The 116,819-nt window shown below is 48.9% G+C and overlaps 4 protein-coding genes across 6 annotated transcripts; 1 reads left to right on the top strand and 3 right to left on the bottom strand.

Annotated features, from left to right (window-relative positions):
• Positions 1–4,052: 4,052 nt before the first annotated feature.
• Positions 4,053–29,047, bottom strand: RPRD1B (regulation of nuclear pre-mRNA domain containing 1B). 2 transcript variants are annotated; one of them, XM_039563248.1, is made up of 8 exons: positions 28,781–29,047; positions 27,157–27,286; positions 25,970–26,103; positions 19,795–19,907; positions 17,887–18,013; positions 16,659–16,834; positions 7,884–7,939; positions 4,053–6,536 (listed from the first exon to the last, which is right to left on the bottom strand). In XM_039563248.1, exons 1-7 carry the CDS (start codon positions 28,929–28,931, stop codon positions 7,907–7,909), a joined length of 864 nt encoding a protein of 287 aa, XP_039419182.1. In that variant the 5' UTR covers positions 28,932–29,047; the 3' UTR covers positions 4,053–6,536; positions 7,884–7,906. The 2 variants fall into 2 exon arrangements, with proteins under 2 accessions (XP_039419182.1, XP_039419181.1); XM_039563247.1 differs by lacking the exon at positions 7,884–7,939 and having other exon boundaries at positions 28,781–29,044.
• Positions 29,048–29,232: 185 nt separating this feature from the next.
• Positions 29,233–45,228, top strand: TTI1 (TELO2 interacting protein 1). Its single transcript, XM_010397111.4, has 7 exons — positions 29,233–31,680; positions 32,141–32,332; positions 33,106–33,248; positions 34,079–34,219; positions 35,637–35,841; positions 36,522–36,609; positions 42,572–45,228. The coding sequence occupies exons 1-7, from the start codon at positions 29,400–29,402 to the stop codon at positions 42,804–42,806; spliced, it is 3,285 nt and encodes a 1,094-aa protein (XP_010395413.3). The 5' UTR covers positions 29,233–29,399; the 3' UTR covers positions 42,807–45,228.
• Positions 45,229–45,678: 450 nt separating this feature from the next.
• On the bottom strand, positions 45,679–58,682 carry VSTM2L (V-set and transmembrane domain containing 2 like). Of its 2 annotated transcripts, none has more exons than XM_039563684.1 (4): positions 58,481–58,682; positions 50,860–51,029; positions 49,702–49,752; positions 45,679–47,074 (listed from the first exon to the last, which is right to left on the bottom strand). In XM_039563684.1, the coding sequence occupies exons 1-4, from the start codon at positions 58,587–58,589 to the stop codon at positions 46,763–46,765; spliced, it is 642 nt and encodes a 213-aa protein (XP_039419618.1). In that variant the 5' UTR covers positions 58,590–58,682; the 3' UTR covers positions 45,679–46,762. The 2 variants fall into 2 exon arrangements, with proteins under 2 accessions (XP_039419618.1, XP_039419617.1); XM_039563683.1 differs by having other exon boundaries at positions 50,860–51,032; positions 58,481–58,681.
• Positions 58,683–67,043: 8,361 nt separating this feature from the next.
• Positions 67,044–114,479, bottom strand: CTNNBL1 (catenin beta like 1). The gene is made up of 16 exons (XM_039563523.1): positions 114,373–114,479; positions 106,773–106,961; positions 104,485–104,591; positions 103,486–103,625; positions 99,736–99,833; positions 97,429–97,522; positions 96,605–96,696; positions 93,927–93,999; positions 93,598–93,656; positions 92,760–92,908; positions 88,317–88,498; positions 79,866–79,963; positions 78,725–78,805; positions 73,052–73,189; positions 72,381–72,453; positions 67,044–67,293 (listed from the first exon to the last, which is right to left on the bottom strand). The coding sequence occupies exons 1-16, from the start codon at positions 114,400–114,402 to the stop codon at positions 67,205–67,207; spliced, it is 1,692 nt and encodes a 563-aa protein (XP_039419457.1). The 5' UTR covers positions 114,403–114,479; the 3' UTR covers positions 67,044–67,204.
• Positions 114,480–116,819: the final 2,340 nt, after the last annotated feature.

Here is a 116,819-nt window from a genome sequence, read left to right as displayed (position 1 = left end):
AACACTACAAGTGATCAAACCAACAGGTCTTGCACACCCAGGCTCTGGGCAGAGCTGTCCACCCAGCCTGGGGCAGGTGAAGGGGCAGCTGGATCCCACACAGGGATGCGGGAGGAGAGTGGGGATTTGTGTCACACCTGGAACCAGGGTCAAAGCTTCACTGAAGGTAAACCACTTTCCATACCAGAAGGGCCCTCCCACACCCTCCCCACAAACAGGGTGGGAACCTCCCTTCTCTTACAAACAAACACCATGAAAACCATCAGAGAGATGGTGGTGTCCGACAGGGTCCCATAGTCACTGCAGCCCCAGGGGACGCACAGGCCCAGGGGGACAGTCTGTGGGACAGGAGGACCCCGCTCACACTGGCTGGTCCCAGTCACCCTGACATTGTGCTGTCTCCCATCCCGGCCATGACTCAGGCTGGATGGGCAGCTGGGAGCGTTTCCCACCAAGGACAGCCCGTTCTCTGACTTCCCTTTCTGTTTATCTTTAGGATGAGATAAAATCTCCATGTGCAGTGCTCCAGACACAGTTGCTGCTTCCCCAAGCATGGCCAGAACTCCCCAAACCCTGGCTCTGCTTTCCCCATGGGAGGCCAAGGACCCATCTCAGCCCCAGCTCCTGCTCCCAGCATGGAACTGGAGTGGGCACAGCAAAGCCCAGGCCTCATGTGCAGCAGCAGATTGTTTGGCCAATAAAGCCTTTCAAGAAAACTCCCCAGGAGAACCACATGATCCATCTCCCCTTACCCTTTGGAACTTTAACCACCACATCTCCCTGTCCTGCTTTTCTCAAACATAACCCAAAAAGGTTCTTCTTGCACTTCCTCTCTCCACAGCAGGACCCAGCAACTCCTTGCCCAGCATCCATGTGGGGTAGGCTGGGACTCTTGTGGGGTAGAGTAGGGATAGAAGTGGGGAGGTGGGGTCTAGCACAGGGTGGGATGAGGAGTTGCCCAAGCAGCTTTCCCAAGGGGCAGAGCACCCACCCTGTGGCATGGGGACAGGGCAAGAGCTCCAGGAGAGAAAGGAATAGGGGTTCTCTCCTCCTGCATTCAGGGCAAGGGGTGGAGGCCATGCCAGGCCCCAAGTCTGGCAGCACCAACCCCCTAAACACCAGTGCCAAGAGCACATGGAGCCCCAAGGAATCCTGAAGGAGTTAACAGCATGAACCAGCGCTGCCTTCCCTGTCAGGAACATTCCTCAGCCCAGCAATGATGCAGGGCCCCTCTTTAGAGCATTTGTTACTGGGCTCTGCTGCGCCAGGCGTCCAGCTGCTCAGCGCCTGGGTTAAAAATAACCAGCAGCTCCACTGCTTCGGAGCTGGGTCCTGATAAAATAAACATTAGCACAGCTATTCCTGAAGGTCACTCCCATCCATCTGAGCCTCAGCAGAGCAAGACTGCTCCAACAAGAAGGGAACAGACTCCAAACCCTGCAGTTACAGTTTAGCAGCACGGGTTGGCTTTCAGGGCTGGTTTTTCCTCCATTATCCACAGAGCTGAGATCGACCTCCCTGCGCCCAATCCAGATCACACAGATGTGGTACCACACTGCATCCATCTCCCTGTGCTCATCCTGGATCACTGGCACGGTCCCAGGCTGCGTCCATCAGACCCTTTGGCACTCTCACCCTGCAAGCAGTAAATTATACATTAAATATTTCCAGCATCCATCACGTGGGAGGGTTTGTAATTCAGTGCTAGTCCAAGTGCCAAAGCCAGGCGGGAGCATTCTCGTGGAGGGGAGGTTATGGATATACCTTGGCTCACTGGAGATGCTGACTTGCCAAGAACTGACTGTAAACTCATTTTAGACTTGATGACCTTTAACTTACCTTCATTGATGGATCGAAACTAGAACAAACTCCCATAAATCAGAGCTTTCACAAGAACAAATCTATGGGATTTCCAAATGCTACTGTCTGTCCAAAGCTCTCTCTCCTCCTCCACAAACATGGGACACATTTTTACTCTCCTTGGTCCAACGAGACAACTGAGGCACCATCAAACAGCAAAAGAGACAATAAAACCCCAATGGCAGGAGGTCCCACTGCACCCTCATGGGAAACCATTCCACAGCCATGGGAGGTGCAGGAGATACTATGGAGAGATGCCTCTTCCAGCATGGCCATCCCATGGATAACTCCAACAGCCTCTCTGTGCCTGCCAGGTCCCTGATGCAGCTTCCCAGGAGAGCACCCCTGTCCATCCCGTGAGGTCCCTGTCCAGCCCCTCCCACACACAAACCAGTAAGGACTGATCAGCTGGGCACTGGCAGCAGAGGGATGTGCTGACCCATCAGCTGCTTGTCCCTTGCCAGAACAAGCCTTGTCCTTTCCCAGAAAGACAGAACAAGACTTGCCTCTTCCAGGAAAGAGGTGACAAGACCCTAAATCTGCTTATGATTTACTATTAGTAGTCACACAGCTTTGCTCTGTCAGCAGCATGCTTGGCCACCATGCATCAGCCAAGCTACAACCCATCACATCTTTGTGCCAAGGGAAAACACTGGGACACGGATTTGCAACCCCTGCCCAGAATCCAACCTCGATGGGCTGTAGAACACTGGTCCCTGAGGCTGCTCTGCACCCAGGAGACATTTCTGTTCCCAAAATGTTCATTTTCCTTATCCATCCTCCTCCCATGCTGGCTGGTCACAGGGTTTCCTGAGTTTTGCCTCAAAACCTGTACATGACCAGCATGACCACGATTCCATCTGCTCCAGCACACAGCCCTTGGCCTTCATTAAACTTCTTCCAAAACATCATTACATGAAGCCACTACTGAAAATACAAAAAAAGAACGTGTTTCCTACCTACTGTTGCCTTCTAGCAGGTGAGACAGAGGCAAAGGATGCCTGTGGCACATCCCTAAAGCCAGCAAAATCAGTGGCAAATACATGTCCTGGCCTCACTCCAACAGACTGGCACCAAGTCTGCTGTGACATTTCATCCAAGTGTTTTACCAGGTCATTTTTTTTTCAGAGCATTAGGGACAGCTTACACTTTTTCCATCTAATCCTAGATAAATACACATAAAGTTTGGAACTGGCCAGGAATGTATCAAAACTTGGCCCAAGTAACCAGACAAAGTCCACAGCAGCCTGCCCTGGGTCAAAACGTTGGCAGCACAACTACCCACCCTCTGCCCACAAGAAGCCTCCAGCACCCCAAGGCTCTGCCAGCCCTTCCTCATCACCATGACAACCTGGGATCTCACAGACTGACCTGTCAGTTAGTCAGGAGCAAGTCCCTCACCTTGTACAGGTGCATAAGCCACCATTCCTTGGTTACACAGTAGGGCGTGCACACCAGTGCACTGAAGTACTGAACTGCAAAGACAGATGCCTAACAGTCAAATATTTTTGGAGGCGTTTGTTCCAGCTCTTAAAAAAACAACAAAAACCTGATTTGCAAAGGCAAGGAAGGACAGCCAGTACCTTGTCACATTTGTCTTTGAAAACCTCACCTTAGTTCCTGCAACACCACACAAAGGTGGTTTTCATGGGGAGGAACCACACCAGCTCCCTCCTGCTCCCACACCACAGCCCAACCTCCGCATGGCTTTGTGAAAGCAGTGCTAAATATAATCTTGCCTTTAAGGGAGGATTTGTAAATCAGTATAAAACATAATCCGCTTTGCAGATACTCTCCAAGGCATATGAAACAATCACTGTTTGCCCACAGAGGCTGTCGCAGACTGGTTAATTGAAGAACTCCGAAGTCCCCCCAAAACCTCCAGAATTAACTCCCAGGGCAACGTGAAGACCCCCAAGCTCAGAGGCTTCAATCACACTGACCCTGCTCGAACAGCAACTCCTGCTGCACATGCAGGGAGGCACCTTCCTCCCACTCCAGGTTTGGCTTTTATTTGTTTTTTTCCCAGAGTAACAACTGACACATCCTACAGAAATCCCACATTTCCACTCTGCATAAAAAACTGACACAAGGATCTCCCCAAGTCACTGCCTGGGCTTCAGAGGGGTAAAAAACCCAAACAAAACCCTCAGGGTGCTGGAGCATTGAGGAAAGAAGCAAGGACACTACTGTTCAATGACACCCTCTTTATTCAAAAATAGATATCTATGAGACATTTCAGAATATACTGCTGTCAAATGGCAGCCTATATGTCTAAATTAATTCCTAAGTCAATTAATATACAGATTTAAGCTTTTGTTAAAAAAGACACACTGTGGGGAAATCTGTTTAACCTTCAGAAAATCTCACCCAGTTCACCAGATGCCCTTTGCCCAAAAAGTAAAACAAATAAAATTAAAAACCACAAGACTTCATTTAAATTAAGCAAAATAAAACACACACATGTATTCGGAAAAAAAAAATCAAAACATTTCAATTAAAAAATAATAATAAAAAAAAAAAGACAGACAACTTTCTCACAGATCTGCCCAAAACACAAACGTGAGATGCCAACACATTTGTCTACATCAGTTTTTGACAGGTTTTGTCCTATAATGGATACACATTCAATCACTGCTCAAAGTAACTTGGTTTAAACAGCCACGGGGTAACTCTGTGAGCTGAATCATGATGGAAAAGAGTCTTTTGGTTTGGGTTCTTGAAGTTTGGTGGGTTTTTTTTGTTTGTTTGTTTTTCATTTTTGGCAAAAGCAGAGAGAATGTACAGTGCTTAATCTAAAGTGTGGACCATAAAAGGCTGCACAGTCAAAGTGACTCAAGGAACGGACAGTTCTGCCACTGGAAAAACTCCTGTAAACTAAAGAGAAAAAAAATATTTGTTGGCTGGGCAGTGAGGGTGCAAGGAGCATTAAAAAAGGACAAAAGGAAGTGTCAGTAGGAAAAGGATGTGAGCTTCTGAACAACTGAATGATCAAAAGATGCTGTGTTGTTGTTTGCTGTAACTGAATGCTGACCGGGCTACGGAACAGCCTGCAAAATAAATTAATGTGGAGCAGAATGAGCTTTGCATTCCTGCATTTTCTTCTCCTGGCTCTGACACCAGCTCAAGACCACAGGGAGGCACAGAGAGAGCATCTCAGCTCACTGCAGCCTCTGTGTTACAAAACCTGTGTTACCAGATCAAGTGTCTCCAGAAACAGAACCTGTTCTATAGTGAGAAGTGCTAAATTTAAACAGAACTGTATCCAGATTGGAATGGTTCAGTGACCAGAGTCCAGCTTGTCACACCTAACACACAAACTGAAATGTAACTACACCCCTGGCAGCTAAAACACTAGCCAGCAACATAATGGAATTAAGAGCTTTTTAAATTTACCTTTTTTGTTTTTTACACTTTTCCTGATTATAAAAATCAACTCACAATCTGTGACACAAAATTAAGTACATCCTTCTAATATCTACATGCATGGACAGGGTACATGTGCATACAGGATATATGCATATATATGGGTCTATTTTCTATATAAATAAATATTTATACCACATTTAACTTCTGTGCATCAGACAACTTCACTAAAGCTATGGAGAGAGTTTACATCATTGTATTTTCAATGTAACCATCCTGAGAGCAGACCTAACAGTGCCTGTCACAGGGACACCAGCAGCTGCCATACACATTTCCAGCCTCTCAGGTCATTAAATCAAAGCTTCCATCACCACCTAGTTTCATATAATGAAGAGGAAAAATGTGGTATAAATCTAAGGTAGCTAGAACAAAATTTACTTCCACTCCCACTTAGGTAACATCCAGTTCTGCTTTGCTCAGCACAGTGTAACTTAAGAGTCTACCTCTAATTCACAAAGAAAAGCTGCTTATTTTTATTGCCTGTGACTTCAATTTACATCCATGCCAAATGTGAACTACCTTCACATCAGTATGAGGAACGGCAGGTTTAGGAAAACCTTTCCCTGTACCATTGCTGAGCAGATGTCTTCCCCTGACGCTGCCGTGGCACAGGACTCGCATGCACACACATCCCTACGAGGCCCACGAGCCACTCCACTGCTCCCAGAGATGGGGCCCAGAAACCCAACTAAAACAGATGAGTCTTATTCAGAAATAATACAATATTTGTACAGAGGGAAGATGCTGCATGGTCAATCTTCCTCTGGAAGCTTCCCAGGTATGTGTGTACATGATTCGTGATCTTTGTGGGGGTAACAAGTGCTAAGAGCAAACAGCAACTAAAGAGTATGGGAAAAGATGAGAGAAGTTTGCCTAAACGGACCACCCCCACTCCCTTTAGAGCTCACAAAACTCACTCCTCTTCCTCCCCTCACGTGAGCCAGTGTACACAGAGAGGGTGAGTACGAGCAGCCAAGAGGTTCAAAGCAGGGTCTGCAAGTTCCTTCCTACTGCAGATCTTGGAAGACTGGACTTCCAGCTAACACCAGAGTCTTCTTACTTCTGCTGGTAATAATGAAAACTGGGGCACAGGGTTTGTTCTAGTCTGTTGAAAACAGGTCCCCAGCAGATGGCAGAGGTGCCAGACCTCCTGTGACATTGGGCAGCAGCGACAGGTCTGGAAGGCTCTGGATGTGGGATTTCAGCTCCTTGCGCACTTGGGTTACCCGAGCAAGCTTCTGTTTATATTCCTGAGGGAAAGAGACAAGAGAACACAGATTAAGCACAGGTTAATTAACAGTGCTGTTAGTTAAGCCAGGAGTATCTTCCAGGTGAGGACTCACAGAAGGTGGCCAGGCCCTGGTGCCCTGAGCAACTGCTGGCACGACTGCAGACCCTGCCATCTGCCCCAAATTCACAGCCTGCCCATAGGCTCTGGCATCCCTAAATTAATAACCCTGCCCTGCCTTACTAATTTTACATGTAACATGTCCCCAAACCAGCCCACACCGGGGGCTGATAGAGCATTTGAGAGAAGTGTCACTGCAGAGTTGCTTTATCCTTGTGTTCTTCCCCAAATACTGACTCCCAGGTGCTGCCAGAGTGTTCCTCTGACACCCCTCCACTGCCAGAAGCCACAGGCTGAGGCACACGACAGGTATTACTATGCTGCCAAAATGCTCATTGCTTTCAAACTTGATCAATTTTGAACACTTAATTAATCCAATTTTCCCTTTCAACTCATTAAATCAAACCCAAGTTTTGGTTGCCAAACAGGGCCTCCTTTATGAGCTCACATTACAATCCCAGCAGCTGTGCCATGAGACTGGCATGGCAGGGACACCATGGAAACACGTGTAGGATCACTGAATGTAAACCAGGGAAAGGCACATCCACACTGGATACAGACACTAAAATCTTCAGGATTTTATTACAGATGGAAAAAAAGAGCAAGTTAAAAATCTCTGAAAAGGAAACTTGCAAGTGGTTTTTCCACTAATGAGGTCTGGATTGAGTAGCAGAAGTGCAGTAAGAAATCCCTAACCATGTGCAGAAATTCCCCCAGGTCTCAAGAGACACCAGTGACTTGTGTTCATAACAAGGAGAGAGAGGAGGAGTTTGGACCCTGAAAATGGAAGAAAGAACTGTACCTTGGTCAATTCTGTTGAGAGGCCACTTAAGAGGAGCCCAACATACATCCAAGTTACCCAATACAGAAGATAATTAAAGACTGTTTCTGTAATTTTCAAAGTTTTGTGATTCTATACATTCACGTAACAGTCACAGAAGACAGCAACAGAAGGAATAAAACTCCAGTAGGACATAATTTCTTTTGGAATGTGCCAGCCTTTACTCAACTACATGTGGCCTACTTTTCATGGCACCTTCAGAATGCAGGAAACAATAAGCTTAAGGAAAACATCATACACAGAACAGACTGCCACACAGCCAGCTAGAATATCAATTTACTTTTCAATTCTTAATTATTTGGCAAAGAGAACAGAAGTTTATATCTCTGAAGATCAAATGAAACTAGGCACATGTTTAATCAAAACATCTTTCTGAAGAGTTTACAACTTTAATCCAGACTTTCTAACCTTCTCAGTGATGGAAATTCTCTTCACCTTCTCCAAACATCAAAGCACAGCAGTTCCTGTGGGGTTACAAGCAAGGAGTTTACACTCTCTGTGTTTCATTATTTTGAATTAGAACAGTGAGAGCAGCTGTCAATTGCAACAACTCCCGATACCCCTGCAACGGCTATGTAAGTGTATCCCATGAATTTCCTGCCAGCACCAAGTAGGAATGTCTTTTAACAGCCTATTTCAAACTTAAATCCTTTATGAGGCCCAGTGAGTAAATATAACCAAATACTTCCGTTAAAATACACAGGATACACAGTGAAATATACAAGTCCAAACAAAGCCCTCCCAGCTCCATGAACTGCAGGGTGCTGTTCTCATGCCTAGAGAACAGTAACAGAAAAAAAAAAAAAAACACACCTCAAGGTGCACACATTAATTTTGTGAGGAGTTGTCTTGTTTTAATGAAAGACAGAGAATCAGGACCAAAATAAGAATGCACCCACATCTCTAGTCACACTCTTTGGGGAATTCTTAAAGAGGGAAACAAGACGAGAAAAAGTCACGAGATGAAGACAGAACAAAAACAAACACCCCAGATTCTTTAGCATTAATAGAGAACAGCAGCAGATAAAGAGGGATGCCATGGAGGCACAGCATTCTGACACCTGGGATTCTTCTCCAAAAGAACATGGGAGCCAACCCTGGGGAAAGGGAGGGGCAGAGTCCAGAGTGCTCAGCTCAGGCCTGGCACATCCCCAGTGCTGGAGGCAGGAGACAGCAGCACACCAGCTCCTGCACACACAGCAGAGACAGCAGGAACATCTATCGTGCTGCTGTACTCCAAATGCTGGCAGAGGGAAGGTGGAAGAGGCTGGACTTGAAGAACCACAGAAGACAATCTTAAAAAATATTTAAAAATCCATAATTCAGGCCATTGTCAGGGAGTGATGGATATCGAGCCAGGAAAGAACAGGCAGTGCTTCCTCCTCAAGAATGCCAAACTGTCAAGAGTGAGTATCAGCAGGTGTTTCTTTTTTCTGTAGTAATTCCTGCTAAAGACAGGAACAAAAAAAAAAAAAAAAAAAAGAAGGGCAAGGCAGCTAGCAAATCCTCCAGATCTGATAAATGGGCAGTGAAGATGAAAAGAAGTTGAAAATTCCAGGCATAAGCCAAGAAAATACCTCAAATATGGCTTGAATTGCCAAGATCCACACAAAACAATTACGGGTTTATGGATCCACATAAAACAATTACGTAAAAACAGGTAAAACCTCCATGGAAAGACTAATGTCCTGCCATTTTCAGGGCAAAACTGACAGGGCTATCAGGATTCACCACTTCTCATGGACAGTCAGGACTGGAATGTGATGGCTTTTGAGCTGAAGATGATTTGCGTGACCATTACACTTACATTAGATGCAAACAACATTCCTTCCTCAAAGGAGCTACTAAGGGGAGGGAGAATCTTGCCAATGCCTTGCCTGACAGTCCAGTTCTCGTAAAACACACTGACAAATGAAGTACCACCAAGATGTGTCCAAACCACACTGCTGTTGGCAAACATACAGACTTAGGAACAATTCCTCTGCATATTAACAGCACCAACCTGCTTCCAGATTCACAATTAACAGCTTCAAGTGTTTAGGAAAATACTGCTCTTAGCATGTCCTTATTTTCAGGGATACTCTACACTGACAGCTACACAGAACACTGAGTTATCAGGAACATCCTCCCAATTTGAAGAGAGACTTTTGTATGCATATGATGACAAAAAATAAAAATCAAGTCACCGTGAGAACCATATTCCTTCCAATTCTAAGTAATTCCACCTTACTAATAAGTAAATGCAAGCATTATCTAGTCAACACCAAAGGCCTAAATCCTACCTGTTAAAAAACAAACTGAAAAAATAAGAGAGAAAAAATTCTCACAAGGAAAAGGCAGCAACAGCCCCCAACCATTAAAAACTGGCTCAGAAAAACATCGCTAAATTCAGGAATGGAAACTAAGGGAGTAACACAGAAACCAAGATTTCCTAGAATAGACGAATACTTGCTGGACAGATTGGATACACACCACAGCATGATAGAAAACTGTCTGCTCCACGCTTAACCCTCTCCATCCCTCTGGGCCTGACATGCTGCGCTGACTCCTGGCAGAGCTGTCAAGGAGTGGAGAGACCATGAGCCAGAGCTGGGACAGGCAATGCTGGCTGCTCCCCTCAAGAAAACACAGCAGCAGAGACATGGAACCCCCTTCCAGCTTGAGGGCTTCGCTTTTTCCACAAGTTCTGGACATATTCTGCAACATGGGACTCTGGAAGCAGGTTTTATGGGAAACCATGTTCTTCATGTAGCCCATGACGTGCTTGGAAACTGCACCTTGCAGATTTTTCCACAAGGTCCTTCCATTCCATAAAACTGAAGAACAAAAAGTGCAGTTAAAAGAAGCTGCTGCTTTCTGAGGCCTTTGTTTGTACTCTGTGTTGAGCTAATTGCCTCACTGCTCAGTAGGCTTATATTAAGATTAATAGTATTTGGATGCTATTTGCTTTTTTTGGACAAAATAACGAGATTTCTGCTGTAAGCAGGAGTTTCAGGATGATACACAAAAAACTGGCACTGTGCCACATGGATGCTCTTGCTAATCAACATTCCCTTTCAGTGCGTGGCGTTCTACATCCTCAGTGGCCAAGAGAATTAGATACTCAGTCCTTGAAACAAATGCAAAATCAGAATTAACCACCACTGAATGAATCTGACAGAGTGTTTCATTCCAAAGCAGCCTTGCTTGAACATTACAGAACTGACTGTAATCAACATGACAGGAAATTCATCCTGAGCACTGCTGCGTGGCCTGGTTCACCTTGTCACGTTCCACAGCACAGATTTCAGCTATTTTGGCTCAGAGTGCGCACTGGACACGTCCTCTCCTGCTCAGGGTCGAGCAGGAACATGCTGTAAGTCATCACAGCAATTGCATCTACTGAAAAAACATCTAGCTAAGCATTAATGAGAATTTGGAAAGTGAATAGGAAGAGCAGCTGGTCAGGCGCAGTTTTGATATGTCGCAGCTTGAGCCAGCTTGTAGGAAAGCAAAAGACCACAAGTCAGGGGGAAAATGCATCAGAGGCTCAGCAGAAATCTGCAGAGTACATTGTGAAATGAAAGGTCTGACAGCCATGTGATTATATGTTCAGGTAAAACCTCTATTTAAAAACATTAGACATACCACAGTACTGCAGCAGGCTGATTACGTATTCCTTAGCTTCTGTTCCTTGCCACTTAACCTATGTAAAGTACTACTAAAACATAGTCACTAGAAAAAGAACAGGAAGAAAAACTTCCGCCATTCCACAAGTTCATTGCATCAGGACCACCTCAAGAGCAAAGTGAGACTAAATGCCAGGGTGAAGCGAGGTTTCCTCATTCTGTGACAGCACTAAACCAGCAAATCTGAGGTTTTTATCAGAAAGATGCAGTCCAGGAATCAGAGCTTGAATGATGCATTTCCTTATAGAGTCTTCAGCTCATTTTCAGACCTTAAATTTGTTCAGTCTTGCTCTTTTAAATTTGACAAGGCTTCTTTCTTTCTTCTGCAGCATCGTTCATCACACTTCAGCAGAGATGGTGTTTCTGCTCTTGGCAGAATTACACACTCTCAAACTGTAACTCATTTCCTTGCTCTCCTCTTTGCTTAGGACAACAGAAAAGGCAGCAGTAGAGACCTCCACAAAGCATTTCTCCAGCAGCTGGGAATGCCTCAACCTTTGCAAAGTTCAAAAGCTCTCAGAAAAAGCCCGGGCTGCTGCCACTGTATGATGGACACAAATCCTCATTTCATTTGCCAAATACCCTTCCAGAAATAAACATTGAGGGGGGTGCATCTGATGTTCACGACAAAAATCAACATCTAGGGCACAAGCCAACAGCTACATATTCACCTCTCCAAATATCTTAATGCTTTTATAGCTAAGCAAGAGCATGGTCATACACTCATTCACTTCAGTAAAATGCATAAAAACATTGTATGTTAACACTGTAAGATTTCTATTTGCTTTTATTGTTTAGTATTATTCTGCTATAATTATAGCACTACTATAGTTATAAATACCTACAAGGACCTACAAAGTGAAGGAACTTTGCATCACACAAAGAAACACAGCTGTTGCCTCGAGCCATACATGGCCCGACAGACCCACATTCCCTGCGGTTGTCAGCTCATCACATCCCTGAACAGCAGCCTGTGCTCTTGTCCCACATCCAGAGGCACCAATGGCTCACACCTGGCAGTCACCAGCTTGGTCCTACAGACCCAGGTCTGGCACTGTGTCCAGGTGCTCCAGTTCAGGATCTCCCTGCCTGGGTCACAGACCTGACCCCACTCTGGTTCCCACAGCTGCTCCTGCTACTTCACGCATGTAAAATACTGACAATTTTGTTTCCTGGCAGGAACCCTAAAACTTCATCTCCTGTTTCACTGTCTAAACCACTGAAATGAATATACCACACAACCCAAGAATTCCTGTCTGAGGGAAGCAGCAGCCACAAAGCCGTGCCAACAGTGACACGCTACAGAGACCCAGGCAGTGGAAGCGGCACAGCAATAAATTGCCTATTAACCCACTGAACTAAATTGTATTTCAAGAAAATGTGTAGTGCTGGGCAGTCCAGAAAATCTCAAGCGAGAATGCACTTCATCCCTCAAAGATGCATTATCAAAGAGGGTTTGCAAATTTGTGTGGGCACGGCATTAACACCTTATTAAAGGTGCCTTGAAGCCATGAATATTAAAACCCACAAACATCTAAAAACCCCCAGAGCTCTCAGCAGGACTCTAAGTGACAATTTTTCAGCTACAGCCAAGAGTCAGAACATTTCCCCTAAACTGGATCTAAAATACAGTATGTTCTTTAGATTTATAGCTGCAGACATGTAAACACACACTTACTTGAGTGCATACACCCCTCCATACACACTGCCCTACATACATGTCCTGCCTATGCTGCAGCATGTTCCTCATGCCACCTTTCACCAACACAGCTACAGAAGGTATGTGGAAGAAATGCCTTCACCAGCTGCAAATCAAACCAAAGATTCTGAATGCACAATCTTTTCTCTATTTTTTCTGCCTCTTCTCCCCATCAGATTAAAATTAACTCTCCCTCCACTCACTCCAGGTTTTCTATGGTCAGTAGTTATTTCAGGTACCCATGAAGCTTCTACACAATTTGCCATTTCCTTGCACTACCTTTCCTTGGTTCTTCCGGTCTCATTTATTTATCTGACTTCATTTTACAGCTGCCTGGTACACCAACACAGGATGTTCTCCCCACTACATTTCAGTTTTACGCTAACTAATTCCCTGGATTTTTTCTCCTTGCCTGCCATGCATTCCAGAAGAGTGCTCTGACTTCAAAAAACAATTCTCCTTGAAGTTCTGCAGGCTCAGGTGCTGGAGGACAAAAAACCTCCCCAGCTGATTGGGCTCTGTAATCGTAACGGGGCAGCAATGGCCAAAAATAACACAAATCAGGAAACTTCCATTGGAAGTTCAATACTAATGTGAGATACAAGGACACCTCATCTCATTCTTACAGAAACAACAGTTCCTGGTTCTACGCCCATTTGAAAGTGGATTTTATTTCCTGTCATCTGCTATTGTGAATGTCCAGGCCACCTCTGATCTATCCCAGCCATGGAAGATCAAACAGCAGCTGCAGTATCAAGCTCACAATTGCTGAGCAAGATGAAGCACCATTTCAAAAGAAATTCAGTGTTCAGATGTTGAATGACAGTATCCCCCATACCTTTCAGGAAGTTAAACTGAGGAATACCTACCTTCGAAAAGATATGCCTTGTTCTAGGCTATTTAGTATCAGTTTGGGGCCAGCTGCTGATTTTACTGACTGATAGAATTAAAGAAAATCTACCTCCTTAAGTGCTCTTAGACTACAATGAAAACACCACAATACCACTCCCAGGATAATGGAATCCTAATTATTACACTTTGATTTTTTTTCCATTGCTACCCTAAAACCAGAGTCTGACCATATGTTATGATCTTCAGGCTCTGTGCCAGCTTTCTCCCTTCAAATCACCAGTGCTTCTTTGCCCCTCACTGTTTCAATCCTCACTCATGCCAGCTGTATGCATGCTGATGTGCAATTCCTTTCCAAAGCCACCTTCCTCAGCAGTGTCCCTCAGTTAAACAGCCTTACTGCAACTGATGACAAGAGCTTTGTCACAGGGGTTTGACATGCAGAGCATTAGCCCACAAGACACAAACACACTGAGTTTATGTATGTTTTGACAATTTGCTGTTTCATGAGGGACAGAATTAACAGGATTAGTAAACAACTGCAGGTCTTTAGACCACAAAAGCTTCTTTTCAAAAAGACATACATTAGCTACTTTCATTGCTATCACAGTGAAAGACTTTGCAAGCAAATAAAATACTAAAAACATCCAGAGTAATTTCCAAATTAGGTATTTCCATCTCTTAAAGTATAGCCCTGACTTATTACTGCCAGAAGCCCCTCTCCCCAACCAACAGCTTTGGCCAGATGAGGATGGTGAGGCAAACAATCCATCTTCTATCCAAACACACCCTCTCATCTAAGTCAGGAAACTTACAGTACAAGAGGAAAAACTCATAATACCAAAGATTCCAGAAAAGATACCTCAAGAGAGCAAAGCCTACAATGAGTAGACATGTAAAATTAGATTGTTTTAACTCATTTTCTCATTTCAGACCTTGCCTGATTGCTACAAGTTTCAGATCCTTCTAGTAAAATGCTTATTAGCACTACAAAGAAAAATCCAGGCTTATCAATACTGTGAGAACATCAAAGACTCACACAAAACTGATAAGCAGATCGGCCCGCCTTATCTGTAACCAGCATCTTCCACTGTTTATTAACCCTCTACAAGGGCAGAACAATGGAACGCTGTAATCAGGCAACATCCCTCACTGAGGTTTGAGAGCTGACACGAATATCAATTGTGCCTCATGTTCACTGTTGGAGTGGCATTTCCTGCAACTCTGTTTAGACTGCTACAGCACTGAGGCCACCTTGTCTGGCAGAATGACAAAGACGCCAACCTAAATAGGTATTTAATAAGATCCTAATATTTAAATAAGATCATTCTTTATTTTCTAATGTAATGAAGAACTGTGTTTATACCTGACAGTGAGCACACAGCCTGTCCCATTGCCATCAGCAGGATTACTACCATTAACAAAGCAGCTCAGCCAGCAAAACACTTAATCTTCAGGATTACATTTCTGCCTCCGCCAGAGTTACAATTTTGAAGTAACATTCCTTATCACAAGGATATTTTCCAAACAAAAACCTCTATGATTGTCACAACATTTCAGCTAATGCATTAAAAATTTTAATTTCATGTTGTCATTATGGATTTCTCAGTTTCACAGTCTCAAACTGACTCAAAAATTATGAATTGTTCTGGGCCTTTTAAAACATTATTGTGCAGCATTTTGCTACCTATTTACTGCCTTTCTTAAAAGCAAACAGCAGTATGTCTGTCATTTATGTATTTTTTGACATACACATAGGTGTCCTTTTTTAAGCAAGAAAAAACCCCAAAACCTGACCCAAGACTTCCACAGAAAATAAATCAGTTGCCAAACAAGATTTGGTTTCATGGCATCATCTGTGTCCATGTCTGAAAATGTTTTTTCTGACTCACTCATAAGACTGATGCTATGTTTGAAGAAATTCAGTCACAAGACACTGAGAAACTCCAACATAAACACACTGCAAAGAAAACACTCAAAATTAATTTATCTGAGAACAATGTTGCCGAGCTGTCAAAGTACGAGGTTTGCCATAAGAGTAAACAGAGACTGCAATTGCTGCAGCACAGTCTCCTTCCAGGAGATTTTGTCCTCCACATCCCCTCCCACCCCACCTCACAGCAGCTGCTCATCACCAGCACCTCGGTGCAGAGAAACCCTTAATGTGCCGCCAAGGGGCAGTTTAGCAGATGGCAGAGTGACATACAACCACAGCCATTAATTAAACTCCTCGCTAGTGCCACAACGTGCTGCCGAAAGAACTTCCAGGGAGAAGGCACATTTCGGATAAACAGCTGTGAACAGCTGGCTGCAAAACCTCGAGCAGGGGGGCTCAGCTCAGGCCCAGGTTGCTTCAGGGTCCTGCCCTCCCTGTTCAAAGGAGCTGCACAGGAAACACAAGTTACTGTCTTTCACTACCAGTCCCATTTACACTCCACCACAGAAACTGTGGCTAAGTGGCTGTTAAAGGATGGAGAGCAGAAGATCTGGCTTAAACTGCTTCCCCTAATCAAGCAGGGGCTCAGGAGGCAGAGGAAGAACACCTAACCATCAGGAAAAGAAACAAAAAACCAAGCAATATAGAAAAACCCAGCTAATTATGGCAAAAGGAAGGTTGATTCTTTGAAAAGGGGGATGTCATACCAAAATAGGCTACGTGTTAGGTAAGACTATTTTTCTTTAAGAAGTATAGAGCTTTGGGCCTTCCAGGTGCATGGAAACATCTAGACTGAACATCAGAATAGATTTGCACTCTTCAGATATGACACCGCTTTCTTACCCGTTTTACTCCAAGTGTAAAGACAAGCAGAACCTAGATAACCTAGAACCAAACGTAAAGGTAACACCTGGAATCATGTAAAGACAACACCTAGAGTCATCTCCCTCAGGAGAAACCCACAGATTAGGAGTCCAGGGGTAGCATTTGGTGAGCCAACTGTTTTGCCAGCCCCGGTAACAGGCACTCACCTCCAGCTTCTTCTCCTTCTCCGTGAGCACATCCTTCTGGTTCTGGGTGTACTCGATGAGCATCCGCGCCAGCTGGCGCCGGTCCTCCAGCTCGGCCGCCAGCCGCCCGTTGTACTCGGCCAGCAGCAGACACGCCTCGTCCACCGTCTTCGACAGGCGCTCCGCAGCCTCTTTGTCTGCGTGCAAAGGGTTGGGTGATTTAGAGGACAAAGTTTAAAACTTCCAGTTGATGACAGAAGGGCTGCAATTCATGAGCCGCAGGCACAGTAACATCTTGTTCGTAAATACACTTCTGGCTTGACAGGAAAATAAGGGCTGTTATCACAGGGATATAGAGGAAATAGGACATACACCCTTTGTGGGCTGTATTTTAGACACTGACATAACTGACTGCATTTAATCCTTGAAGAGATGTCAGTGAAAGGGGGGATATAAATCTATGAATAGTAAGCCTCTATGAACAGGTTGGAAGTATCCTCAGGTAAACAAATCAATTGGTTTCTACATTTAATCACAGTGTGCACTTGTTAATTCCTCTTATATATGAGTAATTTCAAATGCATTGACACAAACCTAGGAATTGCACATAGTCCAGCTGGACACTGTAAGATTATAAAGAACCGAATAAGTGATAGTTCATAATGAGTTCTAAATTAAAACTACCTCCAGGATCAAGAGTCAAATCAGTTCAACTTCTAAATGCTTCTATTCTAAAATTACTTTTCAAATGCAATTGCAAAAGTTAATTCAAACAAAGACTGACAGATTAATGGGGGTAGCAATTTGCTTTTCCTACAGCAATCAAGGAGTATGTGTGTACTCAGCAGTCTGGCAGAACTCAAAAATATAGCAATCAAGAACTCTGTGTGTACTCAGCACAGTCTGATAAAACTTCAAGACATCTTAACAGTTGAGGTGTTCAAAAGCAAACACATCCACTTGAGAACTCTGACCCAATTTCCTTTATATTCTTGCAAAATGCTGCTGATGCTCTCAAAGTACAAAAGCCTCAGTCCAAGCCAAAAAAATGGAAACAGCTATATAAGTTTAATCTTCAGTATTACTTCACAGGACTGCTATCTGTTAATTACCCCGGAACTACAAAGCAAGGACACAAAAGCAGGAATTCACTCCACCATACATTGGGATTATTAAAAAAAAAAAAAACCACACTTTGATTTCTAAGTTATTCTTTGGACCCACATTCATTCATCTTCCAGTCTCATACCTGTAATTTTCTCCAGTAATGAAACATCTTGAACTTCCTGAGGCAGGGAAGCAATTTTTTGCCGCACTGTCGCATCTCCTGACGCTGCGTTTTCCAAGTCTTGTAGGGCTTTGATCAAATCCTCAGTCTACAAGAAGTAAGCCAACAGTAAAACCAGGTAACCTTAACCACATCCATTTCCCAGGGATGTGGCCACTGCAGAGGAGCTCACCCACCTCTGGAAAGGCACCATTTGGGGAATATTTTCCTCAAGTAATTTTTAAACCTAACACAGGGAGCATTCACTGAGTTACACTATCCCAGTGTTTAGTTCCTCCTGCATAATTACAGCAGGGTCATCCTTTGCAAGACTCTGCAGTGGGAAACTTCTCAGTCCAATTAAGAGAAGTGACCACTTGAGACATAGCTGAGAAGGACATGACCACACTAGTCTGAGAGAACTACCAGCCCTGTGTGCTGCCTCCAGCTGGGACTGAATCTTCCACCCAAGCATCCCTGACCGTCTCTTCGCCTCCCTGGAGTGTACAGGCACCTTTTTGTTCTGTTCCAAAGCTGCATTCTGACAGAGCAAAAATACCCAACACCGAATTTCCATCAGTCCAAACAAAACATGATTTCCATCATGACAAGGTTTAGAATTCTGCAATTTGTTACTGACCATAAACTCCAATGATGCTCTTCCTATAAGGCAAACTTTATAATGTCCTGATTTTGCAAAGCCATGGCTGTCATCACCCAGCTCCCTGCAAGCACAAAGCTTTCTGCAACTGGTGTCCCCTCAGCCCATCTCTCAGCTGGCTTTAGAGCACTGAGGAAAGACATGTCAGTTTGAATTAATTCACTCAAAAGGCATCCAAACTTTAAAAGGACATGGATGAGGACGGCTCTAGGAGGACCATCCCTGACATGTTATATTTCCTCCTTGCTCAAAAAAATTTAAACAGAGAAACTCCCTGAACAGGAAGAACAAAGTGTTGCTTTTTTGTTTTAAAAAACAAAACAGTACAGGAGGTTTTTGAAACAGAACATGAAGCCCATAAACACAATCACTGATTTTTAAACCACAGTTCAATAGTTTGAAAACTAATGAAAACATAAACTTTAAATAAATATTTTCTTAATCTGAAAAACAAAGGTCCATTTATATTTACTACTTCCTTGCAAACTGCAAATTATTTCCAACGGTAACAATGTTTATAATCAAGAGAAACCATAAGCTGCAAGGCATCTGGGGGTAAAAAAACCAACAAGATTTTCACTTATTTCCTTGACAACTGTTATTTATTTTTATTTTTTAATGTTTACAGTTTACCAGATGGATAGTGTAATTTTTTATCCTCTTCAAATAGACTCTGGATTAACATATGTTCATTTTGTAGCCTCAAATGGCCACAGTGATTTTCTATTTCACTCCAACTATTTCCACACCAGTAACATGGAGCCTCTAAAGTCTCCAGTACTGGTTTTCCTACCAGCTCCATACAAACATAGCAGATGTTGTGCTTTTTAATAACTTATGGCAAGAGATGGCCTACAAAAGAAAACTGTGTATTAACCGTGTCACAGCTTCTAGAGGTTACACACTGATCTTAAAAAGAATTTAAAATAGGCCTGGTCTTCTAGCAGTCCTTTGAGATTCTTTCCTGGCTGCACTACTCAGACCTTGGATTAGACTACCTTGGAATACCTCTGGAATTGCTCAGAAGTGACACACTATTGCAGCATGAAAAAGGAATCTGTCGCATTTCACATGGACTTCTCAACCCCAAACTGCATCTCACCACTAAACCCATTTCACTTGTTGTCAGCTCCACCTTGTGGCTGTGACACAGGGGAGGCGGCCGTGACACAGAGGAGGTGGCCACGTGGCTTCCAGAGCTCCTCCCACGTTCAACCCATCCAACATACCAGCAGTGGCCCAGCACTGGGGTCTTGGGGTGAGTAGCTCCCAGGGTAATCGTCATCCTCCTCCTCTTGTATTTGCTGGAAAGTTCGCTTAAGAGACTTCTTCTCCTCTGCAACTGGAGATAGAAACAACTCATTTGGATGCCAGATCTGCCCACCTTAACTATCTCTACTTCAAAGAATTACACCAGATGGATACTCTGATGATTAAGCCCTCTAGGGGATGACCACAGCTGGACTTTAATGTTGGCATCATATTCCAAACACTCAAATGCAAAACAGTAACAAAAGGTTGATTTTGTCCCCACATGGCTCTCTGTACATGCCAGCCTGAGGATACACGAGCAGTGTGCACTTCATACATGTTTGTGTCTCCTACAATGAAAGTAGGAAAGGCAAATAAATGTGCTATTTGTCAATAAATGACAGATGTCAACCCTGCTCAGATACTCTGGCTAGCACTGAGCATACAGGTGAGGATTTCTACCAGTAGAAATGAAGCACTGATGTGAAGGTACACAAGGACAGAAGAATTTCAGGTTATCTTTCTGCATCAACTATCTGCTCACTGTGGTCTCACAACCAACAAAGTAATTGCTGCTTATTCAACCTTCCTCTCTTTAACAAAATAAGGGCTTCAGGACAGCTCTGTGAAACTACAACTCCAAGATGTGACAGGAACAACAGCAATGGGCAGAGCATGAAATGATCTCCAGGGAGGTAACCTGCAACACTGCAGAAACAGGGATGTCATAAACCAAGACAGCATTGGTTAAATAAACCTCAGCATGGCAAACATTAGCTTGAAAGGGAAGAGACAGTTTATTTAAATGAGTCAGAAGTCTTAATGAAGCCTTTGATCCAGCCACAGAACCTTCAAAAAAAGGTAGATCATTTTTCAGACTTGCCACCAAAAATAATAAGACCCAGGGTAATTTGTAAGAAATCTTTGGACAGTCTTAAGAACATCTATTCAATGGAATCAAGTCTTGCCAAGATAATCATGGAGTTCAAGAACAGACTCTGTATATACTTTGATTCACAGGAAAATCCAAGATCACTCAATTTAAAACAAAACCAGACTGTCCCATTCAATTTAAAACAAAACCAGATTTTCAAACAGAAAGGTCTGTCCTTAAATGCAGAGTTTTGCCTGCCTTGTCAGGTGGGACATATGAAAAACTTCATTCTAATGGAGAGAAATCAGAGGAGCTGTTACATTCTGCTTGTTGCAGGAAGAGCTGAAAGACCTTCCCAAGGCAGACACAAGTACGTCTGTCAGAGTCACTCAATGGAAGGCAAAGCAGCACAGAAAATTACCCTAAACCAAAGGAATTGTTGATGTTTGCTAGAACAAAGCTACCTAGGCTAGGAAAAGGACAGTTTAATTATTGTATGTATTCAACTGACATATGAGTGCTTGACAATCTCACTGACAAGTCAGTGAGGCACCAGATCAACAAGGAAAAGAGCTGCTGTCCACTGAGGTCTGCAAAAAACATGAGTTCGGCTGAACAGGAGATGAGCAGATGATACAGTGGCCAAGGAGAGCATTTAAAATTACCCAGCCCAACACAACGGGCCATCAGTATTTATCACTTGTATGTACTTATCATAAAGTAATTAACCAACAGAGGATAAACATGAGCCAACCAACAGAAGACTGCATGACCACAGCGATCACACAAGTGAAAATTAAAATGAGAGCTGGGATTCAAATTGCTGAAGAGGTATTCCTGCTGTGTTGCCAACTGGTCTACCACAAGACACAGCATTACACTTGCTCACCACTCTGACACAGAGGATTCAGAATTCATTGAATATTCCATCTGAACAAGGCCAAGTGATTCTGACTGGAACCAGTCTGCAATATGTAGTGCCGAGGACCTGCAAACCTAAGCACCAGTCACTGGAGAATCCTAGAAACACTCTCAATTTCATCAAAATAGAAGAAACCCCTATGCTTCTTTGCAAGCCCAAGAGCATATGGAGCAAAAGGATGCCTGAAAGAGAACAGAAGCACAGCACAGATTATAACACACCTTGCTTGGGTAACTTACAAAATATACCAGCCAGGAGTAATTTAACCATCACAGTCTACACTAGCAGAAAAGTGTGTCAAATCCAGCCAGAGAAGGGGAAAACAAGCACTGAGAGCATCCAGAACTCATCAGAATGTAATGCATAACCAAAAGAATCAAGATATCCTTGTAGAATACAGACAGCTTCTTCCACAAAAATCAAGATCCCACCTCAACATGGACATAAAGAAGACAGAGAAACCCCAGTGAAGTCAGCTCTCCTGCTTTGCTGTGCTCTTCACAGCTCAGAAACTGAACTACTCCCAAAAAGCATCCAAAGGGCAAACCACTCCCCATTTCTCAAAAACGACAGACAACTGCTCTCCTAACAGCCTTGCAGTGACACTCCAGACTGTTGTTACCTTGCTGTTGCAGAGTCCACATAGACCTGCGAAAGTATTTCTGCAGCAACTTTTATGCTTCAAACCATCTCCAGTGGCTTGAGGAACGTGCCAAAGGCCTTGCTGACAGCTATGAGCTTTTCCTGTCAGCTGGCCACCTTGAGGGATCTTCTCATCTCAGGTGCTCACTTTTTTGTTCTCAGATCTTGATACCTGTTTTCAGAGGTAAACAGGCTTCTAATGATCCAGCACCCCCTCCAACCCCTTCTCTCTTTGGGGGTAGATTACTTGTGGTTGCTGAAGTTCTCATTACAATATTACAATAAATAACAATCTCTTTTGTTGGCAGCCTCTCCGAGGGTGAGCATAACTGGAGCTGAGCTGCTCCAAAACTATACCTAGTCCTGCATCCAGGTGTTTTTATTTCAGTTACCCTCAGAAGCCTCCCTGCCTGCTCTCCTCTCTGTTCTTCTCCATATTATAATACAGGTCTGACTTTCTGTGCCAGAATTTGCAACATAAACACAATGAGAGCAGTTGGGAAGCAGCTCAGTTCTGTGTTAAGAGTGACACACTCCTACATCACAGCACACTCAAGGACCTTCTTCAACTGCCTATTACAAAGGCAACAAAAAGAAAACACATCAGCTATATCAGTTGTATTGCCTGAAGGGTTTCACATCAAACCTTTAAGACCTAGTTTTTCCAGTCTTTGAGAGAAATGGGTGGTTTTTCTCTTCCCTATTGCTTGTGAAAAGAAACATTCTACTCAAAATGAGATTAATAAGAAATCAAATGCAAGCTTAACGAATATATTTAGAGATAAAACAATATATCAATATTCAAAAGCTCATTTCCATACATATGCATATCTCCTTAAGGAACTCGGAAGACTAAAATCTGGTAGTCAGCTGCACCACTGAGCAGTCAAAACAGGGAATACAAAGCTTAGTAAGGGCTAGTTCTCTTACCCCTCTGCCTCTCTGAGAGGAAATCAGCTCTGCTCCACAGCAGGAACTCAGCATGTGCAGACAACTGAATTGCTGTGCATTACCCAAGGCCTTGCTACTCACAAAACAAGAAACAAACTGCACCATTGAAGCACTCACTGATGAGCTTTAAAGACATATTTCCTCACTGATACAGGACTCCACTGCATTTTGGCAAGTCTCACAACTCTAAGTGGCGCTCTCAAGACAAGCAGAGCCATCCTGCTCAGAGAGAAGCACCCACCAGCCCGAATTTAAGACACTGCAGTAGGAAGGATAACAGAGAACTACCTGCACTGACCTGTTGCCATACCTTGGGCTGAAGAAAAGAATAGTTGTTTTCACAGCAGCAGGTGTTATCAACAGCACCAGGTGCTCTTAAGGAGCACCAACATTTTAACAGCACAGCTTGCACCAATCTACAGACACCGACATTGCCTATTTCTCAGCTGTGTCTACCGTGGGTACCCTCAAACCCAGAAAGCCAGAACGGGTTTGGAGGAGCACTGGACTACGGTTTTCCACATTTACAACAACTGTTCTATCTGTAAACCAGGACACCTTAATCTCCATCTTGATTATGTTCACCTGTTTGAAAATGGAATACAGTAACCCACCAGAAACTCCAACACCAATTTATCTCAGAAATACATAAAACCCCCAGGTGAAACTAGCCCTTACCATCAAGAAGCTAATTTGCACACACACCAGTCAAAACAAGGAGAAAACTCACAGGATAACTCTGCTGAATTTTTCTATTTTTTTTAACCTTAAAAATCTCAATTTCTTTTTGACCATGAATTGACAAGGCAGCAACATTCACACTCATGAAAAGGCCTGAACTTCCCTTCAAATAAAATATACTACATTAATATCTCTAATTACCCAGACAAAAACTAAGTTTCTTGCCAAGGGAAGCTGTGCACACAGCAGTTCTTGAAGGGTTTGTACTCCTTCACTCTGCTTCCCACAGATCAAGGTCTGTTACTTGTAGGAAGCCTCATTTTGTACAAACGTTTTTAAGTTGAGAAGACAACAGCAGCAGAAGTGGTTGATACCATCAGCCAAAAGGAAAGGACACTAAGCAACAGCTGATTGCCAACTGGCCAGGAAATAACACATGGTATCAACTGCCAATGCCTTTAGATTCAAAGTTAAACACTTGTGAAACACTTAACCCAGGTACATTAAATTAACAGTTTCAAATCCTCAGTTAATTGGGTCAGGATTATCAGGAGTGTAAATTCTGGCCTTTGATGACACACAGGTGCCTCACTCATTGCACCCAGACAAGAGGAACACCAATAGGAGCCAGTTCATGAAGAGACTGTTCACCTTCACCCCTCAAAGCACAGACTCCCCTCTGCCTCCATACAGATGGGACAACCCCTTTGGTCAGGGCAGTTAGTTCACAACATTTGGGGAAAAAAATTGCAAAAGTCACCTTCCAAAAGTTATACCTCAATCAAGGGCAGGTGGAAGGGCTCTGGTGTGAGCTGCTAAAGCACCCATCCAGCAGTTCTGCCCAAAGCACTGTGTGAAAAAACACAAAGCTACAGCCAGAGACGTCTTCACATACAGGTCTCATTTATGCTGACATCTTCATATTAATTCTACATTAAATACCAACTCATTCAGACCTTGTTTTCACCACCTAAGAATGGCACAAGAGCCCTTTACTAATAACCAAACCAACTCTCTCACACCATTGCACCTCTGTGGGGAATAGAAAAAAATATGACCAGAGCAGCAATGTCATTCCAGCTCATTCAAAGACACCAACACTTCATAGAATCATAGAATGGCTTAGCGGAAGGGACCTTGAAGGCCATCTCATTCCAACTCCCCTGCCATGGGCAGGGACACCTGCCACAAGACCAGCTTGCTCAGGGTCCCATACAACCTGGACTTGAACACTTCCAGGAATGGAGAATCTACTCCCTTCAGCTGCAAGGCGGACAAATATTCCCTTAACCAGAACACTCTTGATTTTTAATGACCCTCACCTTCCACAGTTTAGGCATCCCACTGCTCCCCTCTTTTCACTGGAGCACTAAAACACCTGCAAGTGCCATAGAAGAGGCAAGATCTGCCAAAGCAGTAAATCAAAGCACAGTAAATACAAGCTTATGCTCAATTTCTCATGTCTCATGCAGTAATAGGGTTATACCTGTGATGTCCCAGTGATATTAAATGATGCAAAGTTAAGAGCTTTCCCCAAATGACATCAGCTGGTGCAAGAAAAAAAAGAGACCAGACAAGCTTCTGGGCATATATTCCAGGCTTCAATTATTCAAAACTCTTTGCTGCATCATAATAAAATACAGTAACTATGGAAAACAAAACAATTAATATGAGGATGAAAGCACTAACAGTAGTGAATAAGACGTTCTAATAACCCAGATGAGCAGTCTCAGAGACGCAGAGTGGGACACTTGACTAGAGATGGACACAACAGTTGCCTGCATGACTGACTTGCCATCACCCCAAAAGGCAGCCCTGGAGCATTCTGCCTGCATGAGCAGCACCAGACATCATGTCCAGTTAAGCTCACTGCCAGCCACATGGCACAAGACAGCACACCTGCAAACCAGAACCATGGGTTTAACGAAAATCAGACTTCTCAACACAGTCCTGAAGAATCTCCATAAACAGCTCTGGCAACAACTCAACTAAACAAGCCCAGAGCTGAACTCCTCGCAGTATTTCCAGTGAAACATGCACCAATTTAAAAACAAAACACGCATGACCAGCAATATGCATTTACCTTTTGTTTGGGGGCTGTTGGAGTCTTCCATAGACAGTTTGAGCTGCTGTATGAACTCGCTGCCATACACACTCCTCTCCTGCCAGATGTTCAGCAATCGTTCCAAGGGCTTCTTGCAGCCCTCGTCTGCTTCTCTGTTCAAAGATATAGGAAATCATTATCGTTCAGCTGATCAACACTCCTTATGTTTTCAGAGAGCATCTTCCAAACTGGCAGCTGCACTCATTACAATATGTGAACATTTGGAGAGAATCTTGCACATATTGTCTGAGACAAAACACACTTGTAGCCAATTTTCCCCTTTATTTGACCTAAAGATTGCCTGGAAGTGCCTCACATTCCCACCTCAGAGTAAGGGCAGGAAAAGCTGTAAAATAAGAAACTTGCTATCATTCAGAATTTCCAATAAGAGTTTATAAAACACCCTGAAGCTGACAAGTTTACAACTCAGAGTATTAACTTTAAACAGTTGTTTCAGTCAATAACATCCCAATTAAAAGCAGGTTGATTGGATCATTAGGCACTTAAATGCACTCAGAGTGTGCACTGACAGTCAGACAGCCCTCCAGAACAGACAACAAGCACCCAGAGCATTAATGTTGTTTAGCTGAGATAACAGGAATTATTATGCCATTTAGAGACAGCCTTAACTAAACAACAGCACATTTTTGATAAGGTGGTGGCTGCATCACTTCTTCCCTTTTATGTATGAAATTCCTCCTTCCTCCAGCAAGGATATTACTGATAGATCAAGCAACACACAAAGAAACTGCTCAAACCAGGAAGCTGGTGAGAATCCAGTGACCCAAAACATCAGCTCTTTTAAATTCTCTTGATAATGGGGCAGAGCCATTCATTATGTGCCTTTAATAAACGTACCCAACTGTTCAATTCCTGTGCCCATAAACAGATCTGCCAGATCTTTAGGTAACAATTGAAATAAAGTCCACAGGAGCTGCACACAGAGAACAAACACGTGAAGCTGTGAAGGGCTGGTTCTCACATGAAGTTGCCCATTTACACTGAACAGTCCCTAAGCAAAAAGCAGTCAGGATCCAATCCCTACTACAGAGAGGGTACAAGCACCCTCTAGACTTAAAAAACCAACAAAATCCAATTGAATTAAGCTTTGAATAACAAGAATGAAAATTCCTAGAGAGGAAAGCTGAAGAAATACAGTAACATACCTGGCAACGTGAGAAAATGCATCCACAAGAACAGATTCAAATTCCCTGGTAAATTCAGGACCTTTCCTCTTACTGTTCTGGATGACATCGTTTGCTAAATATAGGAAAGTAAGTTTCCTACTCGATTTTGCTGAGAAAGGGGGAAAAAAAAGAAAAGAAGAAAGGGGAAAAAATAAAAAAGCAGCGTTTGCATTTATTTTTCACTTCTTTCACCTGGAACATTAACAGGGCTTTCAAAATTGTTTATAGCTTTGCAGTCTAAAGACAAAGGTCAAAGCATTTCCATGTTACCAAAGCAAATCAGGGGCTTTCAAGTCAAGTAGTTCTCAATGTCCTCACTTCTGCTCTTTTTTAATTAATTCATAAAACAAACATGAGTTTAATGCTTTTTGTGCACAGTGACACCTCAACACTAAAAAAACCAATAAATTTTAAACACTATTAAAACAAGCTGTTCTAACCCACCAGCAAATTACTAAAACAATTGGGGGGGGTATATTAATTAACTTCAGGAAAAATACTTGAATAAAACCATGTAACTCAGAACTGAGTGAAACTGTAGGAGAAAGCTATTGCAGAGACTCAAAAATTTTCCAAACAATGTCCCTAACATCAAATTTCTTCCATACACCTTAACTTTTCCTATTTTGACACCACCAGTTTCTACTTCAATATGGCCAGAATCAGGGGGGTTTTCTGCTCCCCAGAGCAAAACAACCACGAACACACAGAAGGCAGAAAACAAAGGGGCTCATTTCCACAACAGGGCAAACCCAGATCTTCCAAAAACTCATAAATAAACTATAAATGGCAAAAGCTAGCAAACACATAGGAGATATCCCAGCTGCTCCGAGGGGCTCACAGTGCTGGTGCCCGCAGTGGGAATGGTGACACTGGCTGCTTTCAGAGCTGCACCTGGGGACAGAGCATCCACACAGAATCCTGGAATGGTTTGGGCTGGAAGGGACCTTAAAGATCACCTCGTTCGTACCCCCTGCCATCGGCAGGAACACCTTCGACTAGACACTGATAGTCTCCCTTGACTTCAGGATGAAGCCATGTGGGAAATTACCTTTAGTTAATCTGCAAGACAAACAGCACAAACTGTTCCTGGATAAGAGCATCGAGGAGTTTTATAGACTTGTACAACTACTTTTTCTTTGCTTATCGTCTCTCACTAATTCTATAATGGGTGAGTTGTACGAATCCAAACCCAGAATTTAAAAACGGAGCCAAACAACCAGAGCACTTCCAAGTTCCCCTGAGCACACCCAGGGGGACGTAATTCGTACATCTCTTGTTCTACACCCAAACTGCCGCCCAGAGCTGAGCATCCTCCCCCTCTCAAGCCACACTTGGCTGTGCGTCCCTTCTCTGCCTTCCCAAAAACGCCGCCTGTATCACCGGAATACACCTCTCACACGTGGTATCCCCCCCAAAGTTTAGTAAACAACAACAGCAGGGAAACAGCGCTCAGGCTCCCATAAACTCCCGGGGCACCAACTTCTCCCGCTGCTCCACAAGGAGGAACCGGCAGCTCACCGGCAGCTCCGCGGGTGGCCCCGGTACCCTCTCGGGACAGGGGCTGCCAGAGCGGCCCCCGCCGGACAAACCCCCCGCGCACCTTTGCGGAGCTCCCGGTGCCACACGGCGACGATGGGCCCCGCGTGCTTGCGGTGGTGGATGAGCCACAGCGAGAGCGTCTGCACGCTCTGCTGGGAGTTGCTCAGCTCCGACAGCTTCTTCTCCAGCGCCGACTCCGAGAAGGAGGACATGGGGCCGGGGCTGCTCCGCCCGCGGAGGGGGCGCGGCGCGGCCTCACCGACAACAACCCGCCGGGGCCGCCGCCACAAGATGGCCGCCCGCGCCCTGACCCCGCCGCGGGGCGAGGGGCGGCATCGTACGGAGCGCCGGAGGGAGCCAGGGCACACGGCAGGCGGGAACAGCGCATGCGCAACCATCGCCGGCGCCTGCGCACTGCGAGCACTCGCGACTTTTCTCACAGCGCCCGCTCGCGCCCGCGGGAGCTTTGTGGCGCTGACAGCCCCGTTACCTCCGTGTTAGGCCTCCGACGCTTGCGCATTGAGAGCACCCGAGACTTTTCTGACAGTGCCCGCGCCGCTCCGCGGGAACTTTGTGGTGCTGGTTTCGCGGCGTCACTTCCGGCACCCTCAGGGCTGCCCGGCCTGGCCCCAGCGCAGCCCGACCCCGGGCAGGGCCGCGCGGCTCCCGGTTCCCCCGGCATGGCCGTGTTCGACACCCCGCAGGCGGCGTTCGGGGCGCTGCGCCCCGTCTGCGTGCAGCTGACCCGGGTGCAGACGGTGGAGAACGTGCGGCAGCTGCAGGCGCACCTGGCCGGCGTGAGCGGCGCGGCCCTGCAGGAGCTGCAGGAGTACGTGCTGTTCCCGCTGCGCTTCGCCCTGCGGGTGCCGGGGTCCAAGCAGGAGCGGCTGGTGCAGAGCCTGGTGCAGTGCATCTCCTCCGTGCTTGCGGCGACGTGCGTGAAGAAGCAGGAGCTGCTGCAGGAGCTCTTCTCTGAGCTCTGTACCTGCCTCGCTCCCCCTCCCAGCTCGGGCAAAGCCGCCCCGCTGTCCGAGGAGCTGAAGCTGGCTGTGATCCAGGCACTCCACACCCTGATGCATTCGGCTTATGGGGATGTTATCTTGTCTCTGTACCAACCTTCCACCCTTCCACTCTTAGGATTTGCTGTGTCTTTGCTTCTGACACTTGCAGAGCAAGAAAAAGCAAAGCAAATCAAGATCTCTGCTTTGGAGTGCTTGCAGGTCCTGGTTCTGCAGTGTGACTGCCAGGAGCACCGAGACCTGGATGAAGATGAGGCACAGCAATGTGGGGATTTGTTTGCTTCTTTTCTGCCCGGAATTTCTATTACACTGTCTCGAGTTATTGCTGGAGACATCAAACAAGGTCACAAAACCACCGTTTCTGCCATTAGACTCTTTTATCTGATTGTTGGCTTGGTCATGGCTGACAAACAGCTAGCCAGAATCCCAAAGAGTAAGGAAAAGCTGCCAGTGGAACACAGCAGAATATCAGAGCTAATGATCCACAGAGGACCTGACTGGACTAAAAGTACTGCTGAAAAACTCTCTCTTCTCTTGCATAAAGTGGTTGAATCTTCTTCAGTTCACCCCCACTGGAAGGTGAGACTGGAGCTGGTAGAGCTGGTTCACCACTTACTGAGGAACTGCAGTCAGTCGCTGGTGGACTCGTTCAGTCACCTCTTAAAGGCCTTGGTTGGGCTGGTTAATGATGAAAACAGTGAAGTCCAGAGCAGGTGTAACAAAGTTCTGCAAGGGATTGCAGAGCAGAGGATTGTGGCACAGAACAGGGCTCTTGCTGATGTCCTCTCTGAGAACCTCCATTCCCTTGCCACGGCTCTTCCCCGCCTGATGAACTCTCAGGATGACATGGGCAAGGTTTCCACACTGAGCTTATTGCTCGGCTACCTGAAGCTGCTGGGCCCCAAGATTAACATTGTCCTCAACTCTGTGTCCCACCTGCACCGCCTGTCCAAGGCACTGGTGCAGGTTCTGGAGCTGGACGTGACGGATGTGAAGATAGTGGAGGCCCGGCGCTCTGGGCCACCATGCCCCTTGCAGCAGGGTGTGCAGAAGGGCAGGTGCCAGAAGAAATACTTCCGCTTCTTCACGGAGGAGAAGGTTTTCCAGCTCCTTCAGCAAGTGTGTCGTGTTCTTGGCTACTATGGGAACCTCTACTTGCTTGTGGATCACTTCATGGGGCTGTACAATGAGTCTGGCCTGTACCGAAAGCAGGCAGCCATGATCCTCAACGAGCTGGTCACGGGAGCTGCCGGAGTGGGAGTGATTGTCCTGCAGGAGAGGGAAGTTCTGCTGAACGTGGATGATCTCAAAGGGTCCGTAACATCCATTCTGGATGAATACATGGACCAGGCGAACTGGTATTTGGTCACTAGCACTGACACAGAGGAGAGCAGCCCTGAGCAGTCAGTGCAGCACTCAGGACTCACTGTCCGTGCGGGAGGGGCGTCCAGCAGCGTTCTCCTTCTGTCCCCGGAGCCCCCAGTCACAACCCGCACCATGAACAGCAACATCTGGCAGATCTGCATCCAGCTGGAGGGTGTCGGCTGCTTTGCTGCTGTTCTTGGGAAGGAGTTCCGGCTGCTGCTGCTGTCAGCTCTCTACCCTGTGCTGGAAAAGGCTGGTGACAGGACTCTGCTCATCAGTGAGACAGCACTGGGGACACTGGCAGACATATGTGAGGCCTGCGGTTATGACTCGGTGCAGTGTTTGATTAATGAGAATTCTGACTATCTGGTGAATGGGATTTCCCTGAATTTGCGCCAGCTGGCACATCAGCCACGTGCTTCCCAGGTCCTGGACACGATGCTGAGGCATTCGGATGCCAGCTTGCTGCCGCTGGTAGAAGATGTAATCCAAGATGTCCTGTCTGCGCTAGATCAGTCTTACAATAGCCAGGCTTCCACCTTCCTCAGAGTCCTCCACTCAGTCATGACAGCTCTAGGTACCAAAACAATGTTTACTTTGTGTAATTCAGCCTTGCTGTCACTAAGGGTGGTTGTCTTGGACCTTTCCACTTGCCATGGGAGGTTCCAGGTAGCCAAGGTGCTGCAGTGGGATGGCCACTGTGCTTTGCTTGCTGGGGCAGTGCTCGAGCAAAGATCACCAGTAATTTTCCCTCTTCAGTTTGTCTGGCCTGCTGCCTTTCACAGGAACATGGCCTTTAGTGGCTGAGAAAGGATGGATTCACTGCTCCCATGAACATTCTGTAGGAGCACATGGCATGTATTCCTTTTTAACATTCCCATACCATCAGGGAGGTGACTGGGATGTGACAGCAGGTGCCTGGATCAGGTGCAATCCCATGAGTTGTGTGAGCCATCTCTCATGGCATCCATGGCACCTTGCTGACTTGCAGGAGGGGATCATGGTTGCTCAGTGACATGTCAGTTCCTCTTTTGCAGTGCAGTGGTTTGGAATGCCCAGCGCTGAGGAACACCAGCAAAGGCAGACTAAGAAGGGGCAGAGCAGGGCTTGGTCCCAGGGGCAGCAGGAGGTGACAATGACAAGGCAAGAAGTGGAACAATTCTTCCTTGACTATGTCAGCCAGAAGCAGATCGCAGAGGGTGATCTTCCTGACCTGGAGGAGGAGACAGGTCAGTGCTGTGTGTGGCTGGAGAGGAGCATGGTCAGCTTGAAGAGAGACTGTGACCTCTGAGGTGTCCTTTTGTCTCGTGGGGGCCTTGGGACCAGGCTGACAGTCTCAGGTCTTTGGGCTGACCTTGGTTCATGTAAAGTGCTGTTGGGTGTTCTCGCCTTGTTCTGTTTGAGTGGGGGAGCCAAATGTTTGCAGATCAAGATTTCTCTAGCTCTAAGACACAAGCACAGCATGTTTTTCCTTACCTCATAACAGTTCATTTGGGTTCAGGACCTGAAGTTTCCTCTTTCCAGGATCCTATGCATTTTCCTCATGCTCCCTTGGGAATCTATGTACTATTTACTCCTGGCCAGTGATGCCACTGCTCCCCTTATCACTTGGCCTTGGCAGGCACTGCAGACATTCATATAGGGAACCTTTTAGTCTTTACTGGGCTGTGCTGCAATCCTGACCTTTAAATACTTCATCTTTAAATATGTAGGCTTTTCATTTTTAATAAAAATCAATGGGAAATAAGTCCATGGTGAGAAGAGACTGCAAATGTCAGACCAGCTGCATTGTCCACTAAAGAAAGCGAACATTCTGTAGCCCCACACTCTTAACTGAACCTGACACTAGCCCACAGAACTCATAGGCTTAACTATATCTAAGCACATTAAAAAATGCTAAAGCCCTTACTCGGGAATTTGCAGAGTGGTTGTGGGTGGATATTGTGATCTCCCAGAGCTCCCACATCATTTTCATTACTTCAGTAATGGTTTTGTCTTCCAGATGAGGTTCTCCTTGCTAAGCCAGAGCCCAGCTCTGACACAGAAGGAGAAGCTCCAATGCCAAGCCATGCTCAGCTGGCCAGGGATGTGATGGAGAGGTGCATCCACTTGCTGTCTGACGGGAGCCTCCGAGTGCGGCTGAAGGTCGGTAATCGCCAGCTCTGAGGGGACAGATGGTGCCCATGAATGGGCTGGTAGCTCGTCAGTGTGTGTGCCATGCATGTTGGGCTCCCTGCCATCCCCAGGTTTGTACTGCCATATGCTCGAGCAGGACAGAGTCTCCAAGCCTGGCAAGAGAAAGGGAGGTAGCTTTTCGGGAGCACTCTGGATTAGGAATGGCAGCCAGACGGAACAGAATCTTAAGGGTGACTTTGTATTGGGCACTTTCCCTTGATGCTTATGACAGTTAAGTCTTGTGCCTTGTCCTTTAGTGGAGGAAACAGAAGCATCTTTCTCCCATCTGTGCCTCCCATCCCCCTTCCTCAGGCTGCAGTGCACAGGCTGATGAATGTTTTTGAAGTTGCTGGGGTGGTGATAAGCAGGGCTAAAAGCCTGGCTTTTTTCTAATTATGAAAACCCTTTGAAGGTGGCCTCCTTTTAAAGTGCAAAGTGAGACAGAAAAATGAGGCATAACCCAGATTCTCATCCCAGCGGCCCCAGTTCTGCCAGGTGATCCTGCTGCCACAGCCGCAGTGGGGTCCGAGTGTGCAGCTCAGCCTGTGGGATCAGGGCAGGAATCCTGCCTTGTTCCCAGCCCAGCTCTGTACCCAGCACAGGTTGTGTCACCGCGGTGCTTGTCCCTTTCCAAACAGGCCTGATCTCTAAGCACTGTTCACTTGTCCCCGTTCCTGTTGCGGTAAAACTGCGCCCTTTGTTATCCATCCCCTCCTCCTGGCTTCCTGACGTGATGCTGGGATTCACCTGAATGCCTGGCACTGCAGCACTCAGAGCCTGTTCCCTCCCCTCCTGCCCAGGTCCTGGACGTGCTGGAGCTCTGTGTAACTGTGCTGCATCCTCATGGAAACCATCTGCTTCCCATGGCTCACCGTGTCTGGCCAGCTCTCGTCACCCGGCTGATTAGTGATGACCCTCTGGCAGTGCTCAGAGCCTTCAAGGTATGGCCATGACTGCCAGCAGCATTTCCAGCTGGGACTTGGGCAGGAAGGGGCTGAGGCAGTGCTGCAGCCCAGGAGAGAGCACCAAGCTCCTGCAGCGATGTTTAAATGCGGTTTGGAGCATGGGGTCACCGCCCTGCAGTGGGTTTGTACCACTCCTGCTGCACCTTGTCCACAGGTAGACCCTCGATGCTGTTCCTGGGGGAGGCAGCAATGTTGGTTGTTATTGCAGGGATGAGAAAAACAGTTGTACAGCCTGAACAGATGTTAGGGGCACCATACAGTGCAGCTTGGCCTTGCTGGAGCCACAGTCCCAGCATCCTCTTTGGAAGTCTCAGATTAAAGATAGGGGAACATTTCACAATTGAGGCATTGGCAAGGGAGGGGAGAAGTTAAACAAGGACTTGGCCCTATAATGACATTATTAAAGAGTTCCTGACCTTGTCAGCTGGCTCCTTTCTGCTCCTGACTCATGGGCTGGCCAGTAAAGCATCTTTCCAGAGGTTGCCAGCTCCAGCATTGCAGAGGAATTCATCTGCTGGGCAGAGTGAGATTCATTTTAGAATCCTTCAGTGTGAATAAAGAGAGTTTTAATTCCCCAAATTCCAGAAGCCATGCACTAGAATCCCAGAATAGCCATACCTATTATGTGCCCACCCTAAAAGGAGGTAGAGATTGCTATGCAAAAACTAATTAACTCTTGAAAAGTTCAAGTCATCACTACAATTTGCACCCAGCTTGGGTTTTGCTGTATGAATTCCCCCCAAAGTGTCTTCCTGCCTAAATTCCAGGACAAGAAGTGTCATATCAGTGTAAAGCAACATAACCAGCATCTCAGTCCTGCACACTGAGACCATGAGCTCAGTGAAGTTCCAAAAGAGAGATTAGTGTTCTGGCCACGTGGACCCTCCCCCCCCTTTTGTTTTTACACGAATGTAGGACCATTCTCTACCCAGTTTCAGTTTGATCCTGGGCACACACCAGTAGCGCTGGGCGCCCTTTTCTGTGACCAGTTGGCCTTTCTGCTTGCTGATGTGCCTGGAAAGATGAGCTGTCTGCACCAGAAAAGAGATTTAAGGATATAATGATATTTAATGGCATTTTCCATCAGAGACACTTCCACTAATTCTGAGTAAGACTGCACAGCTGCTTTTACCTTTACTGTGCTAATGAGGGAAGGGCAACCCAGGAGGTCAGCTAGGTGACACTGCAGAGCAGGGTGCAGCTCACTCAGCCTCTCAAACATTAACCTTCTGCTCATTATGGGGAAGCTGGGGAAGGTGTGGTTACAATGCTTTCACCTGCAAAAAGAATTCTCCAGGGAGAGGAATGTCTGAATCCCCCAGCATGGTGTGGATCACTGAACTCCTCCCAGGCTGGTGTGTGCATTGTCCCCTGTAACTGATGTCTCTCTTAGGTGCTGTGTACCCTGGCTCAAACATGTGGGGATTTCCTGAGGCAGAGGTTCTCCAAAGATGTCCTGCCCAAGCTGACCAGTTCCCTCCTCAGCCAGGCCCCAGTGAGTGCCAAAGCTGGGCCTGTGTACAGCCACACACTGGCCTTCAAGCTGCAGCTGGCTGTGCTGCAGGGCCTGGGCTCTCTCTGTGAGAGGCTGGACATGGGTGAGTACCAGGGGAAGCACAGGTTGTGTGGATCTCTGCCAGACTTTATTCTCTCATCTCGACTTGCTCTTCTCCTGCTGCCCATGGAATTGATTTCCTGATCTTCTCCAGCCTGAATCTGTCCTCTTTGGGAGCTCTGTAAAGAGGTGCTGGGCACTCTTTACTCCCTGGGGGACAAAAGGGACTGAAGGTTCCCAGCACATGCAAAATCTGACTGCTCATCCTGCTTGTGCATGAGAAGAGGGTATGGAATGGAGTGCCTGCATTGCTCTAGGGCTGTTGGGCCATGCTTTGTTCTTACCGGACAAACTGGAGCCCAGGTAAGACTTCTGGATAGCTTGACTGGTTCCATTGTGGGCTTCTCTCTGGGTGACCCTTTAAGACTAGCACATCACACTCTTCTATTGAATGAAATTCTCTGAAATTCTCCCCAAGTAAAATTTCTGGAGCGGACTTTGATGAGGGAGAAGGTTTGCTGGCTAGTTGCTCTTTTCCTCTCAGTGCCCTTGATTGCTTTCCTGGCTTTGCAGCAAGATGCTTAAAAGGCAGGGTCAGAAGAGCTCCAGGTCAGACAGCTCAAAGGCTCAGAAGCCTCTGCTGCCAATTTGGAGCTGATTCCATTAGGCAGCAGCTGCTGAGGAGGTCACCTCCTACCCTTCTTTCCTGTTCCATTTCTGCAGGCGAGAGTGACCTGAATAAAGTGGCAGATGCCTGCCTGATTTACCTCAGCGCCAAGCAACCTGTGAAACTGCAAGAAGCTGCCCAGAGGTAATGTCTCTTAAATGCAGGTGTGTTGAGTGTACAAATAATAGGGGACAGAGGGAACATGGTGATCCCATTCCTTTTACACCCTTCCTGTAAACACCCTTCCAGCCTCCATCACATTCAAGTCCTGTACAACAGGATCTCTCATGGAAGTTTTCTGTGGTGAAGTATCATTTACTCCCCAAAGTGAGTTAGAGAGGTCAGTTGTCAGCTTGCACAGACATTACAGGTGACCTTGCAGTGCATTTGGGGACAGAAGGAAAGATGTGCTACTTGCTTTTTCCTAACCAAATACTTGAGGTTCTTGGCCCACTGGTGGCATCAAACTGTGGAGGGAAGACAGTTATGGAAGAGGATGTGCCAGGCATTTCCTTGTATTTTATCCCTTAATACCTTCTGCAGGCTGGGGGATTTACTTCTGTTACCCTTCCATTTTCCCTGGGCTCCAGCGCAGGCTCTGCCAGGTGGACCAGAGTTTGTTTGGGAAGCTGTCAGTCTTGGCACCAGTGGTGCTCTGAGAAGGCTGGGAGAGTCTAAAAGAGCAAAACCAGTTTAGGTGAACACTCTCCAGCTCTAGGAAGTGTTGACAGACATACTTTGCTGCTTGGTGTACAAAATCCTGCTCAGCATGTTCTGCTGTCAGGATAAGAAATCACTATTGTCATATGTTGTCACCTGGAACCAAGGCCAGAGCTTTCAGGAGACAAAACAAGTCCAGGTACAGAACATAGGACATAAATCAAAAAGCCCCTCTGCATAAGGATGGGGGTGAAAGCCAGGCCCCCCTTCTTGTGTGGCCAGCCCTGCCCTCCCCCAAGGGGAGGGGAAACCAGCAGGTTCTGCAGGCTCTGCAGCTTCGGATTTCCAGGGCAGGCTGCTGGAAAGGGAAGCAAAAGGAAGTGCAGCCCATCCATTCCCTTTCACAAAGCACAGGCTCCCGGGGGTGCAGGGTGTGAAGGGCTTTGTGTGGCTGGGCAGCAGTTCAGAGCCAGCGCTCTCCGGAGCTGGAGCATTCCTTTGTTTGTATCCCTGCGCGGGTGGGAGCAGGTTTATTTTTACCTTGGAGGCTTTCACGGCAGCACAGCAGGCTCCGGCAGCATTTGTTCTGCAGAGGGGCTCTGTGCTGTGGGCGTGCACCCCCTTAATGCAATAATGCCTCAGTCTGTGCAAGCAATGCTGGATGAAAAGCAGAACACCAGGATTTATCCAGATATTTGGAATCTGAAGCTTTTAAATCATTAACCAAGCAGCTTGAGAAGCTGTGCAATTTCCCCCCAACAGCAGGGGTGGAGGGAATATGAACTGTGCCCCTGTTGGAAGCTGCATGGTGAAGTGAGCTCACTTGTTGGAGCACAAGGGCAGCAAAGTTCAGGGCAAGTAACATTTTCCTCCTGTATGTTGTTTTTATTATATTTTGAGGAAAAAATATCATATGTTTTGCTCCTCCCCCCAGTGCTTTTGATCCACCATACATCATATATGTCAGTGAACCAAGCTGCTCATAGAAGCCCTTGCTGTCTCCTGTTTAACTCCATCGACCAGACACATGTATGCACTGAGGTGTGGCCTGGCCTGTCACCACACAGCAGCATTTGGAGGTTTCTTTTGGGTTTAATTTTTTTTAATTTAGTCCTGTGCAATCCCTGGATTGGATGGATCAGAGTAAATCATATCACGCTCACTTTTAACTGTAGTGTCCTGATACGAGATTTCAGTCTGGAAAAGTCAAAATCAGTTTGCACCGTAGCAATCAGCTCCTGTACCAGGATAGGAATCACTTCTCAGCCACACTTCCCATTTCTATTCTCCAGCTGCTGAGCCACCACATTCCTGTGAGTTCTGGCTCTTCTTGCTCTCCATGTTCCTGAAAGTAATCCTGCAAACTGACACAGGTTGTCACACATTTAGGCCCTTTCCATCTAAGCAAGGGCAACGTTATCAGCCTGATACATGAGAAATTCTGCATTTTAAATGCTTCTAAAAACCGATAGACCAGAACTAATCTTAGCCCCAGCCTGAGCGCCAGCGTACGTCACATAACTCAGCTTTATCACTGCAGAAATCATATGAGGTAAAAGAATGCTTGGAACCAGCTTGCCATAGTGATTTATACTAACTGGCCTTTGCTCAGCTCTCAGGATTCTTATTCAACTGATGGGTTGTGACCTGTCAAGAACAAGGTCAGCACTTGCAAAGTCAGTTGTAGCTCCAAAAATCATACACTGACTATATGAGGATTCTGTAGGCATGCACGGAGCTGAGAAGGAATTTTTGGCCAAGGTGCTTGAGCCACACAAAAAAAGGAAAAAGGGAGTTTGGCTATCATCCAGGGATGTTATCATGCCCCAAGGAGTCTGCTTAATCCCATTTATGGGACCCTGTAGCTTTATTAGATGAAGCAGTGGGAGGAAGTGATTTTTGTAACTGCAGCTTCCTGGAATACTCAACAGGCAAAAATAGATGCTGGGAAAAAAAGAACTCCAGCATATCTGAGGAAGAGAAAATGGGACAATAACAATAGGCTTTACTAGAAGATGACTGCTGGGAGTATTCCAGGAGAGTATTATCCAAAGCTTTTTAAAAAACTAAACAAACAAAAAACCAAATGCAAAATCACCAAAGGGACCAAACTTGCTGAAGAAGAGTTTGGGAATGCCAAAGAGCACTAGAAAAGTCTTTGCCTTCATTGAAGAAGATGAGCCAGCGCAAGGGTGGGGAAGTGCCCAGAAAGCCTTGAGCAAGGGGGTTATGTGGGGCCCCAGCACTGGGAACAAGGTGGGGGGAGATGGTGGAAATTGAAAGTCACAATATGTAAATCTGAGCTTCTCGTCAATTTGTGAAGTTGCATCATCCGTGACAAGCTTTTCACTTCAGGGAATAAAACCTTGAAGGAAAAGAGATTAGGAAATTGTCACTGGCCCCTGTTAAAACTGACAAGTCATTTTCCTGTCTTTCAGTTTCAAGTGACTGTTTTGAAATTTACACTTAATTCCTACTAAATTTTTGCAGCCCATGACCTTTCAGTCAACAGTCTGGATAGGAATGATTTTTTTTCCCCCCTAAGATGCCAAAATAATTTCCTCAGTTCTTACCAAAGCCTGTGGTGAGCTGTATCCAGTTAAACATTCAGCAGGGATGGAAAGCCAGGAAGCCTTTTCCTTCTGCCAGTCTGTGCCATGGCTTTGCTTGGAGTTTGGGAAAAGACAAGGCAACAGAATAGCCAAACTGCTCTGTGCTAGTAGAACAGGTTTAGCACACTTGGGACCCATATGAGCTATTCTGGGACCTTTTTTGATACAAAGCTTGATTATGCAGCTTACCTCTTTTGGTTTGCTTGTGTTCTTTGTTGGATACTCATTGTCAGCTGTCACTCCCAGGCTGGATTGAACCACACCAGAACAGCCACCTGCTCAAGGCAAAATTCAATAAAGTGATATTTAAGGAAAAAAAAAAAAAAAAGAAAAAGGCAACAACAGAAAACAAACTTAGATTAACCCCAGGATTCTTTGCTATGGAAACAGGTTGCTTGGAAACTACCCCAGAGTTAGTTTGAAAATGTAAAAGTCAAGTTGTTCTTTAAGCTGCAGAGCACTCCAGGCTACCAGGGATAATCACAGTCCCGAGCCATTATGGGCACCAGAGGCAGTGAGTTCTCCAGGGTCTGGATAATCTCTGAGGGTCGCTTTCTCTGGAGCAACTGACTGGGAAGAGGTTGGAGAGCAAAGTGTCTGTGCTGTGAGTGTAAGAGCTACAGCTGTGTGTGTGCTGGGGATCGGCAGCCTGCTGCACAATATTCCCCATTCTGACATTCACTTCACAGCAATTCATTGTCCTTGCCTGCTCCTATGCCAGCCATAAGGAGCAAGGATTATCTCTGCAGCTGCCCACCAGTAGCAGCACACTGAAAACTGGGTGGAACCACTGGGAGCTGCTGTTTTCTGGCAGACAGAGCCGTGTGCTCCTGCTGCCACAGCCAAGCTGAGGGCACGGGCAGGGCAGTGTCTGGAGAGCTGGACCCAGGATGGCAGCGGTGAGAGCTCCATACCCTGCCCCTGCCAGCCCCTTGCTTGGGCTGGCACCGAGTTGGCCATCCTCCCCTTCCAGTCAGCAGAGCTGCAGGAACAAAGCCAGGGGAATGAGGAGTCCTTTGAGCTCACCTGCATTTGGGCAATCCACAGAAAAAAGTCATGTTGCTGAGGCAGCTGTTGCCAAGCCCAGCTATCACTGTAGAGCACATTCCCACTGGTTCCTCTGGAGCAGGCAGATAGGCACCACCAGCACCTTTGGCAGAGGACACTGCCAACAGCTTCAGTGGTGACATCTCCCCTCTTCTGTTCAGAGACCTGCACTGAGGGACAGGCAAGGTGTTAATGGCAGAGAGGCAAAAGCAGCAGATTTGGCTGTGCACGGAGTAACGAGTCACATCCACGTTATTGTGAAGAGGAGAGGGAGCTCTCTCCTACCTTCATCTCATTTCTGTGCTCTTTCACATTACTCTTGGCACTGCACTCCTTTTCAGAGGAGAGATTCTCAAAGGGATTTCTCCCTGCTTTGCGTAGGAAGCAGCCTCACTTTAGGGATGAAAGTTCTTCCATGAGAAATTTGGACAGCAATCAGATCTGGATTTTGCATAGCTTTTGTAGCAGGTGATCTTTGCTTTTAGAAAGGGAGTTCAGTCCTGTGCTTCTTGGGGGGAACAGAGACAGACCTACCTGATTTCCCATTACCTCACCTGGCAGTTGTTCTCCTCACAGCTCCATGATTTCAGTGAAAACTAAAGACCTGAAGATGCATGGCCGGGCTTTACTGGGATCTTGGAAAACTGTACCATAGGTGTGGTGAGTGCTGAGTGCCTTTGGTGCTCACAGAGCACTCAGCACTATTCAGGAAAAGGCCTTGCAAATTCCAGTCTTATTTTGTTCATGGCACAGCCAGAGAATTTAATACCAGTTACGCCCCATACACCTTCTGTGCATTAAACCCTGACAAAAACCTAGCCGAGCCCAAATGTTGCTGCAGGGAGAACTGGCAGGAGGGGGTGGGTAAGCGTAGGTCAAACAAATCAGCGTTTGCTCTTTCACTCCTTGAGCTTCCTGCTCTCCAGCAGCAGCTGTGTCCCAGCAGCTCACAGCTGGGCCCCTGTGTGAAGGGCAGGCTGGAAAGGCAAATCCCATCTTACTGAGGTATGGAAATGCAAAGTGAAAACCATCAACACAGCAGTAAATCTGCAGAGGAAGTTGTGATTCCTCTTTTCCTTCATTCTGTTGTTAATGAAGGTTGTGTTTGGTTTTGGTTTAAAATCCTGCTTTGTGAAAGGTACTGTGCAGAAGGACAAAAATTTGGAGGCAGCTAATAAGGACTTGGGAAGGTGGGAGACCTCACTTGAGCAAAAAGCCCTCAAATACAGTGTTGAGCTTCCTTTGGGGCCCAGCCTGGGCAGCTGTCCCCAAATATCCTTGGGTTTGCCACCTCTGGAAAGGCAGAGAAGCCCACATGAGTTAACTGACTCACTCCCCAAAAACCAGAGAGGGCAGTGAGCAACTTCTCCCAAGATCTCCGCAGGAGCTGTTGTCCAAAAGATCCCGGATATGCGTAGCACATGCAGTCACCCACAGTCACCTCCCCAGCATGAACGACAGGCAGATTTAGGCTTACGCCAGCAACAGCTCACAGTGCCAGCACCAAGCCTGGGTCAGTTCTGCACCAGCTGCTTGTTTGATGTCCATAAGTGACTGTGCAGTATCATAAATATTTTTCTCCCATGTGCCAGTGGCTGTGAGGCTCAGAGCTGCTTTCTCGGGCACAGGGGCCACTGCACTGCCCTCTGTAAAGAGTCGAATATGTGCAGCTGCCAGAGGTTGCGGACACCATCAAAGCTTTCCTTAGCTCTTAATAACCCTGTTGGGTGCCAACCAAAAAGCCTTGTTCTTACTCTTCTTTCCTTTCTTCCTGCTGTTTTCCAAAGTGTTTTCCTGCACTTGATGCACGTAGACCCTGACAGCACCTGGCTGCTCCTGAACGAGGTGTGCTGCCCCGAGGGGTACGACCCCCCCCACGCCAGCCTGCGCCCGGTGAAGCTCAGCGGGATGGGGCGGCCACGGAACGAGCTCACGGACAACGTGCTGCTCCTGCTCCAGAGGCTGCAGCAGCAGGAGGGCACGGGGCCTGGGACCGGCACACAGGAGGCATCTCCTCCCTGACAGACCTACACAGCAGCTGGGATGGGAAAGAGGAACCACCAGGGTAGAGCTCACCTGGGAAAACAGCATCGCTGAGGATCCAAATGGTTCAGGGGCGAAGGAAGGGCTGCCCAGTCTGGGGCACTGGCTGAGACACCATCCCCGTGGCAGAAGGTTTATTTTTTGAAGTGGTGTTTGAGGATGAGGTGGGTACATGACCCTGACTTCTCCTGACTTGTGCCTCGCCAGCACCATATGCAGAGAAAATGGCACATCTATTTCAAATTGTTCAGTATGAAGAGTGAGTCATCTTCAAGAAATGATCCTTGGAGGGTGTCCCTGTAGCGCCCCCCACACCTCTCTGACCTCCTCACAGCTGTGATGATCCCTCCCATTCTCCACTGGGCAGTGACTGACAACTGAAAGCAAAAGCTTTTTCTGGCCTTTACCCTTCCCTGAATCTTGTTTGGGGTGCACTATAAACCTGTTCTTTTTAAAACCAGCTAATCTCAGAAGAAGTTAAAGTGCATTTCCAATAAATTCCTCACCTGTGTTACTGGCAAGAACAACATGTCCTCTCAGAAGCATCAGGGCTGCTCCTCACAGCTGCAGTTTGCTGAGACTGGCTGGAGGCAGCCAAACGTGCTCTATTCTCCATCTCACTCTCTGTGAGGTTCTGTAGAGAATCAGCCAGCCCTGATTTATACCTGGGAGTGATTCTCCCATGCCCAGGTCACGGTTCTCTCAGGCCATTCTAACCCCCACCCCAAGGAGAATTAGATGAAGCACCTGCTTATGCCCCAGCACAGCCTCTGTGTCCACGGTCAGATGGTGCTGGCAGTGACAGGGACTGTGAGCACAATGGCATCCCAGCAGTGCCATGGTATGTCAGAGTAGGTATAACATGGTCCAGCGAGCAGAGGATGACTCATCTTTGGGGTCAGCTCACTCCCCCTGCTGAGGGGCCTCTCCCCTGATCGCCAGTTCCCACATCCCCAGGCTCTTTCCGCAGAGATTGTCCACAGGCACTGCTTTGCTCAGCTGCTCCCAGACCTCACCTGCTCCTGGATCTCTCAGTTTCACCCGAGCAGCTCCTGGCAGCAGGCTGCCTCCTGACACTCGGGGAAGTTCTATGCAACTGAAGCAAAAGGGCAGATCTTGACTAAATTTGGAAGCAAGCTCAGAAGTACAAAACCCAAAGCAATAAATGGATTGTTACACAGAGCAGGCTTGTGCATGACTGTTGCAATCCTGGGTGAGCATCCAAAACATGTCTCTGCTGGTGGGCCCAAGGGCACTGCCTCTGCTGCCCACATCCCTCAGCTGAAGTTACTTCCCCTTGTCTCCCTGGTTTTATTCAGGCTTTACTCCTGGTTGCTTCTCTAGGGAAAACACAAGTCAGTGACTTTTTACCCAGTCGGACAGGGCTGCAGGTCAGCTTTACTCTTTTTGTAATATCTGTTCAGTGCTTAACGCTGGTTGGGTTCTATACAAAGGAGCCTTCAGAGCTGCTGTGACAGGGCAGGCAGGGAGGTGAAATACTGCCTTTGGTTTCCGAGCGCCCTTGGGGCTGGTGCAGTTTTCTGGGTTGTTGTAGCACTTGACAAAACTCATCCATTAGGTGCAGATGCTGCATCCAGCCTCGCTCTGCTCAGCTCTGCGGTGGTGGGGACTCCAAGGACCCAGCCTGCCCATGCCAAGGCTTGCCATCGTGCAGGACAGGCATGGGATTCAATGGCAGCACTGTCCCATCACTGCCCAGTGCCCAGGAACCAACCACATCACCCAGCCAGGGCTCTGGCACAGCTGACTGCACAGAGCCCCCCTGCCAGAGCCTGTGATTCACAGTGCTGTCCCAAAGATTCTCCCCACAGCCTCAGCCCCAGCCAGCAGGTGGGTGCTGGTGGTAGGAGAGGCTGTCCTGCCTGTCACAGTCAGCTCCTCTCAGCTTCGTTATCGCCCTTGCTTTATTGGAGGCTGAGTAAATTGCTTTTGTCTGAGGCAGGATAATGGCTGGGAGAGGGACTGCGTGAAAATAGCATTTTCATGAGGCTGTTTCCTCCCCAGCAGTGACTTGCATATTAAGCTCAGCCCCTTCACAAGCCCAGGGCCTTCCCTGCTCAAACCCTCCTCCACCAAGCAGCCCCCAACACACTGGGGTGGGGACCCCCTGGCTGCCCCCACTCCAGCCACCCCCTCTGGGATCAGGGAGCTGAGAAAGCTGTGTCCATCCACCTCCTCCGTGCCCAAACACAGCCAGGACCATGGGGGACCACCACATCTGGGGCTGGGGGCACCATCCCCCACACAGCCCCTGGCACCAGTGCATCCATCCATGCATATGGATCTAGCAGGGTCCTCTCCTCAACTCCTGCTCCCAAGATTTCCTATGAACTCAGCAAAATTAATCTCTTCTAATAAAACCTGTTATTGTTGAAGCTCACCTCTGGGTTTTACAAATCACTATGCTGCACAGCAATTTGTTTACTCCCCGTTTGAGGTGATTTGCAGCCTCCTGCCCTCCCTAGCGTGTCCCTGGTTCTTCCTTTTCCTCTGCCGGGGCCTGTTTTTTGCTGCACAGAAAAGAGCTGGACCCCGGCAGCTCACCCAGCCACCCCTCAGGACCTGGCACCCCAAGGCCACAGCGTGGAGCATCCCTGGCTCACCTGGGACCTTGCTGTATCCTGCACCCCTCAGGGCAGCAGCTCCCGAGCTGGGCAAAGCTCCCCAGCTGCGGCTTTTTAATGCTCTGAGCCCTCAGCTGCAGGTGACAATGCTGATGCCCACCCTCATCCCCATCCTCACCAGCCCCAGTTCTGCCCCTTTTTCCTCAAGGCAGTGCCAAAGCCGTGTCCCCTCGCCATGCCAGGGGCAGAGAACGCAGACCCGCAGAGGCTTTGTTTAAAGAGCTTTATTAGCTGCAGCAGGTCTGATGGTGGCAGGCTGGGGGGCAGCAGGGGAGCAGCGCCCGGCACCCGGGCAGGGGGGCTCGGGACCCCCCTCTCCCTCCCCTCAGCTCCGTCCCCAGTGGCCGTGGTCACCCGTGGGGACAGCAGGGACGGGCTCTGCTGTTTGCACTGGGACACAGGAGCCCGTGGGCCAGACCCTGCCCGGGGCAATGCGGTGCTGTGGCCTGGGAGGGAGCGATGCTTGACTGGGAGGGGGCCGAAAGCCACGCCGGCACGGGCAGCGGGACGGGGCCAGGGTGGACGGGGCTGGCGGATGAGCCCCCCATCCTCTGTGAAATGCGAGGGGCAAGAGGAGTGATGGGTGCAAGGGGCCAGCGATGGCACAGCTTCCCAGCCACACACGGAGCACGGGCAACTGCCTGGCTGAGCGATGCCAGAGCGTGCCGGGAGGATGCCAGGGATGTGCCGTGCCGTCCTTCCTCTGCTGAGCTCAGGCCTTGACGTGTTGGGGGCTGCGGGGCAGGCAGGGACAGGGCAGGGCGAAGGGGATACACACGGGCTGTAGGATGGAGGCTGGAACATAGATACGCACTGTGGGGCTGGAACCGAGCAACTAAACGGGGCAACCTACAGGAAGAGGCGGCTGGGTCTGCGAAGCACAGGGGAGGGCAGGGAGGGTCCCGCGGGCAGGAGGGTCCCCGCTGGGCAGAGAGCTGGGACACAGCACAGCCCGCGGCACCACGGTGGCAGCGGCAGCGGGCGCCCACCCGCACAAGGCCGGGGGATGGGGACCACCACGTGTGGGCACAGGCCCTGGCCCCGGGCACAGCCCCAGCGATGCACCCATGGCACTGACAGGTCCGGCTCCCACAGCGCCCCGAGCCCTGGCACCGCTGTGCCCCCGTGGCTGGGGAGAAACCCGCGGCGCCGCGTGGGAGAGGGAGGTGGGGAGGGGTGCTGGACAAGACGGGATGGTTGGGCCAGTCTCTGGCAGGGGGTGCGGGACCCTTGGTGGCTCCGCTGAGTCCGGGGCGGAGGGGGGCTCCGGCGTCCCCCCACACCGCCCACCTACAGCACACAGGAGGCGTCTGCCGAGCGCTTCTTCAGCTCCTTCCCGGCTTTGTGGTGGTGGTGGTGGTGGTGTGCGTGGGCTGAGCCCGGCGCGGCGAGCTCTGCCAGAGGGGCCTCCCGCAGCTCGGTGTCCTGGGGGTGCCCCGGGCCCCCCGCTGCCTCCACCCGCAGGTACGCCTTCACCTTGTGGTGCCGTGCCTTGCCGTCGCTGGAGTCGATCACCCGGCACTCGTACGTCCCCTCGTCCTCCAGCTTCACCCGCGACAGCCGCAGCTTGTGGGAGATGTTGCTGCCGACCACCTTCACCACCTGCATCGGGGCAGACGGAGGAGGTCAGGGGGCCCCCAGGACTGCCACTGCCCCCCAGACACCCGGGTCAGTGCCACGCCCGACCGTGTGCCGCCACGCCATGCCCCAGCCTTGTGCTGGGGAGGACACGGTAAAGGTTGGTGAAGTTGGTGCGGGGGGACGCAGCCCCAGCCTGAGCCCACAGGATGATGGAAGCCCTGGCTCGCACCCGGCCACGCAGGGCTTGGAGATCGATGCAGAACCACGCTGGCTAATTAGCTTTTCTACCAAATTGATTCGCTCTCAGTATTTATCACCCAATGAAATTTAAGACTTACTCACTAGCCAGAGCCGCGGCTGCTCTGGGCTGGGTCAATAAATCAGATTTATAACCCACCCCGAGGCCCCTGGCTCTGTTCCCTATAATCACACTGGATGGCAAAGGCCATTTTTCTACTTGCCGCTGCATTTGTTAGCTGAGGATTTTATGGTGTTTGGAAACAGGGCTGGAGAGGGGCAAAACCCACCCCAAACAGCACAGGAGGCAGCGTGGAGACCAAGACCCCTCAATGTCCCCTCAGCCCCATACTGTGGGGGCATCCAGTGCTGGCACATGAAGGCACCTGCCCACGCATGCACATACAAACACACGTGAGCACACACAAGCTGCTGTGTTCCACTGCCCTGCGCACCATGGGTTGCTGAGAGGCAGCTGGTGCTGCAGGTCACAGCCAGAGCCACCCCAAACACCGTCTGAGGGCTGCTCAGAGCCCCCATGAAGCCATGAGCCCCAATCCTGCATCACTGGGAGTGGGGGTCTGTGGGGACAGGACAAGGCAGGGGCAGGAGCTGCCAGGCCCCGGTGTGAGTGTGCCCAGATGCTGAGACTGTCATGGGAAAGGAGCTTCAAAAAAACTTCTTAGTCGGGAGAGCCAGAAGTCACTGAAATTAATGGCTGGGAAATCTAGAACTAATAAAATAAAACCCCAATTTGCTGGTGCCACCAGTGGCCACGGAGCCGCTACCCAGCAGGTCACTGAGCCCCAGGAGGGAGGATTTTATGACCAGCCATAACTCCTGTGGCTCTGCCAGCACAGGCAGGGCAGCGATGGCCCTCACTGCCCACAGGAATAGGACAGAGACCCTGGCACGGCCAGGATGGGCAGATTTGCTGTGCCCAGCCCCAGCTCAGCCCTGTGGTGTGCCATTGGATTCAAAGGGGGAAAAAATAAACCCAGACCTATCGTGTTTCACTTCTCCTCATCCCTGCAAAGCATCTCCAGCACCAGGTGTGTTTGGTGGATAACACACAGCCAAAGGGTGCCTGGCACAGTGGCTTCTGCGAGGGATTTATGTCCCCCCTCACTGTTTGACTCTGCTGTTTGTTCCCAGTCACCTGCTGTTGTGGCTGCACCGCAAGTTCCATCAGAACCACCCGTGCTCATTTACCTCCTCCATTCCATAAACACTTAATGATCAAGGACATTTGAAATAACAACAAACAAAAGAGGTTTGAAGCTCCAGCCTCTCCCTGCTGGCTGTATCTGGAGGAGGCAGCAGAGACCTTGAATGATTCAAAATAAATCCTGGTAACACTTGCACACCCATCAATTCCATCCCAGCGTGCAATTAACTGCCTAATTATGCTGAAACATGCAACGGGTAAGCTGAGAGGAAGTGCTGGCCCCAGGATGACTCCATGCACCCACCTTGGCCCTTCCTGCCCCTGAAGCAGGGCTTGGGGTGGGATGCAGGGAGCAGCAGCCCCCCGAGCTCAGCAGATGGGGTCTGGCAGAGCCCAGGCTCTGGCTGATCCAGCAGCAGTCCTGGAATGTTGCTGCTTGTGGGGCAGGGAGCCACAGCACCCTGGTGAGGGACAGATCCTGGAGGAACCTGCTTATGTTTGGATATGGATTGTGGGTGTGAGTTAATCAAAGGGGACATGACCTCTGGAGGGGGATTCGTTACCAGCAAGAGAATCATGTGCTGGTCCTGCAGATGGGCGCTGAAAGTCGAGGCCCTCCCTTGGGAATGGTTCTTGCATTTTACCCCTCATAAAAGACTCTTGATCATTTCCCTTGATCATTTCCCGGGGATGAGGGACAGATCCTGGGTGTGAGGGGCACCCATCTGAGAAGCCACAGGTGCTTGACCGACCCCATCCCCCCTTGCTCACTCAGTGAAGGAAAAATGGAAGTGCCAGGAGAGGCTGCCAGGTGACAGTGGGAAGCTTTCCAGCACTGCTCTGTGTCTGTGGCACCCCCAAATGCAGAGCTCCCCGCGGCAGGGAGAGCCAGGGGGGCATGCACCTGGCAGCAGAAGGCCAAGAGTGTTTTATTTAACTGATTAGTCATTCTGCTCACATGAGTCTAAATGGCTTTGGGATGCTAATCCGCTGAGTCAATTGGATTATTTTATCCCTGGCATTAAAGTGTCGCTCAGAATGCCGGACGAGGCTCAGGGTCCAGGCTGTGCCTCTTGGTGCCAGGGATAGCAGGGCATCCCTCATCCTGGTCACCCCCAGCACTGAGCCAGGGCAGACCCAGCTCTCCCACCCTGGTGTTCCCAGCCTGTGGCACTGGGACCAGCAGAATGTCCCAGTGAGCCCTCAAGCGCAGCCCCCCACAAGAACCATCATTCAAACTCACGCTGATTTTTGTTGCCTCCTTCCCAGGCTCCTCTGGTGGTGATGATATCAGCTGTAGGAAAAACAGGGTAGGGGAGACCAGAGAGGGAAGAGAAATGGTCAGCTCAGCCCACCAGACCCCTTCCCACTCCCAGGATGGCTGCCCTAAGCAAGGAGGAAGAGGGAGAAGGGAGAAGGGAGAAGGGAGAAAGGTCAGTTCAGCCCCAGCAAAACCAGGCACCCAGGGCAGATGAAGCCACACTGGGTACCCAGGGTGGGAGGAACCAGCAACAGCACAGCAGCCAGGGAGTGCGAGGTGCTCACCCACAGGTCCCACTGCATCTCAGCTCCAGGTGCTCCCCGCGATCCAGGAGTGGGGATGGAGCCCTGACCACTGTGGCATCACTGATGCAGCAGTGACCCCTGCCCCAGGAACTCTGTCCCCATCACTTTCAGCACCTGTCCCATTGCCAATAATCTCCTCCTACAGCCGCCACTGGCTGTGCATTCCCAGCGCCTCCAACACCCCTGACTGTCCACCCTTGAGCCCTGGCAGTGCTCCCCCCCCATCCCAGCAGCACTGCCCTGAGGCTTCTCAATTTATGGCAACACCAGCAGCAGCCCTGCCAAAGACACTACAATAAAGGCTCATTAAAATCCCCAGAGCTGTTTCCCATTCTTTGGCCCTTATCTCTGTGTGAACAGAGAGAGAAATAAAGAGAGGCTGTTTGCCGGACCAGTACACAGGGAAACAGGGGACAAGGGAGGGATGAGCTGGTGATGAGGTAGGCGAAGGTGCAAGCACAAGCACAAAAACAAAGCCTCAGCCTGGGACGGGTCATGGTAATGGGCCAGGCAGCCCCTTGGCTGGCAAGGGCAGCCAGGACAGCCCAGCCCCACTGACCCCAGAGCATCCTCAGTGCAGCTGGACATTGAACAGCCCATGTAGGGTCCTGCACCACAGGACCCCCAGGCTCCTCTCTGTCACAGCAGAGAGGGTGAAACCCTGCTCTGCAGGTCTGATCAGCACCGGGGATGCTGCTGCGAGTTGGGGTCCCTCACCAAAACCCAACAGTGGCTGCAAGCAAAGCCCTTCCCCTGGGCAAGTGCAGGGAAGGGCTTTGCATGAAGGGCTCTGCCTTTCCGTGCTGCCGTGGAGGAGGAGGATGAGGGGCATTACCTGACTGGAAGCCCACGTCTGTTTGTCCGTCCAGTCCTTGTGGTTGCGGACGTACCACCACTGGATCTCGAGGGAGTAGGAGGGGGAGCCGCTGCCGCGGAAGGAACATGCCATCTCCACATCCTCACCCGCCTGCGCCGTCATGTCGTGGGGGGTCTCGGTGAAGAGAGCTGCTGGAGACAGAGCGGGGGCTGTGGGTGCCTGCGGGGACACACCACTGTCCCAGGGAAGGACAAAACCTCCGGCCACACAGGCAGGGTCACCAGGGGTGCCTGGATCCTTCCCGGACAAACAGAGCCAGCCCCAACAGCAGAGCAGACAGGTCCCTGTCATACCCAGCTTCTCCTGTCCCACCCAGTGTCCCCTCCCCACCCCCAGCAAAGCTGCCTGGTCCCCCCAGGCACTTTGCAAAGAGCAGGGGGGGGGGAAGGGAGGGAGCAGGAGCCTGTTGGCCCCCCCGCACCCTCAGCATCCCTCAGACCTCTGCCCCAGAGCGAGGGCGGGACCCGCCGCACCTCTGAGGTGTAAGAAATAAACAGAGCATGATCGCATCTCACTCAGACCAGGACACAACTGAAAAACAAATCCGCGCTTAATGCGGCCCCAAACAGGCTCCCACACGCCATATGGTTTGCTTTCCTCGCTCAAAACAAATATTGTTCGGAGATGTAATTAGAATTCTTTTCATCTCCTCTGGAGAGATTGTTGTTCCTCGGTGCAGACGGCCCCAGCGTGCAGGGCACCGGCAAACGCTGCTGCCGCGATTGGTGCGGTGGCTTCTCCGTGGCACGGCACGGGAACAGGCTGCCAGCCCCCGGCACACCCCGGTCACCGCTTTCGGCTGCAGAGGCCTGCCCTGTGCCTCCTGTCTTCACTCACCACCTCATGCTGCCGGCACTGCCGGCTCACAGACACAGTGCAGGTCCCACCGGAGCCACCCGAGCCCTCTGGGACACACAGCCTGTCGGGAGCAACACTCTCTGCAGCCCTGATCCCTCTGAAAACCAATTATTATCAGCCCAGACAAAAAGTTAATACCTCTAATATCTCCCTGTCCCTCTGGACGCATGGAAATCCCATCCACTTATCACTTTCCTTTAATCCATCTCAGCAGGGAACAGAGGAAAATACCCAACACCGGGGTTTACCAAGGCCGGGCGTCCTGGTGGGGTTCCCAGTGCCGCTCCCACATCCCGTTCACCCAGAATGGATTCTGTGGCAGGAGTGGAGGGAGCCCCAGGCAAGGGAACAGCTCTGGTGACTGAGGGCTGTGGGTGGAGCAGGGGGGTCTTCTTGGCACAGGACAAAATGTTCCTCTGTGCTCCAAGCCCCAGTGGTGCTGAGGCTGTTGTGTCCAGCCATTAACCAGCACTCACCCATCCATTCCCTGGCTGCAACCAGGGAATTCCTGGTTGCAGGAATTCTGCCCCACAGAATTCCTGCTGGCAGGAGCAAAGGCCAAAGCCAGTGGGTCGCAGCAGAGCCTGCACCAGCCCCCCAGACACCACAGCTCCAGCAGCGCAGGCGTGGGGTGATGGCCTGAGGGCTCCAGACGGCTCCAAATTACTGTGAACACAATTAAAATCTGCTTCCACAGACGGGAATTTGGCAGATAAGCTGAGAAAACGCTGGATTGAATCAAGCGCCTTCTTTCTTTCAGATTTTAATTGGGAAGCGTATGTAGTAATTAACCCCCGAGCTCGGGGTACCTCCAAGCACATCCAGAGGAGCACAGATCCTTGTGATGGATACCCAGGGTCATCACCTTTGCTGGGGACTGATGTCTTTCAGATGTGTCCTCCAGCAGCACCGTGTGCCCTCCCTGACGGACGCCGTGGACCCCGGCCCTGGCTGGACAGAGGTGACTCACTGCACCCCCAGCCCCGCCCCTCACAGGGACACGAGTGGAGATCAGGATCCCCCAGGCAGCCCCCAGGCTGGGCACGGACCCTACACTGTGTCGGCCAAGCTGCCTGGACACTGCTCCCATGAACACTGGCCAAGTCACCAACCCTGGCCAGTGCCCTGTCCCTCCAGCGCCCCGGTCCCCTGCCCAGCCCGGCCCCGGCCCTCTCCCCCCGCTGACATTGGCGCGGCGTCCCCACTGCGGGAGGGAGGGGGCCGTCGGGGGCCGCCGCTCCGTGTGCTTTATGGCCTGCTACCTGTCATAAACTGAGAACACCAGGATCAATAAATCTTCCAGGAAACAAAAATCAGGGGAAATAAAATGAACTCAATGGGGAAACACAGATAAACGGAATTGAAAACGCCTGCTGGGACAGCTTGGTGCTCTCATAAACTGGAGACAGACGGGCTGCAGGCTCCCTTCCTGCGGTGGGCACCATCCCTCACCTTCGTCTCACTCTGCACGGGGAGGGGGCTGCTGGCAGCAGGGATGGGGCTGTGCTGGGGCAAGGGCAGGTTGTGCACTGCCCCGAGTACCTGGAAACGACCCGCAGACCCCTGCTCCATCCCCCTGACCCGTCCATAGGCCCCATGGAGCACAGAAAGCCATGCAGCCCCCAGGAGCCTCTCCAGGACTCTGCCTGCTGCCTGCCATTCCACAGCTGTGCCAGCTTCCATGGCCCCCCACCACAGCCCCCACAAGGCACCAAGGACAGACACGACCGGAGCAGCGCCACGGGCACGCACTCAGGCTGATGTTTGTGTAAAGGTGTACCGGAGGACAATTAAATATGCATTGGACATTTGCAAAGGACTGTTAATCACCCGGCCAGCGCAGGTTCCTGCTCCGGGAGGGATTTTTTCCCAAAGCCGGGAGTCAGGAGCCTCTTTCTCTGCCCAGCTGAGCTGAGCCCCACACCGGAGCTGCAGCCGGGCTGGTGGGGTGACACGTGGCAAGCAGGCGGCGGGGCAGGGGCTGACTCCGTCCCACGCTGGGCAGGAGCAGGGGCTGGGGGAGATGAAACGTCCCTCTGCCCCTGCTCCTGCCCACTGGCGTGTCCATCCGGACCCTGCCCTGCGTCCCTGGTGTGGGGCCGGCTCTGACCTGCTGGGTTTGTGCTGCACCGCCGCAGGAAAAGCAAACGTGTCCAACAGAATCCCCCACCACCGACACTCTCCCCGGGCACCCACATCCCCTCCGGCACTCTCCCCTCCCCAGACATCCATGACCCCAAACACCCTCCGTTTCCCAGGATCCCACGGCGCCCGTGGCTGATGGAAAGCGACAGCCCCGGCTTCAGGGGCACCGTGTCCTGCCGGCAGCAAAGGCACCCGAGGCACATCCCGGCACACGGACAGGGCAGGGACCCAGAGACAGATGGACCCTCCTGGCTGCCACAGGACCCCCCACCCCTTGGCACAGCCTGCCTGAGCAAGAGCCATCCCGGGGATCGGGAGGCACAGGAGGCATCCTCCGGATGGATCCAGAAGAGGCCTGGGCACTACCCCAGTGCACTGGCTGTGTGACCCACACTGTCCCCACCACGGGGACACCGGATCTGCCAGCGGCTGCTGCTGCACAGGTCGGGCTGCAGCCCCCCTCCCCTCCCCTTCGCACCGCCGCTAACAGCTGTGGATGTGTCTCCTCCTGACAAGCCTGCGAGCGGGGATGCTGACCCCGGGGCGCTGAAAACACATCGCGGTGCAAACCGCTGCATAAACGCGGCGTGACTGCTGAGAGAGGGCAGGTGGCTCCGGCCCTGGCAGCTGAGCGGGCAGAGGGCTTTGGCGGTGAGCGCTGCTCTCCTCCAGCGACCCATCCATCTCCCTTCCCACGAGACGCGTCAGGCTGGAGCGTTGAGGCCGTGGCTGGGGCCGGGAGGCTCCCACCACACGCTGGGGATGGCAGCGCCATTGCTCTGCCCCTCTTTACTGTCATATGAGCAGCAGAAGGAGCTCAAATTTGCAGCTTGTGAATTAAAAACAAAACAAAAATCCAGCTAACTCAGTGACTGTGATCAGGCCAGCACTCACCTCACCAGGGAGCTGGAATTAACCTTGAAAACTGCAGGTATTTCCAACAATGCCCCATCGCGTTGGGCTGTCCCAGCTCCTGCCCCCAGCACTTCCCACTCCCCTAATGTTTAACCCCCACAGCAAGAGAGATGTCAGTGGTGAGTCACTCCAGACTGGCCCTGGCTGCACAAAGCAAGGGGACCCGCTGCTCCCATCTGGTTCCTGAGGAGTTTCAGTTCTCAGACAATTCCTTCCCAAGGGGCTTGAGGAAGAGCTGTTACTTGATAGTACAAGTAGCAAAGCCCTAAAACGGCCTTTTTTTGACAGCTCCTGGTGGGGCTCCAGCAGTGTGTGCAGCCGTCCTGCAGCCACCACTCGCTCTGGTGCTGCTCTCTGCCAGGGGATGGTTCCCAGCAGGCAGGGGAGAATTCTCAGCAGGAATCATTCCACAGGAATGGGACGGGGCACACAGGAGCTTTGCTCTGCTGAAGATCAGCCCCCCTGGTCTCACACCCAGCACCCAAAACACGAGCCACTGGCACTGGCAGCTGCCGCCGAGAGCTGCCCACACCACACACAGGTGCTGGTACCATCCTGCAGAGCTGGCAGTGCCCGGAGCTCATGGACACGGCACCCTCCTGCCCGGCTCTGCCCATCCCACCTCTGCCACCTCATCCCAATCCAGCTTCACACGGAGCATACGATGTAAGGCATCAATGCACCCGTCACAACCGAGCCCAGCCATCATCCCCAGTGCCTAACCGGGCACCCACCGCAGATGGAGCCTTAGGGGGGGGCAGCCAGGCAGGAAAGAGCCCTGCAGGAGGGAGAAAGGCTATGGAACAGAGGAGCTCGGAGAGAGCGAGACCTGTCGAGGATAGGGCCAGGAAGGGCTGTCTGTCCCGAGGTGCACGAGTCCCACTCACACCATGAACCATAATCCCAGAGGAGCCATGAAGGGGAGAGGGCCCAGCAGGTGCCCACCTGGGCATCCATCCAGCCCCCGGAGCAGCCCCTGCTGAAGGAGGCAGCAGTGCAGAGCCTCCAGCTCCCTGGCCCACTCCAGGTCCCCACTCCAGCCCTGCCGTGCTGCCCACGGCTCCAGACCGCGTGCAGCCATGCCAGCTGTTGGTGGATTCCTGCCTCGCTCACAGGGAACGTTATGATTAAAATTAGCTGTCACTGTCCTAACGTAATAATTCCCAGTGTCTGGCCCGTCGTCTGTCAGCTGCTTCAAGGGAAGAGAAAGCCCAGACGTTTGATGAGGAGAGGTGTCAGATGTAATTGCGTTGAATGACTGCACAAACAGCAGCAGGAAAAACACATCGGCATGGAGAATTCCCATCAGGAAGTGTGAAAAAATCCGGCAGAATGCAAAGTGTTTATGAAAGTAATTGATAGAATAATCACCGGGGTGTGCAGGAACGGAGCAGGGCAGCGCCCTGGGGAGCCGGAGCCCCGCTCCCTCCAGCCTCCAGCCACGGCTCTGCTGAGGCGAGGCGATATCGCCTGTACACGATAGTGGGAAGAAGCCGGGCTGCTCCTCCTCACAGCACGGCTCCCCTGCCCCACTCCAGAGACAGCAGGCTGGGAAGACGGCTGGAGCTTCCCAGCCAGCGCATGAGAAAGCCGATGGCAGCAGCCCAGCGTGCACAGGCTGCAATGGGGGGCATGAATAATTGAAGGCGCCAGCCTGAGGAGAGAAGGGGAAGAGGCAGCACTGTGGGTAGGGAAGGGATGGTGGGAAGAATCCTGCGGCTCAGATGCTCTCACGGGGCAGCTGGAGCCCATCCTGGCTCCATCCTTGCCAAAGATGCTGTGGGGGCAGGTAAAGGACTTACTTTGATTGTGACTTTTCCCTCCCCACAGCCCCGGCTGCCCTGCGAGCAGAACCTCGCTGTCCACAGTGGGGTGGCAGGATGGGGGAGCCGCCTGTGCTCCAGGGGTGCTCACGGCCGCTTGCCGATGCCTGCGGAGCACATGCTGCTCCCGGTCAATTCCCTCGCTGCATCTGGCGTGGACAAGTTAAAAGGAAGAGTGAACGCGCTCCGGGGCTGTGCCAGAGCCTCGCGATGCCGTGGAGGCTCCTCCAGGCCTCCAGCCCCGGGCAGAGATGGCGGCGAGCACTGGGCGCTGCCTGCTGCGGGCAGAGCCCGGCAGGACCTGCCCGTGCCCACCAGCCCCAGCCGAATCCGTCCTGCTGGCCACAGCCCTTCTCCCACTCCACGTCTCCAACCCGCTGGACTCTCGAGGTGTGGAGGGAAAGCTGCACCAGCCACTAATGAAATGATCAATCTCCGATCTGCTAAACAGCGATTTATACAGGTTTTCAGCACACACAGCTTTTATCAAATTGGTATTCACCTACTGAACACAAATGGCTTATTATACATGACCCACTTATTCACTGCTTTTCAGTATCCTTAATAAAGGTTTCTGTTGTGATTAAGTGAGTTGCTGCAGAACTGCTCGAGTAGCGAGCTGTAATGTGGCTCCAAAGTGCACTCGCCCTCCCAGAATATTTCTTCTCCTTGGCTCCCTGTTCCCTTGCAGCGACCATTTCACTATTTATTTGCCTATTGCTGAATTTCTGAGGGGAGCAGCGGTGGCTAATGGAGGCTCTTCACCCACCTTTCCGTCTGGCATGCCACCCCGCAGGTCTGGAAACTCTCCCGCTGTGATCCCCCCAATGCAGAGGCTGATCACCCCTTCCCTGGGCAGGCAGCTACCTGCCAGCCCACGCACCGCTGCGGGACACCGCAAACTGCGGGACACCTCACACCTTTCACCCAGGCATGGCCCGAGGCGTCGTGTGCCTGGAGGCTCCTTGGGGCAGAGAGGGGGGTCTCTCCGTACACGAGAGGCCCCGGAGCTGGGCGGGGGGAAGAGCTGGGACCCGGGCACCCAGCATGTCCCCGTGGTCACTCCTCGGGCTCAGACTGAACGTGCCCGTGTCACTCCACAGAGAGCGAGGAGGGTCTCAGCAGCCTCCTCCGAGGGAGCTTGGTCCCCTGTCACCTTCTCGGTACCCACAAGGGAGCTGCCCCCACGCCAGGTTCCTCACTGGAGGGTGTAGGATGCAGGAAGAGGTTCCCCTTCCCCAGCCCCGGTGGATCCCAGCGGGCTCGGCAGCACAGACCCGCCGAGCCACCGTGCACCGGAGGGAGCGGAGGAGCGGGAAGCGGCGGGGGAGCCCCGCTGCCGGGGCGTGGGGCACCACACGGCGGGGCGGGCGGCGGCACCGGGAGGTGCACCGGGAGGTTCACGGACGCGGGGTGCGGGTGGTGGCGGCGGCATCGTGAGACACACGGAGACGGGGTGCAGACGGCGGCGGGCACCGGGAGGTTCACGGACACGGGGTGCGGGTGGCTCCAGGCACCGGGACGCACCGTGCAGAGCCCCCGACTCTGCAGCCCAGCGGCGAAGGCAGAGGCCGCCCCCCGGGCTCCGGAGACGGGAGCGGCGGAGCCCAACCCCAGCTCTCCCCGGCTGCCCCCCGCTCCTCGAGCCGCCGGCGCGACGGACCGCGACGTGGGGCTGCCCTCGGCGGCGGAGCCGGACCGGGACCCCCGAACCCCCGCACCCGTCCCGCTGCCCGGGCAGGAGCCGCCCCGACCCGCCGCCAGCCCCGCGGGGCACCGAGCCCCGGGAGCTCCCGCCGCTCAGCCGCCCCCTTTCCGAGCCCCGGCCGCCGCCTCACCGCTGCCCGCCGCCGGGGCGTCCCACGGGGGGTGCCGGGAGGCGGCGCCGAGCTGCAGGTAGAGCCCCAGGTAGTGGAAAATCCCCAGGGCCAGGGCCAGGGCGCCCATCTTGCCGCGGGCGCGTCCGTCCCGGGGGCGGCGGCGCCGCCGGGCCGAGCCCTGTCCCCGGGGCTGCGCCGCGGTCCCGGCGCCGCCGCGCTGCGGAGCTCTTCCCTCGCGCGGAGGGCGCCGCGCGCCGAGGCGGTGCCGCGGCTCGCCCGGAGCCTCCCCCGCCCGGCGGAGGGATCCCGGCCCGCGCGCACCCCCCAAGTTTTTTTCCCACGGTTCATTCTTAAACTGCGCGGGGCGGGGCCGGACCCGCCGCGCCCCGCGGGACCCCCGGACCCGCCGGGACCCCCCCGTGCTGCCCCGCCGGGACCACCCCCACCCCGTACTGCCCTGCGCCGCTGGGAAGCCCCGGCACCGCCGGGATTCCTCGCACCGCCCCAACCGGACCCCCCTCCGCACTGCCGGGACGTACCGGCACCGCCGCGCCCACTCGGGACCCCTCGGCACCCCCGGGACCCCCCCTCCCGCCAGGACTCCCACGCCTCGCTGGGACCCTCCGCACCGCGCTGCCGGGATCACCCGCACCGCCAGAGCCCCGCGGCATCCCCAGGTCCCACAGAGGGAAAGGTGTCTCCCCGGCATCCCCGCCGGCCCCGCTCCCCGCTCCCCGCAGGGCGAGACCCCCGGGCACCGCCGGTCTCGGCGGGGGAGGTTTCAGCACCCAGGACAGCGCCCGGCGCAGAGCGCGGCTCCGCCCGAGCAGCCCGGTCTGGCACGGCCCGGTCTGGCACGGCCCGGTCTGGCACGGCCCGGTCTGGCACGGCCCGGTACCGCTCAGCCCAGTGTGATCCAGGTCAGCTCAGCACGGCCCCAGCGCCTGCAGATGCAGTGCCGGAGGGGCAGTGCCCGGCAGGTGCGGTGCCCGGAGCTCCGGCTTCACTGACAAGGGCCAGGGCCCATCTGGGGGCAGTTTGAGGGGTTTTAGAAACGTTACGGGAAGAGAAAGGACGCGTGTCCCCACATGTATCCCGATCGCTGTCCTAGACTGTGCAAGATTTGTCTCAAAACGAAAAACCTGGAGCTGGGGTGGGTAGCAAGCTCACATGCATCCTGAGAGCCCGGCTGGAGTGTGGCTGGTAGCACCAGAGAGAGGTGGAACGGGCACCCTGCTCCTGCCACGAGCAGGATTCCAAGGAATGGGTAAGATCCCGATGTCCCTTTGGGTGCACAAATCCTAAGGCCAAACCCACCGACAGCACCAGCACTTGAGCTGCACCTCACAGCGGGTCACAGCATCAGCACCTGTGCAATTCATACACCTCTTCTGAAAAGCCTAAAATTCACCAAGGGGCCTGGGGGTGCCAAATTCCTGTCCTAAACACTGGTCTTAGCACCAGGGGAGGCACAGAGCAGACGTCACTCACACGAGAGTATCTGTATGCAACAGAGCAATCAAAAGGATATTATTTTCTCTCTAGATAAACAGAAAAAATCAGATTATTTCAGGTGTTTTCTGCTATGAGATGACAGATGTTGGCTACAAAGAGATTTTTTAAAATTGGATTTGAAAATACTGTCTTTCCTCACCCTTCCTTTGGCAGGGCTCCAGAAGAAGGAGTGGGGGTATTCTTCCCATTCCTCTCCAGCAAGGCAGGTCCCTGGCCAGGAGCTGTGCTGCCTCGTACCTGCGTTACTAATCAATAACTAAAAAAAAAAAAAAAAAGTTGTACCTGCTGCAGCATTCACTGCATGTCAGAATAAAGCCTGGCTCAGAGCAGAGCATTGATCTCTGCCCAAGTTCATTACTCCCTCTGGAGATAAAAGCTGAGGGAAGGAGGGAGCAGCGGTGACAGACAAATGGGTGTCACGGCCATGCCCGGCTGCATTCAGAAGTTCCCATGGCTGGTTGGAATCAGAGGGTCCTGCTCCGGGGTGGCAACAGCAGCAGTGGCAAAGAGTCCTGAGGTAAAGCTGCCGGGAGCTGCTGAGCAAACACAGCTGTGTCAGGGAGCAGCTCTGGGCTGGATCCTGACAAAGCAAAAGCGTCGGATCTCCCAGAGGCACATGTGGAGGCAGAACCCACCCACTGAAACAGGGAGATTCATGCACCAAAGGATGGGGTTCATGAACCTCCGAAATCGGGGGTTCTTACACTGAAAGACAAAGTTCATGTACTGAAAGACAGGGTTCATGGACAGGGTCAAGTGCAACAGAAGCAGCGAAGGCCAAGCACTCGTGTGCCCCACATTTTGGGTGATTGTGGCTGCTGTCTGGCCCAGGGTCCATCCTCTGCCACTGGCTAGCAAGGAAATAAAAACAAACCCACACTGAAGTGGCAGCTACAGACTGTGGTCTCCCAGACTTGGCACCCCACTTTGAGAGGCACCCACCACAGGCATAGCCAGAGCAGGAGCTGGCAATGTCACCCAGTGGAAACTGCACATCCCAGGCATGGGCAGGGATTCCTGGCTCAAATCCAGCTCCTGCACCCTGACATGAGGGCAGCACAGCCCCCACTGGAGGCCGAGGCCCTGCAGCTGCACCTTGAGGGCTGAAACTTGCCTGTGCACCATCAGAGATATTTAAATCATGCCAGGAGGAAGCAAAGAGCATAAATTCCTCCTGAAGCTGGGAACACCTCCAGAGGCAGAGCCTGAATTAAGCCCCATTTCCAGAAGATTTTCTGCCATCACAGTGGATGAAAAACGGGTACTGGGGCCGTGCAGGGCCTGGAAGAGAGGGAAGTGCCCGTGCCCACGTCTTAAGTGTGCTAGGAAGGTTTGGTTCTCCTCCTCAATTTTAATCCATCAGTGAAGAGGCCTCGGGCAGGTGCTACCTGTGGGTGCAGCCATGTGGCCCCAAAGAACCCCTGTGTGTCTGACAGGGATATGAGGGAGGTCACTCACACACAGAGGCAAGAGCAGAGCCAGCGGCTCCCGGAGCAGAGCCGGCACCTGCCGCCTGATAAGGTCCCTTATCTGCTCATTCGTTACTGCTCTGAACAGCCGGCGCCTCCCTCACAGGGCTTCTCTTTCAGCAGAACGGGCCCAGGGACTCGCTCTCGAGGATGAAACACTCCTTATCTCCAGGTTCCTGCCCACTGCTCAGTTCTGCTCAGGGGGCACTCACCAGATGGAGGAATCCAGCGGGCACTTCCATGCAGTGAAACCACAAAGATCCCAGTGGTACCGCATCCACGGTGATCATGGCTCGTGCTCCCACAAGGTTTGCAGGTGAATTCCCTGGGACACCTGTCCACTGGGCAAAGGCAACCTGCAACGCTGGAGGGTGCAGTGGAGCTCGGAGAGCTAGATGAGGTTGGAAGGGAATGGGAGTCAGCCAGATCAGCAGCACCTCATGAGGCATCAGCCTCAGGGGGACCCCAGAGCCTGAGGGGCACAGAGAACATCCCCAGGGACACAGCTCCAACCTGGAGCTGCCCAAGGACACCCAGAATGAAAGCAAGAGCATTGGTCCTTCCTGCTGGCTCCCGAGTGCTGCTCATGCTCATTCCAATGCCAACACCCCATGTTCCCTTTTGACAGCAAAAGCTGCCCAGCAACTGGAAGAAAAAAAAGCTGAAACCCCAAACCCCAGAGCTGCTGAAGCACTAGGGTCTGCCTCATGCATTGTTTTGAAATTCACCTCTTTAAGGGTTCATGTGGGGGCACCCCGAGGCTCAGCACTGAGCTCTCCTGAGGTCCAGGAGCCAATGCTCGAATCTGCGTCTGCCTGGGAGAGTGAATTGGGTTGTTCATCTCTCTGACGGGCAGAATAAACACCCTCCACATTGATACTGAGCTCATTTCTGATACTTGTTTAGAGACTTGACAATTCCTGTATAAAAGGATTTCCTTCCACAGCTGAAGTTTGACATTCCTGCATTATTAGATTATTTGCAAAGGTCTGTGTGCGCTGCAGGAAAACAATGCTCCCGCCAGGCAACATTAGAGCCTGCTCCTCCACAAATCATCCCGGGCGCAGCCAGCCATGGAGGCAGCGCCTGTCGGGATCCCCCGGTGCAGGGAGCAGCCGGGGAGGCGGCGAGTGGGAGCTCAGGTGAGCAAACACAACCCACCCACCCACACTACGGCAGCCACAACAGCATTGAAAATAACAGACCGAGCAGGAGAAGGGTTTTGGGTAAAGGGAACCCTGCTCCAGACACCACCAGCACCATGGGCTCCTTGTGCCACTGCCAGCACAGCCCTTCCCAGCGGCATAACCCGGGTGGGAGAGCAGTGAGGGCATTTCTGGGCAGGGACACGTGGTGTCTTCGTCCCCCCTGCCTGGTTTGGAATGGTCACAGCCCTGTGTCCCTGGCCCCCTACCCTGGGGAGCCCTGGGAGTCCCAGCACGATGTGGGAAAGGCAGCAGGAACTCCCCCCAGCATGTGGGGCTTTGGGACTCAAAGGCCTCTGCCCAGAGCAGCCCTCGCACAGGGAAGTCTCCAAAGCATAAAATTCAGAAGAAAATTACTTGAGAAGAACTATTTCTTCAGAGAACTCAAGCCTGTTTCCACACCATTAACTCCTTCCTCTGCAGAACCCACTGCCAGGTTCCCGATGGAGAGGAGCAACATCACAGGTGTCTGTCACTATGGAACAGTTCCCTCCTTCCAAACCATTAAGCACCAAAAAAATTAAATGTAAAAAACCAACCAAACAAAAAAATACCACAAACCAACCAGCCCTTCCCCCTCCAAATAATTTCCTGCCCCAGGAGAAAAGCTTTCCCTGAGAGCAAGGCCTTAAAAGAAAAAAAAAGTATTAAAAAGAAAATCAATAGTGTAAGTGACTTATTTTGCAGCTGATGGTTTGTCCCCAGTGCTGACAGCCTCTCACTGTATTTAGCACAGCCTCAGTCCCTCCACTGGGATATCAGGAGATGTTCCTCAGCCATGATTTACACTCATTTCTCCCCGTTTAGGGAGGCTCAGCCGGGAGCAGAGCTGAAGATGAATTTGGACACACAGTGAGGACGGTCGGTGCCTGTCTCCTGTGGCCAGGGTTGAAGTGCCATCAGCTCCCGCCACTCCCAGCAGGAGGAAACCAGTGCTCCCACCCTCCCTGATACTGCCAGCACTGCCACCCCCTGCACGGATGGTGTCACCATCCCTCTCCCTCCCTGTCCCCACACCTGCTTCCCCAGGACTCACCCCAGGATTCCCCCAGCCCCAGCCAAACCCAGCCTGGCCTCAGCCCAACCAAACCCCACTGGGGCAAGCGCCTCCATGGAGCAGAGGAATTTGATGACCCCACAGACTGAGAACAGCATCTGCCTCATCCCTTGCTGCTTTCCTGCTTTAAAACCCTGCACTGGTGCTCAGCAGCCTCATGCAGCTGGTACCAAACCTGGATCGGTGCCCTGGCAAAGTCCAGATGTCTGGGTGATGGGCTCATCCCTGCCTGCAGTGGCCACTGCCCACAGCTCATCTCAGCCTGGGGCAGCCTTGGGCATTCCCAGGGGTCAGACCTCCCACCACTGCATCCCAGGATCCTGCTGCAGAGGGAAGCGTGAAGCACCCCAGGTGCTCTGCTGAAGAACACCCTCCCAGCTCCTTTCTCCTGGAGGGCAAGTTTCCTGCTTCCCATCACCAGAGTGCCTCATCCATCATGTTCCCTCTAATTACCTTCTCATTTACCTCTTTAGTCAAATCTATTTACAGTCAGAGACAAGAAAACACAGCCCAGGGAGGGGTGCGATGGAGAGGGGTCTCTGTCCCTGCATGTTCCACTGCCCTGGGCAGAGGCTGTCCCGGTACCCTGAGAGCAGAGGGGGCACGGGAGTGTGGCTCAACATGCTCAGGGCTCACAGAGGAGCCAATGCCACCAGGCTCCTGTCACCCAGTCCCTGCCATCACTCCCAGCAGCCCAGAGTCCCACAGGTGCTGCATGTGGGCTGTGCCACTCCCACACCCCTTCCCAAAACCCACACTTAGCTCAAAAGCCAACAGTGATGCTGCTGTTCCACGGCCACAGAACCAGCAGGGTTAAACCAGGACACAGTTTCCCCTGTCTGCAGCCTATGGATGCTTCCTCAAGGAAATCTGTTATTAGCTCCACCTTTTAATCCTCCCTCAATTACAATAACATCATTCTCCACAACTGCCAAGACTCGGGGTGCCCATCCTCACATCTCCAAGGCTTTTCTGTGCTGCTCAGTATGACAGCACAGAGCTGGCCAGAAGCAGCACATTAAGCTGAGTAATTACCTTAATTAATAACAGTGGGCCCAGATGGGCCCCCAGCCCATCCCAAGGATCAAGCCAGAGGATCCAGTGTTTCCCAGCAGTGGGACATGGGGCTGGGGTGCGGGTGCATGGCAGGGCCTGGTGTGATCATGAGGATCACAATTGACTGGGCTCCTTTGGAGCAGTGGGGTTCCTCCCTCTGAAAGAGCTCGGAAATTAGAAGAGAATAATTCATCATCCACCTTGTAAAAGCCTGACTTGCAGGAACCATCTCTGGGCAAATTCCTCAGCAACATCTGGAGCACCCTCATCCATCACAGGGACAGTGGCTGGGCTGGGTGGGATGCACACTGCCATTTCCTAATCCCACAAATTCCTCCTTCAGCTGGGGAAGACAAAAATACTCATGGCAAGGTGTTCCTGGCTCCCCAGGTGCAGCACCATGGCCCCGAGAACTGTGAGGGACACTGCAGTGGCAGCACCACGTTCCACGCCCTGCAGAGGGAACACCACCTCACAGGATGTTGCTGAGGCCCAGGCCCCATCACCAGCTGTGCCTGTTCCTTCTCCCGATCCAGGACAGCAGACTGCTGGCAGCTGGAGCAGTGCCAGGACCCTTCCCTGCTCCCCAGGGAGTCCAGGGAACCCACCCACACCACCACGCTTTTGTTTCCTCCAGCCCGTGTCCCTTGCTGCGAGTGCTTCCAATGGAGTTCACTGGCACAACCCACTGGGGCAGTGACCGACGTTTCACTCCCAGCAGATGCTGCAGGAGGTTTTCCCCATCCGAGGAGTCAGCTTGGAGCAGGGATCATGCACTGCACACCCACACCAGCTCACGAGCTGTGCATGGAAACGATCACATGTACACACACACGTGTGGCAAACACAGTGAAATCAGGTTTAAAATGTACACTCAGATTTCTAAACATACCTTGCCCTTAGGCAGTTTATTGCAGTTTTCTCAAGAATTTCCCTACCCTTTTCTCCCCCAGATACATGGCCCCACTTCTCAGCTGAAGCTGTTCCACATTCACTACATCCCCTTTCTGCTCTGTCTCAAACCCCTCCCTTTCTCCTCAGCTCCTCCAACACAAGTGCAGTGAGGGAACAGCCAGTCCCCTTCCAGGGAAAACCAGAGACCAGCTCTGACCACAATTCCTGGTATGGAAAGGGAATGATTCCCAGACTCAAGTAAAAACCTAGCCACACCTAAAAGCTAAAGGAAAAACTACCTTTAAGGAAGCAGCTTGAAAACAGAAGAAAGACATGAGGAATGTAACAAGTTCTGCACAAAACTGCTGCTGAAGCCACGACTTCCATGCTGATCCCCTGAACACCAGCGTTCAATAGCGCCAGGCCAGCAGTGTCTGTGCACTCAGGATTGAAGGAAGCCTTTAAGCTTCCCTGACAATGCATTTTTCTTGGAGATAAAAAATGAATGCTGCCAGCATGCAAATCTCTCTAAATTAGGCACGGCCCAGCTTGCGGGAGCCACGATGGTTTGTGATGACAGTCATTAACTCTAGCAGCATAAAAGAGGACGCAGGAAAATATCCTCTGCTACCTCCTATCCCAGTTGGGAGGCCCGGCTCAGGGAAGTGCCAGAGTCTGGCACAATGACACCCAAAACCACACTGTGGTGCAGAGGGTGATGAGAATGAGCTGTGGACCCTACCCCTGAGGCAGGCAGGGCTCTCCCTCTCCTCTGGGGACTCACTGCTGCTCCAAGAGCTAAGCTCCCTGTCTAGGAACCACAACACTGGTTTTCTACTGAACAACCACAGCCAGACCCAAAGCTGACTACGAAAGGAAGGCGATGAAATTTGGGCATGTCACCGCTTACCTCCCCTCACTCTTAGTTCTGGGTAAAACCCCAACAGACTCATTCCCTCTTTGCCCTCTTCAGCAGGGAACAGTGACCAGCCTGTGCCAGAACCTACTTTCAATTCCCACTCACCTTCGGGAAGATTTACCAGGAATGGCTGATGTGGCCGATTCCTGGATCTCTTCTGCCACTGAAGAAGGGATGAACTGGACACACATCACCACCTCAGCCTCCCAGGTTCCCGTCAGAGCAAGGGTTGTACATTTTCGTTAACTGATCAGGCTGGAGTAACTTGCAAACAGTCTCTCGAGCCATCCAGGCTTCCTCTCTGCCCTCCCTGCCATGCATACATTTGTATTGTTTCACACTGATCCTTGGCAGCTTGATTTAGGGAGAAAAAGGAAAGAAAGAGAGGAACTTCATTCTGGCTTTGTGCTGGGTATGCAGCTGCAGCCCCATTCCCAGAACACTGCTCAAATAACAAACCAGGAACTAAAAAAAAGCAAACTATCTTTAATATCTCCCAAATCCCATTCAGAAGCAGTTTCATAGAAACATCACTTTCATCGTGCAATAGAGGCTGGAGGAGGGGCAGAAGGAGGGAGAAGTGGTGCCACGTCCTTGTGGGCAGACACAGAGGTGTCTCCCAGCTCCTCAGAAATTCTCCAGCAGATCCAGGATCCTCTTCTGCTCGCTCTCCCGAAACTCCTGGTTCTTCCCGTCCCCGATGTTCTCTGCGTACTCTGCAGGGAGGGAGCAGAGGGACACAGGCTTTGAGTGCAACAGGAACAAACCAAGGGCAACAACTGCAGACACCACAGCACAGTCTACACCCACAGCCACAGCACACAGCCAAATGGGAATTAATGCAAGCATTGATGGTTTTCCTGCCCATCCTCAGGGTTAAAGCTTTGCATAACAAACACCTACTGACACTCACTAAAGCTTTTGTGGCAGATGGAGGCAGAGAACTCCCTGCTCTGGTCCAAGCAGACACCAGCACCCAGGAGCATCCATTCCCTGGCATGGGAATCATGGCATTATGTCCAAGAAATGCAAACAGTACCATAAATCACTGCAAATCACTGGCTTCCTAGGTCCCTTTGGACACTGAGTGTCATCAGGGAAGGTCAGGCCGGGTCTGTGACAACTGTTAATCATTCCCAGCCCTGGGTTTAACCTCCTGCTGTCCAAGCATCCTGAATGAGGATTTTTGTCGAGGAGACCCCAATTCCTCCATCTACCACTGCTTTTAACCACACAGAAGAAAAGCCACCAGTTCAGATTTAACTACAAACCAAACTCCTTGTCATCAGGCAGAGGACACCACACCCTGACCATGGTCTTGCCCATCCATGCACATGGCCAAACACCACGGAACTAAACATTCCCTCTGTAGCTCTCCTTCCTGACATTCATTTGGAGCTGGCAGCTCTCATCCCCTACCAGCTCCCTCCTTCCTGTCACCAGAACCTGCATTTTCAAAGACGGTTTAAAAAGAAAAAATGAAAAGCAGGTTCTGAGCTGCGGAAGCAAGAAGCTGAACAAATCTGAGGAAATCAGGAGCGGGCTGATGGCTAAGACAGCGCTTCCCTGCCTCCGCCTGCTTGCATTCTTTTCCTTCTTCCAAACAAACAGAACAGCTTGTATTCAGCACTGAATGGTAAGTTGCTGTAGAAAGTTTGCTTTAATATTTATACGTTTAGCACTGCTACACGCTCTGAGCTCCATCAAAGACTTCGTTACAGGAGCACTGAAAGCACTGAGGACATGCAGAAGTTAGCTGATGTGGGAGTCTTCCCTCCTGTGTGCACTCTCTCTCTCTCTCTCTCCATGTAAAAGCAGTAAGCTCTTTGTCAGGCTTCTGGGAAAAATATTTTTAATATTTATAAACCGCTCCAGTACCTGTAACACGAGCAGGTGGTAACAGTGAGGTTTGCTGCAGGTGAACCTGAGCTGCCCACTGTCCCAGCAAAGGGACCAGCTCAGGGCACCTTCCCTCAATGGAGGAGCTGCTCTCCACAGCTCTTACAGGCAGCAGAAAGCTCCTACAAGGACAGATTCCTTGTAGCTCCCTGTGTATGGGCTGATTGCTGTGGGGCAGCCTGGCCCTGCTGCACTGTGTGTGTGCTTTGGCCAAGGGCTGCACCGGGGATCCTCAGGCAGGAGACAATCCCAGTGCACAGGAATCCTGGTCCCCTTCCCAGCCAAGGCTGGCACTTAGCTCAGGCTCCCTGTCCCCTCAGGCAGTACCAGAGCATCCCTGGGAGCTGGTGGAGGCGCTGGCTCTGTCCCCAGCAGCCTTTTCCGTGCTCCATCAGGGTAAGTGCCTCTGGAACAGCCCCACTGGGTGCGAGTGCTGCAGTTCATTGCAGCCCAAGGGCACCATTTCCCACCGGCAGTGGCCTCTCCCAGCCCAGGTCAGGGACAGCCATAGTCTCCAAGCCTGGCACAGCCAGCAGCTCTGCCCTCAGCTGTAAGGATGGCCAGACTGCTTGGATGAGGGCTCAAGCAGGGAGCTGCTGAGTGCCACTAATGACACTGCCCTTCCTTTGTACCAGGAGATCACCCAAACAAAAACAAGACAAAAATTCTTTTTATCTTGTCCAAATGCTCAGCATTTCTCCTTCTAAACATCTAGGCTTTGTAAGACTAAAGCCCCAGTGACTCCAAGGCAGAATGTTTACTGGGTTATGACAGCTACTAATGCTCATTTGAAGCATTAGCAGCTTGAAGACACCAGATAAAACCCCCAGAACTAGGCTTAAAAAAGTAAATCTCTGACCGAGATTTTATGTATTTACTTTTTTATTTAAAATTCCACTCCTTCACTGAGACTGCTAAAAAAAAATTCAAATGTAAGCTGCCCCTGCCAACAGTTAACCAGAGCTTACACACTGCTGTAGCTACACAAAGGGAAAGGGCCCAAGATTGGTTTCTGCTTCATTAGACAAAATACAATGGTTACAGAACAGTAAAAATCAATTGGGAAATACTGAGGCTTGTAATAGATATTGGAAGCTCCAGAGCCTGCACAGATGGAGGCACCATGAGCCAGACTGAGCTCCATCCTCAGAGCACACTGACCCTTCCTTTGTGCTTACCTGTGCTAACAGGTTCGGGCTGGACTGTGCAGCAGACATTCCACATGCCCAGCTCCCAGCGTGCCCGCTCACCTGGCACCAGATGTGTCCTGGGGAGGGGCCTCAGCAGGAGCAGCTCTGACAGAGCTCCCGAGGCAGCCAGGACCAATGACTAGTCTCTCTGCATCAGTGAAAAACAGGGAGATTTGCCACTCCAGAGCCAAGTATTGCTTCAGAGAGGCCTGTGCCTCACTCTGTTCCCAATGACAGATGGAGACCAGGCACCTCCCCAAGATACAGACACTGCTGCCGTCCCAAACCCAGCCTCCAATCCCAAAACATCTCCCTAGCCAAGGCACACACCACTCAGTTGTTTTCTTCCAAAGCATAAACTAACTGTCCTGTTGCAAGAAATGCTTGATCTTCCAGAAAAAGGAAGTGTGGGAGGACTGGTCAGCCTGCAGAAATGCATTAATGAGCCTCCCGTTATTCCCTGCCCACTCCTCCCCCTTGAAAGCCCTACCATAAGAAAACAGTCTCGCTTCCTTGCTTGCATCGTAAGTAATTCTGAGCCACCCCAAGGGATCCATCAGCTGTCAGGTTGCCAGAGAAACATGGAGAATATGTAGGCCATAAAAATCAAACTAAAAACTGCGCACCTAATTAGTATGCAAAAATAGAAAATAAAAACTGAACAAGAGCAAAACACTGAACAAAAAGTAAAAATAAACCGATCCTCATTTGTCCTGAGAGCAAGTTGGGAAGTAGCCTGGAAACATTCCAGCCAAGGCTCAAGCTCCTGATCTCTCAGTCACTTGCAATAGTCTCGTACAGTTGACTCCAGTGAAGTTTTGGAAGTCCCTTGCTGGCCCCAGCAGCACACTGCAGGGTCCACATCCAAACCCCTTTGCTTTCCTGGGAAGCTGTGTCCAGGGAACTGACTCCTTCAGAGAGGCAGGTGCATGTCCCAGGTGTCACTGCTGTTACAGGCTGGTGAACCTGTGCTGACCACAGATGTGGACATAGGTGTGTAACTACTGAAAAGCTCAAATATCAGAGCCCAGACTGCAGCTGAGCCCAGTGCTGCTCCTGCCTCCCGGGTCCCACTGCAGGTCTTCACAAGGACCCACTAAGAAATTTATCACTGAGGTTTTGACTATTGTCTCTGAAGTCCCTAAAACTGGCAAGTATAGGAGTTGGGGAGAGCTGCAGTCAGAGCCCAAACTCTGTACCCATCCCTGCATTATTAACAAGCCAATGTGCCCCTTCAGGCAGGGAATGTGGTGCTGCTGAGAGCACCCAACCCAGCACGACCCTGAGCTTGCAACACCCGATACAACCACGAAGGAAGTTTCACAATGCAAGTCACTGTCTGGGAAAGAAAGAATCGGATGAAATTTTAATGCAGCTGCCCTCCAATTCAGCTTGGTATGTAAATCAACAACCCAGAGCCGTGACTGTGAGGTGTGCAAATCCAGCGAGGTCTGCAGACATCTCCCTCAGAGACCCATGGCCCAGGGCAAGTGTAGGAATCTGAAGGCGGACGTGTGCCATACTCCACACTGGAAAGGGGTGGTTCAGAGGCAGGAATTTTCAAGTATCATAATTAAAATCAGAAAAGACATCCTATGCAGCCCCCCTGCTCACCAGCAGGCATTAACTTGCACTTCGTGGCCAAGGACAAGGGCCAAAGAGATTGCCTATACCTGCAGGTAATCTTACATTGTCAGAAAATCACTCTTATTTTGTCATGCCAGCCAGCCTTTTGATTCCTTTTTTCCTGCATATGAGAAGGGAGAAAACCAAGAGGTTCTACAGGAAATAAGCTGTGTGTACCTGCCAGTGTTGAAGTGCGGGCAAGAAAAGCCCAGGAGAACATTGCTGCTCCCAAAGAAACATTGAAACACATCCCACAGCCCAGTATCCCAGAAATGCTGCCAACCTTCTTTTCCCTCCAGAAGAAAAACAAACTCCTCGCCCCACACTGAAAACAACACAGCCCCTTTGGACCAGACACACTCCATAAGGAAGCATGTTCTCTGGGCAGCTCTGGTTCCCTGCTGCTCCCACTAAGCCTCTCAGGTCCGAGGGACCATGGGAAGAGGCTGAGTCCTGCCCTCCTCTCCCTCAGTTCCAGTGGCTGCTGCTGCTAAAGGACAGCGGGCTGCAGAGGAGGCCCACAGCTCAAATAGGCATTGCTCTAATTCACCATGAGCATTAAAAATAACAAGCAGTACTTTAAAACTGGGATTGCAAATCACAACAGCTACATTTTAAAGCTATGGAGGATACTTTAATGCTATAATCCATATTAATCTGACACTAAGAACAAGACAAATACACCGTGGATACTAATATGGTGCAGATGGTAAAGTGCAGGGCCATGTTAATGAAAGATGAGACTCCACTATTCTTCCCTCTAGCAGGCGTGTATACTTCCCTTAAATATTTACTCTCATGTTAATGCCAGCAGTGAATTCCAGCCAGGCTGGAGCTGATGGAAGCGTGAAGTGACGTGCTGTTCTCTGACAGCAGCTACAGCAAGTGTCCTAACTCTGAGGCAAAGCAAAGCACGCCACTAATCAGGGTGATTCCAGCCCTGCCAGGATCTTGGAACACTGCTCAGCTGCTGCCTGGAGATGCTCAGGAAGCCAAGGAGAATTACATGAGAAGGCTCATCCTGCGCAGCGATGACCAAGCTGTCCCTGGTAGCAATGAGACACTTGCACAGAGATATCTCTACTCACCCTTCAGGATGTGTCGAACAATTTTAATGGAGCTGCCTCTCATGTTCAGGATCTGGTGGACCCTCTGACGAATCTGATGGGGAGTAGGAAAGAGAAGAAAGAGCTCTTCAGTGCAACACAAGTCCATGCACAGCCCCACTTTTTCCCACTTTGAGGGATAAGCAGAGACCTGAGGACCACAAAACCAACTCAGTCTTGGCAGCCCTCAGCATCTGCTCAGGAACACCCAGGAAGGCACATGGCACAGAAATAAGAAGCCACAGAATGCATTCACAAACCCCAACATATTCACAGAGGAGGCAGAGATGCAGCATTTTGCACAGATGAAGAAAAGCTGTAGCTGTGCTTTTGTGAGACCTCCCAAGAGCAGGCCGCTTTCCCCTGCTCTCTCAGCAATGGCATCAGCAGGGCCTTTCCATTTCAAACCCTGACCTTGCTCATACAGATTATATGAATGTAGTGACATCAGCTTCTGTCTCCGCTAATGCCCTCCTATCTGCTGCAACCTGATGGAGCTGTATGGACACAAGTGCAATAAACAGGAGGTTTCCTCCAAAAAAGGGAATTAGAGACACAATTACTCAACGCAGCAGCATTTGCAAGGATTTAGCGCCTTGTCTGCACCATGAATGGAAACACAGATCATCTGCCAACCTTGTACACAGCTTTACCTGGGGAACGTTGGCATTGCAGATCTCTGCCATGATGTAACAGATGAGCTGCAGCACAAAGAGCCCGGCATCCAGACGACGGAGATAGAATTCATCTTCCATGTCATCGTCTATGATCTCTCCTCGACGCACCATGTCCTGCAAAGCCATGCAAAGGAAAGGTGTGAGGATTCTCTCAGAGCACTTCCTATTAGGAGTGGCAAAATGTTGGTGGAATTTGTGGTTTCTTAAGAACTGTTTTGTTCCCCCAAACGTTATCAGCTATATATTTCTTGCTGAAGGAGTATTTTTAATAATTCATTTAAATTCATAAAACATTTCATTCGGTTTTGAAGAAGTTTTGCCTTTGCTGGTCATGAAGTGTGTCCATCTGCAAGTTAAAATTTTAATTTAAACATACAAATCACATTTCTACATTGAGGGGTGAGAGTGTGTGACTATGGAACAGACCCATGTATCCGTGATTTACAAGTTCTTTGTGAGAATGGAACAAAACCTGCTCTTTTACTGGCCATCTGAGGGTGCTGTTCAGCAGTGCAGAACATGACTCCAGCACACTCAAAGACCTATCTAGCTTCCAGCTTCATAATTGACTGATAGATGAGAAAACACATCTGAAAATCCTGCACAAGGCCAGTTTTTCCATGCCCAGCCAGGCTCTCCCAGCTGTGTTTATAAGGGGTGCTGCCAGGGCAGAGGCAGGCCAGGGTCTTTTAGCCAAAGAGCTCTGACTCCCATGGGAATGATGACCCACCATCCATCCTTCCTCTGTATACATGAGTTTCACCAGTGAGAGCTGCCCAGAGGGAGGCCAGAGGAAGAGAGCAAGAGGCCATTCCATTTCTCCACTCCATTCCATCCCTCATGTCCAGACAGCCCATCTTCTGCAAAACACTGGCAAGAGCTGCCTGGCAGTGAGCTCAGAGCGGCCTCCTCCGAGCTGGCCCCGGGACGTGCCTGCGCTCCATCCTCATGGGGGCTGACGGGCCCAAACAACTGTGCCACGTGTCACCTCCTGCATTTTGGGATTTGTCTTCTGGTTTCGTTCTTAAACAAAGGAAGCAGCTCATCAGCCCAGCGAGCTCACTGCAGCTCTGTGATTTATTCTGCAGCCGTCTGGCAGGTGGGCGCACGCCGGCGGAGCAATATTTCCTCATTAGAGCCATCACCTGCGAGCGCCCCGTACCTGCAACGCTCCACAGGACGCGCCTCCTCAGGCACTCGTGCTCCAGGCACACGCAAGGTCACCGGCACCAAAGCTGACTGAGGCTGCCAAATGTGGCTGTTCTGTCAAGCCAAGCCCTTGCATCTAATGGTGAGCTGAAAGTTTTAGGCACAAGAAGGAAAATGAGCCCTGTGCAACTCTCCCTGGAGGGGGGCAATGGATGCTCCTTGGACAGAAATCTGATGGAGTGACTTAGACAGCTGATGCCCACTTCCTCTCGAAAGGGAGAGGAAAGCTCAGGTAGCGAAATACTTCTCCTTTCCTCCTAGAAATCCAGTCTGTCAGTAAAAGAACAAGTTTTAAAGCCAGTGCCTTCTTAATTGTGTCAGATCAATGGCTTTGGCTACACTCAGATGTAACACTTTAGCATCAGATCCTGAAGACTCCAACATATGCATGATAGTCATTTACTCCATGTTCTCAAAATCATGGGCACAGGCATGACTGGGCAAAGCCTGCATGTGAGCTCTTGCCAGTAAATAGAAAAATCCAATTTTGTGCAGGGAGTGACTTCCCTCACCCTACATCCCTGCCAAATGGCTCAAATCTGGTCTCTAAAGCTAAACAATGATGAGTCTGGCTAGCAGGAGAGCTGAATAGTGACTGAATTATCGAAAAAAACATTCAAGAAAGACAACACACTCACTTCTGAACCAGCGCTCACACTATGCACTGCACACAGGCTCACTGGCTGCTCTGCTCAACAGTGCTAAATTCCTGAGCAGAAAAACAACCACAGGCCAGGACTCTGAATCTCCAGAGCAAGAAACAAAGGCCGGGTCTGCTCTGTATTCTGATCCGAGCACGGTGATCACAGGAGCTGGATCCAGGCAGCTGCGGTCTTGATTACACAGCAGCGGCAGCTCTAACAGCCCCTCTCGGCAGAGAAGATTATTCTGTGCCAGTAAATTAAGCAGATATGAATTAGAAGACAAGTACAGTTTTAAGGTGCCTTTTCACAGTCCTTTTTTTTTTTTTTTCTTAAAACCACAGCCACCCTTTCAGTGCTAATCTGCCTCCAGTACAGTAGCAAGCAGCCCCCTTCCCACTTGGTCTCTCTTTCAAAGCTGTCAGTCGCTAACCTCCAAATGAGCGCTCAGGTGCCATTTCTAATCTGCCAGCAATATGTACTGAGATGCCCCTTGCTGATGGGAGAAGACAGCAGTAAGATGGGCTTCTGTGAAGCTAAAATGAGCTTCTCTCACACTAATGAGGCAGGACTGACAGGCCTCGAGGTGTCAAGTAGAGACTTCAAGCCTAAAGATGCGATGGATGTGCCCGTGCTGTACCAAAGATCACACTGCTCCACACAGGCAGTGGAGGAGATTTCTGCATCCTCCTCCCTCCTCATCTATCACTCACCGCCCAGCATGCACTGCACAGCTGGGCAGAGCACAAGGAATGGGTACTGATCAAGAACAAAGAACACCTCTAGGATCCTGGTTTTACATCCTCACCACGTGGAACAGCGAGGCCAATCCAGGTGGACAGAAATGAGCATGTTCCAAATAGCTGTGCACCAAAACAACCACCACAATGTGTCTCTCACTCTAAGGATGGAGTTTCTCCCCTTACTACTTTCTGTCTGTAACACTGGGGACAGCCGAGGGATGCAAGATATGTTCAGGAGGGGCCTTCAGACCACAGGCTAAAAGCCACGCTCACAGCCATCACGTCCTGCCCTCAGCACAGCTCCAGGCAATTTGGTCTTTCTACACCAAACTGAAAGGATGGGCTGACACAAATCCCCACCTGTGGATACCACGCTCATCCTAGGAGTTCCACCTCTTCCTTTCAAGGAATGGAGTGGCTGAACTGTAGCACAATTAGCATGTAATTTGTAAGTCATTATAGCACAAAGTGTCTGGTGAGAATATTTTATTGAATTAACCTGATGAGCATAATTTTCCGTGGAACTATAAAAATATTAAACTATCTCTTGTCACTTCCTACCATCTTTAGAGATCATCAAGGCTATCGCTGCCACCCATAATTATACCTCATTTTAGAGAGAGGTAAAGGCCACAGGATGTTGCACCATTTCCTACAGAAATAATTAAAGAAATTGAGAGGAGAACAAAGTATTTTCATTAACTAAAAACTCTGAGAAAAGTGCTAAGACAGGCATCAGGTGTTGGAGACAACGCTCTCATGGACTTTGCCCCTGGGTTTCACATGGCAATTAGGATAATCACCAAGTTATCACCTCTGAACCCTTCTGAACAGATTTCACTAAAGCAAACAAGGGGGTAACACTGAGAAGGGGCTCAGTGACTCCATCCCGTTTCACAGTCTAGATTAGGGTGCAGATTATTACAACTGTTCCTCCTCAAAACAGCTGGCTTCAGAAATTCCTCCCCTCCCTTCCACCCTCAGCTATTCCCCCACCATCACTGCCATGGGCTGAAAAGCAGGGCTATAAACCAGATCACTAAAATAAACCAAGCTAAAAGAAATAAAAAGGAGGAGAACTGCAAGAGCAGGAGCTTCTTATGCCAGCTGCACTACTAAAGATAAAGCACTCAGTCATTCCTTGTGTAATCAGCTTTTCACTCCTTGTAATGCAAGACTTACACCAGAATACTCTGTCCATCAGACTTGGATCTCACTCTTGTCAGCATAGGCTGAACCTGTAAAATCTCACCAAGTATCATTTTTCTACGGGGCAGGGAGAAAAGTGAGCATCTGTATATCAGATTTTTGGGGTACTATGTCCTCTACTGCAAGGGGAAAGTCAAAAGCCCCCCAGTGACAGAGCACAGATTCTGAAGTGTTCATACAATCCACCTCAGTGATTCATGTGCCACAACAAGGAACATTAAAGTGCCCCATAAATCCTGTCACAGCTGGAGAGTGCCATGATGTGACAGACAGAATGATGGCTTTTGCCTGCTTCTGTGTGGGGAAAATGCTTGAGCCACTTCGGATCTCAGGAGACCCTGAGATCTCCCACTGACCATCTGATGATGCTACAAAATAAAGCAAACGATAATTCTCCAAGAGTGTTCCAAGATAGGAATGAACTTCAACATCATATTTCATACATGTTGTACCCAGTATGTTGCACCCATGAGATGCTTCTGCCAAATCCTATTATTAGTTCTAATAGGAGGTAAAGAATTGAGGTCCATTTATTCTGGATACAGGAGGAGAATCTGAGGTTCCTTAGTTTTACTTCTCTTGTGCACAAGGGGTTAATATTATTAATTGAAGAGCTTCCATAAAAGCTTCTTCACACTCAAATTCCCTCCACTCCTGCTTTGTGCTGGATGTTTGCTACAGATGTTAATGTTTGCAGGCTGCTCCAGGGTGTTCCTGGATAAAGGGCACATACCCTCACTCTGCATGTGGTATTTTACGGCTCTGTACAGCAGGCCCAACACGCTACAAGGCTTCAACCAAACAAACATATTCTGGTTTTTGAGTTCTAAAACCCCCACACCGACACATAAAGAATAAATAATTTCTTGCCCTGTTTGAGGAGGAAGGACAGAGCATGGAAGGAAAGCAGGAAAGGGTAAATGCTGTTTTCCTCCAGGCCACCGCTCAGTGGTGATGCTGCCACTGTCCATATGGAGCCGGAGTGCTGGCAGCAAAAGCAGCTCCATTCATCACTCACTCCTGTGCCTCTTTGAGCAGCAGCAGCACTCTGCTGCCCTCGGAATGTTTGGCAGTGCCCGGAGAAGCAGCCTTGGCAGTGGGCAGGCAGCTGTTTGTCGGGGCCTGGTGGGGGGCTGCTGCCCGTGGCACGTGGAGCGCGCGGAGCGCGGGACGGCAGCTGCAGCCATTGCTCTCCATCGGTGCTAATCAATCTCACACCCTCCCCAGCACTGATATAGATAATCTTGTGGGAAGCTGGCCAAGCTCACTAACAGCTCTGCAAGCTGCTTCCTGACTCCAGCCGCTCGTTCCCTTTCAAAAGGTCTGTTCCTGCTTCAGTTCCAAGAAAGTGCTGTGCGGTACCAAGGCTCGTGTCACTCACACATTCACTGCTGGTGTGCAGAGAGCACACAGCCCTCGGCTGCACCTCAGCTAACTCATCAACACAGACACTTCCTCGCCGCTGATCACAACTCTACAGACCAGGGTAAGAGGCCTCACACATTATCATGTAATTGTCTCTCTGCATTTCACCTGCTCTCCATCTGCCAAACCAAGCAGGACTGCAGCCAGGTGAAAGTGAAGGCAAATTGAATCACAGACTTAGGTACTTTTAGTAAAACTCACTCTACGAGACAGCCGGAAGCACTTGTAGAGAAATTCTTGGCCCATTTTATCTGAGGTTACCTGGAACTTGGAGAGTGAGGCAATAGGAATTAAGAGGCAACAGCACAGGTATGAGGGCACACCCAAGAATAGTGACTGGCTGAGCCATAAATCCTGTGCAGATGACATGGCTGTGTAGAGGTGTTACAGACATGACCCAGCAAAACTTAAGCAATACATACGTGTTTCTCCCCATCAATCTTCTTATCAGCTGCCTGCATTGCATCCAGGTACTTAAAATACAGTTCCATCAGCCTATCAACCTGCAAGGGCAGAAGAGAGAGATGTAAGCAAGAAAAAAGAACAATGCAATCATCTTTAATCCTTCATGCAATTTTGTTTTCCTCACAGCTTCAGCCTTCACAAAGCAACAGGCAGCTCTGTCCCTCCCAGGAAGCAACGCGTTACAGAAGGAGGGTACAAGTGCTGGTCGGATGAGCATGCTGAGGCTGCAGGCGTCTGGATGTAATCCCATATGGGAACACGGTCCCATCAGTGCCAGATAAAAGGCAGCAAACAGACGTGTGTCCCCAGCTCACTCTCTGTACTGTGGTCCTCCAGGCTCCTGGTTTCCCCAGTGGACTTGTCCTATCTGTGCTGGATGTTCCAGCTCTCCCACTCTCCTCTGAACTGTGTTAGGGCAGCTGAAATCCTATCTAGCAATTATCTACAATTGGTAGAACAGGTTATGAAAAACACCTTTAAAACACACTAATGAGGAATACTAAGGAACCAGTATTTTCCCAGTGGCAGAATTTACAAATCCCTTGGGATCCCTGGTTTGCAAAAGCTGCTATTTCTTTCCTGCAAAGCTTTGATCTATCCACCACCATGTAAATATTTTGGGAAGAATTTCCCAGAGCAAACATCACTAAAGTGAAACATTCTAGGAGAGGAGTGGGGAATGTTAAACGTGTACCACAGCAACTCCTAAACTCTCTGCAAAAGAGCTTCACCACCAGACACACTGGCACATTTCCACGCTGTCCTGATCTCAGAGCCAGCACGATGTAATACTGCATATTGTCTTTTATGGCCAGGTTTCAGCAGAGACACAACCCAGGACAGAATCGCTAGTACCATATGCAAGAGCACCAGAAAACAAGAGCGCAGGGGATGTGGAAGCCATGCACTAAATGTCCAGTTTTGCAGTTTGTAAATACAATGTGAATGAGAGAACAAAGGTCTGTGACAGCACAAGTCTCTGCAGGCAGGTATGAGGATGGCTTTTCATAACTCAGCGAGTGCACCAGGCACCCTGCCCTGAGCAAGAACCCTCCCAACCTGGCAGCCCAGAGACTGAGACACACATTCAGCACTCACCTTCTCACTGTCATTCTCTGTGAATTTATTCAGTAACCGTGTCCTCTGCTGCCCTCTCAGGTTTCGCAGAAGGGAGGCCAGGATGGAACAGACATGTTCTAGAAATACAAAATGAAAATTGCATGCTGAGATCAGGAAGAGGAGCTTATTTCCCTCTGTAACATGCCATTAAATTTACTATTAACACCCCAGCATGTAGCTGTTGATAAGCAGAACCCTGGCTCCTTCCCATCATGGTGAGAGGAGACAGAGCAGTGGTGAGAGCCACAAGCCATGTTTGCAGGGAGCACAGATAGCTCCTCATGCTGGCCCAGCCAGTGAGGTCTCCTCCTCCTCTGCCTCAGGGAACCAAAGCAACTTACACAGAGCACAGGTTCCACTCTGGTTTCCTCCCCAGGACGTGCGCCTGCCTGGTGGCACAAGCTTTGGGACCCTCCATCACAGCCTAAAGGCACCGCATGCTGCCTTTTGGGCCTAAAGGAGCCCTGGCCAAAGCCAGCACTGTCACCCAAATGACCCTCAGGCCACCAAGGCTAGGACAGCTACTGAAACAAGAGAGCTGTAGAAAGAATAACTGTGCTCCTGCAGAGACTCAAGTGGTATGAGCTAGTAGAAAAATTCTCAAACCAACCACTTTCATTTACAGAAAATCCCATCAATGAATATAAATAGGCCACAACAAACCACAAACGACCAAATAAACATGTTTACAGTCTTCTCAATTGCACTTGGGGGTCATATTTTTCAGCACAAACCAAGGAGGCAAGTAAAAAGTCAAGGCTGCAAGCGCACAGGAGACACCTGTGTCAATGTCCCACCACTCTGAGAGGTGACTGAGCCACTCGCCTTGAGCCCAAGCACAGCAGTGCAAAGCAAAGGAGAAGGGCTTGAGTCTCCTTCCCTTTCCAAACCAGTCAGTACTACTTCCCACCTGCAGGTCTGCTTTAAACACAGACCTGGTGTAGACCACCTCGCTTCTCCAAGATGACTTCATTGTAATCTTGCTGATTAAGACTGATGAAGATTAACGGCCAGAAACACTTCCTCACTCATGGTGGTGGGGAGCAATGGGGCCTCAAGATTTGGTATTTTCTGAGGGGGAAACGGCGTGCAGAGGAGCGGGATCACCACCTTATTGCTGTCACACCATGCACTTCCCCAGCGCTGCCTAGCCTGAATCCAGGAGCAGCCTTGATCCATCAGTCCAGCACAAAGAATGAGCAACACCGCTGTGTTTGCTAGGAGCTCCTGCTCCCACTGCCTGGGCCCTGGAAGGTGAAGGCACACAGGCTGCCTGGCCAGGGTGTCTGTGCTCCCTGCTGCACGGATTATCTGCATCCTGCACAAGGGCAGCACGAGGAGAGGCTGCACAGGCGTGCGCACCCCCCCCATTTCATTAGCTGCTTATAAATAGAGCTTCCTTTTCGAAACAGATTTCTGCCTGAGGTGGTGTCAATTTTTCATGTTCCAAGGAGATTGGGAGCGCTGCCGGCAGGAGGAGCAGGCAGATAACAGGTTTATCGGGTGGCCGCACCGTGTGGCTGCTCCGTCATTCCGACAGGCTAACGGGGGTGAAGGATGGCTCCGGGGGTGTCAGCGCACGCTCTCACTGCACAGAAACTGTTACTCCACAAAAAGCGACGCCAAATTAAGTGTTGACATTAAAAGTATTGTTAAAACCTTCCAGTTCTTGCAAGATCCCATTTTCTTAAGGTGAAAGAAATTCAATAAAATGAAGATTTTTTTTTTCCCCCCCATATATGCCAACATATGCTCTGCTGGTTTAGGAAGAAGCCAGCATTCTGTATATGTCACACTATTTTTTTCCCCAACCTTTTTTAGGAAGTGTTGACGCAGCATTTTAGTAGCAGTATTCTCACCAATGATCTATCTTCATTGCTTTTTTCCAATATTCCTTTACTAGGAAATGTATTTTAGCCATCATTTTTGCTTTGGTGGTCATATGCAGATATTTATCCATTTTATCAATAAAATCTTTAAAACTACTGACAAGTCTAAAGGAGCTGACACAGAGGTTTTGAGAACAAGGTTATTCTTTCAACATCACTGCAGAAAATCCAGGAAATATTTAGTTGCCTAGTCAAAATGTTCAAATAAATATTTTACAGAGATATTTCTGAACTATCTAAACTGGTTTCTTATCAGCTTCCTGAAAAATAATGCACTAGTGTGTTTTATGTCACACCTCAAAATCAAGGTTATGCCATAATGCAAGTCCTGGTCCAATAAATACCAACATCCATGGGCAAGGACACTGGCCAAAATGAGGGCAAAGCTTGATGGGATGAGAGGCTGAATCCATGATTCAGTGGATTAAAGTGTTTGCACAGCCATGGGAAGGGAGAAACGCTAACCTTGGGGTGCAGGGTCCCAAGGATGGGGTCTCACCACTTTCCCATGGACTGACCCAATCTCCATCTCACATATGCAACACTTTAAAAGCTGTAATCACAATATTTGCTCAGGGTCAGATCTCCTTTGGGAAATGGTGAGTAGCTGATGCTGCTCTGAGCCCCCAGAATGCAGAACCTGCAGCTGCCTGGCTTTAATCTCAGTGCAGAGGCCACGAGCTGTGCACTGCCCCGGGGTGAAGCCACAGGCAGCTTCTCTGCTACGGAATATTCTGGGACCTTCTCCATAAGGATGTAAGACTCAGCCAAAGTCCACATCACCTGCACAAAGCACATCACTTCCAAGGAGGACACAGACAAGGCCAGAGGCAGAGGTTGCAGCCGAGCCTCCTTTCAAAGAATGACTAAATGTGATTCCTTTGAGAAGCAAACAGCAAACCGAGCCGCGCTCAGCATCACAGAAGTAACAGGTACCAGCTGGCAGCTACTATGCATCAAGAACAACCTTTTTCATGCAAACATCCCAAAATCCTCTAAATTCATGGATGTGGGAAGATTGGAGGCTTCTCTCTCTCTCATCTGCCAGTATCACTGCTGCTGCCCCATGGCCAGCTCCCCACAATCCCAATCCTGCAGGGCACCAGGCCAGACACATCCCTGGCTCTAGGAGGTCGTATCCCGTGTGCTTCCTGCAGCAGCACCAGGGTCGTGCTTAGCTCAGGATCCTCTCAAGCTCTTAGGAGCCTTTCCCTCTCCAGACAGGCACAGAGACTTCAGCATGCAAGCAGTGTTTAAAACACCCTAATTAGATCGATCTTGACTTCAGCTCGGTGTGTTGGAATACAGATTAATCTATTCCATGCCTGGCACTGGCAGCTGCAACAGCAGGAGGTCCTGTCAAATCAAGCTGTAACATTACACTCCTCTGCCTTTATTATCCCCAACCCCACTTTTTTTTTCTTTTTACATCTCATTATAATGGACATCTGCCTGGCAGGGGAGGAAGCTCCACAGTGAGGAAGAGGAGGCAAGCATAATCCTGCAGGAAGGGGACAGCAGGCAGTTCTGGATGCCAGGGACAGCAGCCCATTGGAGGCCAAGCAGGATGAGCTGGTGAACCCAGCAGCACACATTTAAGAGCCTTCTGTCTTGCAAAGAACGCTTAAGACAAATTGTAGTTTCTAATTAGAAGCAGGAAAATACTAGAAAAAAGCAAGCCAGTTCTTTGAGATACTTCTACCCCTCCTACACACACAACTCTGGCTTCATGGATGCTGGGAAACCTGGATGAAGCCACTGGCCCATCCCAGTATTATAGGTGACACTGGGACATGCTATTCCAATGGTGTAGATAACCTGACTTGCTTTCATGTGCATTAATAATCTGCATTTCAGAAAAGTAACCCACTCAAGTATCACTGCATTTTGCCAAGAAAAATTTTATCTTAAAACACTGATACAAGCAAGAAACACCAATTTTATGGATGGGTGAAGGGGGGCCTGGGAGGATTGGAAAAGCTCCACATGCAACAGCCCCGATAAGCTGGATCCAGCCATCAAGCTGAACGTAAAACAAAATTCTTTCTATTGACTGAGAAAGTTTATTTTTCTGATGTTCTTGCAACAGAGCACGCTCACTTTAATTGAGATAAATTTAACTCTGTTCTCAGCATCATGGCTCACTCAAATCACAGGTTCCTGTCGGATGGTGATGGTGAAATAACAAATTGGCATAATAAAGCTCTGTTTGAACAGACTGATGCCTTTGCCGGGTGCTCACTCCTCAAGACCACTGGCTGGCAGAGGGTGCTCAGTTAATACCGATAACTCCTTATCAGGCCATGTTTCTGCTGCTGCCTTTTCACTTCCCCATGCCCAGGGAACCTGGTTCTGCAGCAGACATTCATTCCAAGGGCACTGCTGCCTTTAGTGCACATCACAAAGGAGTAAAAGTGTATTTACTAAGAAATGGGTTTTGTTGTTGTTTCTAAAGGTAAGGTATAGCTGAGGATCTCCAAAAGAGGCTTCATTATTGATAGAGGGCAAACAACCAAAACACCCCAGCAATAGGAATTCTCCTTTGGAAATTGGCTGAACTAATTCTCAGGTTATCAAATTAAGCATTCCTAACTAAAACTGACATCTAAGACAAGAGAAGGCATTTAAATGAAGATGAATTGGACAAACATTCTTTTATAGTTCATTACACTCTCCAAGTGAGCAAAACTCGGCTGCAAATAACCATCCTGAGAAAGAGCAGGAGGATATACAGCCTGTCGAGCCAGCTATGATTGCTTCACTACAGACTCTCTAATTTAGGAGGAATTTGTGTTTTCTCCATTTTTAGCTCACTGAGACTGCTCAAGAATTTCAAGCCAGCATCCAACACTGTGACTCGACTGTGCTGAAAGCCACTGCACCCTCATGGACAGGGATGACACCCTGACCCTCAGCTCTGCAACAGGAAGGTTTTGGGAATGCAGATAATCATACAGTACCCCCCACATTTCAGAAGTCACAACACTGAAGTGTTATTTAAAATCTTACCCTCTATTTATGCCAAGAACCACCCAGAGCCAGATTCCTGTCCATCCCCTGCAATCACAGACACTAAAGGGACGCCGCTGTTCAACCTGCTCACAACACACAACCACGACATGGCACCCCCTACACAGCCAGGCTGGTTCTCCTTCTGTCTGTCCAACCTGCTCACAACACACAACCACGACATAGCACCCCCTACACAGCCAGGCTGGTTCTCCTTCTGGCTGTCCAACGCAGCTGGGCACTCACACGAGTATCGCGACCCCACAGACATAGGAAAACTCTGAGCCATTTCTGTCTTCAGCTGCAAAATATTTCTGGTTTGAGTTGCTTCACTGCCTCAGAAAAAGGGAAATTGCTTCCAACGAGTTTTTTCTCCCAAACCTAATATCCTAATATAATGATCTGTACAAACACAGGCAAAATTCAAGTGTAGATAATGCGCACTCAGTTAGACACCACAGGCCCAATCTTCAGGCTCAGATCATCCATAAAGATGGTTAAGAAATTTTCTCTTTCTTTTTTCCTAATTACATAGTGTACATAAAGCATAAATACGTGCAGTTTGGATTTAAATTGTTCACAGGCTCCCTAGAGTAAAATAATTTTTAAACACTGACAGTGTTTAAAATGTAGCTAACCAGCACTGACACCTTTATGCTAGCATTTAGAAAGGACGAAATACATTACAGAGAAGTTACTTTTATCAAATTTAATTTGGATTATAAATTTCTGCAATAAATAAATGCTCAGCAAGTCACGTTGAGATTTTTTTTCACCAAGGTATTATTTTGTCACATTCAGAACACTGCCTTAGAGACAATAAAACAAACATGGTTTTATAGACTATCTCTTATGTAAATAGCAACACTGCTATAAAATAAAGACAAGGGGATATTTTCCTACAACCATCACATACATACAGAAGATTTGGTGCTCTAGAGATTGAGCACTGGATGTCCTGGGAGAGGTGAAGCACCTGGAGCCACAGCAGGTGCCAGGATCCCGAGCCTGGTGGCACTTCAGCCACTGCAGACAAAGGGACAGAGGGACAGGCAGAGCTGTTTGGTACCTCACCCAGTGCTGGGGCATTTTAGCAAGGCTGGTTTTTAGGCAGCTGTAATTAGGCCCCAGGTTTCAGAGTCCACACAGGATTTCGTGCTTTACAGCACAGTCTGGGGTGCCCACCCCGACAGCAGCACCCCAGCAGCAACGCAGAGAAGGCAAGCACAGCCCAGCTCCTCAGAGCTGCTTTAAATAAACACTGATGCCACTGCTGCAAAGCCATTCCAGAGAATCCTTTAAAGGAATCTCTTCCTCCATTTGGCATACACATGAAAGCTCTCCCAATAGAAGATTGTTCTAATTAATTTTTAAAAAAACAGATTGAACACAGGATAAAGTTTTTATGAGAAAAGATGACAAGACCAGACTGAACAGTAGCGTTCTTTTTGATCAATAAACAAAGATAAGCAACAAGCAGTGTGTTCCTAGGACCAGAACAGCACAGAGGGAACCAGTTCCATCACGCCACACCTGCACCATTTCCCTTAAAGCCAGAGGCACCCAGGAGCTTGTGCCATGTTCCCCCCAAGGAGCAACTACTGCATGGTTGGGGCAACACTCAGCAGAGCAAAAGCACACACAGTGCTGCTTACACTGTGTCAGGACCACGGCGTGACAGGCCCCAGGGAACCCTGCTGAACATCTCTATTACCTCCTGTCATTAGAAATTCAGTAACTCACCTGCCCAGTGATGCAAAACAAAGAAAATTGGACTTACTACCACAGCCTTTTAGGGAGAGTTTATTTTAATAGAACTGATTTCTGGACTCATCTTAACGTTCTCCATTTCTTCTGCATGTTAATGAGACAGAAGTGTGATACAAAGCCAGTTTGCACGGATCACTCCATTTTCCTGAGGGCAGATTGGCTTTTCACACTATCACAGAAATAGGCAGGAACTGACCCTGTCAGGGCTTTCCAGACTAATCCTCACAGCAGCCAGGACTGCACACAGGTATCAACTGCAGACTCCAGAAGAAGCAGATGAGACAGAGATTAGCTCACTTTCCAAAACTGAAAAATTAAGTCAATGGCATGAGCTATGGACTCAGATCTCTACCCAGAATCTCCTATTCCCACTGAAGCTTTCTCTCAGTAAGAAGAATTAAACAAACCTCACTTTCACACTGCAAATGAAAATTTCAAAACATCCCCTAAATCCATCGAAGCACAACTACGTATTTTATTAGATAATTCTGCAATTTTATTACATAACCTACAGAAACCAAACCTGTCCCTGCAAGTCCATTACATAAACCCCAGACCACACGACAGCATTTCCCCCCTCACTATTATCTACCCAAGACAAACAACACAAGGCAGATAAAGCGACCAGAACTGGAAGCTGGTGTGTGAACTGCTCTGGGGCTGGTTGACAGGTGAGCCCCTGCTCTCCACCTGTGCCACAAAAGCAGCCACTGCCACACATATGCCCAGCCCATGCCACTGCCCATTCCTCGTCCTCAGGAGGGAGGACAAACAGGTGCCCAGGGAGTTGTCCCCAGTTCAGCAGCTCTGCCAGAGAAAGGAGCTGCTCAGTCCCAGCTGGTGCCTTAGCCAGCACCCAGAGAGCTCTGAAGGAACAGCACCTCCCTCCTGGGCTTGGGAGAACACCTGAGTCCCACCTAAGCTGCCAGGACAGTCCCAAAGCAGGGGATTTGGGTTTAGAGCTTCCATGTTGTTGCTGTTTCCTTCCACTTTCACTTGGTTTGCTGCAAGAGTTCAGGATAGATCCTAGGCGTGTCTGAGACCCACTCACACCTCTTCAGCTTTGGACAATATTCACCCTCTGTAGAACTGAGCTGAGCAATCAATTGGCACAAAACCTTAAGCATCACTGGCAGTATTTAAAGTTTCTTCCAAGACAGTCAATGACCAATAAAATGGGAAAGGCAATGTTGCCAGGAGCAGGAGGGACTGACCACTCAGCTCAGCATAAGGTCCCACAGTAATCGCAGTTTTATTCCACAGCAGATCTCTGTTAAAGCAGAGTTTTCCAGGGTAGAGAGTTAAAAAATATAAAAAGAAAAAAAGCGCAACTTCAAAAGCAATGCAGTTTATTTCTGCAATGCCTGATGTTCATCCAGTCACACTTCAGTGCTCAGAGCCATGAAAACACTGCTTTTGAGGTGACATTTGTAGTTGCCTCATTACTCTTTTCAAAAGAGTTTTGCATCAGAGTAAGAGCTTCAAACAACAGACTCTACAGGAGTAAAATAACTTATTAACAGCACATGAAATGGGATCGCCAGGAGCTGCTGATACCAAAACAAGCAGGACAAATGTGCCCTCAACAGCCAGCTAGCTGTGACAGGGAGCAGCAGGCTGGACACCCAGACCTGAAAGCTGCAGGAGGAGCCCTAAGAAGATGGGTGCTGTGCCTTTCCCTCCTCCCTGCAGGTACTTTTCAGACATTGGCTGCCCATTCACTCCCTCCATGGCAATAAGAAGGATCTGGAAGCACATCTACCTTCATGCTCTTTTTCAGTTGTTCCAACTTTCTTTATCTTTCTGGGTGATTTCATGAAGAGAGGGAAGATGGTTCTCAGCCCAAGGATGTCCACAAACTTGTGACAGTTGTCTGTGCCCTCTGGTCCGATCATGGCGTGGTCCAGCACCTTCAGGGCACTGCTGCGGGAAATCTTCTTCTCTCTGTGAAAACAAAGAGGCAAATTAAATTGTATAGGGACATGAGGAGCTTTGGAGCACCCTACTTTAAAGAGACAAGGGAAAGGAACACGACAAGGAAAAGATGAAGAGTCCGAGCACAAGCTCTAAGCAAGATTTTTCTTCTAGAAGGCAAAACATTGTATCAATAATAACTCTTTTCAAAACTGTGGCTGAGAATATTGTCTTGGTTATTTCTTTTTTTAATGTCTTCTATCTCTTTTTATTTTCTATTTTTATTTCATTTTATGTATTTTATTGTCATGGTTTTATTTTCTTATTTCTTGGCTACTGAAGAAGGTATTTCTTCACTTCTTTACAAACACTGGCACAAAACAGAAGGGGAGGCTGGGTTGGATACAAAAGGCAAACACTATCACACCAAAAAGATCAGGATTTAGATCTAACAATAGTTTAATTTAATAAAGGAGTAAATTTGGTGAACATAGCTGTGTCAGCTATAATGAAACCCCATCAACAGGAACCACACAATGGAAGGAGGCAGACAGACCCTGGGCTCTTCTGCTTTAATGCCAGTTCAGAATGTTGGTGGCAGTAACTCACACCAATAACACAGGGATGCCCTGAAAATGATCCTCAAAGCTCCCAGAGAGCTGTGGAAAACAACTTCCCTGCAGAGACCCAACTTCATGAGCCCCTAACATCATGCAAACTAAAACACCCACACATGAACACCCCAGCCTGAAAGAAGTGACCCTGCCCAGTGCAGCCACAGGCACTTTCAACCCCAAGGTGGGAAGGCACCGTGTGGAGCTGGACTGAGTTCCCCCAACCAGCCAAGGGCTGTGCAGGAGGGTGGTTTGGCACCCCCACACCCCCACTACAGAGAGCTAAAAATAAAGTACTCCTTAGGCCAGATGACACCAGAAATGTTTTCAGGGGAAGTAATTGCATATTGATCAGCATTTAGGAAGGCTGCGCAGGGCTGAGCTCTGGAATATTCATTGGGTTTAAGTTCAGGCTTTTAGAGATCAATAGCTGCTTGCCTGGACTGTCTGGAGTTGATTTTATTTAAAATATTTATTCTGCCAGAGGGCAAGTAGTTTATCTTAGTCTCATCTGTGCTTATTGAGGGAACTTTTAGCTGAACACTAATTCACATACCAGCAAACGTAAGAATCACCAAATGGGGAGGGGCCTCAGTGTTCATGGGAACTCTGAATTATAACTTTATTCACTGACCATTGTTTTCCTCCTTTTAACACCTTTCCATCTGAGACACTTCTTTTGGTGCACCTATTATTTCAAAAAGAAGAGGTGCTGACATTATTTGGACTTTCCACATTAGCAGAACATAGCCTCTAACTTTCCAAAATACCAGTAAAAGCAGAACACTAGACTTCCTGGGAAAGTGTGCATAAAATGGTTCCGTTTAATTAACCAGAAGATTTAGTAAAGAGACAGTTCGTGTTTCTAGGGGTCATTAGGAACAGCAGGACAAGAAAACATAAAAAGATTTTAAGAATCATAAAAAAATATACCCTGAAATAGCCGCAGAAAAGCTTCAGGGAGCCATATGGAGTTGTCTGTTTTCACCTTGTTTTGCTGTACAGGAAACAAAAGCTTTTCTTGAGGGTCAAGAGAAGTCCCAGCATAGCTGCAGGACAGAACACTGTGCAGCCCAAGTGATGCAGGTCCCCGTGAGCTCCCTGGACTGTTATTTGTCTCTGTGCATACACATGCTCCTCAGTTCATGGCTGGGAAAGCCACACAACATTTTCCCTGAGCAAGAGAGAATCTCCCTGACGCATCCCTCGGGAGCGCCGTGGCTGAATCTCCTCAAACCCAACACAGCTCTACAGCCAAAGCAATAAGCTGCCTGTCAGTGTGCACCAGGCAGCTGACAGGACAAGCCTGTTTTCCTCTATTTTGACTAAACTGCAGTTAGGTTACTAAGGCAAGACTGAGGGATTGAGCACTAAAAAGTACTTCCTGACCTAAAAAGAAAGTTTAGTTTAATTCTACGGGACCCTTCTAAACTTTCCGCTGGTGGCTACTTCCTTGATAAACCATCTTGTTTTTTATAAAGATGCTACATAAATATAATAATTAAATAATTATATATAGCCTTGCTCTCATTCTGCTTCCAAATTTCCTCTTTCACTCCTGCTGTCACTGGCTTCATCCCTCTCAACCTGCTCTTCTCCCAGAACCTCTGCTCATCTCCCATGTACCTGCTTGGTGAAGCCCCAATTCCTTCAGGGCCAACTGCAAGTCCCAGATCACAGCATGAGTCCAGGACCAGTCTGGCCATGGAAATGCACATGAGGCACATCAGGCTCAGTTTCAGGCATTACCACCGGCTCCCTATAAACCAGAAGTTCACACGATACAACATCGCCTTTTGCTGTTGGCCACACATTTTAAGGCTCAGCACAACAGAAACCATCCTGTTCTCATGACTATCTGTAGGAATAGCACGAGCACATGAAATACTCATTGAAAGCTGCTGCAGCTCTCTGCAGGTCTGTGTGCACACAACCATCAATAATGGAACGACTTGGCTGGATGGATCAGGCAGCACCAGACAGAGAATGCCGTGTTCCCTACGACAGTAATGGAGATTCAAGCCTGATATCTTTATTCTCACACAGCTTATCTATCTCACATCATGTCAATACACGTTCAACTTTGCCTATTTGTCCTTTCATCTGCACAGGCTGTGGCACAGTGATTAAACACCTCCAAAGTAAAACCAAAAAATAACAGATCTCTTCCCCCAGCCTTCAGAGGATACCAACAGGAGAGAAAAATATTCTGCCTTGTTTGTGGGCAAGGTGGCAAATCACAACTGAATGGCACGTCTGCTCTCTGCTATTTATCATGAAGGTATCAAGAAGATACAGGTGTGCGGCTCCAAATCACAGCTATCCACATTCACTCCCTATTTACAACAACAGATTGTTGTCACCTAAGTCCCTCTGTCCAAGAAAAACTGAGCACCTGTGAGAGCTTCTAAGCACTCAAACTAGATTAGAAAAGTTAAAAAATATATAAAATAATCAGCTGTCAGTATAGTACATGCCTGAGGACAGTAGTGACAGAAGCTTATAGAACAAATTCTGTGAATTGTTAGTTTTTTTCCCACAATCACTTTACCAATCCCACTCAAACTGTAGAATCCACAGATTGAGGCCTTGGAAACGCTGTCCATCAGGCAGAGTTGCTGCTCACAGATCCATCACACTCTGTCCCTCCCAACCCTTTTGCAACTACTGTGGGGGGCAAAATGCAGCCAAGGAGGAATTTTCCTCTTGTCATAATTTTCCAGCTCAGATCCTGGTGCAGAGAGTGGTAAACAGTAGAGTCAAAAAATGGGTAAAAAGCTCTTAAAAATCCAAACACTGAGACCCACCCACATGGCACAAGAACTCCAACTAATTAGTTCTGCAAGGCTGGTTTAGCAGCTTAGGACTCCAGGCAGAGGGAGGCCTCCCTCCCGTTCTTAGTTTTAGAGCTTTTCCTTAATTAGCCTCAAGAAAACCCAGCGTTCCTATTTGAATAATCCACGTTGGGTTATTTATTCAGTTCCCTGCTGCCGCACATTCCCCAGCCCTGAGCTGCAGGAGCTCAGCATTCCTGGCTGGTGTTTGCTAACCCGTCAGCACACAGCCTGGCACGCTGGGGACAGCCAGACAGAGCCCACTGTGCCCTCCCGCAGCTCTGGGGAGCCAGACAGCCCAGCAGACACAACTCGGTGCCAGGCCAGCAAGGAAAAGTGAAGAGAGAGCAGAGAAGCCCCAGAAGTTCAGGGTGTGACAAAGCACAGCACAAGAAATGCAAACTTATGCCCCATTCACAAAAGTAATTTTTGTATCAGCATCCACAAAAATTCAGCAGCTCAGAGGCTACACAACACAGTGGAGTGTGAACTGGGGAACAAAAGGAAAAACGTTTTCACAAGGGACATCCAAAGGTCCTCTCCTGCCCTCACAGAGGTCATTTAAAACCTTAGAGGGTTAGTGACCTGACCTACAGCATTCTCTCTAGATGAAACATCTGCACTGCCACTTTCCAGCAGCCAACGAAGGAAACGAAGTCAAAGACAAAAAGTGGAGATTCCATGCCTGAGAAGGTCCAAATTACTTACCTGCTGGAAAAAAAATCAAGAGAAGACAGACAGATGTCCTAACACAGAAATTTTAAAATAAAACCATAAATATCTAGCCAGAGTAGGTGTTGGCACATCAAAAGCAGGAGGGGAATCACAATATTAATGGAGTACCTTAGCATCAGGTTCATCAGCTGCAGACCCTCACCCTTCAGGAAGCGATCGCGATTGGAGCTGAGCATTAGGCAGGAGCAAAGGGAGTCAAACAGGTTCTCCATCATTTCCTGTTCCTCTGCTGTACTTGGATTGTGCCGTTTAAACACCTGAATGACAAACAAAGCAAAATTACCCCCAAAGGTTGGGCTGTGCTGTTGCAGAACACATGCAAAGAGTTTGTATCAAAAGCTCCAGCACTGACAGGTGTCAGGCAGTGATCACACAGGTCACTGCTGCATCCTCTCTGTAGCTGCTACCCTTTGCTGCCCTGACTGTGCACCCACAAATGTGCAGCAGCCTGGTGCAGGATTTAAAGGATAATACACAGGCCTCCTAATACACAAGGGGAAAGGCAAATTCACACTCAGGTATGTGGATAAGCTGATTACCAGAGAATTCCTTTACAATTCATACCTGAGGGTGCTGCAGGCAACACTACCTGAAGAAATACAGGTGAGCTATGAACACATTACCTTCAGCCAGCTCAAACATGGGCAGCCCTGTGCTTCGAGTAGAGCACGCTGAAGATGGACCAATTCCAACCTTGCCTATCTCCTACTTGCCATGAAATGATAATGTAATATTTAACTTCCGTGTACCTCAGCATTACCATCTTTACAAAAGGGATTAATCTCAGTGACCATGGATGACACACCCCATGGAAGGTATTTGGGGACTATGCTTCACCAAATATGAAGCACTTTTAGGATAGCACCTGCACCCCAGATATTTTCCACTCCTCCCACCCAGCCCAGCAGTCTCCTGATGGAAGAGAGGGCGTGTGGGAATTACTCACAGATAACTGCTGAAGCAGCACATCGATCCCATCCAGCTCCCCAAGCAATTCTCTGTTGTCTAGACGGAGGTGGGGGGAAAGGGGAAAAGAGAGAGAAAAATGAAGCTAACTGTCAGATTTTACAGCCATCTAACACTGATACATCAGCAAACAAAATCAATACAGCTTGACAGAGCACAAAAGCTGCAGAGAAAGAGGGTGGAGGCGAGGGAGCACATGGGGGAGAGCAAAGCGAGCAAAGGTGAGCTGGAGGCAGAAAAGGGCTGCTGTGATCTGAGAGAAGCCTGGATTCTGCCCTCACTGACAGAGACAAGGCAGGCATGGCTCACCATCATTATTCTGGAGCAGAATCGCCAGCACCTCACTGCAGTACAGCTTGTTGGCATCAAAAGGCATCTTAGCCTGTGGGGGAAGGAACAAGAGACCCATCAGGGCACGGCCCTCAGCATCTCGCTGATTTGAAGAACACATTAATCAAATCACCAAATGTATGAGCAGCACTTAAAATAAAACACAACTGCAGTAATTCTGCAGTTTTCCTCAGTGACAGAACAATAACAATTCTGATTCAGGGGTGATGGGAGGTGCATGTGGGCTCATGCAAACATGCAGAAGCTCCACCGTGACCCTTCACGCGGCCCTACATCTGTAGGTTTGGTCAACTTGGCTCAAAACCCCTAAAACAGTCTCCAGTTGTTTGCCACACAGAATCTCTTTCTTGTGATTATTTTCCACAATGTTACGTGGGTGCATGGCACTTATCCCTGTCTGGAAATCTGTGCCTGTCAGCAAAACCAGAATTTCAGAACATACATCACAGTAACATTGAATAGTAACTGCCAGAGTTTCGTATGAGAATCAGAGTGTCACAGTCAGAAGAATGTGAGATGGGTTTTGCCTGCACAATCACATAACTTCCTTTTCAGATATTCCCTCCATCCTCAAATATGCTAAAGAAGTCACAATGAAACCAAAATGCTGAATTTGAACCCCCCCCCCCAAAAAAAAAAATCCAAAACCCTAGAGTGGATTCTGAACTGGATCCAATGTTTTTGCATGCTGCCAAAGCTGCTTCATCTACAAAAACAGACTGAACATTAACCAGTCAGATAATAACGGAACCTGGTTTACTGAGGGATTCATAAAATAAAACAAATTTAAAAATCATCAGTTACCAGCTATTTATACTCCACTGCTCAAGAAGGGAAAAAGCAGAAGTCCTAGGCTTAAAACATAGCATTTGTCACCCAGTTTTTTCCCCAAACACACAACTCCCTGCAGCATGGTGGACAGTCCTGCCTGTGCGGGGCTGCTGGGCCAATCATCCCACCCTGCTGCCATGGAACAGAGCATGGTGTGCAAGCACCATGCAACACACGGAAACATGAAAAGCAGGAAGACCCCAAATGCCACCAAGTATTGACTTTAAATAAAGCTTTTCAGTCCAAACGATCCCCAACCGCCCTGCAGAGGACAGTATTTACAGCAGCCAGGGGAAACCTCCAAGTAGACCGTGGAGGAGAGGGGAAAGTGCTTGGTGCTGTACAGCCCTGCCAGCTTCTGCCATGGGGTGACCAACTGCTGCCCTGCAAATCTTGGGAAACAGCATTCTGATCCCCCAAGACTGCACACATTGTCAAACCCTGCTTATGTTTGCAGAATAGAGCTATGAGCTCTCCATCTGAGGCAGCTCTGACAGTCACAATACAATTAATTATAAGACCTGAAATGTCGTCAGGAAACAAATTCATCTACTGTGCTGTGTGCCAGATGTCCTCATCGCTGCCCAGACAGAACCCTGATCTTAAAACTTATCCCACAGACATTCCACAGCAGCTCTACCCAGCTGCTGAGATCCTGGGTTAATCCCAAACACCACTGTCAGGGTGAGAGATTCAAGACCAAGTACTGCCAAGAGCCAAAGTACCTGAAGAGGGTTCATTAGCTCCCCACAACCCTGTGCAGGCAAGAGAAAGCCCTGTCTGATCCCACATCCCAAACCCAGGGATAACACAGCCAGGAACACAACAGACACACCCTGCACAAGCTTGGAATGCCATTGAGCATTCATGTTCTGTGGCACCAAGCAGGGGAATCCTAGTTGGAATTATTTTGCTTTCCCGAGTTTCTCAGTCTTTCAGCTGCCACAGCAATTCCAAGGCAGGCAGCAGTACCTACCTGCCAAGACTAAAATTAACTTCACTTTTTCTTTTTAAGCAAAGGACATAATTATGTTACTACCTGGAGTGAGAAATTACATATTACTTCTGCTAACAAGGATGTGAAGTGCACAGAGGGGTACCTGCACTTTCACAGCTGATGGAGAATTTCTGGAACTCGGGGGCTTTCTAATCATGCAGACATTTAAGCATGGAAGTGCTAATGCCTTACTGACAGGTTAGAGAACAGCCAGAATTTCTTTGCTATATTTCCTTTACTATTTCTGTGAGACAGCTGAACTATCCATTCCTTTTCTACAGCATTTTCCAGTGAATGTTTAGGCATCTTTTCACACAAGGCTGACTTAAACTGTGTAACTCACTGCCACAGGATGCAGTGTATGAAAAGCAGCTTTTAATTTAAAAGGCATTTAGTTGAGTTCAAAGCAAAAGCTGCCCCCAGCAGCATTTAAACACAGACATCACTTAAAACCCAAAAAAGTGTTAGAAACATGGGAAGCAAAGGCCATTAAATGGTTAATATTATTGCCCTCTCTCACTGGTCAGCTTTTATAGTCCTACAGATCTCACACATAGAAATACAACATATGGAAATCCAACACACATGAATCATATGAAAAGATTAAAGAGAATTTCTACTGCAAGACATTTATAAAGACAAGACCGAAGTGTGTCTCTTTAAACTAAAACTGCCGAAGACACAGACCCTGAACTATAACTTTTTGCCCTTAACTGGGTTTTTACACCACACACAAGCAAAATTGGCTTTTCTTAGGGTAATTTCTGTGCTAACTGGTCTGTAGAAGCAAAGTGGGAAACCGGCTCACCTTCAGCCTCTTGAGCAGCCACTGCATGAGGCCTTGCTGCGCAGCCTCCGTGCACATCTCTGGCCGGAACTCTGCCATGTTCTCCACAATTCCTGAGAAGAAAGACACAGAAAACAGATGGTTTTCCCCACCAAAAGTTCCTAAGGTCATGTTTCCAGTCTCTCTCGTTCTTACAGTCTTCGGAGATTACAATCCTGAAGGACTGCAAGGAGTGGATGATGGTCTGACTGCCAGCAACAGGAACACCCTGCAATGGTTGTGTGCTGTGCAAAGATCAGGGAGCAGAGAGGCAATTATGTCCTTCCATGAACTGCAAATGTTTTACCACCTGAAAGTTAAATAAATTGTTAAGACAGAAACAAAGTATAGCTCACAGATATGCACACAGTAAATACATGGGCAGTGGAGCACTTTCCTGGAGGTTTTTAAAAGCTGTGTAGATGTGGCACTTTGGGACATGGTTTAGTGGTGGCCTTGGCAGTGCTGGGTTAACAGCTGGACTCGGTGATCTTAGAGAGCTTTACCAGCCTAAACAGTTCTGTGATTGCCTCTGGTGCAGTGCAGTGGTCCACATACCTGCACCTTCCAACACAACTGGGTTGGGAAGAGGCACCTTTCATGCAGCCATGGGACAAATGACAAACTCTGGCTCCAGGGACGAGTGATTCCAAGCTGTGCTTGAATAAAAGCTGCACCAGATCCTGTACTGCAGTGCTGGCACTCCAAGGGGAAAAGAGGAAGGGGGAAAAGGAAGGGGAGGGATAACTCACCACCTTTGGTACAAACCACAGAAAGAAGCGGGGGGCTGTGCAGCAGCCACTTACCCAGGGTGTTGTGGACACCATCAGCCTCCTCTTTCACACTTTCATCCAGGCGCTCTAAATTCTGGACCAACAAGGCCACAACCTGGCCCTCCACCTAAATCCCCGGGGTCATGGGAAAGATAAAAAGATAAGAAATAAGACTGAAAAAAATACGAAGGAGAAAGAATGGGTGGAAGGGTTAATAAATAATAAAAAAATCAGTGAGCCCTACTGAAATACCCTGCCAGACATGATCTGAAGACATGAACAACCCTGCTGTAAAATCTCGAAGGAATCATCACATAAATCTGTCGCTGTGTTTTTCCTAATTAATGAAACAACTTTTGTGTTTCAAATTAAACAGAAAAGCATCAGGAGGTAAACATGCACCTTGTTCACAGTCTTATTTCCTGAACCAGCCCTCAGAATTCTGAAGCACGAGGCTCACAAACCACTGCAGATGGTAGTAGAACTGTCAGCTCTGTGAGCAGCTCCCCTCCCAGCTGGTCACTGCTGCCTGCCTACACTGCTGCTGGACCTTCCACTTAGCAGGTACAAAAAGCTGACAGAACAATGCTCACACCCACAGATCCAAACCCAAGAGCTGAACGATCACCAGCTGAAGTCCTCTATTTAAATCCTGTCAAGACAAATGCACCAAGTTGATTCCAGTGAGTTAAGGAAAACCAGACAGGGCAAGGGGGGAGTCCCTGAATCACAGAGCTCACACCCGAAATATGCCTTTAAAACTGGAATTGGACAGAGTCCAGCTTGACTCTGACAAACTTTCCATTGTGGACATGAGCTTGGACCAGTTTAACAAAATAACATTACCAATTCAAACACTCTTAACCAGCTTTGGGCCCAGTCAATATGTGGAAAAAACACAAATACAGGGTGCTGTGGAATACAGTGCAAGCATCTTCAGATACCCTAGAACCTTTTATCTACTTTCTTTAAAAAAAAAGTAATCTAAAAAGCAGATATGTAAACATTTCTCCCAAGATAGGCCTGACTTGTTTCTTTCAAGGAAGACAATGAAACCTCTAAACATGGCTATTATCAGTGGGCTGGTGACAATGAAAACAGAGAAAGAACTTCACTTGATTTACTACCTCTCCACATATTTTATAGAAAACATCTTCTCTAGCAGCTCCTCTCTCCCATTTCACTCACCCAGAAATCTCCCCACCAAGGCAGAGTAATTAACAACAGCCCAGAGGCCAGCTGGAGAACTGGGCTCTGGGCACCATCATTAACCTTTGGAAAGTAACATTATAGTGACTGGATTGTAGGAGACAACAGGGCAGCCAAACAAAGCAAACAAAAGAAAACCTGTAATTCCCTGTCTTCCAAATTCAACACAATAGTTACAGAACTAGACACAGCCATAGCGACCCTCAAAGGCAGCAATTCACCAGCTCCAAGGTAGGACAAACCTGTAAAACTCATGTTTGGCTGGGCATCACCTCTCTGGAGGGTTTGGTATCCCCGTTCTGCAGCCTGGGAGCAGGAGGCATCCAGCAGAAACACCAGGAAAAAGGGAAATCCATCCTTTTCCAAGAGGTCTGGAGGCACTCAGAGAGTTAACTGTGCAGGGAACACTTAATACCAACCAATGCATCTCCTACCCACCTAGGTAATCTTCTGGGTTGGTTCACTCTCTGTGCCAAAAGGGATTCTTACTTCTGGAGCCTCCTCCACCCTTAAAGTTCATTTGCTCTGCTACAGGGAAACTTTCAAGTTTTTACTTCTTGTTAAGAAAAATATCACACTGTCACCAACAGATGCCCCAGTTCCAGGCCAGATTTTTGGGCTTGAAACAAGAGTTACTGGGTAGAAGACAACCAGTCTCCTGTGCAAGAGGTGAGACTGAAAGATCACAGCAGCATCACTGTCCTTTGGGTAACAGTCCCTGCCACAAACTTCAGTTTTCCATGGGTGAACGCAGGTCACCCTTTTCTGCAAGAGAGAAGGGAAATGCCAAAACAAAGCTCCTGTTTTCAATGGGACACTGTCCAAGTCACAAATATTATTACTTCATTCTCCCTCCCTGCACAAAAAAATCTCCCAGCCCACACAGACTTTGCAATATGACAGTGTTCCTTCCAAAAAAGAAGTGGTGCAACCACCCACTCCCCAAACTCCAGCACTTCACTCAAAACACCCATTGTGGTCTCAGGTTCAGAATAGGCTTCTCCTGGCTATCTCCATCATGATGTTGGCAACACAGACACCCAGAGCTGCAGAAAGCAGGATGGGTCAGTGCTCATTGCTGGGCTGAGGCAGATTTTGAGGCACTGAAATAATCTGGGGTTTCCTACTTACGAGAGCGTCTATGAGGACTTCGGCTCCTTCTTCACTCTCATGGAGAGTATCAATATCAGTCAGCTCTTGCAGCAAGTCAACCACAGCTATGGAAACATGTGCTGGGTATTAAGGACAACCAACAGGGAGGCAGACACATTTAGTACCAATAGCAGATGGCTCTTAGGCCAGCCAGTGTGTTCATGACACGACCCCAAAGCAACTGGCGATACACTACCAGTGAGGTGATACAACGCATTACAACCACAGCAGCAGGGCATGGGATACCAGACGCAAGAGTACACAGACTACTGCAGCAGAGCTTCCCCACAAGCACTAAAATTAGGGAATCCGAACAATTAGGAATGATTAAAAAAAAAGTGATTCTGTGCTTACTGGATCAGGCAATTTTACTTTTTCTTCATGGTAGCTACTTGTTTTTTTCAAATCAAACATGCTGGAGCTGGTCTAACAAGGCAACGTCCTGCATTGTCAAGACTGAACACAAGCAAAAAGAAATGAGTTATAATAATGTGATTTGGGTATTCTGCTCTCAGTGATAGCCCCACTAACCTGCACACACACACCCCTAACGAGGGCACTGCCAGCAGCAGGAGCATCACCCCCCTCTGCCCGGCCCAATTAGGGCAGCATGCTCCGCAAACTGCAGCCCTCACAGGAACCGCAGAGCTTCTGCCAGCCCAATTTTCACTCATTAACTCTGGGCTGCATAACACACAGCTCCCCTGCCTGCTGCACAGCTCCCTTGTACGACAAGACGTATTCCAGCTCATTAGACCTACTTCCCTATTCTCTCAGACACACTGATCAATCCCGCCTGCGTCCCAGGGGCAGAGCAGGAGACGTGGTTTTCTGCATGTCCTAAATAACCACTCTTTGATGGATCTCTCTCAAGTGCCCGGGCTGACAAACTGGCTCCCAGGTCTCCTATTTGTGCATTTGCTCAGACACACAAGCAGCAACAGGAAAAGTATTTTCATCTGTCTTTTCTTAGCAAGGTTCAGCCATGAGCTGGGGCTGGCTGGAGAGGTGAGTTCTGCAAGAGAGAGCCTGGACCCTCTGCTGACAAGCTGCAGGCAAGTCACCAGCGTGTCACCTCAGCTAAGTGTCACCTCAGCAGAGTGTCACTGCAGTGACAAAGGCTAATCACAGACTGCACTGCACCAGCAAGAGCAAAACTAGCAAGTCAACAGAAGGAATTCTTACCTTCTCTCTGGCACTCATGGGGCAACTTGCAGAATATTTTGTTCAGCTGTGGGCTCTCACAATGAAAGAGAGACCCCAAAATACTGGGCTTGGGAGAGCAGAAGACCACTGAGATGGTCTGGGGGTTAGTACATGATGGATGTAGAGGACAAATTGAATGAATGAGGTTTCATCAACTCATGGGAGAAAAAGCTCAAGGAGGAATCATTTGAAGATTTCTGTTTCTCCTGGGTGCTACAAAGACAACTGAACCAGGTTCTTTTGAGAGTGCACAGCAAAGAACTCTGCTGAGTTCATCATGCAGGACATTCCTGTCTGGGAAGCTTCTGTTGAGGCCCGCAGTGAGAGTATCAGCTGTCCTATAAAATTTAGGAGACAGTAGAGCAAAGCCTCGCTTGAAGCTTTCATGTCTTTCATTACTAAAATCTTGTCGGTGATCATCTTTCATTCACATGCTTTGTGTAAAACTGTATGAATCATTCAGCAGATTATTTGCTCCCCCTGGACATTGCTTTTGTCTCCTTGCATTAGTCCCTCAAGACACCACATTTAAATCACATCTGAAGAGCCATTTGTTTAGTTCTCTCCTTGAAGAACTCATTTTAAAAATATCTTCCCATTTGTTTTAACAAAACATCATTAGAAAACTTGAGCTGTATCAATTCAGTTTTATGTCTAGATGCTTCACTTTAATAGTGCTTCTACCCTGTACGTGAGCAGCAGCAGTCTCTGCTTCCAACGGAGCTCAAAACACTTCAGCAGTTTTATAATAAGAAATACAGTTTTCCCAAAATTGCAGTTCTCAGGCCAAATTCCTACCCGTAAACTCACTGACAGGCAAGTTGCAAACTAAATAAAAAGAGTTCACAGTGGAAACCCTGACAAGTCTTTGACAAGGAGCAGTGACCCCAGCACAAAGCTTTCCATGGCTGACAGGACAAAGCAAGCTGTACTCCTGTGCACTTCATCTGGAAAACAGCTCTGCTATCCCAATCAATATTCCCACAATTCCTTTTTTTCCTATGAATGAGAAATTCAGTATAAAAGCGCATAGTACAAAAAAGTCTGCGGTGTTTGGTATAAAATAAATAATTAAACTACAGTAACCACGAAATTGGTTTTGCACGGGAGGAGCCTCCCCCTGTACAACATAAATTGTTAACAGTTATTTGAGAGCCATTTCCTTGCAGATCTTGGATAAGGGAAGCTGTGGGGTTTACTGTTTTGCAGGGACCAGCATTCACCACATCAAGGTTCTACCTGATGCAAGTCAAAATACCCAAACACATAAGCAGTGCTCTCTAATATAAACTGGCATGCAATAAAATATTTATGTTTTGGTTTTAGCTTCTGATCACTGCACCCACTTAGAAAGAATGAATTATGAATTCTCAATAGATGGTGCTGTAAAGAAAAGTGCTAAAAAAGAAAACCAAGATCTGTGCATCAGACCACAACATTCAGATTCAGCACTAACAGGCGTTTTCACATAGTATATTCCAAAACACCTCAGGAAAGCTGGTGTTATCTCCTTCTTTACACATAAAGAAGCAAAGAATAAATTACCTTCCTAAGGCCATGGATCAATAAAAATGGAAAAAGGACTGCTTGAGTCACAGGTCAGCACCCAGTGCCCTTTCCAGGGGGCTTCACTGCTCCCTCCACTCACTGATGTTTTCAGGACACAGACACACAATCTCCCAAGTCATGGAACAATTTTTCAGCTTAATCTGCTATAGAATATTTTACAAGCAAAGCGGGCTAAGCTCTGCTTTTACAGACTGCACAGTGGTGAGCCAGGCATAGTGCCAGCTCCCAGCTGACAGCTAAGCATCAAGGCACCAGGATACTCAAAAAAAGACGCTGTTTTTGATCAACACTACCAAAATGGGAAACTCTTTCTCAGATGCCCTCAGAGCTTCAGAGGCACATGGGCCAGGTGCACAAAGGGATTAGGTTCAGTGACACTAGACCTCACTGAGCATGGAAAGGGATTTGTCTCTGGATATGTACTTAACCAGAGGGGTCACCCATAGCCTTGAGCTCCGCGCACACCAAACTAAAGGTATGGGCACATGAAGACGGCATGTTTACAAACTAAGGCAGGCATGCGGTGAGCTAGTCCAAACAGCTGACAGCCTGACAGCTCAGCTCTCAGCAAGAAGGGGTAAAATAGTTTCATTTTCACTGGGGCTATTCCAGATGAAGTTTGCAGAGTCTGAGATTATTGCTGCTAAGCCCAGGCCTTCACTTCTCCTCTGCTGCTCATCTGTTGACACTCTAACACTGACACTCAAAAACTACATGAAAGGGTCATAAAACAAAAGAGGAGAATAACAGCATTGGAAAAAAATCAGAATCAATATTACTTGAACAAAGAAGGCTTTCACTGGGAAAAAAATCAAAAAAACAACACATAAATTCAGTGTGGTGGAAAGAAGAGGAAAAACATCTACAGGAGCCTGGGAAAGAGGATAAGAGAGATTACAGAAAAGTCTGTAGAAAGCCTCTCCCATGAGAGGGGCTTTAACAACTGAAGGATATCTGTGTTGTCGTGTCCCAGCAGCCCAAGCAGAGACTGCACAGCGTTCAGCTCCACCAGCAGGTGATACAGGCCGGGCATGGTCGCGATCACGTGCATTTCCTGAATGATGTCATTTAAATCCAGTTCCGACTCCATGAACCTGAGGCAAGACAAAAAAGGGTAATAAAAAGGCAAGAAGGGACCACTACCTTCCAGGCGACACCAGGTAGGACTTGTCACCCCAGGTGCACATGGCACTGGCATTTCTATCCTCCCTGTCCGACACCTGCCCCTTGAGGTTTAATCCTGTAGCAGGATAAGCATTTCTACTAGATAACTGACATAGAGTAAATAAGCAGATTTGTTCCAATTCTGTAATTCAGAAAAAAAATTCAAGAAAATATTAAAATCAAGATGCTGTAGCTACACATGAAAAAACCTGCTTATAAAACAAATTCTGCAGAGCGCTGCACCTTTCCTAGGTAGCACATATTGGTATGTGGGTTGCATGAGTCTGAAGTCCATAAAAATAATCTGGGTAATGGAAAGGACAGCAAACTGGACAAAAAATAATGGCATTGAAGTGTAGGAAGAAATCCTTTCATGTGAGTAACAGAACACCTTGAAGGGAGGAAGAGGCTTCTAGAACACAAACACCCCATGTGGCTCTCCGAGCCCATCTAGCCATTCTGCTCATCACAGCACTGGGTGACATGAAATTATTTTCTCCCCACACAGACCTCTGGCAAGCACAACACCTTCACATCAAATGATGGGATGAAACCTTTAATTATTGCTAATCATGGTTTTTGTGCTGCCAGCCATATATTGGCCCCACCACAGACTCAATGAAGCCATTTTTAATTAACAAAGTCAGTTTCAAATAGAATTTAGAAGAACTACAAGGCAATAACTCCTGTTACATAAGCCTTATGTAACTGAAAACATCTCTACATTCCAGTAATTCATTTAGGGCTTACATCTAAAATCAAAGGAAAAAAAGTTAAGCATGGTCTTACTTCTCTGGATTGTCAGGAAACTTGATCCGCAACTCCTGGTTTTTGTAGGATCTCTTCTCAAAGGTTAGAATCATCTTCTTCACTGAACTTTCATCCAAAGGTTCCTCCTGACCAAATCAGAAAAGGCAGAGAGGTGAGCTTTGGATGGCTGGAGAAATACCAGCAATGTGGTGGGACTGTAGCCAGGCCCAGGGCCCTTGGAATTCCAGCCAGCTCTGGAATATCACTGCAGAGAGCTGCCAAACACCTTACACACCATCACTACCCACTCCAGCTTGGACCTTGAGCTATTCTTTTACACCTCTTATTACCTGGCACCACCAGTACATATCGAGGCTTTTTTGTTTCCGACAGAGCAAACCTGCACTCACAGCCTGTGCCCACAGAGAGCTTCTCTGCAGAAGTCCCTTGTGCTATTGCTTTTTGTAAGTCTACATTTAACTGCCCTGAATTTATGGTCTTCCGCATTTTCCTCACTTGGATAAGCTTTCACTGCTATCTTAAAGCGTTTTCCTAAAAAAAAAAAAAAACCAAATCAATATTCTATTCTAGTATTTTCTCCTTATTTTGTAAATGTTCCTAAGGTGTTTCTCAGCTGGAGTTGTATATCTACTGTACAGCAGCAATGTAACCTCAGCTGCCTCCCTGACACCTACAAACATTTTCCTTAGTTTATGATTTTAATGCACTTCTTTTATTAAAAAATTGATGATATAGATTTCCCTTTGTAGCCTCTTCCTTCTCCTCTGCTTGACTGTGTTACAACCACTGTTTAAGACAAGCTCTCAAAACAAAAACCAAACCAGACAACCTCACATCTTAAGCCGAGTTTTGTGTCCATCCCCTGCTCAGGATTAAATCAAGAGTTGCAACTGGTGTTGAAGATTGTTTGGTCAGTGACTCTAAGCAGCAATCTGGTATGAGAGAGAAAACCTCCATTTCTTCAGCAAACTCCATTACAATAACAACACCAGCTGGAGCCTTTAGTTATTATTGGATTTCCTTCATTCCTTTGCCCAACCTGTCTCATTGCCATCCCACTCATGTCACCACCCCATTCAGCTAATCAATACTACAGTGCCCAAAGCACATTCTTCTTGCAATAGGATTTCAACCCACACATGCTGACACTGCTTCCCTCTATTCCCTTTGATTCTTTGCTTCCTCTAACACATATCACTACAATATCTCCATTAGGATCAGCTTTATATCTTGTATTGAATTTGCATTCAGTATTGCAGTGTCCTACAGATTAGCTTCTTGCCATGAAATTTACTGGGACAAAGCACATTTTAATGGCACTTATATTAACTGCTGTCCAAAGTAATAAACAAGAGATTTGAGTTCTAAAGAAAGCCTGGACTTTCAGCCTTTAAAATGTCTGGCTGGGAGGACTCCACTTGACAAAGACGAGGGACTGGCACACTGCAGGAATCCACAAGACTCTACCCAGTCAGAAGGACTCTTGGTTCTGTCGATTCATCCTCCCTGGAGCTCAAATGCTACAGAAATCCTGCATTATCCTTCCTTGCCATCAGCAACAACTGTCATGGCAATAGCTCAACATCAAAAAAAAAGAGGGAGATTCTTAGAGACAGATGCTGGCAGTGCTGTATACAAAGGACAATGATATTTTACAAAGCTACATGATTCTGCAGTGGTGAATATCACTTGTTTTTTTATCGAAGAGGACACGGGCAGCAGGAAGCAAATATCTTCTAGATTTATACCAATCCATGTGTCACATTTATAAAGTGATTTTTTCCCTGGCCCTTGGCAGAAAGGCCAACACAGCATTGGATTTCTGTCTCCAAGGCTTGAAATCATTTACCCTTGACAGCTGCTACCCCCCTCCTCTGACCCAAGACCTTTCTTGTACAGAAGAATGTTTGTTTATTTGCTGCTGCTGCTGCACAGCTACAAAGAGGGGGAGAAGCTGCATGGTTGGGGGCACTGATGAGAACAATAGTTAGGAAATTGGTTAGAACACAGAAACTGTTTCCTAAAAATATACTTTAGAAGATGATTTGGGTATTCTCAGACCAAACAGATTAGACTTGAAAGCCTTCTCCCTTTTCCCCCGCTTTAAATCTTCAGCTGATATATTTGAGAAATTTGAAATTAATGAACACCCCACAGGGCAGGAAAGCAAACCCACAAACTGAAGCTGTACGAGCACAGGAAAATCACGTTAAGTCTCACCACCTACATAGTAAGAAATGGCAATCACAGAGAAAGGGTTTGGTGTTTGGTTATTTCCACTGCCTCTCCTTTCCCAGAGGACTTACTTCCTCATCTTCCTCTTCTCCATCCCTCTCAATTATTTGAAGGAGTTTCTTCTTCTCATCATCAGTTTCTTCCAGGGCAGCAGACTCCTCTTCCCTAGGACGACCATGTTCTCGGGCACTGGCTTGTTTCCGACGTGCTTTGATTTCCTCTTCCTCTTCATCACGGGGTCTTTTTGTCCCTCTGTTAGGCTGAAGTCAGAGAAATAAAAGGTGAATGAATACAAGTGTTTAGTGACCCTTGCAAACCAGAATACCAATATTAAAAGCCATACTGTGGAAATTCTTACAAGTTGTTTAAAAAATTAGCTTTCGTGACGCTTAACAACTCTAAAAACTGGAAAGGAAATTAATTTAGTGAAGTGGAACATCACATGAGTAGATAAATGCCTCTGCCAAGAGCTGTGTCAACATCCTACCTTCTTTGATCTATGAACACAATTCATGGGAAAATATCTTCATAGACAGCAAGGACGAGGAGTGCACAGACAAGGAGTGGCCGAACAGCCCTGCTCAGTGGGGCACGGCTGCCCATCAAGGAACCCCCATCTGCTGACTCAGCTGAGACAACCCCCCATTTCACAGCCAGCAGACTGATATGCTCAGCAGAGAGCAGGGAAAGATAATTTTTTACCCACAACATATACAAGATTACATTGAATTCCGGCATGCATCCCATTTCACCCCCATCCTTCTGTCTGAAGTTTGCTGATGTGTAAAAGCAGAATCACCCAACTCAGTTGCATTCAGTATTCAGTCCTAGGCAGGACAAAGAGGACTCTGCAGCTCTGAAGGGGCTTGGCACTGGACTATACAGCACCCAAACCATCATGGTTTGCTTGGAACAACCTATTATTTTATTCCACTATTTCTAGCTGATTGTCAAAATTAAAGGTAATTTGCCAAGGACAAGAAAAAGTCCATTAATCCTAATCCCATGTTTTCATTCAGGCAGAAAGGGATAAAAGCCTTTGCAACAGAAGGAAAAACTTTCCCCTCAAAAACTACAAGGACATTAAATTTGTTCTCTCATATTTTTGAAGGACAACCCAGCTGGAACAGGAGTACTCCATGCCCTATAACTACAGCAAAACAAAGCTTAATTCTTTACTATTTAAAAATAAAAATACTTTTACTTTACATCACTGCTCAAGTCACCTGGTAGGTGATTTTGTAACCTCATTAGGTCTAACATGCATCCATCTTAATTTATAAAACACCACCTGGCAGGCAGCCCCCCCCTCTTCTGTTCTGTGGGACCCTTTGTCTAAAATGGCAAAACTCACACCAGGCTTCCATGAACACAGGCCCTGCTTTTAACTGACACTGGGATCCTTCTCGCGTTTGATCCAAATAAAGGTGCAGAGGAAATAAGTGACAGTGTCATTCTCCTGCCAGGTCTGGCACGACTGTGAGCATCAAAACAGGGATTTCCAGCTCCCTGGCAGGTTAGGAACTTTTAGGCTGTAGAGGGCAGTAAACCTTCCAGGCTCATAAGGGAATCCCTCTGTGGTTCCAGCTCCGCTGCACCACAGCACAGCCCAGTACCAATGACAAGCTGGTAAATGATCTGCTCTGCAGAACACGCTGCTTTCGGGAGATGTAAAAAAATACAAAGCCTCCCCCACCCAGCCCTAAAAAGCACATGAGGAGTTAATTATAGTTAAGAAGCAGGCCAGACAGCAGCCTGGCTGAGATCACCTTGTTTTCAGGGTTACCACCTTGTCACCACTTTAGGGAAGATGCAGAATCAAGTTTCCCAGACAACACATTAGCACAAATCAAAGCTGTAGCTGCTCGCTCCCAGGCAGACCTGTTCAAGCTCTGTTATCTGTCTCCTTTCTCCCTATATCTTCTGTGCCATTTCCATTACGGATGGTACATTCCTGACTTAAAACTCTCCTAAAGTGCCTCCGTGCACTTTTAAAGCAGTTACTCGGCTCATAATTCAATAGCCATGACATGGAAGCATACCCAGGCATTCTGTGAAATGAAAAATTTATTTGCTTGGAGGGTTTTGTGGATTGAGGTTTTTTTTAAGCAGATTCCTATTACTTATCTTCTAGGTACATTAAAATATAATTTCACATAGATCCATTTGGAAACAAACGTGTCATCGACAAAAACCAATAATTCAAACAACCCTGAGCAACCAGCAACCCACTAAAGGAAAGAACAAGGAAACGCTGCTCTTTTAAATGACATCATTGAAAGAAAAATCTCCAGTAAATCCATACTCCTTATGGCACAAGGGTCCCTGCCCTTCCTATGTCCTTCCATTCACTCCTTGCTAATACCCAACTCATTCTAAACCACCTTTGACAGAATAATGTCACAAACAGATACCGCAATTAGTGACATAAATCCTGAAATTTACATCAAAATCTCAACAAGATTTGCCACTGATGTTCCTAATTTGGAATTGGAATCTCATTCCTCACTCTTATTTCTGAACATTAAAAAGGGCCAAAGTTCCCGGTGAGTCTGTAGTGTAATGAAAGGCTGAAGGAGCTGGGGGGAGGTCTGTCAGATGCAAAGTAATGTGTCATGGGAAGGGACTGCATCCCAGAACAAAACCTAAATTAAAACTGCATCATGAAACCCACCCCATTTCCTCTGAGTACACAATTCTCAAGACCAGAACTTACACCCTTGCTTCCATCTCAATTATTTTACCCTTTTTTGTATTTATGCATTGCTGGGGGAGGCGTCTCTAACACATAGCAGAATCATTATGATAAATCATGGAAGTGCCCCGTGTGTGATCATTAACGCTGCCAGCAGCCTGGCAATAGGCAGTAATTGAATTCCAGGCAAATGCTATTAAGCAGGCATTAAGGCTTTGCCTCTCCTTATTGATGTTATGCAAAACCTCGCTAAGAACGTCGCCGTTCCCAACCAGCACTATTAAAGCTACGAAACCAAGGCCCAAGTGGAACACCTGGGTCCTGCTCATTCCACAAGAGATGCACAGTCATGAACAACTGATTTAAGGCAGGCATTAGTTTCTGTTCATTGATTTTCATCTTGGGCTTGCATTTGTGTTTTCCAAAGGACTGTTACCAACCAGCAAGAATTAAGCCCATAGGTTGCTGCACTGAGCCTGGTGTATTTCGCTCAGCAAACACATAGATTGTGTCCAAACACATTTATTTAACCAATTCCACAGCTTCACACACATCTGCACAAGTTCTGCCTTTCTGGTAGGAAAGAGAAAGTTAATCATTTGATAAACAAAATATGGGTTTTTTTACTTAGTTGTGCTAAGGTGAATCTGGCAAGAAGTTGGGATTCATTAGAAAATGTACAAGAAAAGCATTTTTCAGTTGTTTTGTTAGCTAAGCTTAATTCTGTTCCTGTTGAATGCAGAGCATTCACAGTAATTTATTCAGTATGCATTTTCATTTAAATCTAACACTGATAGCACCACACAAAAACCAATGAATACAAAAGGGTTTAAAAAAAGCTACTGTTTATAAAATATGATAAAGTAAACAGAAGCTGGTAATTGGGAAAGGGAGAATTATCTTTCCCTTTCTCTCGTAGTCCTCCTGTACTGGTTGTGTCTGTTAGCTGACATTCCCTGAGCTGACACTGCTTGGGGCCAAGCCTTTGGGTACAGACTTTCTCCAGACACACCCGACACAGGTCGTGGTCTGTGCACAGCCAGGTAAGGCTGAGCCTGCCCTCGGTGTGGGCGGCAGGAGCAGCACCCGCCGCGTGTGCCACGCAGGACAGGGAAACAACATCCTAAATCAAAGCACAATAATCTGCCAGCACCCCTGGGCTCCCTCCAAGCAGTGATTGCACATTAATATCAGGGTTAAGCACCCCACAAAATTGGAATACACATTTTTCAGAATCCTGATTGCTTCAGCCTTTGCCAAACATCAGGAAGGTTTAGAGAGGTCTCAGTAGTTTCATATTACTCAGGAAATACTCAGGAGTTTCATATTACTGAGGTATCTGTTTTGTAAGTAACCTCGTTACTGTGAAGCTCACAAATTATTTGTTAATGAAATCTGAAATAAATCTTCATAAATGATACAGCTTCTTCTGTGCCCACATCCCAGCCCGCTCCAAAGAGCCACTCAGAAAGCAGCGCAGCAGCTGTCAGTTTGGGATCCTAAAAACAAGCCAAAATCTCCAGAGGAATCTTCAATAACCTCCTAATTTTGTTTCCAGTGTTTGTGATAAACCAGGCTACCATCAATCTCACTCTTCCATGCTTTTTCTTCCTGAGGCGCGACACACAGCACTTCTAAATGGTGCAGGATCCGAGTGCTAAAAACTGGAAGAACTGGTACCCCAGGAAAATCAGAAATCTCAGACACTCAAGAGCTCCAAAATCACACAAACTGAGGCAAATGCAATGACAGGTGCACACTGTACCCACGTGGATACAGATTATTAATTTCAGAGGGAATGAACCCCTGTGCCTTCCAGCCTCCCTTGTGAGGCTCTGAACCACCCTAGGAGCTCATCAGGGAGGTGCAGGACAGGGATCTTTCTTGATACACTATGGTTTGGTGGCCAAATACAACACATTGGAAGTAAACTAGAGATTCAGTCCCACCCTGTGAGAGCACCAAGACAGCTCTGGCAGCATGAGGCCATACTCCCAGGAGCAGAGTATCCCAAGGGATGAGGCAGACAGCTGAGCCGATGTCAGCTCCTTGTTCACCTGCCGGCAGGAGGAGCTTCTGGGGTAATAATGATGTAAGCAGTCAACAACCAGCTCAGCTGAGCTGCCCCTACCATCAGATGCATCCATTACGTTGCAAATTGACAGCAAATTATCCATACCAGCAGTAGAAATGATGATGTGCCTCCATGGATACCTGGAGATCCATCCCTGTACGCACCGCACTCAACCCCGACAGACAACGGGGAGATCGCCCAGCACAAAGAACTCAGATCTCCCCCCATTAGTTACGGCTTCTTCTGCTATTTGATTTTACTAACATTCCATTAAAAAATTAGCAGTTTGTAATGATCACTCACGGTGATGAAATCTGCCTTTAATGAGAATTCAAATAATCTCCCTTATTCCCTCCCAAGACAACTGAAAGAAGAGTCTGAATAGCCCCGGAGTTGGCTTTGTCCTCCTAATTACCCTCTGTAATCAGAGGCGAAACATGGAGGATCTGGGCAAACAGCAGCAATATTTAATCATCACTTTAGACCATCTGCAACTGTTTTGCAGTAACACGTAAAGTTTATGGATTCCTGAGCTTTGTATAAACGGCCAGGTGCTGTTTAATTGTATTTTTTGTTGCAAGAGCTTTCTTTTCCCATTCTGGCAGACACTTGATGCTGAATTGGTGGCATGGTGCCTGCAGTCTTCCACGCCAAGTTTGGCTCTGAGGGAGAACATCTTCTTGTCGAAGCAAGGGCACAGATTACACATTTAGAGGAGAAAATTCAAAACAGTGTAAGAGAAAAGCAATTATTTTAGGTTGTGCTGAGGGAGGCTGAGAAGACCAACTCATTTGCAGCAAGAGATTAAAATCAGAGAGCTGAGGCACCACACCACCTCCCCGACAGCCGGTGCCACCCCTGCAGCGAGGACAACCAAGGAGACCTTGAGCCAGCCCACACCTCAGCCCAGAGGAGGGAGGCTCCCAGATGCAGGGCTGGAGTGGGCCAGGAGCTGCTGGGCGAGCTGCCAAGCCACCCCACCTGAAGGCAGAGCCTGACCCGAAGGATGGGAGGCAGCAAAATCTGCTGTTTCCAACTATTTTCCCCCACCTCTGAGCCAGAAATGCCCTCACAGATGGGAATCTCATTTTCTCAGAATCAGAGCTATTTGCCTGCCTTCTGCTCCTCCACTTCTTTCACCTGTACTCACCACTGTACCCAATTCTGGAGGTCTGAATTCAGCACCACTGAATTCCAATGCTCATTCTGAAGCATCACCTCAGCTAGTGACACAAGAACCCCCTGCATTCAGGTGAAAGCCCAGGAGAGCACAGAGCTAAGAGAAATCCTTCAGAAACTATTTCAGCAGTTGGTTGAAAGCTGCAGAATGTTTTTCCCCACAAATAAGAACAATTCCAGCAACAAGAAGTGAAATTAAAATTTAGATACCCTGCAGCTAACCAGCATTTCTTTATCTCACCAGAATACAGCCCCTGCTGTCACAAGCAATCACTCCCTCGCCATGTGGAAAGCTCATCCAAGGGAAAGCTGTACAAAATCCACGTGAGCAAAGCAAAGTGGATGGACTCCAGAGTGGAAGGAATCCTGTGAGTTCACATTCTCAGAGCAAGAGAAAAACCAACTAACAAACCCCCAAACTTGGTTAAAAAATGACAAAGATCAATCAGGTTTACCTCTCTGTGCCTTAACCTGCATCCCAGACATGTAAGGGATGACACTGCTAATCCCCAGCTGGGGGGGAGAAGGCCAAAGAATCAACGGAATGTAAGAAATGAAAATTCTAATTTGATGTTGAGAAATTGCATTTTAAAAAGGCAGAGAAATACAGAAGTGGAACAGATCTCAGAGCAGCAGGGCTCTGCTGTTGGATGCAGCAGGATGCTTGAGACAGAGCAATCCACAGAAAGAAACATCCTGGAGGTTATCAAGGAGGACTTCAGTGGAGCTCTCAAAGACAGACTCCTCTCACAGCCATGCCTCAGACACTTCAATACCATTGGGAAAATTGCTGAGAAACTTCTCAAACCCAACAGCGACTTTCCCTTTCTCCCTGAGCGTCTCCAAACAACACATTTCCAAAGAACAAACATGGAGTGAACAGCAAGACACTCCCTTCACCTTTGTGCCTCACAGAATGAGGGACACCAGGATGGCACCGAGTTCCATAAGGAATCCCGTGCTCTCAGCTCAGGAGCAGACCTGGCCACACACGGCTGATGATGTCTCGGGGTGTTTTCCTCACCCAGGCAAACCCCACGGCTGCACCTGGGCTGAGAACTGAAGCAAAGCCCAACACTATTCCAGCCAAGGCATCAAAACGTTATGGCAATCCGTACCTTCATTCCCTGATCCACAGGGAACACCCTGAATCTGCTCCTGGGACAATAAATCAACACACCTGGTACCTGCACACAACGAGCAATCAGTGACCATAGGGCAAGAGGAAGAAAACGCTCCGAGTAAACGAAAAAGTTTTCCTTTTACAAGGAAAACTTTTAAAAAATATTTTGATAAAAAATGAAATTAAATAGGTTTTGTCATAAAACAGGGAGAAAAACACATGGTGTAACAGCCATGGAACGAGCTCAGGCTTCGCTCCAGGCACAGGCAGGCACCCATCTGCCCATCTGTGGCCGAAACAACACCGGCAAAGCCACGGTCCCGCGGAGTCCCCGGTAACCGGGTCCCACCGGGCACAGCTGCTCCGAAGAGGGGGAGAGACCCCCAAAACTGAGGGCCACTTTAACCAGGCCCCGTGCGAGCGCACCGAGTGCGGCCGGGCAGGCTCCGCACGGCGGTCGCCCCAGGCCCGCGGCCGCACCGGAGCCGGAGCAGCATCGCTGCCGCCGCAACGGGGCCACGAACGAGGGCACCTCCGCGCTGACAGCCGGAGCGCAGGGGACCGCGACACCCCCAGCAAGGCCCAGCCTCCCGAGCTCACCTGGTAGCTGAGCAGCTCCCCCACGTCCATCGCACCCACCGGGCCCCGCCACCGCGAACCTGTCGCAAACCACCGGGGCCGCGCGACACCCGCCGTAAGGCAGGGAGCGCAGCCCGGGAGGCCACACTGCCGGAAAGCGAGGCGAGGAGGGGGCCGTGCCGGAAAGTGAGCGGTGGGAGGCGCCACACTGCCGGAAAGCAGCGCGGAGCTGTCGCGAACGGGGGCGGGTAGAGGGGAGCGACCCCCGCCCCACGGTGCGAGCGGCGCTGCGGCCGCCCCCGGCCCTCGGGGGTCCCAGGGTAGAGCTCGGGGACCTTCCGCCTGGCCCCCGGGGCCACTCGGTACGGGGTAGGGAGAGGACGAGACCCCCACGACGTACCCCCGGTGACAGGGGGACCGTCCCTACCCCGAGCACCCGGGGCCACGGGCGAAGTGGGGACCGGGGGTCCGGTCCCGCTGTGCCCCGCGAGCCGGGGGCTGCTGGCACCGAGCCGGGGGCTGCTGGCACCCAGCAGAGCCCCCCCGGGCGCTGCCCCCCGGGACGCTGAGGATCAGCTTCTCTCGTGACACTTTTCCCACAACCTTCTGAAAAGCGTCCCGGGCTGAGCCGCGCTCGGGAATGCAGGAGGCTGTTGGCAGCGTTTATTGACAACACAATTCTATTTATACCCGGCGTCATTAACCGCTGTCACCTTGAAAACAGGCCAATAACTGGGCTCTGAGTGCGGCAGCAGCGACGTGACGGCCCCTCTGTTTGCTGAGGTCGTGACAAATCGCTCTGTGATTCCACAAGATGCACAACCCCAGACAGACTGAGGCATTTCTCAATTTAACAAATATGAATAATTAGGGAGAGTCAACTCGGCCAAAATCCTACTGAATTTATTTCGACTATGCTTTAAAAACCAGTTTTGAGCTAAAAGAATTTTTCATACCGATCGCAGCTATTACGCAGTTATCTCAGCAGGAGTCTGGTTTGAGAACAGTCAGAAAATTAAAAAAATATATAATGTTTTTGAAGGAGTCCCTCGCATCCCCCATTGTTTCAAGAAAATATAGGAGATCGGTCATGGCAAAATTAACTCAACAAATCTGCATGTTAAAGATGAGATAAATAAAAGATAATTATTAGCTCATCCGGCTTTGGGGTATTGAGTGTTCAGATAATTCCCCAGCTGTGAAACCACCACATTTGGAGACCCTCGAGGGGTACTGGCACATACTGGGCACAGGATTCAGCTACTGGGAAGCCTGACCCCCATCCAGGGAAAACCACAACGAGCAGGCGCAGCACACACGGAGAGCAGTGGGGACAAGAACTGACCATCCACAGACACACACCGAGCATGACGCCCTGCTCCTGCCCCAAGGCTTCTCCTCCACCTCATTCCCGCTGAGTGGAACAGCTCTGCGAGGAGCTGGGGGAAGGCAAAGGGAAAAATCTCCAATGAAGAGAGGAGCCCCAGCCGGAGCACAGCAAGTGAAGCCAGCGCCTTCGCCTCGAGCTTCTTGTCAAACAAAGAGATAGAAAATGTTCAACTCACCTCCCTGACAGGACTCAAAGGCCAGGGGGAACACTCAAAAAAACAAAAGCAGGAATTTGAGGAACCAAGGCACCGCATTGCTGCCTGGGAAACCCAATTCTCATCCAGTCAGTATTGAATCCGGGCAGGATTCAATAACGGAGTTTTTATCCAATAAGGTGAGTCAGAGCACAGGGACAAAATATTGAATTAAAAAAGCGAAACCAGAAGCAAAATCAAAATACTAGAAAACTTCTCAAGGAAATAAATGAAGGATGGAGACAAGCAGCTGCCCTGGGTGCTGGCACCAGCCTCTCCCAGGTGGAACAAGCAACAAAGCTGGGTGAGGGGGCTGAAGGCTCTGGATAGGGTGGAGCAAACCTTGGGACTTGGCCTGGTCAGGAGGGCAAGGACTCCAGAAATCCTGGCTACCTGTTCCCAGGCACCCACCTTCCACGGGGGATGGGGTGCCACCCTCGGGGCTGACCATGTCCCCAGGCCTTTCCTGACGCTTTTCCCTGGATGGGCACAGAGGAGCCGGGACCCAGCAAGAGCCGCAGATGAGGAGAAGCCCCAGCCACTGCAACGGTGCCCACAAGGAAACACCAGTGCCTCATCCCAGCACAGCAGGGCTGCAGGGGATGCTCAGAACCGCATCTGGGAGCAGCGGTGGGAGGAGGAGGAGAGGAGGAGATTCCTGGCTTAATTTTATTCCGAGTTCAGGTTTCAACCCAGATGCCTCAAGATCTAATTCCGAATAAATAATTGTACTGAGTAACCCAGGTCCCCCGGTGATTAACTAAACACACTGAGGCTCGCTGAAATTGAATTAGTGGTGTGCACTCAGCCGTTATTACCCTCCCCACGTCATGAATATTAATGAGGGGTTATTAAGAAATGTAAATGATGCCTCAGGGGGTTGGG

The sequence above is a fragment of the Corvus cornix genome, chromosome 20 (genome assembly GCF_000738735.6).
Source record: "Corvus cornix cornix isolate S_Up_H32 chromosome 20, ASM73873v5, whole genome shotgun sequence".
In the NCBI taxonomy this organism is placed as follows: Eukaryota; Metazoa; Chordata; class Aves; order Passeriformes; family Corvidae; genus Corvus; species Corvus cornix.
Note: the sequence above shows the minus strand (reverse complement) of the source record. Positions and strands in the feature narration are given on the sequence as shown.

Bases quoted from the DNA above. Each gene is read 5' to 3' on its own strand.
- RPRD1B (XM_039563247.1), bottom strand. From the start codon at position 28,931: ATGTCCTCCTTCTCGGAGTCGGCGCTGGAGAAGAAGCTGTCGGAGCTG. The intron at 27,287-28,780 runs GTGCGCGGGGGG...CCCCTTTCTCAG, and splicing joins GCACCGGGAGCTCCGCAAAG to CAAAATCGAGTAGGAAACTT. The intron at 18,014-19,794 runs GTATGTTGGATG...TACTTCTTGTAG, and splicing joins CCAGTGCTGGGCCACTGCTG to ACTGAGGATTTGATCAAAGC.
- TTI1 (XM_010397111.4), top strand. From the start codon at position 29,400: ATGGCCGTGTTCGACACCCCGCAGGCGGCGTTCGGGGCGCTGCGCCCC. The intron at 31,681-32,140 runs GTACCAAAACAA...CCTCTTTTGCAG, and splicing joins CTCAGTCATGACAGCTCTAG to TGCAGTGGTTTGGAATGCCC. The intron at 33,249-34,078 runs GTCGGTAATCGC...CCTCCTGCCCAG, and splicing joins GCCTCCGAGTGCGGCTGAAG to GTCCTGGACGTGCTGGAGCT.
- VSTM2L (XM_039563683.1), bottom strand. From the start codon at position 58,589: ATGGGCGCCCTGGCCCTGGCCCTGGGGATTTTCCACTACCTGGGGCTC. The intron at 51,033-58,480 runs GTGAGGCGGCGG...CTCTGTCTCCAG, and splicing joins CGCCCCGGCGGCGGGCAGCG to CAGCTCTCTTCACCGAGACC. The intron at 49,753-50,859 runs GTAATGCCCCTC...TTTTTCCTACAG, and splicing joins AGACGTGGGCTTCCAGTCAG to CTGATATCATCACCACCAGA.
- CTNNBL1 (XM_039563523.1), bottom strand. From the start codon at position 114,402: ATGGACGTGGGGGAGCTGCTCAGCTACCAG. The intron at 96,697-97,428 runs GTAAGTGGCTGC...CTTTCTTCTCAG, and splicing joins TGGTGTCCACAACACCCTGG to GAATTGTGGAGAACATGGCA. The intron at 93,657-93,926 runs GTGAGCCATGCC...ACCTCCGTCTAG, and splicing joins TCTGCTCCAGAATAATGATG to ACAACAGAGAATTGCTTGGG.